Source organism: Macadamia integrifolia, unplaced genomic scaffold (genome assembly GCF_013358625.1).
Source record: "Macadamia integrifolia cultivar HAES 741 unplaced genomic scaffold, SCU_Mint_v3 scaffold100, whole genome shotgun sequence".
Classification (NCBI taxonomy): domain Eukaryota; kingdom Viridiplantae; phylum Streptophyta; class Magnoliopsida; order Proteales; family Proteaceae; genus Macadamia; species Macadamia integrifolia.
In genome coordinates this window covers 387,855-532,033 of record NW_024868049.1, presented here as the reverse complement: position 1 = coordinate 532,033, position 144,179 = coordinate 387,855, and the positions used below count along the sequence as shown (strand labels likewise).

Below are 144,179 nucleotides of genomic sequence, written 5' to 3'. Positions count from 1 at the left end.
ATATGCTTGCATAAATCCCATGTAATACCCTAATCTGATTTTACACCTCTACTTGTGTACAAGCAAGAAGCCAGAGTAGAGGAAACCAATGCTAACTTGGATGGTAGCGGTAGAGTGCTAAGAGAACAGGAGTGACCCCATTTTCTCTTGTCAAGCCTGTCAACATCACTGGAAAGCTCACCAGGAAGTATGGGCAAAAAAGTAATTTCCTACTTTATAAGGGGCTAGGCATAAAAGGGAAGCATGATAGGTCATAGGGGGCTGAAAAAAATGGTCAAAGTGGCGGGTGCAAACTGGCCAGCCAGTTTTGCTTGGCAGAATGTATTTTTTTGGTTTTAGCACTATGGGGCCCACACCTCTATTGTGCAATTCCTCATTATATCCCTATGGAAGACCTAATTGAGGTATAAAATACATATTTTTTGCCAATAAATAAAAAGGGAAATTAAATTTACAAATATAGTTACATATTAGTTTAATTAGGTATTATATGCAATTTTCTGGGTTTTTGTATTGTGGGGTCCACACCTCTGCTGTGTAAATCCCCATTCTACCTCTATGTAAAGAGGCCCAAATGAGGTATAAAATGCACATTTTAATTTCAGCAAATAAATGGGGAAAAATAATTTATGAATTTAATTACATATTAGTTAATTAAGTAATATATAGTTATATATAGAGAATTAGACTAAGGTCAACCTCTATTTGGGCTGCCTTATATAAAGGGAAATAAGGGATGTAATTCACCCCTAAATCGTTGGCTGCTGAAAACAATAAGGAAAGAAGAAGGAAAAGAGAAGGAAAGGAAGGAAGGCTATTGCTGGACCATTGCTGCAATAGGTGAGTTTTATTACTCAATACAGTAGGAAGAATTCAGTAATTAAGCAAAATTGGTAGCTAGGTTTTAGGGTTTTACTCAGTTGAAGGTTGTAGTTAAGTCCCAATAAATTGAATATCTTCCCAATAGAAGAAGCCCTAAATTTTGGAGGGCTTAGGGACTGAAATTTGTTAGAAAATTGTCCCTGTAAACCCTAAAGTATAGGGTTTCTATTATTCCAATAGCATTCTGGGTAATTGAGAATAAATTAGGACTAATTAGGTGAAACTTTATCAAAGCCCTAGAACAGAAATTTATTTTAGGTTTTATTACTATGACAATTTAGTTAATTCTTTCCTTGGAACCTGTAATGAGTTTAATTTGGGCATGAATCTAATTCCGTAATCTTAAACCCTTGCTTTCAACCCTTACTCATAGATTGTTTAATTCAGTAGAATGGATTAAAACCAAGTTGGATTCCTGAAATTTTTATATAATTAATAGGGTAAAGCTTGGATTATAGTCCATAGGAACCCAAAAATGGGTCAACATGGAATCCAGTCCATTTTCTATTGATTCACTATGCCTAATAGAAACACAGAATAGGGATGTAGTCCAATTTGGGCCGTACAATATAGAGTACTCCAAGTACAATGGGCTGGTAGAATCAAATTCTGCAAAAAATAGGGAACAGACAGGTCCCGACTGACCAGCCGGTTGCTACCTAGGAAACCCGCCAATTTGGGTTCCAGTGGCCAGTTCTGTTGTACCATTGGTCAGCATGCCTTGGACCCTATGTGGGAACTGTGTACATGAAAGTTTCAATGAAATGGAACCCAAGGAGGTAGAGTACAATGTTTGGACTACTGATGTGACTCTAGGACATTTTACCTAAGTGCGGGACCCACTAGTGGTTCCCTACATGTAACCCCATAAGTAAAGGAATTTGGGAAACCTAGACTGTGTAGGAAAGAATAGTCAAATGTCCCACTAAATTGGGAATATGGATTATATACTTAGGTAGATTTGGGTAGATTGTAGGATTTTTATTTTATAAATAATAATTTGAAGGGTAATTTATAGTGCCACACCTAGAGAATGCCACTATCATAAGAACACCCCATCTCTTTCACCAAATTAGACTTAGACCCCCTATTGTCAGTCACTATTAAGGAATATACTTTTGATGCTGATGTCAACTATTATATTTTATTTTAAATACCAAAATACCCTTACTAAAAGCAGGGGTGGTGTCATCCTCATTGACGGTGGAACTTTTGGGCTGCTCCTCCATGGGGATAAAATTATCATACCTTTAAACAAGGGTGGCAAGGGCATCTTCTCTCATTGAAAACATCGTAGGAAGCCATGGGAGGGTCCTGCTACTGATGAGATAACCATCCCAAGATGCCCGAGGCTCGTCCCAAAAGTAGCGTGGATCATCGAAGGACATCTAACCAGCATCCAAAGAGAACCTCGGATCAATATTATAAGATCTCTGTCCCAAACCATAATCATCGATCTACATCGGTGATCTCCACGGTTGTGGCTCTTCCGCCACCATCTCCCTCCAGCGATGCTAATTGCTGGAACCCTGTTTTCATGGCACTTGAAGTGGAAAAATGGAAGTATGAATCTGTATCTTTCATTTTTACTGCAAATCCTTTTAGGAGCTTCAAGCACAAGGAAATTAGGCTTGCATGCTTGTTGTTTCCTTTTATAATTTTTGGGTGTAGAAGAGAGGTAGCTGAGGAGAAGAACTTCTAAAACCGCTCTCTCTCTCTCTCTCTCTCTCTCTCTCTCTCTTCATTTTCTTTCCATTTCGTGACTTGTCACTCCTACAATTGAATAAACCCCAGAAAAAAGAGGAAAATTTTGATTATTTTGAGAGGAAGATTTCCCTGTATTTCTTCTTCTTCTTCACTATGGCTACGAGAAGGTGGACCTTGCTCAAGGTCCTTGTTCTTGGAGACAGTGGGTACAATTTCTTTATATTTTTCTTTTCGCTTTCCATGGGATTCCTCTAGATCTTCGGTTTCTTTTCCTCTCAAATTGATTTGCTTTTGTAAATTCTAATGCCTTTTTTTTTAAAGGGTGGGGAGGACATCTTTAATGAATCAATATCCTTGAGTAACAATGGGGATCTACAAGACACGTTCTCTAATTTGTATATTGTCTATTCCTTTTGAATTTCTATTTTTCGCCAATTTGTCATTCGAAGAACAAACTGGAAGAACAAATAACAAGATGATTACAAACCCTAGCTGCAATTTCTTCTTCTTCTTCTCCTCTTTATCACAAATCAAATAGTTCCCCCATCGATAAATTGGGAAACAGGAAGAAAGAAATAGATACAGAGGCACCACTTCATATACCCAATCAATTGGTATTGGGTTCCTCAAAGTCTCCGACAGAAAGAATCTGGAGGTTGATCAAAGACATCCCATTGTCATCTCCGGTGAAGGTGAGTATAGGTAGGGGTGAAGAGGAATTGGGTTAAAACATGGGTTTTAATGAATAGGGTATAATAATCATTTTACCTTTTCAGTTAACAGTGACTGAAGGTAGGGGTGTCAATTTGTGGCCCGAACCGGCTAAACCGACTGGGACCGACCGTTTATAGACCGGCCCAGCCCGGACCGTTTATTAAACGTGTCGGGCTTGAGCCCGGCCCGTTTATAAATGGTCGGTCTCGGTTTTGCTACTTGAACCGTCGGGCGCCCGACCGAGACCAACCGAATAACGCCCGACCGAGACCGGCCTATTGTGCACCGACTTGGCCCGACCCTTTAATGATTGTAGAATACCTATTTTACCCCCAAAATTAAAGAATAAAAACTAAAAAGTAATGACATGTTCACATTTTAAATAATGGTTATATTTGGTATCATTTATTGATTTTTTGTCATTTTTTGGGCTTGCATGAGTGGGCCGGAATATAATAGCACATTTTAAAGAGGGCCCGTTTAAAAACCGGTTAAAGCTCGTTTAACATTAAACATGTCCGTTGCACGGTTAAGGCCCGACTAAAGCCCGATTAAGGTGGCCCGATTATAGCTCGAGACCGACCGACCGAATATAAAGTGTACCATGCCCTCAATAACTAAGCCCGATTAGTTAAATGGGCGGACACGGTGTAGCCTTTGAAAGTCTTCAAGCCCGATTAAGCCTGATCGAAACCGAACCGGCCCGACCGGTTGACACCCCTAACTGAAGGTAGGGGTCTGAGTCTAATTTTGTGAAAGAGAGGGGTGTTCTTATAATACTGACATTCTTCAGCGGGTGGCATTGTAAATTACCCTAATTTGAATATCTTGTGAAATAGGAAAAATAAGTTACAGTAAGGGAATCTATTTGAAGCAAGGAATTGAAATTCAGGAAGTTGGACACCAAGGTGAGTGGGTTGCCTGAATTTTTTATGGAGTGTTTATTATTGTAAATCTCACTTATGATTCATGCATTATGATCATGAGCAGTGGCCATGGATGTTGCCCAGTGGTTACTGTATGCATGTTGTGAATAGTTGATGTTTGGATATGCATCATGTAGAAATTGTGGGTTAGGTTATCACCACCCGAGTGCTACAACCCCTTGTCAGTAAGGGACAGGTACTGACTAATCCCAACTTACAGGGTAGGGAGTACCACCTAAGTTGCGTAGCACTATACCACTGACCTCAGACTTAGTAATGGATTAGAAAGTAGTGTAATGCTAAATGAACCCATGTGCATCATATAAGGTGTGGAGTATACATTGCATCATTTGTATTATGTTTGCATGCTTGCCCCCACCCCCTCATTGAGCATGACGTGCTCACCCCTTTATTTACTTTTCTAGATGATGAGACTGGTGTTTTGTTGCCTGCCAGGATTGATCATGAGCAGTGGCCATGGATTACCTGGTAAATCTTCTGGATGATGAAACCGACCACGGACCTGACTGTGGATGTGTCGATTGTGCCTACGGACGATAGTTCTTCTGAGGACTATGATAAACTATTCCTATGTATTTTTGTATATATATTTTGTCTGATGCACACTATGATGTATATAGTCTATTACTGAGGTACAGTAAACTGTGTAAATATTCTCTTGTTGTAAGGTATGTCTCTCTCGCCTTGATAATTGTAAATATATCTTATCACTTAGTTGGCACTGGAGCTTATGTAAAATATCTTATTGTTGGACCGTGCAAGTATATATTAACTCTGATCTTTATTAGTATAATTGTAGTGTTATGATCTGCCCTAGTCTAGATCCTGGGGAAACTAGCTGACTGGGTATGGTGAGGTATCCAGTGCCGTATGCCTTGGCCTATTGGAGGCAGGGTGTGAGAGAGTGGTATTAGAGCTAAGACTTGGGAAAAAAGTATCATAACCCACAAGACCTTAGGATATCCCGTGTCATAGGATTTAATAAATTAAAAGTTTCAAGATAAAAACATCAAATTTAGGGAAACATTGTTTATGGTAGTTAAGGATATCTAATAGAGAAGGGAAATGAAATATTGTATTTAAACTTTGAATGTATGTGCACTCTTGGTCAGACACCAAGACACTAATTTTATGTGAAGCATGTTGCATGACTCATCCTTGCTAAATATGTGTAGAGCCTTCGGTAATTAACCAATTATTTATCTTACAAAAATTCCCAAAAATGCCACCAAGACGTGCTCAACCTTAGTATGAGCTACATCCAAAGAAGAGGGGTCGGGTTGCTAGAGCTATCCCTTATGTGCTAGTAGAGGATGAGGCAGGAAGGGAGACTGCAACTGGGGTGACCTTACCCGCACATGCATCTGCCCCTGCAGCAGCAGCATCCGTGCCACCTCCCGCACCACCAGTACTCATAGCACAGGATGTGAGAGCTATTGTAACTAATATAATGCAAGATATATTAGAAGGGCTGCAGCATACCATGCAACAAAATATGCAACAACAACAACAACAACAAAGGGTAATGGTTGAAGAATTAGCCACTATTATACATGCTAGGGAATCACCAACAAACCATATATCTATGGCACCTCCCCCACTAGTCCCTACAGCTCCATCTCCCAATCCTTTATTTGCATTTGGAGTTCCAATCATTGCTCAGACTATCAATGGACAAGCATCCCAAGCAGCACAAGCTATGGGAACACTTACAGGGCAACAAACTCCAGAAACCCCTCCAACAATACAGGTGTGGACTGATATTAGTGAGTTGATGGAAAAGTTTTAGAAGTATTGGCCTCTACATTTCAGTGGGGTGGCACATGATCCATTGGCTCCTGCCAAATGAATAGAAGGAATGAACAATGCTTTTTTAGTTCTGGGTTGTAATGATGAACAAAAGATCTTGTGTGCCAGCTACTAGTTGCAGAATGAATCTCATGCATGGTGGAGAGCTACTAGACCCATATTTCTAGCAATACATCCACATCCCACTTGGGAACAATTTTTAGAAGTCTTCTATGCGAACTACTTTCCCATGAGTGTGCGGGAAAGAAAAGAATCTGAATTTATGGCACTAGTACAAGGGCTTAGATCAGTATTGGAATATTAGTAGCAATTTGAGGCACTGTACTACTTTGCACCTGAGCATATGAAGAATGATAGAGCAAAAGCTAAGAAATTTGAGAAGGGGATGAGATCCAGCATTGGTGCAATGTTGATTGCTCATCGCTTCAAACCTATGCTGAAGTCGTTTAGATTGCCAAATCAATTGAAGACAGGCAGAGGGAGAACTACCAACTCCAGGCAGCCAGGAAAGCCAAGGCAGTGGAAACTAGAAGACAGTTTGGGAAGTTTGTAAAAGGAGCTACATTAACTGCTATTGTGCCTAGGAAGACTGACTCAGGTCAAGCATTTACCCAGTCTCGTCTCTCGACCAACAACCACCATTACCTAGCCTATATCTATGAGGTGCTATTTATGTCAATAGCCAGGACATTTTTCAAGGTTTTTTCCTCAAAGAAAGCCAGGAGAGCTATATATGACTTCGTCATCAGCATCAACCAAGAAGCCACAAGCATCTGGAAAGGTGTTCGCATTATCAGCTGAAGAAGCTGAAACTGCTCCTGGGGTTGTGACATGTATAGTATTAGTTTCCACAGTATCAGCATTCAACATTTGTACAGTTTAACTATAGTGCATCTCATTCTTTAATGTCTTCACATTTTACTACAAGGTTGGGAATGGAACCGAAAAATTTAGTGCATAAATTGGCGGTTAGTACACCAACTAGAATTATAGTGGAATTAGAGCATGTGTATAAACCATGTGTAGTTCAGAAGTGTGGTTGAGATATGATAGCCCATTTAATCTGTATAGATGTGAAAGACTTTGATGTGATACTAGGCATGGACTGGTTATCTGCATATAGAGCTTGTGTACTCTGTGCAAAGAAGAAGATATTGTTTAGACCTCAGGATGGAGATGATTTCACATATCAAGATATGAGAAACAAGGCCAAGAAATTACTCATTTCTATCATACTAGTACAGAAATTACTTGAGGAAGGATGGGAAGCCTACTTGGCATATTTCAGGGATACTACTAAGAAAACTGCAACACTAGAAGAGTTGGAAGTGTTAAGAGAATTTCCTGACGTGTTTCCTAAAGATCCATGTAGTGTGCCCCTAGATAGGGAGATAGAGTTTGCATTGAATTAATACTTGGGGCAACACCTATATCTAGAGCACCATACAAAATGGTTCCAACCGAATTGAAAGAATTGAAAGATCAAGTGCAGGATCTACTGAAGAAAGGTTTTATTAGACTCAGTGTATCACCCTGGGGAGCTCTAGTCTTGTTTGTAAAAGAAAGTCGGGAGTATGCGAATGTGTATTGATTATCAGGAATTGAACAAATTGACTATTAAGAACCGATGATGACCACTTTGACCAGTTGCAAGGTGCTACCATATTCTCTAAAATTGATTTGAGATCTAGATATCATCAATTGAAGATTAAGGAAAGTGATACATAGAAGAAAACTTGCAGGACTGGGTATGGTCATTATGAATTTGTGGTTATGCCATTTGGACTGACTAATGCTCCAACAGCCTTTATGGGATTGATGAACAGGGTATTCCATGACATGTTGGACCAATATGTCATATTGTTTAAAGATGATATATTAATTTATTCCAGAAGTAAATAAGATCATGCTACTCATTTGAGGTCTGTGTTGCAGAGGCTGAGGGAGAAGCAATTGTATGCTAAATTTAGCAAATGTGAATTTTGGTTGTCATAGGTGAATTTCTTAGGGCATATTGTTTCTGCAAGAGGTATTAAAGTTGATCTAGGAAAGGTTAAAACTATGTTAGATTGGGATTTACCAAAGAATGTCAGTGAAATCCAATGCTTTCTGGGTTTGGCAGTGGCAGGTTACTATAGAAGATTTATTGAAAATTTTGCCTGGATTTCTACTCCTATGATCGGTTGACTAGAAAAGGAGTCAAGACTCTTGGGCTCTTGGCTCTTGTAGGAGAGAGCAAATGAAACCTTTCAAATCCGTGGGAAGCGACAGACTCCAAGTGAGCCTTATCTTCTTCTCCCATTCTCTCTTCATGAGAACTCGAGGACTAGGTGCCTCCTTTGATTGGATCAATGTTGTAGGATCATCAGAGGTAGACCCAGTCTCAATCAGTGCAATTTCTGTTATCCTAGTGATGCCACTTTCTTGGTCGCATTCTTTGGCTAACATTTTCCGTTGTTCCACTTCATGAGTCATGCAATCGAACTCGTCTTGGAAGAATATTTCAAGTCCTGGTTGCATCTTGGCGACGGTCACATTAAACCACGGCTCCACATTTCCACAAAAGGGGAAATCCTCTCCTTCTTTCACAAAGTACCCATTGAGAGTAGGGTAGTAAGTGACGGAGATCTTCCTAATCATCCTCAGAACTTTCTGCCCTTTGACAGTTGGAGGAGTGTACCCGAGACTATTCTTTCCTTTGTTTATCCCCAAACTAGGCTGCTTTGGAACTCCTTAGTGATATTTCCCCAGTCCCATACCAGGAAAATACTACATGTTCTTCATCATCTGATTCACTGGTGGACTCCAGATGGCTTCATAATTAGCTAGGATTTTCTCCTTTAGAGCTTCTTTGGCAATGGTTGTGCAAGTGGTGTCTATTTCAAAACCACTTAGTTGCACCTCCTGGTCTTGTTCTTACTCATTTTCAATGTTGGCCAGTGTGTTAACCACTTCAGGATCTTCGGCCACTAAAATCACCTTCCCTTCGTGAATGAACTTCATTTTTCAATGGAGACTAGAGGACACTGCCTTCGTAGGATGCAACCAAGGCCTTCCCAAGAGCATATTAAAAGCTGCCAGTATATCAATGACTTGGAAATCAACATCAAACTTCACCCGGCCAATCTTTACAGCAAGAGTAATGATGCCAAGGATCTTCCTCTTGGCATTATCGTATGCCCTTATGGTTTGGGTGGTTGGCCTCATTTCTTCTAAGTTGACACCGATACTCTTTGCTAATCTCAATGGCAGCACATTCAAAGCGGACCCATTGTCAACAAGAACATGGGAAACCACTTTGTCAAGGCATTCAATTGTAATGTGGAGAGCCCAATTGTGTTGGGTTTCCTTAGGAAGCTCAGAATCCAAGAACATCAGAGATTGCACTACATATGTTGCTCCTACTATATGTGTGATGTGCGTCAGATTTATCTCGATCGACACTTGCACATTAGCGAGAGACCTCAAGACTGCTTCATGGTGCGAAGGGGATGCCATCAACAATCCCCAAATGGAGATGTTTGCCTAGGATTTCTTGAGTTGAGCCAAGACTGGGTTCTCTGGCTCTTTCTTTACACTACTAGTTTTGACCTCATTAGCCCTTGGCTGCTCTACCACTAGAGCCTTGCCCTTGTAGTCTTTCCCACTTCTAGTTTCCATCACATTGATTGGTTTTTTCACAATAATCTTGATGGGATAACTATCTTCATCATCATTGTTGGTCAGGGTGATTATCCCCACTATAGAATCATCTTCTTCTGATTCTCCTTCGCTGCTTGGGGTGGGAAGTCGAGGACCTCCACTATCCACCACCCTGGCTCATAGCTTCTTGACTGCATTAGAAAGTTGTTGGAATGCAGCGTCTACTGCCTATGCAATTGTGTCATCTGGTCCTATTTCGTCCAGATCATCCAATTGCTCTCGGTAGGAAAGATCACTAATGGTTACTTCCCCCAACATTTTGTCAATTTCTCTACCCTCTCCTGCATCCTCAATGTGTTGGAATACACTTCACACTGCTTTTCTTCCAACTCAGATGTGGAATATTGTTTGTCCATATAAACTTGTGTCGGCTCTCCAGATTCCCCCTCATTTTCTGAATCGAATGTAGAATCATCTCCCTCCATGCATAGGGAAGGGTAAATGCCACTTGTTGGATCAGCTGCTAGGTCATAATTGCCAATGGCGTAGACTAAGAAACATGTTGGATGTTCTGGTGAGTAATATTTTGACTCATCTTCATAATCATTGTACCAAGGCCCTTGGTAGTCATCCCAATCTGGATACCCATCATCCTCTCGAGAATCAGAGTCATCTCCATCCTTCTCATCTTCATTTTCCTCATCATCATCATCATCATCATCATCCTCTTCTTTGCTGATTTCTCTCCCCCTTGATTCTTTATCAGATTCCTTTGGACCATCAAATTCTCCGGCATCCAAACACTCATAGTATTCAGAGCGTATGGATCAAAAGTTTTCCATGAGGTTGGTCCTATCATTGCTGGCTCGAAGTTGGACCAGTCCTGACTCATCATCATCTGTGTCACTCCCTATATGGATTAAGGAAGTGTATTCTTTGATCTGCTCCCCTATGGCTAATGTGGTTACTGCTCTGAGAAGATTAGCTGTAATCTCTTCAATTACCTATGGATTGTTTTCTGAAGTTATAGCAGACTGAATTAGAGAAGTGGGATCACTCTCCTGGTCTTCCCCTAATGCATTTACTGACCCTATTGATGAAGTCATCTTTGGGGAATCTGGTAGTGCAAGCAAATCCTTCCAATCGTACCCGTCCATCCATCCTTCTTTTGGGTTATAAACTGAACCTTGAGAATGGGATTGGTATGAGGGTGATAAGGGATATGAAGTGAGATGGCATGAAGATGATGTAATGTGAGGGGTAGGATATGAAGATTGAGGGTGATAGGATGAAGAGGTTCCTCCACTTTAATGGTGGGGGAAAGGTTGATGATATGACAGGGGCTGATAATATGGTGGAGGCTGATAATGTGGCGGAAGCTAGTAATGTGGTGCGGTGGAGTCTTCTGATGAGGAGGGATGGACGGGGGGCACCTGATCTTCTAACTCTTCCTCTGATGATTCTCTTCTTCTGGGGGTTCTTATGATTCCAACCCTTTGACTCATGATTTTCCTATAAGCGCGGGCATTCATATGATTCTTCTGAGCACTAGGCATAATGAGTTGAGTAGGGTCACTCTTGTAGTTTCTTCATCCAGATTGTCCACATGATCGGGGAGTGGATTGTTATTGACATTGGGAGGCTGCTTGATTTTGACCTCAATGGTTCCATTGTCTACCAAGTCCTAAATTGCATGCTGTAAACCCAAACATCTTTCAGTATTGTGCCCCTTCTAAGTGCGGTAGGCACAATACTTATGATCCCTATACCAAGCTGGAGGAGGGTTGCTGATCACTCTTAGAGCCACTGTCCCTAGCAATCCTTGCTTCTTTAACTTCTCATATACGGCCGTTATGGGCATTCCCAGATCAGAAAATTGTCTTCTTAGGCGAGGAGCCTTCTAGGTGGGTACGTTTGCTTGTATTATGAAGGGCTCTGAAGAAATGGTTGGTGAGACTGACTACTAAACTGCACTTACCATATTAGTTTCTGGACCCTTTCCCCATCCGACTCGAGTGTTCTTGCTTGGATCTTGGGAGGATCCTTGATACTGAGCCTCTCTTAGAATTCTATTCTCCACCCGTGTGCCGGTGGCTATCAAGGGATCAAAAGTTTACAAATGCTGATAGTAAAGAACATCATAATAGGGCTTTGACAAGTTCTCTATTAACATCTTTACCTGCTCTGGTTTTGAAGGCCTATCTGCCATCTTGGCAGCCTTGTCTTTAAATCTCATCAAGAAGGTGACGAATCCTTCTTTAGGCTGTTGCCTCAACGTCTCAAGCTCCCGACGTTTCACATCCACCTCAGTATTATAAGAGTACTGATTGGTGAAGGCCTTTACTATCATCGCCCAATTCTGAGTTTGTGATGACTCCAACTATGTGAGCCACCTCAATGCTGTTCCTGATAGGGTTAACATGAAGGCTTGCCCCATCTGGTTATCTGTAAGTTCCCATGATTTGGCGATGCTGAGGAAGACCTTGAGATGAGCCTTGGGGTCTCCTGACCCATCAAATTTATCAGTATACCACTTGAATTTTTTTGGAATTCTTGCTCCAGAGAAGAAACTCATTTCCTCTGAATCCACTGCTTGGCCTTTGAGCATTTTCCTGCTCGAATCATGTTCTCCAACTTCTCTAACTACTCTCTAAGCTTCTTTTCTTTCTCCGTCTCCAGAGGCTCAAAGCTAACGTGTGCTGCAAATTCCTCTTCTTCATCTTCGATCACTACCCTAGGAGGAGGGACCCTAGAATAGGCCCCTCGTTGACCATTGGGAAGGGTAGGTGAAGATCCTCTCTGACAGGTTGGCCGGACATGCTCTGGTTCCCCTGAGTCTACTCGGGAAGAATTCCCACGATGACCTGTACCTCTATTCTAGTCCACATCTCCCATTGCCGATGCTGGATCTGTGATACCCTACTTTTAAAACCTGGTTTACTTACATGGTTGACCCAGTTTAACCATGCAGGACTCGAACCAGAGAGGGTTAAGGAAGGTTCCCTATGGACCATGATGGCAAGGGTGACTTTGAACACAGATTAGCCAGACAAGTCCGAGTCAGTACTAAAGGTGACGGGTGTAACAAAGCCGTGTACATGCACGTATCATAAGGCCATGTTACGGGTAATGCTGGTAAGTAGCCATTTCCTAAAATGTATACGTATTATATATCTTGTGCCGAGAGTGAGATATATGCTGAGAGTCGAATTCCATCGAAATCTCAATTGTTTGGCTAAGTTTTGACCAACAGGTGGGCGGTCATAGGTGAGCGAACCCACCCATGTGGTTACTAAATATTGTCTAGTATCAATAGTACTTATTGTTTTTCTTTTTCTCATTTAATGCCTTAAAGAGTGGGTGAGAAAAGTAAAGAAGAAAGAGAAAAGAAAGGAAGAAAAGAGAACGAAGAAGAAGAAAGGAAAAGAAAAAGAGGAAGAAATGATTTTAAGCGACGCCGAGGTTTGATCTTCTCATTCTGGCACCGAAAAAGTGATCCCCAACACGAGACCTATGATTTGAGGTGAGTGAAGGTTGTACTTCTTAAACTTTTACAAAACCCCAAGTGAAACCCTTGATTTGGGTAGAGTTCCATGAGATCTTGTTAATCCCACTTGAGATGATGAATGTAAGGTTTAATAGATGGTCTATGTGTTGATTTTGAAGGTTTAAAGAAGTGTATGCAAGATTTGAGAAGCATTGGTGATTTCTTGAGTTAAGAGGTGATTTTGGGGTTTTGGAAGAGTTCTTGAGCAAAGAATGTAAGATTGATTTTCAATCCCTGAATCTAACTTAGATCTAGGTTAGAATCATCTTATGAGACCTTAGATGTGTGGAAAATGTGATTGGAGTAGCCCCATTTGGATTTCCTAAGGTTGACGAGTGTTTTAAGAGAGAAAACCAATTTTTGCACCAACAGGTGGGCGAAGACCGGCGGGCAAACCCGCCCACCTGTTGGGGCAAAACCTTAATCCCAATAGGTGGGCGAAGACCAGTGGGTGAACCCGCCCACCTATAGGGGCCCGCCTGTTGGGGCAGAACCTTAATTCCAACAGGCGAGCGAGGACCGGTGGGCTATCTGGCCCACCTGTTGAACTAGTGGGCGAGGACCGGTGGGCTATCTGGCCCGCCTGTTGAACCGATAGGCGAGGACCGATGGGCTATTTGGCCCACCTATTGAACCAATGGGTGAGGATCGATGGGCTATCTGGCCTGCCTGTTGAACAGGTGGGCGAAGACCGGTGGGCTATCTGGCCCGCCTATTGGACCGATGGGCAAAGACAGGTGGGCTGTCTGGCCCGCCTATTGGCCCACCAGTCAGATTTTTGAGCCTGAATGGGCCCAAAATAGGCAGGCAACCTTCTTTTATGATTTTAAACATGATTTAAACATTAAACCTCGTTAGTTTTGATCCTAAGGTGGTGAAATGCTAATCTCATTAGCTTATGATAGGTTCCACTAGAATTTACGTTTCTCACGCCGGATTTCACCTGTACCAAACGTGAGCTTTTGTACCCAACAAGTAAGTGGCGAGAGGACATTTGACTTTATTTTAAGGCATATCTTTGCATCATTAAATTGTATCTAGACTAACCATGTCATCATGCAATTTTTTTGTAGATTAGTCGTCCTTGTATGCCATTCGTACGCATTTCTTGTGCATTATAAACAAATGATTTATGATATATGTGTTGTACTTTATATTCTCAATGCTAAATGATTGATGTGCTTATGTGATGAATGATTGGATTACTGTGCGTGATGCATTATTAGACTAGACGTCGTAGTCGGTTTGGAAACGAGTGCATTGGTGGCCCGTGGTATGGGACGTGGTGGCACTATACAATCGTACTTTGTCATATAGGAGCATGCAGTTTAGGATTATCATTCCCTGTGCTACGACCCTTCCCAACAGGGGTTGAGGTGTTGGGTTATCACTTGGGGGGAAGCAGTGGTCGCGGTTGTCGGGTCATTGTGGTGGTTAGACATTCGTCTGGCTGGTCATTAGGACAGTCGGCAACCTCAGTGGTATATTCAAGAGGGCCAATCGTACTGCTTTTAAATTGTCGGGGTTGGCACCTTTACAATTTTGTCATTTACTTTTATATTGAGAGCTGGTGGTCGGCATGCTTTATTTTTTCTGAGTACTCACAGTGGGCCTTATCCGACAACCCTATAGGCGTATCGTGGGATGGAGTTCGTGACTGGTACCCGGGGCATACGCGCACTGTGGTTGTGAGTAGTACATAACCTAAGACTTAGTAATGTTGTTTAGGTGGATAAGATTTAAAATGAATTTCATTGCATATAGTGCATATGGATGTGAATGTTTGTGTGGTCTTTCTTTTCACTTACTGAGCTAGTGAGCTCATCTCACGTGCACACCTCTTTTACATGATTTTACTGGTCACCCACCTGAAGATCAGGAGTCAGGCCCCACAGTCGAGTTTCCTGTTGAGGATTAGTGGGTTCCTGAGGAATATGAGCATGGTGCTGATTGCATGTGCGAGGGCTGTGCTGCGGGACCGCAGTAATGACACCGTATAGGATTTCCCTTTTGATTTTTGATGACCTCCTCTTTTGTGTACTTGATATGTAAATTGTTAGTCTTTTATGTAAATATCATGCCTGCGGGCCCACATGTACTTAGCTATACACTACAATTTGGGTATCCAGTATATTGGGGATATTTACAGGTAATTTAAGTCTTTCGCTGAACTTTTGAACACTTATCTTAGATGTGGGTATGCTATGGTGGGATAATGTATCAGATGATCTTGGTAGGTTTTGGGTTAACCGGAGTTAACTCGATCACCGGTCCGATTCTGTGTGAATGGGGCATGACAACGGTGGTATCAGAGCGTGATGCTCTATCCACTCACAACATACCATTTAAACTCCATAGAATCTATAATAGGAAATGGGGTTGGGTAAATGAAAAACACTTTAAAGAATTAAAAGCCAAAAAAAAAAATGGTTGCATTCAATTATTACATTTCATGGCATGCATGAGAGAAAGTTTGCTTGGAATAAATAAAAGATCAGTTATTTGATTGCATAACCCATCGAGTACGGATTTAACAAAATTTCGACAACATAACAACGCTAAAACAAAATTTCCAAAAATTTTCAAATAGAAGCACCTGATAGACAACATACATATATGAATAAGCATAATCAACAAAGGTTAACTAACGTTGTTACAACCAAATTACAATAAGTTTATCAAGCAGACAAAACTAACTAAAAGTCACCAACAACATCATAACACCACACTAGCAAGTCCAAATTACAGAGAAAAGTACAAAAAAAATGTCCACCATAAATACATAAACAACATAAAGACAAGTAAAAAAAAAAAAAAAAGGGTTGATTATTATAGGCAAGCTAAGTTCTCAGAGACCCTCGTCATCATCTAGCTCTACTACTCCATCCCTCCTAGGCCTCGATTTAACTTTGAGCCGACAATCGTAGTAATCAAAACTCGCATTCACTAGTTGTACATCCCTCCGGAGTCGGATAAAGTCCGCTGAAATAGCATTGGCCGTTGTGTCCAAATCCTCGTTCAATCTTAGGAAGGAATTCTCTAATGTAGCTTGCCTTTCTAAGATATTTTCCTCTCTAGTAGCACTCTCATCTAGTCTTCTCAAAAGCTGATCTTGCCCATCTTTTAAGGCCCTCATGCTGGTCATCATGCTCTCAAAGTCAAATGCACCACTCTCAGGTGGTGGGGCTCTATGTTGTGGGTCTGCAGCCCTAGCAAAGTCAGGATCAGCATCCCTCAAATCAAGAGGCTCCTCCTCCAGGATATCCTCATCCAGAAAGTCCTCTTCCTCGAATTGAGGAACATAATCCTCGTCCTCCTCACTATTCTCCTCCTCCTCCATGTGGACATCCTCCCTGTGGACATCCTCCCGGTTCCTGCCTCCTTGAGCTCCTACCCTCTGAGGCATATCCATAAGAGCTTGGAGACCCATCCTGCGTAGGTTTTCCCTGCTAAATTTGTCTGCTGGAGACTTTCCCTCCTCACCACTCAAATCCACCCCAAAGAACTTGAAAACCCTAGTGAGGGTCCTACCATATGGGAAACCTTCATCCTCAGAATGTGTGGCATGATGCTCCATAGTCTTAAGTATAATGTAGGGCAAGTATAAATGCTCGGCACCTCCCTCTAAGGCCTTGTAGATGCAGAAGGCTATGTAGGTTGTCATGAAGCTCACTTGGTTTCTATGACCTCCTCTAGGGAGCAAATTAAATTAAACCAAGCGAGAAAATACACGAGCCTCCGGGTTTTATGTCACCTCAGAATCCGGATGCACCTTGCTGCCACTAATGGTCTCGTAAATGTGGTCATGCATCTCCGAACTTAAGGATGGACCCACGGGCTTACTCCTTGGGGGGCTATAGAATTGATGCCCAACTGATGACATATCTAATATTCTAGCAAGAGTGTCCACAGTCAAATGAATGTTCACCCCTTTCACCATATTGGTGATTGAGTACTCCCCATAGTGGTAAGAGACCTCCAAATTACAAAAAAAAAATCAAACAAAGTGTTCATAGCATGGGCAGTCAATATTAAGGATGGACTACCAACCCAGTGCAGTAAATCTCTCTTGTAGTTGAATCTTATTGAAATCACAAGCTACCACGGTTTTCTCCATCATTACAGACCTTTTTAGGAAGGTCTGCCAATTCATTGCTGCCCTCATACTCCGGAAGAGTCTCTCATCATAGTCTAGAAGATCTATGGGGGCATGTCCTTATTGCCTTGTGCGAATAGCTGAGGAACTAGTCCCTACACCTTTCCTTTTTGAAGTTGTGGCCCTACGTCTGTTAGAAGAGGATGCGGGTTCCTTGCCCTTGCGAGAAGACATCCTAGTAAGAAAAGAGAAGAAATAGTGATAAGTAAGAATGTTGCGTGACAAAGGAAGTAAATAGGAGGGTGAGCAAGCACATGTAAATGCACCCAAATACATAATGTGGATCATTATAAAAAGAGGGGTGGTTAAGCCATGGATAAATGAATAGAAGGAAATCCCCAAACATGACATCCACTAGCATGTTGCAAAATAGAAGAGTAACAAAGGAGTATAAAGCATGGCAAGTGAGAAGTGATGGAAAACCTCATAAGAATTTCCTCATGTGGGGTAATTGGTGTCAAATGGTAGAAATCCCCCAATGTTAATATACAAGTTCAATCCAAGAGAGTGAAAATCCCATAAAAGTGTGGAAATTGAAGCTTACATGTCAATGATAGTAATACCTATCATTATACAACCAAGAATATGCAAAAAAATTCTATTATGACATTGAAGTGCAAGGAATGAGAGAGAGATTTCCATTTTTGGAGAGAAAAAAAAAATTTCATGATCGTAGGGGTCATCGAGGCATGCCACCAACAAGTGTAAGTCAAATATCATTGCACCAACAATTAATGGTAAGTGATTCAAAGTTGTTCACAAGTATGGAACAAAGTGAAGAGAATCATAGAAACCCCAAAATTTTTTTTTTTCAAGAAACCTAACACAAAAGAGATGGATTTTCATAGAAATGAGATGGAATTGCAAGCATATACAAGTTTCCATGATCTTTCCAACAATGTAAGTGCAAATCAAGGATAAGAAATCCCAATTGAGTTGTTAGTTGGGGAGAAAAGAGAAGAAATAGAAGAAAACCCCAAATTGGAGGAATTAGGGCACGGTTTGGGATTTTCTCCCATAGATTGGTTAGTAAAGCCCAAAACTATGAATGAGTCACAAAGGAAGCATCATATTCTCATGGAATGACTATTCTATGGAAAGAGACATGAAAGAAGTCAAGTTTTGGGAAGTATGGATGGATTCAACACCTAAAATATATGTTCCAAGAAGAGAAATGGAGAAGAGACTTACTTGAGAGTGAAAGGTGCTTGAATCTATCAAAATCCGCGGAATCGTTGAATGAAATCGTGAGTGGATGCATCAAGTATCCCTCCAAAATCGCCTTGAGTTGAGCCTAAGAGTAGAAGATAGGAGAAATAAAGAATGAAGAGGCTTAAAAGCCCCTTTAAAGCCGCCTCGGGTTGGACCGACGGGCCCCGACCCGAGTCGCCCGTTGGTGGTCGCCCGCCGGTGGCCGCCTGCCGATAGGAACAAAAACAAAATTATAAAATAAAATAAAATAAAATAATAATAATAATAATAGGAGAAATAATAATAATACATTATAAAAAAATCTAGCAGGGGGTTGCGCCCCCTACACCCCCGCTATGCCGGGGGGCCTCCTGCCCCCCTTGCAACCCCCACGGCCCGCTAATCGGCTAGCGGGACCGCCGTCCTACTTGTCAAAGTGCTAGCATAGTACTCTCGGGGCTAAGCTGTGGCCGAATGCAAGACATCATACACTATAATACCCCGTGTTTTGGCATATGATTATGTGGCCAGGTTGAAAGCTTAAGGCTAATCTAAGAGTTTGTGAACCATAGAGTGAAATTGATTTCGTGGGCTATGTTATAGAATGGGAAATGATTATGTGTTTACGTAAATTCTAAGGTACTTAACCAATGTTTTGTGTACGGTATGATCCAGGTGCAAGGACACGATGGTACGCACTAGATCCGGTAGCAATTCTCGAGGAACCTCACGTGGTCCTTGTCCTATCGGTCGATCACCAAATCCTCGAAGGTCCCGCTCTGTGGGGTAAACCCCACTTCCACAACCTTAAGAAACCCTTGACCAGGGTGTGGCACAAAGGGACCCACCTGTGACCACACTTCTGGATCCTCCACCTGTCATCACTCCGAGTGATGTTGCGACCATAGTCCAGCAGTCACAGCAAGCCTTCCAGCAACAAATGCTCTAGCAGCAGCAGGCATTTATGGCTACTATGCAGTAACAGTTAGACCTTCCTCAACCCAGTCAACATCCTCAGATAATTACTCCACAAGGCCCACCTGTAGGGTTTGGTATGGGACCACAAACTGGAGGAGCACCACTTGGTATGACACCACATGAGCAAGCCGGAAGTACACCTCCAATTCTGCCACTCAGCACTCCTCCATATATAGTGCCCCCTCCATACCCTTACTATCCGGCATATGCACCCAATTACCCATCGATGAATAGTATAAAAAGGTAGTGGAATCTTTCAAGAGGAACTTGCCACCTGTATTCTCTAAGGTGGGGATTGATCCCCTAAAGCCGAACCAGTGGATCCAAGAGCTGAAAAAGATATTTGAGGTAGTTGAGTGCACTGAGGCGCAGAAGCTTATTTGTGTAGGGCTACAAATCAAGAATGAAGCCAACTCTTGGTGGCAAGCCTCTAAGCCTATATTGTTTGCCGCACATCCGGAACCCACATGGGAGCAGTTCAAGGAGTTATTTTTGGCAAACCATTACCCTCGTAGCTTCAGAGACCGTAAAGAGATGAAATTCATGGCCTTGACTCAAGGGAATAAGACTATCCTTGAGTATCAGCAGCAGTTTGAAATCTTATTCCATTTTTCCCCCAAGCATATGAGGTCAGCTGAGGAAAAGGCTGCAAGGTTTCTGAAGGGAATAAAGGCATCTATTGGGTCAGTGCTCAAGGTCTTAGATTTGACAGATTATGGTCAGATTGTGCAAAAGCCTAAAACCATGAAAGATAAGCAGAAGGGAGAACAATCCCTCACACCAGGATTGTGGAAGAGGACTAATCTATTTTCAGACATGGGTAACTCATCCAAGGTATACCGTGGGTGGTATAGTTTTGGGCCTGCATACAAACAGCCCTATAGGCCATCTGGCTACCCTCCTCGACCAGCTGGTGGTCTGAGCTCTACATCTTTTCACCCGAACACTAGTACAGTGCCTACAGTCATAAGGCCACCCTGTCCCCCATCTACATCAGGTCAAGTACAAAGGGTCCCTGCCCTAGTTTCGGTGTTACAAAGTCGTTGCTTTAATTGCCACTCTTATGGGCATTTTGCCAAAGATTGTCGAGTCAGACAAGCCTTACCATCCAGTCAGCCCTCTGTGTACAGACCTCCCTTAACTCGGGGGAATCAACCGCAAGGAAGAATGTATGCCTTATCAGCTGAGGAAGCTGAGGCCAGCACAGAAGTGGTAGCAGGTACATTTTAATTAAAAATTTTCCTTATACTAAATTTAGATGACCTGCTATACTTATATGCATTGTTGCACTAGGTGTTCTACCTATATCGGGTATACCAGCCTATGTCTTGTTTGATTCAGGAGCTACACATTTGTTCATATCTAAGAGATTTTTTGAGAAACTTGGTATGTCACCCAGGACACTAGATCATGAGATAATTGTTAGTATGCCTACATATAAAGTTACACAGTTGAAGGAGGAGTATGGGTCATGCCCAGTTGAATTCAGTGGAAAGAAATTGGATGCACAACTCATCAAATTCAACATACAGAATTTTGACGTTATACTGGGCATGGATTGGTTGTCGGCCCATCGAGCAAATGTGATGTGTGCCAAAAAACTAATTAGGGTGACAAATGAAGAAGGGAAAGAACTGGTATACCAAGCAGATAAAATAAAATGGGCTAGAAAGGTCCTCATCTCCGCTCTTCAAGCAGTAAAGTTGTTGGAAAGTGGATGTCAGGGTTACTTAGCATTGGTACTTGATGTTGATGCAAAGGTTACACCTCTAGAAGAGGTATAGGTGGTTTAAAAATTTCTCGACGTCTTTCCAGATGATCTGACGCAGCTACCGCCTAATAGAGAGTTCGAATTTGCCATAGACTTGATTCCTGGAGCAGCTCCAGTGTCTAAAGCTCCATACAGGATGGCTCCAAACGAATTGAGGGAGTTACAGACACAGTTGCAAGAATTATTGGAGAAGGGGTTTATTTTCCCAAGTGTTTCACCTTGGGGTGCCCCAGTATTGTTTGTCAAGAAGAAGGATGGCAGCTTGCGTACGTGCATCGATTATCGAGAATTGAATAAGCTAACCATTAAGAACCGGTATCCATTACCATGCATTGATGATTTGTTTGACCAACTACAAGGTGCAAAGGTATTTTCAAAGATAGACCTTAGATCTGGCTATTATCAGCTCAAGATAAAGAGCGGCGACATACCCAAGATAGCTTTCAGGACTCGGTATGGTCACTATGAGTTCCTAGTGTTATCTTTTGGATTAACCAATGCACCGGCAGCATTCATGGATTTAATTAATCGAGTATTTCACGATGTCCTTGATAAATAGGTAATTATTTTTATTGATGACATCTTGATCTACTCTAAGACAGAAGAGGAGCACACTCAACACCTGAGGATGGTATTACAGAGGTTGAGAGAACAACAATTGTTTGCCAAATACAGTAAATGTGAATTTTGGCTTAAGCAAGTTGGATTCTAGGGACACGTAGTGTCTAAGGATGGAATCGAGGTGGATCCTGATAAGGTGAAAGCAGTAGTCGAGTGGGAAAACCCCAAGAACGTTACAGAAATTAGAAGTTTCTTGGGTTTAGCTGGGTACTACTGGCGCTTCATTGAGAATTTTGCTCAGATCTCAGCACCAATGACTAAGTTAAACAAAAAGGGGGTAAAATTTGAATGGATAGAGGAATGTGAGAAGAGTTTTCAGGAATTGAAGAAAAACAGCTGGTGTCAGCCCCTGTGTTGACCATCCCTGAAGGCACAGGTGGAATGACAGTCTACACTGATGCTTCTAAGGTTGGGTTGGGTTATGTTCTCATGCAACGCGGTAAGGTGATAGCATATGCATCCCAATAACTAAAGGAATCTGAGAAGAACTACCCCACTCATGAATTGGAACTAGCCGCAATCATTTTTTCCCTAAAGATTTGGCGACATTATATGTATGGGGAGAAGTGCGAGATATACAGTGATCACAAAAGCCTTAAGTACTTTTTCACCCAAAGAGATTTGAATATGAGGCAGAGGAGATGGCTTGAGCTCATGAAGGATTATGACTGTGACATTCAGTATCATCTTGGCAAGGCTAATGTAGTGGCAGATGCGTTGAGTCGGAAGGCACAGACTGTGTCACTCTCATACATAGCAGTCAGCCCACAACTCGTACAAGAGGCGATGCTAATGGATGAAACCCTCTTATATGAAGGATCAACCTTAGAGCTTGAACATCAACTAGAAAACATTAAATGGTTAATTGTATCCTTGGCATCTCTACAGGTGCATCCGTCTATTAGGCAAGAGGCGATAATGAAACAACCTTTGGATCCTGAGTTGCAACGGATCAGAATTAAGATTCAAGAGCAAACAATGAATAACCCTGACTTCGTTTTAGCCAACGACGGGGCATTATTGTTTCGAGGTAGGTTGTGTGTGCCTGATGATTTGGAAATATAAGACAAGATAGTGCATGAAGCACATAGCTCTGAGTACTCACTCCACCCAGGAAGTACGAAGATGTATAAGGACCTCAAACAAAACTACTGGTGGCCAAACAAAAAAATCACAATAGCCCTATATGTGGCGACTTGCCTTACATGCCAAAAAGTAAAAGCTGAGAGGCATCAACCTTATGGTACTCTTCAGCCACTCCCAATACTAGATTGGAAGTGGGATAGGATTACAATAGACTTTATCACTGGACTACCACGCACATCTAAGGGGATGGATGCGATTTGGGTGATAGTTGATCGGCTTACTAAGACTGCTCATTTCATTCCCATCATGACCAAATTCTCTATGGCCAAGTTAGCATAACTTTATATGGATAACATAGTGCACTTGCATGGAGTGCTAGTGAACATTGTGTCAGATAGGGACCCAAGGTTCACTTCTAGATTTTGGAAAAGTTTCCAGCATGCTTTGGGATCACAAGTGAACTTGAGTACTACCTTTCACCCACAAACTGATGGTCAATTAGAGCGAACCATACAGATATTAGAAGACATGCTCAGGGCATGTGCAACGGAAATGAGTGGTAGTTGGGAAGAATATATACCCCTTATGGAATTTGCCTATGACAACAGTTATCAAGCTGCAATTGGAATGGCTCCATATGAGGCATTATATGGTAAGAAGTATAGAACTTCTCTGTATTGGAATGAGGTAGGTGAACGCCGAATGTTAGGACCTAAAATGATACAGATGACATGTGACAAGGTCAATGTTTCTCAAGATTTCTCCTACTAAAGGGTTGCATAGGTTCCATAGAAAGGGGAAGTTGAGCCCGAGATACATTGGCCCATTTGAGATTTTGACTCGGGTTGGCTCAGTAGCCTACATGCTTGCTCTTCCACCTTCACTCGGAAATGTTCATAATGTATTCCATGTATCCATACTGAAGTGATACGTTCATGATCCATCGCATGTGTTACCCATGGAACCAGAATATCTAGAAGCGGATATGACCTATAAAGAGCAGTTAGCCGAAATCTTGGACCAAAAAGTGAAAACCCTTCGCAACCGATCCATTTCCTTCGTAAAGGTGTGATTGACTAACGATTCACTTGAAGAAGCATCTTGGGAGAAAGAAGATGAAATCCAAGCCAAGTACCATCATCTTTTCGAACAACCAGGTACTCTAATTTCAAGGACGAAATTTTCAAAAAGGGGAAGGTAAATGTGATACCTTACTTTTAAAACCTGGTTTACTTACACCGTTGACCCGGTTTAACCAAGCAAGACCCGAACCAGAGAGGGTTAAGGTGGGTTCCCTATGGACCATGATGGCAAGGGTGACTTTGAACACAGGTTGGCCAGACAAGTCCAAGTCAGTGCCAAAGGAGACGGGTGTACCTAAGCCATTTACATGCACGTATCATAAGGCCATGTACGGGTAATGCTGGTATGTAGCCATATCCTAAAGTGTATACGTATTATATATCTTGTGCCGAGAGTGAGATACATGCTGAGAGTCGAATTCCATCGAAATCTCAATTGTTTGGCTAAGTTTTGACCAACAGGTGGGCGAACCTGCCCACCAGTGTGACCCACCCATGTGGTTACTAAATATTGTCTAGTATAAATAGTACTTATTGTCTTTCTTTTTCTCATTTAATGCCTTAAAGAGTGGGTGAGAGAAGTAAAGAAGAGAGAGAAAAGAAAGGAAGAAAAGAGAACGAAGAAGAAGAAAGGAAAAGAAAAAGAGGAAGAAATGATTTTAAGTGACGCCGAGGTTTGATCTTCTCATTCTGACACCAAAAAATTGATCCCCAACACGAGACCTACGATTTGAGGTGAGTGAAGGTTGTACTTCTTAAACTTTCACAAATCCTTAAGTGAAACCCTTGATTTGGGCAGAGTTCCATGAGATCTTGTTAATCCCACTTGAGATGATGAATGTAAGGTTTAATAGATAGTCTATGTGTTGATTTTGAAGGTTTAAAGAAGTGTTTGCAAGATTTGAGAAGCATTGGTGATTTCTTAAGTTAAGAGGTGATTTTGGGGTTTTGGAAGAGTTCTTGAGCAAAGAAGGTAAGATTGCTTTTCAATCCTTGAATCTAACTTAGATCTAGGTTAGAATCATCTTATGAGACCTTAGATGTGTGGAAAATGTGATTGGAGTAGCCCCATCTGGTTTTCTCAAGGTTGAGGAGTGTTTTAAAAGAAAAAACCAATTTTTGCACCAACAGGTGGGCGAACCCGCCCACCTATAGGGGCCCGCCTGTTGGGGCAGAGCCTTAATCCCAACAGGTGGGCAAAGATCGACGGGTGAACCCGCCCACCTGTAGGGACCCACCTGTTGGGGCAGAACCTTAATTCCAACAGGTGGGCAAGGACCAGTGGGCTATCTGGCCCGCCTGTTGAATCGGTGGGCGAGGACCGATGGGCTATCTGGCCCTCCTGTTGAACCTATGGGCAAGGACCGGTGGGCTATCTGGCCCGCCTGTTGAACCTATGGGCAAAGATCGATGGGCTATCTGGCCCGCCTGTTGGCCCACCAGTCAGATTTTTGAGCCCAAATGGGCCCAAAACGGGTGGATAACCTTCTTTTATGATTTTAAACATGATTTAAATATTAAACCTCGTTAGTTTTGACCCCAAGGTGGTGAAATGATAACCTCATTCGCTTATGATAGGTTCCACTAGAATTTACGTTTCTCACGCCGGATCTCACCCGTACCGAACGTGAGCTTTTGTACCAAACAAGTAAGTGGGGAGAGGACATTTGACTTTATTTTAAGGTGTGCTTTTGCATCATTAAATTGTATCTAGACTAGCTATGTCATCATGCCAATTTTTTGTAGATTAGTCATCCTCGTATGCTATTCGCACGCATTGCTTGTGCATTCTAAACAAATGATTTATGATATGTGTGTTGTACTTTACATTCTCAATGCTAAATGATTGATATGCTTATGTGATGAATGATTGGATTATTGTGTGTGATACATTATTAGACTAGACGCCGTAGTTGGTTTGGAAACGAGTGCATTGGTGGCCCGTGGTATGGGACGCGGTGGCACTATACAATCGTACTTTGTCATATAGGAGCATGCAGTTTAGGATTGTCATTCCTTGTGCTACAATCCTTCCCAACAGGGGTTGAGGTGTTGGGTTATCACTTGGGGGGAAGCAGTGGTCTCGGTTGTTGGGTCACTGTGGCGATTAGACATATGCCCAGCTGGTCATTAGGACAGTCGGCAACCTCAGTGGTATATTCAAGAGGGCCAATCATACTGCTTTAAAATTTTTGGGGTCGGCACCTTCTGTCATTTACTTTTATGTTGAGAACCGATGGTCGGCACGCTTTACTTATTCTGAGTACTCATGGTGGGCCTTCTCCGACAACCCTATAGGCGTATCGCGGGATGTAGTTTGTGACTCGTATCCGGGGCATACGCGCACTGTAGTTGTGAGTAGCACATAACCTAAGACTTAGTAATGTTGTTTAGGTGGATAAGATTTAAAATGAAATGCATTGCATATAGTGCATATGGATGTGAATGTTTGTGTGGTCTTTCTTTTCACTTACTGAGCTAGTGCGCTCATCCCACGTGCACACCTCTTTTAGATGATTTTACAGGTCACCCGCTTGAAGATTAGGAATCAGGCCCCACAGTCGACTTTTCTGTTGTGGATTGGTGGGTCCCTGAGGAGTATGAGCACGGTGCTGATTGCATGTGCGAGGGTTGTGCTGTGGAACCACAGTAATGACACTGTATAGGATTTCGCTTTTTGATTTTTGATGACCTCCCCTTTTGTGTACTTGATATGTAAATTATTATTCTTTTTGTGTAAATATCATGCCTGCGAGTCCACATGTACTTAGTAATATACTACAATTTGGGTATCAATTATATTGGGGATATTTACAGGTAATTTAAGTCTTCCGCTGAACTTTTGAACACTTATCTTAGATGTGGGTATGTTGTGGTGGGGTACTGTATCAGATGATCCTGGCAGGTTTTGGGTTAACCGGAGTTAACTCGGTCACCGGTCCGATTCTATGTGAATGGGGTGTGATAGGATCATACCTCGGGTCAGCTCTGGGAGGGTTCTGAAGTGTATGTAGTATCTAAGCTATCTCTCTTTTGACTTTAGACATTTTTATCTATAAGGTCTCCACGGGACAGACCCAGGCCTGTTCGGGTGTTTCTATATCGGGTGGATTCATGCTTAATGGGTTGTAATCACTTGGTAGTAGACAATCTCGAAGAGATGACGGAGGTGATTCTGGATTTAGGCGAGTCAATCGATCACCCTGACATGTCTAAAGGGACCGCGGTGAATACTTGAGATGGGAATTGTGCCTGAACCAAAAGTGGTTTATTTTAGGATTCTTGAATTCCCAACCCCTTGTTCACACATTCACTAGATTATCAACCAATGATCCATCCAAAGTTAGTCCACTTAATGATAGGGAGTGGATAGGGTTTGATGCCCCTGGTCCACCCAATGTCTTAAGTAGGAGATTCATACAAATGGCTCATCGAGAGTATTCCCAAAAGACATTCCATGTAATAAAGTCATGCTTTCCTTGCTCTTTTTCCCACTAGGTGTCCTTCCTCCTGATTTTCTCGGGACTTCTCGGGACTTGACGTGGCTCTGGTGGGATTTCCCCTGAGTCACGTATCTGGACTTTTTCCTTAAGGAGGAGAGACACCTTTTATCCAAAACCCAATTTAGGAAAGCAATTCTTTACTACGGGAATATAGTGTAGGAACATTCCTTTTCAAGACCGCAAACAAGTTCTATAATTAGCTTGTGGTGCTCCTAGCTTCTTCATCTATTTTCTACATGATGCAAGCATGCGGTGAATGCAATAGGACCGACAAGGCTTCCTTGATAGGATCTATATATGCAAGGTACGTGATCCTTTTGATATACCTATAGGTACGAGATCAAGGGGGTGACTTCCTTGCCCATTACTCATGACTACACACGAGGTTAAGCAATTGGCCATGGGGTGGTGGAACCGTGAGTGATTGTGTGCAAAAGTGTAATGTAGGGTAACCATCATTCGATCTCAGAATGCCGTAAAGTGCTCAGACCCCCCCGAGGGTTCTGGCACAAATACGAACATCCTCGCCATTTGATGATGCATTCGATCTCAAAATGTTATAAAGTGCACGGACCTCCCCGAGGGTGCTGGCACAAATACAACATCCTCGTTGTTTGATGATACCTTTCATTCTTGTACAGGAAACGGGTATCATTTGTTCTCAGAGTACTCTCCATGACATGTACTAACCTCCCAAAGGGTACGGCTCCCTCACCAAATGATTTCACTATGAGCATGATGCATGATTCGGTTAGCGAATACAATTACAAACACGGTCTTAGACAAACACGTTTTCAAACAAATGTGGTGGAAAATGTTCTTGCATTTAAAAGTAACATCTAGTATTTGAAGCTTGACATCAGTCCCCAGTTGAGTCACCACTATGAGGGTAACGGCCAAAGATGGATCCCCGCCCTCTCTCCTCTTTCTCCCTTCACCTTCGTGGTGAGGGGGAGGTGGCTAGCGACGTGTGTGCTTCACTTACGGGCCCCGCACCACCGTATCACCGCTTGGAGGGTGGAGGCCTATTTCGCAAGGGTGTAAAATTCATCATTTGAGATGGGGGTTTTGATGATGGTCTAATTTGGGGATCGGGATCATACAAATGGGGTTTGGAGTCGCCACCTAGGGTTATGGGCCTAGGACCCAGGGGTGGGCCCGATTCCTGAGAAAAGGGCCCGAAATTTGGTATGGTCTAGAGATTTAGGGTAAGTGTCAGGTTATAGAGTTGGGAAGGTGTTAAGCACCCAATCGTCCTGGTTCAACCGATCTTCTTGCTAGATGCTTGAGAACGAACATTTTCCACAATTATTACTATTCCACATGTATGGCTAAGTTATCACACATATATACATTAATTGAATTCAAGCTATTATATACACTAAAATAAGACTTATTAGATGTCTACATTATGCTTGAATGGGGAAAGAGATTATATCTAAATTGGACCCCTGTTTCAGGTCAAGAGGGGTGGACCCCTGATTGGTACCAGCCCGGATTGTCTTTTGTATTCTCCTGGCTCAGGGGAAGATGGTCTTGACCTCCAACTTCCTTTCTTGAGAGATGCTAATTGTGATAGTATCCGGACAGAGTTTCGACTAGGAATGATTGCTTTCAGATTTGGATTCGGACAGAGCTTCGGCTAGGGAAGACTATTTTCGAATTTGGATTCGGACAGAGCTTCAGCTACGGAAGGCTATTTCTAGGCTTGGGATGAGGTGGCACTCTGGCAGAGCTTCCGCTGGGGATAGGCTAAGGGAGGGCTAGGCTGAGGTGGCACTTCGACAGAGCTTCCACTGGGAATGGCTATTCCTAAAAAAATTACAGGGACACTCGGACAGAGGTTCGACTAGGAAAGGTTATTTTCAGGCTTAGGATGAGTTGGCACCCCAACAGAGCTTCCGCTGGGAATCGCTATTCCTGGAAAGATTCCAGGGACACTCGGACAGAGGTTCAACTAGGAAAGGCGATTTTCAAAAAAAAAACAAGCTGGCCTAAAAATGGATTGAAGAACTCCAAAGTCCCGAAGAACACTTTGAAGATCTGAACAGAGTTTCAGATCTTAACAAAGATCTCTTCGTAGACCCAAAGAACCTCAAAAAAAGGGGGGTTTCTATCTCAAGAATGCTCAAGAACACTCAAGAACACTCAAAGGAGGTGACTCAAGAACATATTGTTTTTTGGTAAAAACTGGATCTAACTAAGGTTTTGGATTGAAAATCTTTAAGATCCCAAAGAACACTTTGAAGATCCAAATGAGTTTTTGGATCTTAATGAAGATCGCTCCGAAGATCAGAAGAAAATCAAGAAGGGGTAGGGGAAGAAATTTTCACTCTGAAATGGATTCAGGTGTCTGTTGGTGTGTTTTTTCTAAGGGAGAGGGGGGTATTTATAGTTTTTTTTAACCAAGTAGGAGAGGGGGAATCCCTTCATCCTGTGGACGAAAGGGGGGCTCTTGCCTAAAGTGAAGAGATAGGATTTTTGTCCAATGGGTAAAAGGGGGGTTGAAGGCAAAAATGGGTGGGGAGGGCTTTTGTCCAGTGGGTAAAATGGGGTTTTCAAAAAAAGGGGAGTAGAGAGAAATGTTAGCTTGGAAAAAGGTGATTTTCAGAAAAGTGGGAGGAGAGAGAAAGTTTGAAAATAGTAATTTTTGAAAAAGTGAGAGGAGAGAGAAAGTTTTGCTAGAAAAGGCAATTTTCGAAAAAGCGAGAGGAGGGAGAAAATTTTGTTGAAAAAGGTAGTTTTCAGAAAAGCGAGAGGAGAGAGAAAATTTTATCGAAAAAGACATTTTTCAAAAAAGCGAGAGGAGAGGGAAATTTTTGCCAGAAAAGGCAATTTTTGAAAAAGAGAGGAGAGAGAAAATTGTCGGAAAAGGCAGTTTTCAAAAAGCGAGAGGAGAGAGAAAATTTTGTTGGAAAAGACAATTTTCAAAAAAGCGAGAGGAGAGAGAAGGTTTTATCGGAGGTGCAGGTGATGTCACGGGTGCGTGAATGCATGGGTGTGCGGGCCATGTGCATGTTGTGTGGGCCATGTGCACGGTGTGTGGGCCATGTGTGCATGGTGTGCGGGCCATGTGTGCATGGTGTGCACGGTGTGCGGGCCATGTGTGCACGGTTTGCGGGCACAGTGTGCACGACGTGCGGCTGGGGCCTGCACACTGTGTGGCAGGGCCTGCACACTCTGCGGTAGGGATGCGCACAACGTGTAGCAGGCCCGCGGATAACGTGCGGCAGGCCCGCGCAAAGCGTGCAGAGGGGCCACGCAGAGCGTGTGGCGGGCCCACGCACGGTGTGCCGCAGACCCACGCATGGTGTGCCGCAGACCCACGCATGGTGTGCCGCAGACCCACGCACAGCGTGCAGCAGGCCCGTGCACAGTGTGCAGCAGGCCCGCACACAGCATGCGGCCGGCCTGTACACAATGTGTGGCAGGCCCGTGCATAGGTGTGCGGCCAGGCTGGGCTTGGGCTGGGCTGGCTGGGCTGGCTGGGCTGGTTGGCTTGGCTGAGCTGGCTGGCTTGGCTGGGCTGGATGGCTTGGCTGGGCCGCCTGGTTGGCTGGTTGGCTGGCCGGGTCGGTGTGCTCAACATACTTGTGGAAAAACATGATTTTCCAGGAATGATTGCCGGAGATCTGTCGGTCCTATTTTGGCGTACCATATATCGTCGGAATTGTATTTTCGAGTACTATTCATCTGTATGGTCATCTTAACCAGATTCCTTCATATATGAAAAGTCAAGATTGGACCCCTTCCCTCCAGCATGGGGATTTATAGGGTTTCAAACCCAGGAGTGTCTTAGGGTTATCTGGGTAGGTAGGGGATGAATTTTAGGGTGTTTGGGTCAGGTGAGGGATTTTTTCAGGTTTCCAGTGGGACTGTCCGTGTGCGCGGCATATGTGTAGGAAGGCGCGACATGCACCCGAAAAAATGTGATTTTCTGGGAACGATTGTCGGAGATCCGTCAGTTCGATTTTGGCGTATCATATATCGTCGGAATCATATTTCTAAGCACTATTCATCTGTATGGTCATCTTGACCAGATTCCTTCATATATAAAAAGTCAAAATTAGGCCTTCCTCTCTCCCGCCCGGGGATTTCCAGGGTTTTGGGTAGGGGAATGTTTCCATCAACATCTCTATCGGTCGAAAGTCGGAAGTCACGTCTAAGATCTATATTTCATCATAGCCAGAGGAGGGTGACAAAATTGGGTGTCTACAGGGGTATATAAGAAGGACTGTTTCTTAAGGGGGCGAGCCCTTTGGAGAAGAACTCTCCCTTGTCATATGTGTGTGGGGGTTCCTGGGGTGCTTTTGAATCATGTGCTGAGCTAAGCCGAGCCAGGCCAGGTCGTGGCCGGGGTTGGGGTCGGGGTCGGGTATGGGTGTGGGTGTCAAGAGATGTTTCTTTTTACACAAAATCTAAATTTGAGTTTTTGAATTTCAAATTCAGAATATATGAACCCATGTGTATACATGAAAGTTACCCATACATACTCCTACACCCATTGGCATAAGACATGTACCTATACTTCTACAGACACCCCTGTACTTGTACAGACACCCCTGTACTTGTACAGACACCTTCTCATCCATAATAATATAGTCCAAAATGAAATCAGTCTCGTTAACGTTTTGGAATCCTCTCTTTTGGGATAAAGTGCTCTTTGCCAATATTATTTACTTATTGTTCTGCAGAAAACAACCTATGTTTTGCCAAAAAACATTTTGTTTTCTACCTTTCGTACACAGTAGCAATACTGAGTATTACCTTCGTTCTTCCCTATTGCAATCACTGATTGGAGTTGTACCTTAAGTGATTGGAGAGTTGCTTTATCTTGGAGGTGAGGACTTGTGGTCAACCCAGTTGCATACAGATACGGGATGTTCAAATACCTTAAGAAGAGTATTTTATACGACTCAACTCTACACTTTTGGAGGTCTTCTATTTACATTTTTGCATCCTTATTTTGATCTGTAAGTGATACTCTCCTTCTTCATTTAATAGTATTCATTAAGTGTTTGTCAAAGTCTTATACCTATTGTCTAAATTATGTTTCTTACAATCTTAAGGTATTTGAAATTGAATAGGTAAAAGACTATGGCCAGTGATTCAGAGGATACACATAATGCAAATGGTGTCACACCAACACTCCCTAACAATGTTGATCCAATACTGCCTACTGATTTCTCTACTCCAACCAATGTGGTACCAACAGTTGAGACACTTCAACCTATTATGGAGAGGATGAAGATTGTGGTCGAGTTTGATAAGATTGACCAATTTAATGGTCAGAATTTCAAACGGTGGAGACAAATGATGCTATTCGCTTTGTCTCAACTTGTGATTGCCTTTGCTTTGATGGAACCAAAGCCACAACAAACTGAAGATCCAGTTCTTGAAGCCAAAAGGCTTACATGGGTGGAGGCTGATTTTCAGTGCAAGAACCACATTTTGAATGGCCTTTCAATTGAATTATACAGTGTGTATAATTCTTTTGAGTATGCTCATTTAATGTGGAATGCACTTACAAAGAAGTATACACTTGATGATGCAGGGAGTAGCAAGTATGTGGTCTCAAATTTTCTCAATTTTTTTATACTTAAGGGAGAAGAAATATCACCCTGAATTGATAAGTTTTAGGTCTTGGTTGGTAAGTTGGAAAAAGAGAATATCATTTTGCCGGATGCATTTGTTACCAATTCCTTAATTGAAAAACTACCCTCCTCTTGGAATGATTTCAAACTAACAATGAAACATAAGTGGAAGGAGTGGACATTTGAACAAGTGGTGGTTCGAATTAAAATTGAGGAAAGGAACAAGGTAAAGGATAAGGTTGAGGCAAGTAGCTCTCAAAAATTGAAGGCTAACATTGTTGAGATTGGCAAACAAAACCAATCCAGCAAAGGTCTTCAAATCAAGAAAGACAAAACTTTCAAGAAGAAAGAGGGTAAATGTTTCGTTTGTGGAAAAAATAGTCATTTTAAGAATGAGTGTCAAAACAAGAAGAAGATGTCGGATAAAACAAAGATTAATTTACTTGAAAGTGACATCTTCACTGCTATGATTACTGAAGTCAATATGGTTGAAAACCCTAAAGAATGGATAATAGATACAGGTGCCACTAGACACATTAGTGGAGACCGAAATGTATTTATTAAATATTTTCCTATCACATCTTGTGATAAGTCTTTATGGGAAACTCCCAAACTTCAAGTGTCATGGGCAAAGGGCAAGTCGCATTGAAACTATCTTTGGGAAAGACTTTGGTTTTGGATAATGTGCTTCATGTTCCAGATATTCGTCAAAACTTGGTATCGGGACCACTCTTGAACAAGGCTATAATGAAACTATCTTTTGAGTTTGATAAGGTTATTGTATTGAAGAATGATGTCTTTGTTGGAAAGGGTTACTTGAGTGATGTTCTATTTGTATTAAGTGTTTCTAAAATAATGAATGAAAAATCTAGTGCTTCTATTTACTTTGTGGATTCTTTTGAATTATGGTATGGTAGATTAGGTCATAGTAGTGCTCCTTACATTTCTAAAATATGTTAATTGGGTTTAATTAAAGGAACCATTAAACCATCATTGAATAAATGTCCAATTTGTGTGCCAAAAAACCCCACAAATCTGTAACAAGGCAAAGTGGTCTTCTTGACCTTATACATAGTGATCTATGTGACTTTAAGTTTTGTGAATCTAGAGGTGGTAAGAAATATGTTATGACATTTATTGATGATTATTCAAGATACACTAGATTTATTTACTTAATTCTAAGAATGAAGCAGGAAATGCTTTCATATCTTACAAAGCTGAAGTTGAAAATCAACTAGGTAAAAAAATTAAAAAACTTAGAACTGATAGAGATTCAGAATACTTTAGCAGAAATGAATTTTGTGAAAAACATGGCATCATATATGAAATTACACCTCCCTATCAACCTAAATCATATGGTATAGCCGAAAGGAAGAACTGAACATTAAAAGAAATGATGGATTCCATGTTAATTAGTTCGGGATTACCACTTGACTTATGGGGGAAGTAATTCTATCTGCTTGTTATATTTTAAATAGGATACCCCACAAAAAGACTGGTATGTTACCATTTGAGTTATGGTTCGGTAAACAACCTGGTTTAAATCATTTAAAGTATGAGGTTACCTAGCTAAAGTGGCAATTATAGAACCAAAGAAAAGAAAGGTTGGTCCTAAGACTTTTGATTGTGTATTCATTGGATATTCAAAGCATAGTTCTACATACCGTTGTATGGTTCTTAAAACCATAGACGAAGTATGTGAAGGGAACAATAGAGTGAAATCTAGGGATGTTGAATTTTTTGAAAATATATTTCCTTTTAAGACAAACTTATTAGAAAATAAGGAACATAGTGATGATTTAAGCTTAGGAGAAAATGTGCCAAAAGAATCTGATCCTACACCTAGTAAAAATGAAGGAAGTCAATTAAGGAGGAGTAAGAGACAAAAGAAGTCTACTTATTCAGATGATGATTGGCTTGTCTATCTTGTAGATAAGGACCCTCTTACATATAAGAGGCCATAACATCTCAAGATGCAGTATTTTGGAAGGAAGCTATAAAAAATAAAATAGATTCCATATTGTCCAATCACACTTGGGAATTAGTTGACTTATTCCTAAGGTCTAAAGTGTTAGACACTAAGTGGATATTTCGAAAGAATTTGAAACCCAATGAATCACTTGATAAGTTTAAGGCTAGACTTGTAGTCAAGGGCTTTAGACAAAAGAAAAATATTGATTATTTTGACACTTTTGCTCCAGTAGCTAGAATCACTACTATAAGAGTTATGATTGCAGTGGCTTCTATCTATAATTTGGTAATTCACCAAATGGATGTGAAAATAGCTTTCTTAAATGGAGACTTAGAAGAAGAAATATATATTAAGCAACCAGAAGGTTATATTGTTCCTGAAAAAGAAAATAAAGTATGTAAGCTTGTTAAATCTTTGAATGACTTAAAACAAGCGCCAAAGCAATGGCATGCAAAAACTTGATATGGTGCTACTATCAAGTGGATTTGTTGTGAATGATGCCGAAAGATATTTATACAGTAAATTCCATCATGGTAAAGTTGTTTTCATCTTACTTTATGTGGATGATATGTTAATAATGGGTACAAGTTTAGACATAGTTAATCAAACTAAAAAACTGCTTATGTTCAACTTTGATACAAAAGATATGGGTGAAGCTGATGTGATTTTTGGAATCAAGATCATCAAAAAAAGAAGAGAGATAATTTTATCTCAGGCACATTATGTAGAAAACATACTTAAAAAGTATAGTTATTTTGACTCATCTATTATTTAGACACCTTTAGAGATGGGATACCATTTACAAAAGTATTTGGGTGAACCTTTAAATCAAAAGAAATATTCATAAATCATAGGTTCTGTTTCATATTTGATGAATTGTACTAGGTCTAATATTGCATTGACAGTTGAAAAACTGAGTCAACAAACTCACAATCCAAGCAAAGAGCATTTGCATGCCTTTGACAGGTTAATGAGATATTTAAAGGGTACAATAAATTATGGACTTCACTATAGTGAAAATCCTACTATTTTAGAAGGTTATTGTGATGCTAATTGGATAGCAGACACAAATGAATCCTTAGCAACTAGTGGATATGTGTTCACACTAGGAGGTGGAGCGGTTTCATGGAAATCGGTATAACAGTCCTGTGGTATAGGACCCACCATGGAAGCGGAATTCATCGCTTTAGAAAAAGCTGAAACTGAAGCTGAATGGCTCAGAAGTTTAATGACAGATATTCCATTATGGCCTAAACCAGTGCCTCCCATATCACTTCATTGTGATATTCAAGCAGCAATAGCTAAAGCAAAGAGCAGAGTATATAATGGAAAAAGGAGACATATTCGTCTCAGGCATAACCTTGTAAGGTAATATATAAATGAAGGAATTATAGTTATAGATTTTGTGAAATCAGAAAGTAACTTAGCAGAGATGTTCACAAAGCCAATGCCTACAAAGGTTATTCATGATTTATCTAAAGGAATGAGCTTAAAGACTATGTTATAGGTTATGTGATGGACACCCAACCTATGTGAAGAGGTAAAATCTTGAATTAGGTTCAAAAGGTACAAATGAAGTCACTAGATTACTTGTCTAGTACTACTAGTTGAGTGTTCATTCTGGTTAGATGGAAAAGTAATACCACCACAAAGAAAATAGGATGAGTTATGAACTCTTAATTAAGCGGAATCTCATAAATAGTAGTGTGTTAATTGTGGTGCACACTATGCGCTGACTTAAGTGGATGTAGGAGGTGTGACCACCTACCGGTGAGAATTTTAAAGACGAATTCTCTAAACATCCATGAGACCAAGATAAGGGACAAGGCCTGAAACAAATGTCCAATTTTTGTCATGAAAAGGGAATTTCCGAATGTCGACTGGTAGGATATAGATGGTGAGCTAGCCAGCTATGACAAAAAGGAAAGGTTCAAGAAGTTTGACTTCACCCGTACTTTGTAGCGTAGTTCATCAGACCTAGTGTAGGTTCAAGTCCTGAAGACACCTGCAATGACGTGTCCTACTATGTTTAATATACATAGTGTTATGACTGTCTATTGACATTTTTTTAAACTTGTGGGGAAATTATTGGATTTTATATTATAAAATATAAAATTACTTTAGTATTAAAATTTCAAATAATGTCAAAACTCTTTTTCCCCCTTTTTGCTTTTTAAAAATTGTTTGTACACAAGTAAGGACAAGTTGAAAATGAGCTAAAGTAAACTTTTCACAAAGTTTAATCCCACATTGGTTTTAGATGAAAGGTGTGAGGGGTATATAAGAAGCATTGTTTTTTAAGGGTGCAAGTCCTTTGGAGAGGAACTCTCCCTTGTCATGTGCGTGTGGGGGTTCCTGGGGTGCTTTTGAATCGCGCACTGAGCTGAGCCGAGGCAGGCTAGGCCATGGCCGTGGCTGGGGTCGGGGTCAGGGTGGGGTATGGGTGTGGGTGTCAAGAGGTATCTTTTTACACAAAATTCGAATTTAAATTTTTGAATTTCAAATTCAGAATATATGAAAGGACCCATACATTGACCCATATATATACATAAAATTTATCCATACGTACTCATACACCCATTGGCATAAGACATGTACCTGTACGTCTACAGACACCCCTGTACTTGTACAGACACCTTCTCATCCATAATAAAAAAGTCCAAAACAAAATCAGTCTCGTTAATGTTTTGGAATCCTCTCTGTTGGGATAAAGTGCTCTTTGCCAATATTATTTACTTAGTGTTTTGTAGACAAACAACCTCTGTTTTGCCAAAAAACATTTTGTTTTCTACCTTTTGTACATAGTACCAATATTGAGTATTACATTTGTTCTTCCCTATTGCAATCACTTATTAGAGTTGCACCTTAAGTGATTGGAGAGTTGCTTTATCTTGAAGGTGAGGACGTGTGGTAAACCCAGTTGCATACAAATACAAGACGTTCAAATACCTTAAAGAGAGTATTTTATATGACTCAACTCTACAATTTTGGAGGTCTTCTGTTTATATTTTTGCATCCTTATTTTGATCTGTAAGTGATACTCTCCTTCTTCATTTAATAATATTTATTAAGTGTTTGTCAATGTCTTTTACCTATTGTCTAAATTCTATTTCTTATAATGAACAAAAGTGTCAAAAATTGGTCAAGTGTTGGTGCCAAAATTTTAAATCCCATACTTGTTGACGTGGCTATCCGCGTATGAGAAAGAAACGTGGGTTGACAACGAGGTTTTCACCACCCACAGAGGCATGATACCTATACGTGAACGCAGTTGGGGACGTGTGTGAGGAGAGCTATGGCCGTGGGACAAGTGTAATGAGCACATTGGAGACAAGCTTAGTGGGAGTAGTGGACTAATGGCATACATAGGAAAGCAGTTGAATGCACAAACTATTTAAGGTAGAAGAAGTCAATCAAAAAAGGGATCATCAACAAATCACACAAGAGCCTATCAACAATGCAAATCCTTTTCTATTTACTGTCATTTTTAATGTTAGACACAACTTAGGATTCTTAGTTCTTTACGTTAGTTTCTTCCCACATTTTTCACTCTTGTGGACTCTAGTCTTTTGTATTATAGATTCATCTCAGGGAATATACCATTTGTCTTATTTCTTTAGTTCACTTGTATTTGTCTCGTCAAAGTCCCTGAAGCGATCAAGATAGGAGATTCTAGCATGGATGAGTACGAATCGAGCTCCTCTGTTGTGTCATTTGTTGGCGGAGCCTGGCGGAGGCTACCTAGGATTTTGACACCTAGCCAACGCCACGTGTATGGTAGATAATACAAGACCAAGGAAACGGTCTAAATTTTGGTTTTGAAAACTCGACCGGGCGGATCGACCAAAACGGTAAAAAACCTAAATCCTTCACTTTCTTCTTCTGCTTCTCCCTCTTTCCCTCTTCTGGTCGCATGAAAGCAAGCCGTAGACTCCCTCTGCTGCATCCTCTCTTCTGCTCAGAGGAAGAAAAACCGCAGCTCCGCTGCTGCGTCCTCTCTTACTCTCTTCTTCTTGTTCTTGTTCTTGTTCTTCTCCCTCTTTACCCTATTCTGTTAGAGCGAAGGAAAACCCAGATGGATAAAGACACCATCTTGCCTGTTCAAAGGCCTGGACTGCACATGTAACAAATAATAGAAGCAAATCCTGCTGAATAAAATGGTGCACTTGTTTAAAAAAAAATAATAATAAGAACAATATAAACATGACAAGTCCTTTGCTAGGGGTCCATCCAATGCTCACGATTTGGCAATCTTTTGGCTCCCCAAGGTAAAAAAACTTAAAACATCACACAGGGATATTCAAATTGAATGACAAAAATTCTTCTGTTTATCCATCCAGGATGTATTATTGATTTTATTGCACAAAGACACCATCTTGCCTGTTAAAGGATATTAAGGGCCATCTGGGTAGAAAATTCTTTTTTTTTTTTTAATTCAAGTTGGTTGATATCAAGGGCAGCTTGATATTATTTTATTCATGATCAAAAGGTTCAATTTGTCTGTGAACAATAGACAATCCTCAGCTCTTGCCATCAAGACTGAAAGAGAACCTTGATGTTGTACTAGTACCTAAGTCTATCAGTAATTTTGGATTTGAATGAATAAATACTAAATACATATATATCAAGTGTTTGAATTATTTTATTACTTGATAATGATTGTGTCATAAATTTGGCATTGGGCATTCTTGCCCTTTCTACTACACAGGATTTAAAACCATTCAAAGAAAAGAAACAAAAGCCTCTGATAATGAAAAGAATGAAACTGTTTACAAAGTATCCATCTACAAGAAGAAAGACTCAATTGATACTGAAACAAAAAAATGAGTCCATAACAAAGCTCTTCAGGGCAGTTCTTGCAAATTCTTCTAGTATGTGATAGTGTTGTAGTCTTTTTCCCCAGAATCCCTTCAGGGTAAACATATTTGCACTCAAGGTCCATATGAGAACTTGATTTGAGACACTTGAATAACATGTAGTTTTTCTAGGACAATGAAGAGAGAGTAAAAATATGCAATGAAAATCACCTCTAAGGGTATGGAGGGACCGAGGGATTGAGCCTATGAGAATGATTATACACTCTTACGATTCGGTACTGAAACATAGCTTCCACAAGGGCTAGTCCTAGATTGACAGGGATATTGGGTGAAGAGAAGCCAAAAGCATCAAGGATATTGAAGTCAAGGAAGAGCAGAGAGAGGACGCAGTAGAGGGAGACTACAACTTGCTTTCATGTGACCAGAAGAGGGAAAGAGGGAGAAGAAGAAGAAAAAAACGAAGGATTTAGGTTTTTTACCGTTTTGGTCGATCCGGCCTGGTCGAGTTTTCAAAACCAAAATTTAGACCGTTTCCTTGGTATTGTATTATCTACTATACATGTGGCGTTGGCTACGTGTCAAAATCCTAGGCAGCCTCCGCCAGGCTTTGCCAACAAATGACACAGCAGAGGAGCCCGATCCAAATGAGTACTAACTAATACAGCCAATAGACCATAACAGATCAGGGCAGATTTCGTGCCAACAGCAAGATAATTATCTATATTTTTTGAATTTCTTTTAAGCTAAATATGAGCTCATATGGCAAGGAGATTCGACGCGTTATTGTTGATTTTTTTTTTGGTAAAACGCGTAATCGTTGATCCACACCCTATAAAGGTATACTTCGTCATGGCCGTAACACAACGCGCGTATCGTGCTCTTCGAGCGTTAAAAGTCGTTATGAAAAGCTATAACGCGTCAACCAAGAAGAAAGAATGAATTGACTGACACGTGAGTACCAGTCCACTTCACACCACAGTCCCCTTCACGGAAGTGTGAGAATTACCTGATTCTACACCTAAAGAGTGAAGGCACGCCTATGAGTATACGACCCACCAGCGGCCATGGATCCATACCACCGGTACGGCCTCTCATAAATGCGCCAAACTCCACCGGCTACTGCCGGTTAACAATCAGTTTCTACAATACCACGTGGTGAGAAGACTCCACTGCCCGATCACCCGCCACGTCAGTACTGTCGCTTTCCTACCGTCGATCTCATTGTCCGACTTTGAGAGCCCGATTTCAACGGCCGAGAGGGAAACGAATCCGACCGTGTTGGTTCCTCTGTTAAGAGCCCGTTTGGTATCGTTTCTGTTCTAGAAATGTCGTTTCATGTAAATAACGAAAATTTCAGTTTCTGTGTCGAAATACAGTTTTTAAATGAAAAAATAGTGTTTTAAAATTTCAGATTTTTATCGGGAACGATATATATATTTTTTTATAAAATAGAACGAAACTGGGAAGAAATTGGAGTTCCGTCCAATCTTGTTTCTTAAGTTTTTTCTTTTCACTTTTTATTTAAAAAAAACAGAAACAGATCATAAGTGTATCAAACAGAAGATTCTATTTTTTTGTTCTAATAGAACGAAAAAACTCAAAAAACACGTTTCTTTTAGAACGATACCAAACGGAGCCTATGTGTTGCCGTTATGTGACAGTGAATGTGTGAATTCCGTGGCGTTCGGAAGGGGGACGGAGAGTAGAAACCAGCCCGGGACGAAAAACAACAAAGAGACCTGAAAAGAGGGATTAAGAGAAACTTGGAAAAATATTTGTGGGAGCGATTTATTGGGTTTATTTAAAGAGGTTTAATAGAAAAAATTCGCCAAGTTATTGATGAGATATCACCCAGATTTTGGAAGCTTTTGAAAATTGAAGGAATCTCAATTGAAATTTCAAAAGGAAATATTAAGGAATAAAAAGCTTGGAAGTCGATATTTGAAAGTCTCTGATAAACTTTCGAAGAAGATATTTGGGTTGTTTATATGCCAATCTCTTGTTATTGAAATTAGAAGAAGGAAGAAGACTACTATTTTGACGGGATTTTTCTCTGCTGTTAGCTTTTAGGTGGTTTTTCGATGAAATACCAAAGGTTCTGGAGAAGATTTTGTGAAAATTGGAATACACATGGAGAGGAATAGGGAGAGTAGGAAGGGTACGTCATCTGTTAAAAGCTTTTTGTCCTCTCGACGAAGACCCCGCAGCATTCGAATCCGAGATTTCTCTGGTGCGTAAATCCAAAAGTTCTTTCTGCTTTTGTTATTTTTTTGTTTGGATTTCTCTTTTCTTCTCAATTGAATGTTTTCGGGAATGTTAAAGGAGTATGTGAAGCTGAGAATGGTGGAGGGAACAATTCCGTGAAAGATCGATCTATTGGGAAGGAGGAGCGGCCAAGTGGGAGTCGGTCGAGTTCAAACAATAGGTCCCATATCGATAGAAACGAAGAGAATGGAAGCTCCGATGAGAGCTTCAAAGATGATAACGATGGAGACAAACATGTGAGAGGCAGTGGCACTGGCGGTAGCTCTTCAAGAAGAATAGACAGGGAGAAGCCGCAATTGCTAGGGCCGGATGAGGTGATTGGTGTTTTTGTTCCTCAAAGAGCTCGCTCTGGTTGGTCTTTTTGATTCTTTGATTTTCTTTTTTCCTTATCTGATATTTGTATTTCATTGACGAGATATTCAATACTGCTGTTTTTGACTTCAGCTTCGGTGAGGAGGTTTCAGGATTGGAGTGCTCGGCAATTCTCTTACTCACCTCTTCGAACGGTCGGGGCTATCCCTTCTCCTCCTTTATCGAAGACGACCAAAACCACAGGAAAAGTGGAGGTGTGGGCTAATTTTCTTTTCTTTTTTGGAAAAATCCAAAAAAACTCTTTTTGAATCGGATTCTTTTCTGATGTGTAATTTGGAGAAAGTAATGTGGTCATGAAGATTGTTTCTAAATTTTTCTTTTCTTATGTCGGTGGTTCTTATTACCCGTTCTTCATTATTATGGTTGTTTCATTGATAATTTCATCTCTTATGAATAATTGCAGAAGCCCAGGACGAAAGCAAAACCTTCGAAGACATCAAAGGTTAATATTTAGTTTTCCCTTCATTTTTTATTGCTTTTCCTAGTAGTATCCATTATGCATTATTTTATAGAGTTAATATCAGTTCTTTGATTGCTTAAGTACTGGTTCCTGCTTATCTTGCAGGTTATAATTTCTGAAAGTGAAGTTGAAGTTGCACAATTCCTGTATGGGCTGACCATGCTACCATCCCATCAATCTCCTGCGAAGTCACATGGCTTTCAGAGTCCTTCACAACTTTATTACAAGCACAACTTGGCAAATGAAGGCTCTGGTTTAGTTCTGTCTAAAACTCCATCTCCAGGGTCAACTGCAGTTTCTCCTCCATCTTCACAACCGGCAATCTTGCTGCAAAATTCAAGCTCTATATCTACTACTGTGACAGGTAAGCAGATTAGTTCTCGCATGGTTCTACTATTCTTATTCTTTCTGTGTGGAGAGATGGATGTTGGAGTTGCTCCACTAATTAGTTTGAACCCGTGACCTCCTGGGAGCCTGCACTCTACCAGCAAGGCACCAACCAACTGGCCATGCAATTGTCTTCTCCTTTCAGAGCTGATGGTCTCTTATCTTTGTCCTGTCAGTGATGAGGCCCTCTCTCTCTCTCTCGCTGTGTGTGTGTGTGTGTGTGTGTGTGTGTGTGTGTGCATATTTGGGGTGGGGGGGTATGCAGTGATGGGAGCTTTTATCTTTCCCTATTCATTCTCAAAGAAAAGTCATATAGGAGGATCCTCCTATCTACAATTCAATTACCTTGGGTAGATCCCTTACTTACTCTCCATGATTGGCAGTTACATTGAAATGTTCAATGAATTCCAAATGATAATACAATTCTAGGTTGATAATGTATTTCAATTATGTATTACAATCTTCTTATGTAGAGTAACACCTTTGTTCTGCTAGAAATGCTTAAAGCTAGATATTTTTTTTCATCTACTACTACCTCCTTAATGAAGTTCTTTCCTAATTCACCCCTCCCCCACAGAGATTCCAACACGGCCTACTTTCACCCCTCTCTCAAAGCCTGCACCAACTCCAACTCCATTCTCAAGCTCATCTCTCGTTTTGGGTTGGAGCTTACCTCCCCCAATGACATCAGAGTTGAGGCCGTCTCCTACTTTGATGATCTCTTCCACCCTCCTCCTCCCCCCTCACTCCCTCAACAAATTCATTCCGGATCATCTCCTACCATCCCTTTAAAACATTCTCTCTGATGATGAGATCCTAGTTGCTGTCCTCCATTATAAATTCAACAAAGCTCTTGGCCCCGACGGTTTCAGTATGGGCTTTTTCTCCTCCTATTGGCACATCATTCATGATGACCTCATATTCGTCATTCGCAGCTTTTTCCTCAACCCCTCCCAAATCTTTGGCATCAACCATTCCTTCCTCTGCCTTATCCCCAAAAAGGATGGTGCTCAGAGCATGTCGGATTTTAAACCCATTTCTTTATGCAATCTTCTTTACAAGTTCATTGCCAACAGGATCCAAAAGGTTATTAATTCCCTCGTCAGTTCAAATCAATCCGCCTTCATTGCTGGGAGAAGCATATCGGATAACATCATTCTATGCCATGAGATTGTTCGCGGATTCAACCTCAAATCCCACTCGCTTGCAACCCTTATGAAAATTGACATTCATAAGGCGTTAGATTCGATCTGCTGGGATTTCATTTCCTCTGTCCTCCTCCAAATGTCCTCATGGTTTAAAGTATCTCCGATACCGATACGTATCTTAAATTTAGCCGACCGATACAATACACACCAATACGATACATGGAATTTTTAAAATCCTTTCGTATCTATATATATATCGTACGATACATATCGATATGCACTGATACACCATCGATACGTACTGATACTCTCTGAAAAATATAAAATCGAGGTGAAATATAAGTTTCGGTATGTGCCAGTGAGTATCGGTATGTATCGATCTGTACGTACTACGTATCGGTGAGTATCAGTATGTACCGATACAGTGCGCTACGGTCATATAATAGCCAAGATGGGTATTTTTTCAGAAAACATGATTTTTTGAGGGGTTTTTGTTTCAAAGTTGCTGTTAGCCGTATTTCTCTCCAACTAAAGTGGAAATCAAGGTTGGGAACAAGGATTTTACATTTATAGGACAACTACAAATCTTGAATTCTTAGTGTGATACCTTCAATTTAGTGTTTATGCATAATACATGTTATCAATAGCTTTTTTTAACAAATTTTTTATGTAAAAATGTTTAAAAAGGTGTTTCATATCCATTTATGTTTGTATCTTTAGCGTATCTCCGATATGATATGATACCTTCCGATACGTATCTTAATTTTGGCCGATCGATACGGCAATCGATACCGATGCTTTAATCCTTGTATCCTTCCCCCCTCCTTCGTTCACTGGATCCACGCTTGCATTTCCACCCCTGCTTTTCTGTCCTCTTCAATGGTAGCCCTGTGGGGTTTTACTCTGCTGCGGCTAGTATCAGGTAGGGTTGTCCCCTTTCCCCCTTTCTTTTTTGCCTTGCCCTTGAAGTCCTCTCCCATTCCATTCAATCCTCCACTAACCTTCATCCCATCTCCCCCCATCCCTAAATCCAAAGCTCTCATGCTTACTCATTTGGCTTTTGCTGCTGATCTTATGATCTTCTCTAAAGCCGATCCTGCCTCCATTACTAATATCATGGCCTCCCTCTATCATTTTGAGTTCCTTTCTAGTTTGAAAATCAACCTCCTTAAATCCAGTCTCTTCCTCTTGGGAGTCTCTGACTCTCGTCATGCCCATCTCCTTGCCATCTCTGGCTTCTCTTCTGGTACCTTCCCTGTCAAATACCTCGACCTTCCCCTCATATCCTCTCGCCTTTCTCTCCGTCACTATGCCCCCATCCTTGACTCCATTAGGAAAAGGCTTCAACTTTGGAAAGGGAAACTCCTCTCCTATGTCGGGTGCCTCGTCCTCATCAAGTCTGTTCTCCAATCTCTTTACCTCTATTGGATGGGCATCTTTTCCATTCCTGCATCCTCCTCCAAAGCCATTGATTCCCTCCTTTGTGCCTTCCTTTGGAAAGATAAGGAAACCACTAGATTTCTTCACCCTTTGAGTTGGTCAAAAGTCTGCCGGCCTAAATCAGAAGGAGGATTGGGTCTCCGCCAAATTAAGGATGTTAACTCTATTGCTATCCTCAAGCTTATCTAGAAAATCATCTCAAAACAGCATAGTATATGGGTTTCCTGGGTCTACTCTGGCCCCCTAAAAAATGACTCTCTTTGGACTGCCTCCCCCTCCTCCGATGCTTCTTCGATCTGGAGATGCATTCTTAATTCAAGACCTTTACTCCTCCACCTTGCTCTGGCTTGACCCTTGGCACCCTGCAGGCATCCTTCTCCCTCGTATCTCCCCTCAAATCATCGCGGCTTCGGGATTGACTTGATCTGCCACAGTTGACTCCATTCTCTCTCCTTTTGGCTGGTCCCCCCCTTTCTTCCCTCTCCCCTCTCTGATCTTTGGTCTTCTCTCCCCCCATTCCCCCTGGGAACCGAGGTTTCCAGGACTCCATTATTTGGGCCCCCTCCTCCTTGGGCTGCTTCTCCTCCGCTTCTGCCTGGAACTTTACCCAAACCAGAGATCCTCCTATTCCTTGGAGGAACATTGTCTGGTTCAAGGGTCACATTCCCCGCCATAGCTTCACTGCTTGGCCTGCCCTCTCCTACTGTCTCCCAACACACTCCTTCCTTAATTAACGTCACATCCAGGTTCCTACCGCCTGTTGTTTATGTTGGAATGGCACCGAAGATATGGATCATCTCTTCTTCTCCTGCCCCTTCTCTAAGTCCATCTGGAAGAAGGTCCTTCGCTCTTGTTGGCCTTCCACTCGTCCCATCCTTCCTCTCTTTAGGGAATGGATTTGGGTAGACGTGACCTATAGAGGCTCCTCCATTTGTGATATTGTAGGGAAACTTGCATTTTGTGCCACTATCAGCCATGTTTGGATGGAACGTAATCTTTGTAGATGGACCCCCAAATCCCGTTCTCTGGAAGGAATTTGGAAGGCCATCTACTTTGATGTCTCATCCAAGCTTAGATATCTCCGCCATTGCCCGGTCCGTGATACCCTAAGGAACAGGCTCATTGTTGTTGCCTGGGGTCTCCCTACTTCTCTTATTTCCCCCCCAGTAGCTGTCTCCCCTAGTTAGTTCTTTGGGGATTTGTTGCCTCCCCTTGTGGGTTTGGTTTCCTTTTCCACCCCTTTTCTCCTTTGTATATTCTTCTCCTTGGTAATGAATTATTTATTCATCCGAAAAAAAGAAAGAGTTATTTCCTAATTGAAAATACTTTGCTAGACCTCATTCATATTTGTATCAATTTGGTTGCTTATGGGTAGTTTGCGTTCATTTGGTTCAACTAACCAAAAAATCCTAAGAAATGAACATTCAACTTTAACCTGACTCGACCCAAGGAGCAAACTCAGGTCCTTGACCCAGGAGACAAACTTGGATGGTTTCATTTTGTATATGGTTTGTTTTAGTTTGATTGAGATAGTCTTGGTCTGGTGATAAGAACAATAACCGAAAATGAGATGCAGTTCTAGAAACAAAGTCCTTTTTCATTTAATTTGATGTTCTATCTGATGTAGATGGGGCTGTCAAAAGGAGGGCACCAGATGATAAATTCTTGGTTCGGTTTTGTTCCAAGTTTGGTCCTTGTTTGACTCCATTGAACCAGCTGGTTGGCAGCCTTTCCCCGTCCAGCAATCCAGCAGATCAAGCCTCTATATTGTCTTAAAGTGAACTTCTAGAAGCCCAGTCAGTTCAGTCATCGATGGGTGCGGCAACAACCGTTAGAATCTTCAAGAAAATCCCTGCCGATTTCAGTTCTCCATGCTAGTTTGTCTTATTCATGTGTCTTAATCAGCAAGCAAGGAAATCCCTGGAAAAGGTTATAGAAGATCCAAAATCCTTGCTACCGATCTCAGCATTGGACTGTTGTCATGTCTTATTATGAAGATACAGCTGCAGGAGGAAAAAGGAAGGTTCCTGTTCATGTTAGACAAGGATTTGTTACCTTTTTGGTGTTTAGAGTCTTTTGTTAGACAAGTAATTAGTTTAGGAATGTTTTAGTTGTTAGTTTCCTTGTTAGTTAGTTTCTTTTTCTGTTAGTTTCCTATTTTGTAACCTTCTATTTTGAAGGAGCTGCTGTGCCAATTTAAGAAGCTAATTGATTGTAATTGAGACAGACTGATTAATAAAAATTGTTTACATTATGCAATGTTTTTCTGTGGGATGCCCTAGGCGAGATGCCTAAACCTGAGGGGTGAGATGTCCATTCACTAAATTCTTCTTCCCCCTTCTCAACCCTACATCGAATTCTCTTTTCTTCTTTCTTATTTTCTGTTTTTGCCTTTGTGGGAGAGAGTTTTGAGAGTTGTTTGAAGACTTGAAGCCCTCTAAGATTGTTGATCAGCAGAAACACACAGCCTATCGATTTTCAGTTATAAGGTTTTCCCGAGAAGAATGTTTGAGTGCATAAATTCTAAACCAGATCTCTGATCGCTGCAGGATTTTAAGGGTTTGTTGAGGACCTTCGGAGGACCATTTGATCCAAATTTGACGATCATCATTATTTCCAGCCCTAGTTCTTGAAGAATCATCGAAAGTTTCCTTTTTCTTGCAACCAGCAGATCTCTCAATCCAGCTGACAGAATTTGCTCAAATATTTATAGTTTGTTCTTTCATATAGGATCTCCATACAATCCAAAATTCAACTCCATCTGAGTTGTGGTTTGTGAGTAACATCTTCTATTCAGCCAGAATTTCAGATCCTGCTTAGGATTAGGATCATTTATGATTCTAGTCTTACATCAATAGGGGATGGGTGAAATGGATGTGCTTCTAGAAGTTCACTTGAACAAAAAATAGAGGCTTGATCTGCTGGATCGATGGAAGGGGCAAGGCTGCCAGCCAGCTGATTCAATGGAGTCAAACCAGGACCAAACTTGGGACAGAACTGAACCAAGAATTAATCATCTTGTGCCCTCCTTTTGACAGCCCCATCTACAACACTATCCCTTAAACTGCACCCTTAGTTTCTGCAACTTTGCTGCTTGGCAAACATGGTATAATGGAAAATTTACTACTTGCTGTATTTGGTGTGCTAACATCATTATCTGTTGAAGCAATCATGTGCATGGAAACACTGCTGATGATCTCTCTCTCTCTCTTTCTTGGTAAGTAATGACAAAATTTTATTAAGAAATTTGAAGAGAAATATGAGATAGGTCATATGGAGTGAACATAAAGATTACAGGATACAAAACAGATACCACCTAATCCCCCCTTCCCCCTAACAAAGCCCAAAAAACTGAAAACAAATTTGATGTTCTTTTTTCCATCTAGGCTTTAAGCTTAAACAGAGATAGTGCATTAACTCATTAGTAAAATCTCAAAAGCATGATCTTGATGTGGTATCATAGACATATATTTGGGCTTTGTGTTTTCTAAAGCCTTAATCCATACCCCATCCATACTTTGGCTGGGATAATTAAAGTCCAAACTGAATATGATAATTGAAAATTCCAGCCAACCCCAGCACTTGATAATTGAGGTCTGGCCCAACTCAAGTCATGTCCTGGCTATCAATCAAAACTAAAGATCCTACGTGATTAGTTCTCTTTCAAATTTATGCAAGGTTTCATTTGAGAATCAGAGATTAGGGAATGATTGGACTTGTCAGTAATGATAGAGATCTTTCTTATTTATAAGAAGATTTATCTATCTTATTTATGAGAAGATTATAATAAATCGGATAAGGAAAGTAGGGAACGCTGACTAAGCGTCCCTATCTACAAGACTTACTATAGTAAATAATAAGATTTAACCAAGGTAAAAGTAAAAATAAAAAATAAAACTAACTATGATCATCTCAATACTCACTTTCAAGTTGGTGCAAATATATCGTACATGCCCAACTTAGAGACAAGAGGATGAAATTCCTTACAGTGAACAATCTTGGTAAACACATCAGCTAATTGATTTGCAGTACTAACAAAGGGAATGCAGACAGTCCCTTGGTCAAGCTTCTCTTTGATTAAGTGTCTATCAATCTCAATATGCTTGGTCCTATCATGTTAAACAGGGTTGTGGGTGATGCTGATGGCTGCCTTGTTATCACAATACAAACAAATAACCCCTGTCAACATTGACTTGGAGATCACTTACTCTTAAGCCAGACCAACTCACAAATCCCTTAGGTCATAGCATAATTTTCAACTTCAACACTAGATCGAGATACCATGATTGTTTCTTGCTTCGCCAAGTAATAAGACGCTCTCTGACGGGCTTCCCCCGTCCCTTAGGATCGACTAACCTATGTGCAAGTGCCGTTCACATGGAATCCCTTGGTCCAAGTACAGCTTGTATGGAGAAGATTTGAAGAAGACTCCCTCTTGATTCATGGGCCCTATGGCCAGTTTGCATGGAGGAGGTTAAGCTGCAAGATTTTAGGAAATCTTTGATTGATGTAGTTTCCATTTTCATATTTCCTTATAATAGGTAGAAAGATGTTATCTAGCTAGTTTCTAATTTTCGTTTTTACTTGTAGAAAGTAAGAATTCTAATTTTTTGGGTTTCTATCTTTGTAAAAGGGAGGGATTTGATTTGAATTGATATGTAATTAGTTTCCAAGTAGGATAATATCTAATTATAAGAGGATTCCTTTCCTTTCCATGTAAGGTAGACCTAATTTTGTAATCAATTTAAAGATTATAAATAAAGGAAGAAGGCTGATCTACAACCCATGATTGAATGCAAAAACAAAGAGCTTTATGCTGGAAAACTGTGAGATGCAGTGCTGTAAGAGACAACTTGGCTGAAATGCCTGTGGGTGAGAGTGAGATACTCGACCCAACCTATCCCCCTTCCCCTTCTCTATTTTTTTCTATTTATTTTTCATCTTTAATTTCTGTTACTAGTTTCCTGTGGCACTATCAAATCTGGAATTCTGGACAGCAAGTTTCTTGGAGATACTATCAGTTATTGGAATATCGATCCTATTGTAGTGTTGGTTCTTATTTGGAATTGGTTCTACATTAATTGGTATCAAAGCTAGAAGGGCAGCAGACGGTGTTGATGATTGTGGAGTCTACTACCCACTAGAAGATGATCATGCAAGTTTGATTCAACAACACAACCAATCTCGTGGACAAGTTTTTTTTTTTTTTTTTTTTTTTTTTTAAAGATGGGGAGAGCTGATGTAAATCACAGGAACAAGGCCTCAAAACCATTTTAGACCGGTTATGGGATGTGACTGCTTTGGGAAGCAACCTGCTCTGGTGTGGCTTGCTTCTTGGTTTTTGATTGGTTCAACCCAAGCACAACTTGCATGAAGAAGATTTGAAGAAGATTCCCTCTTGATTCGTGGGCCCCATAGCCAACTAGCATGGAGGAGTTTAAGCTGCAAGATTTTAGGAAATCTTAATTGATGTAGTTTTGATTTTCATATTTCCTTGTAATAGTTAGGAAGATATTATCTAGTTAGTTTTTAATTTTAGTTTTTTTACTTTTAGAAAGTAGGAATTCTAATTTATTGGGTTTATATCTTTGTAAAAAGGAGGGATTTGATTTGATTTGATTGGTAATTAGTTTCCAAGTAGGATAATATCTAATTATAAGAGGATTCCTTTCCTTTCCATGCAAGGAAGGACCCAATTTTGTAATCAATTTAAAGTTTATAAATAAAGGAAGAAGGTTGATCTACAACCCATGATTGGATGAAGAAAAAAAGAGCTTTATACTGGAAAACAATGAGATGTAGTGCTATGAGAGATAGCTTGGGTGAGATGCCCTAGGGAAGAGAGAGATACTCAACCCAACCTATCCCCTTTCCCCATCTATCTTCTTCTTTCCCTTCTCCTTTTTTTTTTTTCATCTTTAATTTTTGTTACTAGTTTCCTGTGGCACCATCAAATCTGGATTTCTGGACAGCAAGTTTCTTAGAGATACCATCAGATACTGGAATATCGAACCTACTGTGGGGTTGGTTCTTACTTGGAACTGGTTCTACATTAGAGGGAGTATATGGATGGTTCCTTCCCGTCTTACTTGGTTAATCATCGGATCATCCATCAGACTAGTTGTGGCCACCTTAGAGTAAAATGGAGTGGTTGAACACAAGAATCGTCATCTACTTGAGGTTGCTCGCTCCTTGATGTTTGAGATGCCAGGCCCCTGCTCCCTATTTGAGTGAGGCTGTCATCATTGCTGCCTATCTCATCAATAGGATACCTTCACGTATACTTGGTTTTAAAAGTCCCATTGAGTTGTTTTTTGGGTGTTATACCTTTGTTGTTCCTCCTAAGGTATTTGGTTGTGTTTGCTTTGTTCCTAATCATCAGGTTCCGGGCAAGCTTGATCATCGTGGACTTTGGTGTATTTTTGTGGAGTATTCTCCCACTCAGAAGGGATATCGGTGCTATCATCCACCTTGTCGATGGCTCTTTATGTCTATGGATGTGATTTTTCATGAGATTGAGGCGTACTTTCCACCTCAGGGGGAGTTATCTGGTAATGAAGAGGTGATTCAGATTCCTACTTTTGATTATCCTTTCCTTACCATAGATGATGGTGCTACTCGAAAGAATATTAACAACAAGACTACTAATTCAGAGGCTCCCATTGATCCAACAATTATTGTTTAAGGGGAGCAAGAGGCTCCCATTCAGGGGGAGCAACAGATTCAACAAAAAACACAGGATGGTCTAGCGATACTGGTATTCTCAGGGGAACTGACGCTACCACTACTACTCCATCACTTCCTAATCTTGAGTCTTCTCTCCCAGGTATAACCTTTCCTCTTAATTTGATCAGTCTCTTGATGTTCTGATTGCTCATATAAAAGGTATTAGGACTTGTACCCAGTATCCTATTTCCGTTATGGTATCATACAATGCTCTTTCCCCATCATATCGTGCATTTGTATCTTCCTTGTCCTCTGTTTCTATTCCTAAAACCTGACAGGAGGTAAATGTAGAACCTAAGTGGAAGGTGACAATGAATGAGGAGATGAGAGCACTTCATAAGAATAGCACAGTGGATCTGGTTGTTCTTCCCCTACAAAAGCGACCAGTTGTCTGCAAATGGGTGTTCGTTGTCAAGCATAATGTTGATGGGACTGTGGATAGATATAAGGCAAGACTTGTGGCATAAGGCTTTACTCAAACTTATGGAATTGAGTACAAAAGACTTTTGCCCCTGTGACAAAAATGAATAATGTTTGAGTTTTCATCTATTGTGCAGTTAAGCAAGGATGGGAGTTACAACAACTAGATGTCTTGATGGTTTCAGTATGGGTTTCTTTGCCTCAGCTTGGGATATCATTAAAGAGGATTTAATTAAATCTGTTAAGAGCTTCTTTTTCAACCCTAGTCAGATCAAGGGTATCAGCCATACCTTTCTTTGCCTCATCCCCAAGAATGAGGAAGCTGACTAAATGAATGATTTTGGGTGGATCTCCCTATATAACCTCTTGTACAAGTTCATTGCCAATCGGTTAAAGAATGTCATTGACTCTCTGGTTAGTGACAACCAATCTGCCTTCATTATTGGAAGAAGCATTGGAGATAACATTCTTCTTTGTCACGAGATTGCTAGAGGATTTGACATGAAGACTCATCCCCCGGCTCTGCCCCTATGAAGATTGACATTCACAAGGCCTTTGATTCCTTGAGATGGGACTACATTATTTCAGTCTCAACAAGATGGGTTTCCCTCTTACTTTTACAAATTGGATCGTTCATTGTATTGGTTTCCCTAGATTCTCAGTTTTGGTCAATGGAAGCCCGGCAGGGTATTTCTCTTCTACAGGAATTAGGTCGGGATGCCCTTTATCCCCTTACATCTTCTGTCAGGCTATGGAAGTCTTTTCTAGAAGCTTGCAATCTGCCTCAGATTAGAATTTTATCACTGCCATCCCCAAGTGCAAGGCCATCAAGCTTACCTTGCTTTTGCTGATGATTTGATGATCTTCAAAGCTGATGGTTCCTCCTTAGACACTATTATGCATTATTGGGCCTCACTGCTACGATGTCCGGTCTTAGCATCAATCCCAGTAAATCTCTCATTTTCTTGTCTGGGATGGTGTTAAGATCTCTTTGCTTGAGAAAACTGGATTTGCTCTGGGATCTCTTCCGGTCAAGTATTTGGGTCTTCCTCTTATCCCTGTGAGACTCATGGGCCATCACTACACTCCTATGTTAGATCTCATCAGAAAGTGCCTCTAGTTGTGGAAAGGGAAGCTCTTATCCTTTGCAGGTTGCCTTGAGCTCATTCGATTAGTCCTCCAGGCTTCCTACATCTATTGATTTGGAATCTATAGGTTGCCCTAAAGCCACTATATCCAGGATGGAATCCTTGTTTGCTTTCTTCCTATGGAAAGGGTGTGAATCCCCTAGATTCCTGGGTCCTTTTAGTTGGGCTGCAATTTGTCTCCCCAAAGAAGAAGGGGGTCTGGGATTGAGATGCATCAAGAATGTCAACTTTGCAGGAACATTCAAGTTAATTTAGAAGGTGGCTACGATGAAGAAAAGCATTTGGGTTGATTGGGTGTATTCATATCTTTTCAGGCTGGATACTTATTGGTCAGTGAGCATTCCATCAGATGCCTCATGGATGTGGTGTAAGATCATTCCTTGAGACCCGTTCCAGAGTTATCTTCTCTCAGATTGGGGATGGATCCTCTACTAATCTCTGGCTTGACCCATGGCACCCCAAAGGGCTCCTCTCCCATGTTCTCAGAGCCAGAGGCATCTACAGTTTGGGGCTCCCAAAGCATGTTATGGTTGCTGCCATTATATCCTCTGTTTCTTAAGCCCCTTGCCCTTGCTTTTGATCAGATTGCTGAAATTTGGAACTCTACGCTTGCTCTCTTGAGTGTTGGCCTAAAGAGGCATGATACTATTCTTTGGAACCATGCCTCGGATGGGCTCTTCAGTGCAAAGTCTGCATGGGACTTTATCAGATCTCATGGGCCTCCCTCTCCCTGGCACAAGCTCATCTGGTTCAAGCATCGTATCCCTCAGCAAAGCTTCACGGCTTGGAGGGTTTACACGAAATGCCTACCCACGCAAGCTTTCCTCATCCAAAGAATTCGAGTCTCCCTATTATGCTCTCTATGTGGTTCAGAGCCTGAAGATATTGATCACCTCTTCTTTGCATGCCCTATGTCCTCTTCTCTATGGACATATGTTCTCTCCAAATGCTGGCCTGGTAGCAGAAGAATCCTTCATCTTCAAAGGGAGTGGATTTGGATGGAAATGACATTACAATGGAAGACCATATATGACCATGTGGGTAAGCTTGCTTTCTGTGCAACTATCAATCAAATTTAGATTGAGATAAATCATACGAAATGAACCTCCAACTCTCGGCCGCTCGGAAAGATATGGAGCTACATCTTCTTTGATGTTTCTTCCAATTGTTCCCCTTCCCTAAGAAATTGTCACATAGTTGCTTCCTGGGAGCTTCCAAGCTCTGTGATTAAGAACCATGATTCCCCATGAGGATTGTGTTCTTTTTGTTTTCTTTCTCTTCTCCCCCCTTTTGGGGTTGTATGCATTTTCTTCTCCTGTCGTAATGAATTATTTATTCACCAAAAAAAAAAAAAAAAAAAAAAGAAGAAGAAAGACTCAATTCTTGATTTGAAACATGAACTAGTCTCTAAACAACCCCAAAAGATAGCATAGGGTGCTGCACACCTTAAAAAAATAAGAAAGAAACCTCAAAGATGATCAGAGATGATTCAACCAATAATGTTTAAAGCCTTAAAGAGAGGAGAACAAGATCCCTGGAGGGCCAACAATACTTAAATATATTGCTTTGATTTGATACCTTGTAAAAAACATTAGGAGAAGAAGAAAAAGAGAAGAGGGAGGAAAAGAGAATCGATGGATGTGTATCCTATTAGGAGTTACTACTTATTGTTATAACTCCCACTTCATTCAATATATAATAACCTAGGGATAACAAAGGACATAACTGGAAGAAATAAACAGAAAAACAAAAGGCGACAAAACTGCGCCTCACCCATCTTGGTATTGTTGTTTTATGGTTTTCCTTGTTGGCAACCCGACCACGTGGTGGTGATGACGTGGCCAGTTTGGGTGACGTGGTTGGAAATGATTACGTGGCAACGTCTAGTGTCACCGATGAGATAACATAGCCACATTGTGTGCATGGAGTGGTTTGATTCATCCATGGTAGGTGGGGTGCGGGTTTCTGGATTAAAACTGACAAAATTGGCCTATTTACGCTCGGGGCATTTTCGGCAATGAAAATGACATTTTTGGAAGACCGTTTCTTCATGAAAAAGATAAATTGTAATTTATCTAGTCCAGTGCATCTGATTTTGTCGCATTTCGATACCATATGAAGAACTTATGGCATTTGTGACAGTCGAGGGCAATTTTGGCATTGAAGATGAATTTTTTAGAAGTTTTTTGCATGGAACGATACGACGAAAATCCGATCTTTCCAATGGTTCTGATTTCGTCTTGTTCCGATTCTATATGAGAAAGGTGCGTCATTGGAAAGGTCTAGGGGCATTTTGGTCTTTTTACATGGCTGAGTCAGATGATCGAGTCTTCTGGAAAGTTGTAGAGAGTCCAGTCATGGTTCCAACGCACTTCGTTTCGTCTCGATCGGAAATCGTATGAGAAAGTTACATGTGTTTCTGTGAAGCCGGTTCGAAAGTCCAAACCGGAAAATCCCAGTTTGCTCTTAATGTAGGGAGGATTTTTCGGAATTTATTTTTGAAATTTTAAGGCCTTTTGTGTAATTTCAATATCTTGAAGGTCTGATTGCTGGGGGTCTTTAAGCACTGAAATATATGGAGGTAGGGGCTTGATTGTAATAAAAAGGAGTAAAGGGTTGTAAAATGAATGGCTCAGATGAAGCCACGTAGGCCTTATTCCCATCCAAAGGTTCTGAGCGCTGAAGTGACCGACCATATGCCATCGTGAGATTATCCATTGGTTAGGTGCATAAATCTTGATGCGTTGGCGTTGCACCTGATCAAGTGTGCTATATTGTTTCGCATGTGCATAGAAGGTATCATAAAGATCCTGATCTCAAAGATCTTATGAGATCTGATTAAAGATGATCACGATGGATTCGGGTCCTACGGTCAAAAGTAATTAGTGCTTTATGAAAAAGCAGCCGACGTCACCATGTGATATGTCAGCACCAACCAATCCTAGCTCGACACCGCGTCTGACGATGTCAGCGCCTATGTCACGTTAACGTCATCTTTGACTTTGTGAGATTCAAATCCTATGGTTTAGATCTATTGTCCGTTGGTTTAATCCGATGGCTCATATTAAGAGATCTTTTAGATGAGATTTACAGTCAGATCTGCGCCTCTGTTGCGTGCTCCGCCAACGTAGCCTACGCCAACCTCTGAAGAATCCATTTTGAGTGTTCTGGTTGGCCCAACATCAAATGGCCATAACTTTCTAACCTTAACTCCAAATGAGTCCATCTAAGTTGTTATCTCTTCGTTTTTTCAAGCTCTACACAATGAAAGAAAAAAAATAGAGTTTTGAGTGAAGGAAGGCTACAGTTTTGGCAAGAGAAGTTTCCCTCTCTTTATTGGTCCTTGAATGAACATGAATACTTGATGATAATTGTTCTTAGGCAATTAAAGGAGGTAAAAGAGGTGGTTGAGGTGTGTTGATGATATATTAACTCAAAGCCAAAGAGGAAGAGAAGAAAGCAAGGATGTGTTTGCTTGTTGTTGCTTTGAAGAGCAAGAAGCCATGAAGAGAGAAGGTGTGAGCACCAAACTTGTTAGTACAAGTTTCCAGTCATCCCAGGCAAGCGGTTGTGAGATTCCCTAACCTTTGATTTATATTATATCCATGTATGTATGCTAGGGTTAGTTGTGGATGAATTATATACATGTTAGGTTAGTTGTGGATGAACTGTAAGCATGCTAGCTAGTTGTGGATGTATATGCTAGGCATGGTTTGACTGTAGGGCATTGATATGAGCCCAAATTGATTATATTCTTTATTGAGTGCTTAGTGGGTGCTAAGCACTGGGAGTGGGTGCTACACATTGTACCGGCAATGTGAGTGCCATCTCAGCTTCGGGTTGAGAAAATTGGGTGTGGGTGCAGTCAAAAGTAGTGTATTGGGTAGGTACGAAGCCTTTACGGGCACTACTTCGGAGACGTAGGCAAATTGCTGAACCTCGTAAAAACCCTGTGTTGGTGCGATTATTGTTTGTATTATATATATATTGAAGTATGTGGAATGCTGAATGGGTGTGCACACTTGGAAGTGCCTATAAGAGGTTGAGTGTGCTTATGACTGTGTGCAAACAGGGATAGGTACAGGTACAGGTACAGGTACAGGTACAAGTGTATCAGCAGGGTTTGCCGTGTAAGATATTGGACAGGTTTTGGGGATCGAAATTAGACTCATTGATTCACCCATCTCAGTGACTACCGGGTTACAACAATTGGTATCAGAGCGGATACTCAGTAACAGTTTGATCAACAACTGAGTGATCTAGAGGCAGTGGCAGTGACAGTATGGTAGGTGAAGGCTATTCAGGACATGTACCAAGGTTTGATGGATCTGATTTTATCTTGTGGAAGAGGAGAATGCAGTCGTACCTAGGTTCACTGGGCTATGATGTTTGGGCATAAGTTTTGATTGGGTACAAGGAACCTGAGGGAGGTCCGATTGACAATAAAGCCAAGAAGGCTTATTGTTATAATCAGAAGGCTGTGAATGCAATATTCTCAGCATTAGATAAGAGTGTGATGGCTAAGGTAATGGATTGTGACTCAGCCAAGGACATCTGGGGAAGACCTGAAGAGAATTTATGAAGGAGATGAAAAGATAAGGAAAGCAAAGCTTCAGACCTTTAAAGGCTAGTTTGAAAGTCTACTAATGCAAGAGGGAGAGAATATTGACACCTATATGACCAGGGTAAATGAAGTGGTCAACTCTATCAGGGGTCTGGGAGCTAATCTAGAGGATTCAATTGTTTGTCAAAAAATCCTGAGATCTTTGTTGCCCAAGTATGACTCCAAGGTGTCAACTATTGAAGAGGCAAAGGACCTAGACACTATCACTCTTGATCAAGTGCATGACACTTTCACAGCTCTTGAAATGAGATGGACAAAGAAGCAGCTTTCAAGGCAATGAAAAACTTGTAAATCAAGGAGAAGAAGAAGCAGCCTGTGGAGGATACTGATGAGAGTGAAGATGAGGTTATAGCTCATTTCACCAGAAAGTTGAACAGGGGAACAGGAAAATACAAGGACAAGTTGCCCTTCAAATGCTTCAACTGTGGAAGGGTTGGACATTTTGCAGCCAAGTGTCCTCACCAAGGAAAAATAGAAAGTGATGAAGATGAAAGTGAAAAGAAAAGTCATTTCAAGGGAAAGAAGAAGTTCTTTGCAAACAGATACAAGAATGGCAAGGACAAGAAGAAAAGTTTGGTTTCTAAGAAATGCAGTGACACATCTGATGAAGAGTCTGAAGAATCATCTAATGATGAAGATGATGATGCTATGTTCATGGTCTCAATAGATGCGGAAGAAAGCAAAGAAGATTCTTCTAGCAAGGAAGATTCTACAGAAGAAGAAGAGGAAACAACTGCCATTAGAGAGCTTAGAAGAGAAAGGAAGAAAGTAAAAGAGGTCACTCAAGACCTTAAGGGGCAAGAACAAATAGTTCTTGAGTTGAGAGATCAAGCCAATAAGTCAAGGAAGACCTTAGATGATCTTGAGTATCAACTCTCATAGAAAACCATTGATTGCAACACTCTTGAGTTAGAGAAAGTAGTTTTGAAAGCACAACTGGAGGAGCAAGATGGGATTCTTGCACAATTTGATGGTTATGCAGATGAGCTAGCCTTATTAAAGGCTAACGTTGAAGACTATGGGAGAATTGAGATTGAGAGAGAAGACTCAGAAAATGAAGATGTTGAAGATGACTCGACTCCAAAACAACATCCTAGCAGTAAGAAGTTTAATGACATCATCAATGCTCAAAGACCGGCTCACATCAAATTTGGGCTTGGATTTGTTAAGAAATCTTCCAAAAATACCAAGGCAAATGGTAAGGGAATAGTACATAATCGGATAATCCTATCAACGTCAATGACATGAATGCTCAAAGAGGGAAGACACATGTTGCTACTGCTGGCAATGTCAAGAGAGCAGTACAAAAAGATAGAGTGCAGACTGGTCCAATCAGAAGAGGGAATCCATCTATATTCCATAAGACTAACTATGCTAGACAACCACAATTGGCAAGGCCAAGCAGGAGAGCAGAGAACTATGGATACAGTCAAGGTCTTCAACAGAGACCTAGAGCATATGACAACTTCAGAGCTCCATACAGATGGCAGATGGATCCTGTGATGCAGATGCACACCTTTCAAGGTTATTGTTACAAATGCAACACTTTTGGACACAGGATTTCAGATTGCAAGTTCAACATTGGTCCAAGGAGTTATGTGGACAGAAATCCTTTTGCACCCCTTCTGGAGGATTTATTTGAATGTTACAGATGCAACAACCTTGGACATATTGTAAGAAATTGTAGAACTGTGTTTCCCTCACAAAGACAGGAGAACAGAGGTAAGCAGAGAGTTTTCAGAAACACAGAAGCTAATGAGATGGAGAGATAGTTTCCAAAACAGAAGAAAGCAAAGAAATCTCAATTTGTCAAGAAAGTCTGGGTTCAGAGAGAAAGAGTAGAAGATGAAGAAGATGCAGCAGCATTTGTTACTTAGAGAGCATTAAAGGCTCAAGGAGACTCTACTCCATGGATTCTTGATAGTGGTTGCTCAAGCCACATGATAGGAGATAAGGGAAGGTTTGAACAATTATAAGACTTTGAAGGTGGATCTGTGAAGTTTGGCAACAACAATGGTGCCAGACTTACAGGGAAGGGGTCCATAAGTTTGACTATAGGAAGGTGAAATCCCTTGATGTCTTGTATGTTGAAGGGCTCAAACACAATATTCTCAGCATCAATAAAATCATTGACAAAGGGCATGGAGTAACTGTCACTAGTAAAGGGTGTGAGATAAGAAGATCAAACAGTGGAACTTTTGGGAACCTGTTCACATTAACAGAGTTAGAGAAAGATTCTTGCATGGTCAGCAAAGATGTGAGAAAGGCCTATAGAGAAAGGAAAGAAAACCCTGAATGAACTCAGAGTTGTAGGAGAGAAGAGAAGAATAGCACAAAGAGGGGGAAAGGGGTCACACGTCTTGCACCATACCTGGTACTAAAACCTTCAATTCAATTCATCATTCAAAATATGCCTACTAAATTGGGTTACATGCCTTTATACAATAAATCAAAATTAAAACTTGCCTAATCAAAATCTAAAACTGAAATAACAACTACTTATTACTTCATAAATTCTAACTAATAAAATTAGAAACAAAATAAAAATAAAAATAAAATTGGTAACTCCCTAATAGACTAACAACTACCCTAAATAAAAGATTGCAAATATTTTCCAAATAAAATAAGATCTTAATGAATCCAAAAATCCAGTTGGACCCGGTTTATCTCGATTAAGATTGCCTGAAGGGTCAACCTGGTTCAACAACATCAATTCTGCATCAAGATGAGGAGACATGGTTAGCACAGAAGACTTGGGCATATTGGTTTCAAGAACCTTGCCAAGATTTCTTTGAAGAAGGCAGTGAGAGATGTTCTTGAGTTGAAGAAGCTCTCCAATCCTATATGTGCATCTTATCAGAAGGGAAAACAAACCAGAATCTCCTACAAGTCTAAGGAATACTATTCTAGTTCACCATTGGAATTGATTCACACAGACCTATGGGGTCCTATGAGGACACCTGGCACCTTAGGAGAGAGATACATCATGTTGTTTGTTGATGATCATTCAAGAATGGTGTGGGTGATGTTCTTGAAACACAAGTCAGAGGCTTTAGAAAGATTTAAAATCTTTAAAAATCAAGTTGAGAATCAGACAGGAAAGAAGCTAAAGTGTCTGAGATCTGACAGAGGAGGTGAGTACAGTTGGGATGATTTTGAAGAATACTGTTATGAGCATGGTATCAGGAAACAAACTTCAGCTCCAAGAATACCCCAACAGAATGGTGTTGCAGAGAGAAAGAATACAACAGTGCAGGACATGACTAGAACAATGTTGGCAGAGAATGACATGGGCAAGAAGTTCTGGAAGGAGGCAGTTTTGACTGCAGTATACATCCATAACAGATGTATGTTGAGACCTCATGAAGGCAAGACTCAATGTGAAATCTAGTTTAGTAGAAGGGCTAAAGCAAGACACTTCAAGGTCTTTGGTAGCAACTGTTACATCAAGAACACAAACCAAGATTTGGGCAAGTTTGATGATAGGGCTGATGAGAGTATATTTCTAGGCTATTCTACTTCAAGTAAGGCCTATAGATGCTACAACAACAGACTTAGAAAAATTGTAGAGAGTGCTGATGTCACAGTTGATGAAAAAAGGGAAATTCCTTTTGGCTTAGGAAATGAACTTCCAGAATTTGAAGATCTTGATGATGAGAATGACCTGGTTGATAGTAGACCCAAAAGCAAAGATAAGGTTGATGTTGAACAGGCTGGGGTAGATTCAGATGAGCAGAGGAGACACAACAGAGTTGATCAACAAGGAACAGATGAGTTAATCATTAGTGACCCCACTATAGGTGTTTAGACTAGAAGAATGAAGACCAACACCTACTCTCTTCTTTCGAAGATTGAACCAAAAACTGCTGATGAGGCAACCAATGATGAGAGTTGGATGAAGGCCATGAATGAAGAACTTGATCAGATAGAGAGGAATCACACTTGGGATCTAGTCCCTAGGCCAGTTGACAAGAATGTGATTGGTACCAAATGGGTCTTCAGAAATAAACTCAATGAAGATGATCAAGTGGTGAGGAACAAAGTAAGACTTGTATGCAAGGGGTATGCTTAAGTGGAAGGCATTGAATATGAGTAAAATTTTGCTCCAGTGGCAAGGCTTGAGGCTATCAGAATGTTCTTGGCTTTGTCAGTGTACAAGGGGTTTAAGGTCTATCAGATGGATGTCAAATCAGTTTTTTTAAATGGAAACTTGGAAGAGGAGGTTTATATAAAGCATCTTGATGGGTTTCAGCTGAGTGAGGACCCCACTCTTGTTTGCAGATTGAAGAAGGCCTTGTATGGTTTGAAACAAGCTCCAAGGGCATAATACTCTAGATTGGACTCTTGTGCAAGTTGGGTTTCAAGAAAAGCTTAGTGGACATTGGACAATAATCTCTACATTAGAACTAAAGAAAGCAGTCAGCTTGTGGTGGTTGTGTATGTAGATGACATCATCTTTGGGAGTCACATAGATGAGTTGTGCAGAGATTTTGCAATAAGGATGCAAGATGAGTTTGAGATGTCCATGTTGGGTGAATTGTCATTCTTTTTGGGTTTGCAAATCAGTCAGAAGAAGGAAGGTATCTTCATATCTCAATCCAAGTATGTGAGGGAGATGTTGAAGAGATTCACCATGGAGGATTGCAAGCCAGTTAGTACACCTATGATGACTGGGTGTAAGTTGAGCAAGGAAGATGACTCTCCATCGGTTGACCGCCCGTCGTATAGGTCAATGATTGGTAGCCTATTATATCTGACAGCTAGTAAGCCTGACATCTTACAAGCTGTGTACATGGTAGCCAGATTCCAAACAGGACTAAAGGAGACACATGTGGCAGCAGTGAAGAGAATTTTCAAATATCTGAAGGGGACTAGTGAGTTTGGGTTATGGTATCCGAAAGTCAAGAGCTTCAGTTTGTCAGCTTTTTAAGATGCAGATTGGGCTGGATGTGTGGATGACTGGAAGAGCACCAGTGGTGGTGCATTCTATTTGGGGAGCAGCTTGGTGGCATGGCACAGTAAGAAGCAAGAGTCAGTCTCTCTTTCAACTATAGAGGCAGAGTACATTGCAGCTACATCTTGTTGTACACAAGTGTTGTGGATGAAGCAGATGTTGGAGGATCTGAGTGTGAAGGTTGAGTAGGCAGTGCCACTGTATTGTGACAATACAAGTGCTATCAACATTTCCAAGAATCCGGTGATGCATTCTAGAACGAAGCACATTGCCGTCCGGTATCATTTCTTGAGAGACAAGGTGATAGAAGGTGAAGTAAGGATGGAGTTTGTTTCCACAACAGAGTAAGTGGCTGATATCTTTACTAAACCACTTTCCAAAGATCAGTTTGAGTTTCTCAGACAGAAACTGGGGAGTGGTGGTTCTTCCCAAGCACTAGGGGTATTGGGAGAGGGGGAGCAAGTTGCTTGATGCTGCTACCCCCATTTTGGACTCAGGGGGAGTCCATTGGTTCCACCATTTATACTTGTTGTCAAATGGGGAGAGAGTTACTCATTGGAGCTTTGGAGTGTATTGGTGATGAGGTGGTTGCCAACAACTCCAAAGGGGGAGATCGTTGTTTTATGGTTGTCCTTGTTGGCAACCTGGCCACGTGGCGGTGATGACGTGGCCAGTTTGGGTGACGTGGTTGGAAATGATGACATGGCAACGTCCTGTGTCACCGATGAGATAACATAGCCACATTGTGTGCATGGAGTGGTTTGATTCATCCATGGTAGGTGGTGCAGGTTTCTGGGTCAAAACTAGTAAAATTGGCCTATTTACGCTCGGGGGCATTTTTGGTAGTGAAAATGACATTTTTGGAAGACCGTTTCTTCATGAAAAAGATAAATTGTAATTTATCTAGTCCAGTGCATCTGATTTCGTCGCATTCCAATACCGTATGAAGAATTTACGACATTTTTGGCAGTCGAGGGCAGTTTCGGCATTGAAGATAATTTTTTTGGAAAAAGTTTTCTGCATATAACGATACGACAAAAATCTGATATTTCCAATGGTTCTGATTTTGTCTCGTTCCGATTTTGTATGAGAAAGATGCGTCATTTGAAAGGCCTAGGGGCATTTTGGTCTTTTTACATGGCTAAGTCAGATGATCAGGCCTTCTGAAAGTTGTAGAGAGTCCAATCGTGGTTCCAACGCACTTCGTTTCTTCTCGATCGGAAATTGTATGAGAAAGTTACATGTGTTTTTGTGGAGCCGGTTCGAAAATCCAAACCGGAAAATCCCAGTTTGCTCTCGGTGTAGGGAGGATTTTTCAGAATTTATTTTTGAAATTTTAAGGGCTTTTGTGTAATTTCAATATCTTAAAGGTCTGAGTTGCTGGGGGTCTTTAAGCACTGAAATATATGGAGGCAGGGGCTTGATTGTAATAAAAAGCAGTAAAGGGTTGTAAAATGAATGGCTCAGATGAAGCCACGTAGGCCTTATTCCCATCCAAAGGTTACTGAGCCTGGGTGCTGAAGTGACTGACTAGATGCCATCATGAGATCATCCATTGGTTAGGTGCATAAGTCTTGATGCTCTGGCGCTGCACCTGATCAAGTGTGCTATAGTGTTTCGCATGTGCATAGAAGGTATCATGGAGATCCTGATCTCAAAGATCTCATGAGATCTGATTGTAGATGATCATGATGGATTTGGGTCCTACGGTCAAAAGCAATTAATGCTTTATGAAAAAACAACCGACATCACCATGTGATATGTCAGCACTGACCAATCCTAGCTCGACAACGTGTCTGACGATGTCAGCGCCTGTGTCACGTTGACGTCATCTTTGACTTTGTGAGATTCAAATCCTATGGTTTAGATCTATTGTTCGTTGGTTTAATCGGACGGCTTATATTAAGAGATCTTTTAGGTGCGATCTATGGTCTGATCTGCTCCTCTGTTGCGCGCTCCTCCAGCATAGCCTACGCCAACCTCCGAAGATTCCATTTTGAGTGTTCTGGTTAGCCCAACATCAAATGGCCATAAATTTCTAACCCTAACTCCAAATGAGTCCATCTAAATTGCTATCTCTTCGTTTTTTCAAGCTCTACACAATGAAAGAAAAAAAAAATGAGTTTTGAGTGAAGGAAGGCTGCGGTTTTGGTAAGAGAAGCTTCCCCCTCTTTGTTGGTCCTTGAATGAACATGAATACTTGATGATAATTGTTCTTAGGCTATTAAAGGAGGTAAAAGAGGTGGTTGAGGTGTGTTAATATTTTAACTTAAAGCCAAAGAGGAAGAGAAGAAAGCAAGGATGTGTTTACTTGTTGCTTTGAAGAGCAAGAAGCCATGGAGAGAGAAGGTGTGAGCACCAAACTTGTTAGTACAAGTTTCCAGTCATCCCAGGCAAGCGGTTGTGAGATTCCCTAACCTTTGATTTATATTATTTGCATGTATGTATGCTAGGGTTTGTTGTGCATGAATTGTATACATGCTAGGTTAGTTGTGGATGAACTATAAGCATGCTAGCTAATTGTGGATGTATATACTAGGCAGGGTTTGACTGTAGGGCATTGATATAATTTCAAATTGATGATATTCTTTATTGAGTGCTTAGTGGGTGCTAAGCACTGGGAGTGGGTGCTCCTGTGTATTGGGTGCTACACATTATACAGGCATTGCGAGTGCCATCTCAGCTTCGGCTTGAGAAAATTTGGTGTGGGTGCTCCCGACTGTGGGTGCAGTCAAAAGTAGTGTATTGACTAGGTATGAAGCCTTTATGAGCACTACTCTTGGGACGTAGGCAAATTGCCAAGCCTCGTAAAAGCCCTGTGTTGTGGGTGCGATTATTGTTTGCATTATATATATTGAAGTACGTGGAATGCCGAATGGGTGTGTATACTTGGAAGTGCCTATGAGAGGCTGAGTGTGCATATGACTATGTGCAAACAGGGACAGGTACAGGCACAAGTGTATCTGGGTTTGCCATGTCAGATATCGGATAGGTTTTGGGGATCGAAATTAGACTCACTGATTCATCCCCCTCTCAGTGATTGCCGGGTTACAACAATTGATATTAGCGCTAATACTGAGATCTGTATACAATAAGCATCTGAGTGAGCTGGATTTTGAGTTTTTGATATCGACTTATTTTTCAACTAACTAAAGTTTCCTTTTCATGTAGTGGTGAGCATGTCACACCCCACCTTCACTTACTTGAAAGCGCGTGACTTGGACACAGTTCCTAACCAAATAATCCTTCCAGGATCATCGATGCAGTACTTTAATGTCACAATTAAATGAAAAGAACTAAAATCCATTAAAATTTAAGAGACAGGACATGTAAATACAACTAGTGATCTTCTACTGATAAGTGGTATAATTACACAAAAGTGTGTACACTGTCACGACATACCATACATAACTAACCACTGTCTTACATCATCTATGTACACAAAAAGAAAAAAAAGTAATGATGTGTATCATCCTCAAGGTGCCCCATAAGCACAATCCTGGTCATACTCCACTCTCTTCTACTCGCTGCTCCTCGCCCAACAAAGCTAGTCGTCTCCACACAAGCAACTGACTGAGTACTTGCGTTACCATTTTAAAAGGCACACAACAAATGGTGTGAGCTTTCACAAAGCTCAGTGAGGGATGGAACAGGCAAGTAAACGCATCCAAATATGATGCAGGAGATGAAATCAACATAAATTAAATGATGCAATATGGTTCTAGTTATTAACATACAATCCTAATATCAATCTAAGTCTAAATATGGTCTTAGTGCTATTGCAACTTAGGTGGTATCCCTGGTCCTAAAATTCGCCATTGGTCATCTAGCGAGACAAGCTAGTTGTGGGTCAGAAGCATATTGTTCCCTACATGTGCACTTTGGTTGCCCGGCAATCGGCCACACCAATAATGTCTTCCTTCAGCAACAATCACATCGAACATTGGATGTGGATCGTCAGACCTACACATGTGGGATTTGCCAATACCTTTCCTTTACTGGCTAGGGTTGTAGCACCCAAGTTGTTTGTCCTCGCCATATGCAATCTACTATGGTGCACAAGACGTCAATACAACATTAAAATCATAAATGGGAATGCAGTGTCAGAACCACCCTCGGCCACTCCGCTTTCCACCACAACCACAACACACACACACATATTGTACACACACACACTTCAATCACACACTTCATAAATATAGTATAATAAGTAACAATAAATAAATGCTAGCTACATGTTCATGTGTGACACCTAAGAATACGGTAAGTGTACCAAATTTGCCTAGGAGATCGGTGAGGTGTCCCATCAAGAATATGGCAAGTACCAGGGTGTTTGGGAGATCAGTGAGGGTGTTCAAACTTTAGTCCCACATCGCCTAGGGGGAGTTTGTTGAGCTGGTTGATAACCTCTAGCCCCTTAACATGGCACAACGCATTTTAAAGCTTAGAGGCCCATGGGCCAAAAAGGACAATATTGTGCTAGGTTGATGGGGCCGGGCGTTACAGATGCTATCAGAGTGGATCCCGACAATGTGTGGAGCCATAGCAGGGACGCTGTGCCCAAAGGGGGGAAGAATGCGACATCCGAGAATACAACAAGTGTATTGAACTCGCTTGGGATATCGGTGAGGGTGTGCAAAGTTTTAGTCCCACATTGCCTAGGGGGAGTTTGCTGAGCTAGTTGATAACATCTAGCCTCCTTGACATGGCACAATGCATTTTAAAGCCTTGAGGCCCATGGGCCAAAGAGGACAATATTGTGCCAAGGTTAATGGGGCCGGGGCATTACATCATGCATCAGAAGTAAATATTTGAAACACTTCGCAAAATGAAACAAACACCCACTCACCTCTCGTCTTGACGAGGTGTATCCTATCGATGATCCTTTGTCGCGAAGCCTCACCGCTTGACGGTTCTATTTAGTTGAACAAAAGATGTTTTAGGTCAGAGGTTGAGTATTGAATTGGCCTTCCTATAGGTCAAGTGACCGCCCAAAAATTAGGTCAAAATATGTTGTTCAGAAGGCTCACCATTTGATGGTCACTGGCTGGAGGTGACCAACCGGTGGCTGACTGGTGGATGAAACAGAAGCTTTTGGTTCTGCCGAATGTCCACCGGTTGATGCTCACCCACTGGTGGGCGTTGACCGGTGAAGTCAATTTAGTGGGGTTTCTGCCTGTATCCTCATATCTGAATCCTTAGGCCATTTTCAGTGTCTACCGTCATCTGTAATTCCCACTCTATAGTGGTGATCTTACCATCACCCTAATTTTGCCCAATTAAAGTTGTTTGCATACTACGGTTGATGATCCATGCATGATCTGCATGTATGCACCCTAGGTAGCTTGGATATTACATGATTATCACCTTGATTGCATGAATTATAGTAGGGTTGTCCTATAATTCTAGTTACGGGTTTGGTGGCATAAATTGGGTATTGAGATGGGGATCATCACTTAATTAGTTCCCAAACCCAAATATGAGCCTTCAATTACTCTAATTTTAGGTTCACTAACTAGTTCCCTTATTAATTAAAGCGAGAGAGAGAGAGCAAGAGAGAGAGAGAGAGCACATAAACCCTAGATTGCTTGGGGTTAATTGAGCTAATAGTTTTCATGTGGAGAGAGAGTGTGTAAGAGAAAGATATGTTCACTCACCTCTCAAGGTATTGTGTGAGTGACAAAGTGGTAGCTCCCCTCCCTTAGTTCAATTCTTCCTTATCTCCCTTCTTCACTTTTCTCTTCTTCTCCTTCCTTCACAATTGTTGGTTGTGAAATAAATGAGCAAGTTACTCTTTATATAGGTAACTAGTTTCAGCGAGGCATGTTTGGTGAATTAATGGGATCCCCATTTACCGATTTAATTCCCTAGTTGGCACAAGTGGGCCCACTTCCAAGTGAGTTACTGTATTAATCCAACCAATCATAAGTTGTATGGACAATGGAGGTGCTCAGGAGTGCACGGCTACGAAGACTTGGGCCACACGGGTGAATAACCCATACTGTCAAACTATTCCCACCAGTGGATGCTCACCGGTTGGTGGTGGTATCGACGGGTGAGGGCCAAAAGTGTCCATTTCTGTTGGGACTTCCCCAATATACTGAACTTCTGATGGGGCTTGCATAAGTCTGTATGCAAGGTCTATGGGTATTTCACTGCCTATGTTTGGGTGAATCTGTTCGATGGCAAAAGACTTACCCTGATTTGCTCGGTGGTCTGTAACCTTTCCAGTTGTTCTGGCATGAATAACATTTGCAGGTGGGGTCATTTCTTCCCTCGTGGCAGAAAACTCTGCTACCTAGTAGTCCTTGACACTGTCCACATCCTGTGGTTCATCTGTGGTCAACAATACAAGATAGGCTAGGGCTCGTGTATAACAAAGCATGCTTTCATGTTAAAACTGAGGTTTATTTTATTCTTTTAATGAAGTAACTGATGTTGTTATAGACTTGTTCAAAGGATCAGAGATTTTGTAAATGGAAGGTTCTGAGTTTTTTGTTTTTTCCCTGAGTTTGCTAAATCCGCGCACTCTAGAAGACAGATCAATCATTTACCAACTTCCAATCTTGGCTTGTTTTATGATTTAAAATATATTTAAAGAAAAAAAAAACCATGATTATTCTTTCGGCTTTTGCAGTTCCAAAGAGGAAGAGGCCAAGAACTGTAGAATTGGAAGATGGTGACAACTCCACGACGACGGTGTGCTCTTCAAAGCCATCTGTATGCAGCAGCATTAGACATAATTCAAACAGTTCAGTTCTTGCTTCTTCACCCAAAACTGAAGCAAACAAGATTTCCCCAGTTGCAAAAGCAGAGGTTTTATCCCCGAAGTCAAATAAAAATATCATATCAAATGAAGGGACTGCTTCCAAACCAGAAAATTTCTTGCCAATTTCTTCACATTCACCAACTTCTCTTCCAAAAGACCTTTCGTTGGTGGAGGAGAAACCAATTACTAAAAGTTCTTTAAATACAAAGACTTCAATATCATTGGAAACGAACATTCAAACCACTCATACTCCAAGAGTGGAGGAGGCTGGAACTTTAGAAGTCGGCTTGCAAGTATCTACTGATGTTGTGGAGAAAGAATCAAGCCCAACAGGCGAAGATACAGCAGCTTCATTGATATCAGATTTTAAACCAGAGACTCCTAATATGTAGGATATCAAGAAGAAATTATTTGATGTTTACAGCTTATGGTTTCTTATTTGGTGTAATGTTTAATGACTTATGTTATTTGTTTTCTTTCTCTTTCTTTTTCCAGTATGTCACCAGGTTCTGCAGCTGTTGAGGGTACCAAGGTGGTGAAATTTGAAATTCATCTGATGGTGAGCACCTGTGGCATTTCACCATGTGATACTTTATTTTTCTTGATACTTGATCCCCTATTTAGCTAATTTCCTTGCAGGCTCTCCCAAAAGATGATGATGATGATGATGATGCAGAAGGTACAGATGCTCAGGTATCATACAACAATACCGTGAGTAACCTTTCCCTTGCATTATGATACTCATTATTTGAACATTTCATGTTTGAGTTGAATTTTTTCAAGCTTACTTCACTCTGTAGACTTTGATAATCCATGCATTCTGTGTTCTGCTACTTGCTTTTTGGACTCCCCAGTAAACAGATTTGTCTGCAAATCTCATGTAGGAGGGTCCTAGAAGGTCCTAGAACAGGCTAGCAACTGGAAGGGTGCAAGATGGAAGGTTCGAAGGTGCAGCAATATGGTGTTTTATGGTTCTGGGGCAACTTAGGTAGGTTTTAGAGAATGGTTTTAGGGTTTCCTAAGTATTCTTCCTTCCTTCCTCCCACTCTGTATATTTATTTTTGAAAACTATAGATATGCTAAATCCTGAAGGCTCTATAAGAACTAAGGAAGTAGATAAAAGGTATTGGTTGAGGTTGTGAGATGATGCACAAAAGGTTAAGAATTGGCAGAAGATATGGTCCTTGCAGAGGGATGACTAAACAGGATTTTATGCAGCAGAAGATATCAAGTGGTTAGAATAGGCTTTACTGGGTTGTATTTGCACCATGTAATGGACTGGTCTGGCTTCAAAGAAAAGAGAACTGCAATAAAATAGGAAAATGAAGTGAGGAATAATGAGAGATGCCTATGTTTATTTAACACACTTCTTTTTGGTTATTGGTATACAATTAGAATGAACCCAAAAAGGGGGGGGGGGTGGGAGTCAGGAAATGAGAGCAGATACAAAACGTTAAAAAGTACTAAATGCATCACCCTACTCCATCCCTCTCACAATGCAATCGTACCTCTGAAAGACCATACTTCCCTTGTATACTTTCCGATATTAGTGATTTTGAACGCACTGCCCTATTCTCGTTTCACTCACGCTTCAAACCTGATTAAAGCTGAGATGGTATGAAAAAATATATTTTATATCGATCCTTCCAATGCACATGAAAATTGTCCATTGCAATACCTTAGGAGTTTTCACCTAATACATTTATTCATGGAAACAATAGGTAAGAAGATGTTGAAGGATTTAAAGGAACTAGGGTAGTCCATAAAAATATTAGTTGAGGCTGTGAAAATATAGTTGTCAAGGTGGCTAGGAGACCCAAGGCGGTCTAGGCACCACAATTGTCAAGCGTAGGTATCTAGGCTCTTTCTTGGTCCAAGGTGACAACACGAGCTTATGTTGATTTATAGTGCCCACCTCAGAGAGGAAACTGAAGTAATGAGGAACCAATTTGGTTTTATGCCAGGGAAAGCTATTTACCTCTTAAGGAGGCTTGTGGAAGTATTTAGAACTCTAAAAAAGGGCCTCCATATTGTCTTTATTGACTTAGAGAAAACCTATGACAGAGTACCTAGAGAGCTCAATTGGCATCTCCTAGGGAAGAGAAGGGGCTCAATTAACTATGTGGATATAATTAATGACATGTATGAGGGAGTGGTGACAAGTGTCAAAACGGCAGATAGCCAAAGTACCGAATTCCCAATTATGATTAGGTTACACCAAGAATTAGATATAAGCCCTTATTTGTTTGCGCTCATCATGGATGATCTGACCAAGCACATCCAAGATTAGGTCCTGTGGAGGGGCACCTAGGTAACAAAGCGCCCACTAGGCAACCTAGATATTCAGTATATCACTATATATAAAGTACCCTTAATAATTTTATAAAAATATCCTTATATGCAACATAGAAGACATATCAATCCAATATGATGTAATTGTGATAGTATTGACCTAATATAAAAAAACCCAACATATAATGAACAAAGCAACAACAACAACCACCATAACCTTATCCCAACTAGTAGGGTCAGCTATGTGGATCCGATATATATAAGAATAAAAAGTACCAAAAGGAAGTAAAAGGAAGTAAAAGGAGGCAAAAGAAAAAGTCAAAGCAGTAGTCAAACCAGCATCACAGGAACATTCCCTACAAGGGGTCGGCTACACAAGTCTTTATCCTCCATCTAACTCTATCCACAGTTATACTAGAATAGAGCCCTAACATATGCATATCTTTTCTTACCACTTCATCAATAGTCATTTTAGGTCTGCCCCTACTCTTTTCGTTCCATCTAATTGAATCTAGTCTTTCTTCAACAATTTCTGATCTCTAGTAGACCTCTTAGTAGGATTCGAACCCAGATGAAGTTTTGACCATCTATCAGAGAGAAAAGAACGAATTGATCTTAGAGGATTCCCAAGAAATTCTTCGATTTCTTCTGGAAGCAAATGATTATTCATATGTTTCTCATGTTCTCTTCCTTACTGGGGCATCCATGAGTCTCCATTGAATATGACCATCACCTCAACCTACTCTAGCAGAGCTTGTCCTGGATCTGTGCAACCCCTAATTCGTTTCTACTACAATTATTCCTTACTCTAACTCTCCTGGTCTTTCCGCACATCCCTCTCAACATCCTCATCTCCCTATACCCAGTTTATTTAAATTACTCTTTTTGACTACCCAACACTCCGCCCTATACCTCATTGCTGGTCGTATTACTATCCCGTAGAACTGTCCCTTGAGTTTACCAGGTATGCGTTTGTCACATAGCACTCCCGACGTACCTATCCACTTCATCAATCCAACTTTAATTCTGTGGGAAACATCATCCTTTGTATCACACTCTTTGCTAATGATTGACATTAGGTATTTAAAACAGTCACTTTGTGGTAGCTCCCGCTCCTCAAGTTTCACCATTTCATCACTTCTCCTAGTTTGATTGAAGTGGCACATCATATACACTATCTTCGTTATGCTTATCATAAAACCTCTTGATTTTAAGCTTGATCTCTATAGCTCCAATTTAGTATTAATCCCTTCCACTGTCTTATCTATTGAAACAAGATCATCAGCGAATAACATGCCTTAGGTCGCCTAGTCGCCATGACAACTTTGCTAGGTGCCCGGCTAGGCACCTGAGGCATGAATTATATATAAGTAGTATTTATGTCGTAAATATAATTATGATAATATTGCAATATGATAAATTTAATATAAATACATCAATGCAATATGATATAATTATCTTAGTAATGACCTAATATGAGAAACCAACAAATAATGAACAAAGTATAAGATATAATATAAACATACTAATAACTACACAAAGCAATAAACTAAGAGCATAATAGCATATAGGTAAGAAACAAAATTATAGAGCATGTAACAACGTAGGTATGATTCCATGCATAATTGTCACGATGTCAAGGCGACCCAAGTTGTTGGACGAGTCTTGGATGCAAGGTAACACCAACAAGGCGACCAAGACAACAAAGGCACCAAAGGTGCCTAGACACCTAAGGTTTCTCCTAGGCCACTCTTAGGAGGCTCCTTGGCAACTATGATTCCATATAAAGCATAAATAATATAAAAAGCAATCCAGTGCATGAGGCTCCTACTACTGCAAGGTCTGGGAGGGGCAAGTGTGTACGCAACCTTACCCCCTGCTTTGCAGAAGAGGCTGTTTCCAAGTTTTGAACCTGTGACCAACAGGTTGCAATAGTGCAACTTAACCATTGTGCCACAGGCTCGCCCACGTAAAACTTGTGCTTTATAATTTTATATTCGAACCAGTAATAGGGTTACAATTAGAACCAATTTCTTATTAATAAAAAAAGCACACACACACAATATAATATAGCGTCCGCCAAGTCACAATGGGGGCCCAAAGTGACGACCAAGTGACCAAGATGGTCACCTATCTTGCATAAAAAAATCCGTGCTATCGCCTTGGACCCTAGATTGTACTTAGATGCCTAGGCGGCACTTTAGCGACACCTTGACGACTGGTATAAAATACATGAACTTTTCATAATTTACAGAAGACATAACCCTGAAGTGGAATTGCAGAGCAGAATGTACGTGGAAGAGAGCAAGTGTTTATGATAGATTTAGTCAAGTTATTATCTATACTGTAAGTTGAGTCAATAGAGTCTTGCATTAGTACCGAGATGGGTAGGGGCAGTTTTGTCTCTCTTCTATTTTTTCTGGTTGTCTTTTCCTCCCTCTACTCTTTTTCTTCTAATATTTACATGGTATCAGAGCAAGATCCTTAGGTACTGCTGCAACTCTCCTTCTCCTTCAAGGCTTTAGCCATTATTGGTTGATTCATCTCAGAGAATCCTGGATATATCTTTCGGTTTTTGTTTAAAGGGGTGCAGCACCCTATGAACTTTATTATCTTTCATCCTTCTCAACCCTCCATCTTGTTTTTTCTTTTTAGTTTCCATTACTATTTTCTGTTCTTAATTATTGTTGCTATGCGATTTCCAAGAGAGTTTTCAGATCTGTCAAGCTCTATTAAATCAGAATCGACCAGCAAAGGAATTCCAATTTTGAAGTCCAATTGATCTTTAATATTTCCTCCATCTGAAGTCTGATCTGCCTGGTCTGGCTACGGGCTGTTCCACATCATTAGTGGATCAATCGATCCATCTTGGAAGAACCATTTAAGGCTACCAACTGCTGTCCCTGAAGAATCTAACAAATTTTCTCTCCTAGGTCCGATTTAAGAAAGTGTATCTCAGCAACCAACTATCGGAAGTCTTTTAAATTTTTAGGTTTTTGTACCCTTCTTAGGGTTTACCTATGCCCAAGAGTGCAGCTCAATTAGAGCCCTACAGACCTGGCTGCACCTGTCTCTGTCCAGCCATATTGTAGGTCTTTCTCTCTCCTATTGGGTTGGGTTTTGGCTGGTTTTGCTCCTGTTTGGTATTGTACCCTTAGGGGTTTATTTGATGGTCTTATTCCCTTGTTTCCTAGTCCTATTTGTCTTGTTTGGGGTTATAAACTGCTGGGGTAGTTTACTTGTAATCTACTCCTACATTAAGTGGTATCAGAGCCTAAACGAAGATGGTTCCACCACTTAATGTAGATTAGATTACAAGTAAACTACCCCTGCATTAAGTGGTATCAGAGCCTAAACGAAGATGGTTCCAGAAGTTCGTTACTTTGCTGGACAAAAGGATACTTGCTACATCCTTGATTGGCTAGATTCTCTAGAGGAATATTTTGACTACTATAACTTGACAGAGATATGAAAACTTCAATTTATTTGCTTCTGGTTGATTGGTTGTGCTAGAGACCGGTGGAGAGTATGAAAAGCGACTCCGAGTTCGAGGATATGAGCCTAGGACTTGGGAAGAGATGAAGTACAAGTTGGCGACCCAATACCTCCTTGCATATGTCCAAAGAAGGCTCATTCATCAGCAAAATTCCCACTAAAATACATCTACATGTCTCCAAAAGACACCCACAGGTGACAAGAGTCTGAAACAGATGGTAGAGTTGAAGGAGGCTATTGCTGCCCAATCTAATGCTCAACCATGTTATTTTTGTGGGGAATTCCTTGAATGGGTGTATGAATTGGATGTATACTTTGACAACTACAACTTAACAGAGACACAAAAACTCCAATATGCATGTTCCCAGATGAGTGATTGTGTTTGAATACAATGGAGAGTTCGTGAAAGGCAACTTCAAGCTCAAGGACGTAAGCCTAGAACGTGGGAAGAGATGCAGTATGAGTTGGCAGGCATGTACCTATCTAAGCACGAACGAAGCATGTACTTCCTTCCACCAGATTTCCAAAGGCCACCCATATGTCATAAGATTACTATTGTTGAGAAAGAGTTGGTCATTGACGTTCCTATCAGTGGTATTCATGTGGATGAAATCGAAAGCGACCTGGTCACAATGGTGGACAAAGAGATCAAACCCAAGGAGGTTAGTGCTACAACAACTATGGTGATTATGGACAGCCAAGCGGAAGATCCTAAAGGGTCCGAGATTGAAGTAATGGTTGATGAAACCATTAAGGAGACTGTGAATGATAGGGACAAAGGACTTGAAGAGCCTATGACCAAAGAAGAGAAAGTAGAGGATGTGCTAGAAGATGACCTCATGGATACATCTGAAGACCTTGAGATTGAGCATGTGGAGTTCATCATCCCATTAAAGTATCTTGAAGATCGAGCTCCTCACATTCTAGACTACATCCTTATTATCGAAGAGCTACCTGAATTTTTCTACAGCTTGAAGAGAGATATGCACCATGCTATAATCACCCTCACACTACAAAATTCGAGGACGAATTTTTTCTAAGAGAGGGTGAGTTGATGTAGATAAGTCACTTAATGAGCATATTTTATTGCAAATAAGCCTTGGGTTAGGTTATGTATGTGTTGGGCCTTTGATCCTATGGGTTTTCTTTATAATAGGCCACTTTAATGGGCCTAAAATATGGGTAGAAAGTAGGAAAACGGGATTTAATTCATTAGTTTAGTTAAAGTCCTGTTTTGAGTCTATTTCCTTTGTTATTTCAGTTTGAGTCAGTTTAGGTCTCCCTATTAATGAATGACTAGTTAGTTACCTACTCCATGTTGGAGTTCTAGTCTAGTCCTATTATGAGTCCAAGTCCCACTAGGAGTGTCTAGTCTTATTTGGAAACTAGCTCCTAGTTATGTTAGGATTATTATTCTGCCATCTTTAAATAAAGGAGTTTATGTAATCAATTTCAGATTTGAATGAATGAATTATTGAGTGATTACTCTTTAGTTAAAAGTTGTTATTGAGACGTGAGATGCCTAAACCTTTGAGGGGTGAGATCCCCATTCCTTTATTATCTTTCATCCTTCTCAACCCTCCATCTTGTTTTTTCTTCTTAGTTTTCATTACTATTTTCTGTTCTTAATTATTATTGCTGTGAGGTTTCCAAGAGAGTTTTCAGATCTGTCAAGCTCTATTAAATCAGGATCAACCAGCAAAGGAATTCTGGTTTTGAAGTCCAATCAATCTCCAATATCTCCATCTGAAGTCTGATCTGCCTAGTCTTTCTAGGGGCTGTTCCACATCATTAATGGATCAATCGATCCATCTTGGAAGAACCATTCAAGGCTACCAGCTGCTGTCCCTGCAGAATTCTGACAAATTCTCTCTCCTAGGTCTGATTTTCAAGAAAGTGAATATCTCAGCAACCGACTGTCGGAAGTCCTTCAAATTTTTAGGTTTTTGTACCCTTCCTAGGGACTACCTACGCCCAAGAGTGCAGCTCAATTGGAACCCTACAGACCTGGCCGCACCTCTCTCTGTTCAGCCATATTGCAAGTCTTTCTCTCTCCTATCGGGTTGGGTTTTGGACTGGTTTTGCTCCTGTATTGGTATTATACCCTTAGGGGTTTATTTGATGGTCTTATTCCCTTGTTTCCTAGACCTATTTGTCTTGTTTGGGGTTATAAACTGCTGGGGTAGTTTACTTAGGTGCCGTTTGATAACACTCTGGGAGAATGTTTCTGGTGTTTTTCTATTCTGCGGGAATGCAAATAGAACAGAAATATGTTTGGCACGTCCGGTTCATTTTTGTATTCCCCCGGAATGAACCAATGAAAAAGAATGAGTAAAGAATACATTGCAAGAGTACCAAAAAGTTGCTTTTCTATTCTTTTATAAACTTAAAAGAACAATCCCCTATTCAAAACCCCCAAACCCTTTTCTCCATCTCACGATCAAAAAACCCCAAGTCCTAAGGAAAACCTATTGCAGGTTTTCACTCTCAGGTTTCGCCGCTGCCCTCTCTCTCCTTCGCCGATTCCCTCTCTCTCTCTCTCGGTCACAGGTTGTTAGTATCCAGGTGCGTCGCCGCTGCCCTCTCTCTCCTTCGCCGATTCCCTCTCTCTCTCTCTCGGTCGCAGGTTGTTAGTATCCAGGTGCGTCGCCGGTGCCATCTCTCTCCTTCGCCGCTTCCCTGTATCTCTCTCTCGGTTGCAGGTCGGTTGCAGGTCGGTCGCCGGTGCCCTCTCTCTCCTTTGCCGCTTCACTGTCTCTCTCTCTCTCGGTCGCAGGTTGGGTGCAGGTCAGTCGCCGCTGCCCTCTCTCTCCTTCGTCGCTTCACTGTCTCTCTCTCGGTCGCAGGTCGGTCGCCGGTCGCCGCTTCCTTGCCTCTCACGATCGTCGCTTCCCTGCAACTCACGATCTTCCCTGCAGCAGGTATTAACAAAACTATCCCAATAAGCTCTTAGATTTGGCATGTGGCATGTCCAATTCATTTTCCAATTATCAGATTTCAATGTTACAGATTTGTTCGGATTTTATGTCAACTCATGAAAAATCCATACTTGAGATCAAACTTATCATAAAAGTGAATGAAGGTGGGGCACATCACTGGGAGATATGAACTTATCATAAAACTTATCAAACTTATCATGAAAAATCCAGACTTGAGATCCAGACTTTAAATTCCAGGTTGTTAGTATCCACATCACTGGGGAACAACCAAAAGGCTTGTCACTGGCCTTCCTTTAGCACTAGGACTTTACTATTGGCCTTTCTTTCTGAATTATGATTTCTGTAATATTATACCATTCAACAGTCCTCATAATAAATATCACTTGACTAGGTTTTTAGGACAGTTAGATCTTTTCTTAGTTATTAATTTTCTCCTCTAGTTCATCTACTCTAAATTGTCTGATTTTAAATCTTATCTTATTATCTTCTATTTTGTTCATTAGTCCCTATCATTTTTCCTGTTATTTCTCTGGTTGGAGATCCACCTTATAGGTCCCTTTTCCTGTAGAATATACTTAGAGGATTAAAAGACCAGAGTTACCATTATTGATCATTTTTTAAACTAATAAAATCTTCAGTGCTTAATGATATTGATATTTTGGAGCTGGAAGAGGGCTTTTATTATGTAAACAAATGGAAAGATCAATTTGAAGTTCTTGAGCATGACGTAAACAAATACCTTGCCAAAAGACATGTATTTCTTTTTTAAGGCTATAATGAGATGTGTTTCTAATTTTAGAGTAATGGCATCCACTTCGAGAGCTAATAACGAGGCAGCAAAATGGACTCAAAGCGAACAAGATTATCTCTTGAAATTAATGGTTGAACAAGTGAAAGTTGGTAATAAGAGTTCTAGCACTTTCAATAAAGGTGGGTGGAACAATATCAAGAAGGGGCTTGAGGAAAAATTTAATCGGTCATTTACGATGGTTCAATTAAGGAATAAGATGAATAAAATGCGATTCGATTACAGCGCTTTCAAGAGACTACTGGATACTACAGGTTTTGGTTGGAATTCCGTGACGAGGACCTGTACAGTTGAAGATGACAGTGTTTGGGATGTACACATCAAGGTATACTGTACTTTTATATGATTTTTTTAATATTCGGTGTAATTTTATCTAATAGCTAGTGTGTAAAATTTTCAGGCAAATCGTGATTGGTCAAAGTTTAGGAGGAATGGGCTACCACATTGGCCTGAACTATGTATAATTTTTGGGGATTCATATGCTAGTGGGATAGGCGGATTCGGGAATGAATCTGATTTCAGGTTTGAAGAGGAATCGAGAGGTGTTGATGATGAGGTGGATGCAGATGTAGATGTAACTCCAACTACTCCATTGGCTAATACCTTGCAGACAAGTTATTATGAAAGCCAAGATCCAGGAACTGATCGTCCTAGAGTCAACAGAAGACTTGATAGGACACCTACAGGATATAGGAAGAAGAGTAGGACAACTGGTATTGAACGCGCCATACAGAGTTACAGACCCTAACCGAGTCAGTAGCAAACAAGAATACTTCAACCCCTAGCTCAACTCCAATGGGTCTCACTCTAAATACCACAGATTTCAGCACTTCTACTTGTGTTAGATTATTGGAAACTATGAATGATATCCCAAGAGAATTGCATATTAAGGCGTGCAAGATGATATTGGTGGATCGGGAATGGAGAGAATTATTCATTACTCTCAAGGATGAAACGAAACAATTGGCTTTTGATGTGTTAGATTGATGGATGATAATCTAACATTTTTTTTTTTAATATGGATGATTGTAATGAAATACATTTAAGACCTTTTGTAGTAGGATCGATATATTTTGTTAGTTACACTTGATGTAAAAGTGTAATATGGATATTTACACTTTATGCTACTTTTCTAAATATGCCAGTTAAATTTTACTATTATTGTAGCAATGATTCTGTTGGATGCCTTTTTGTTTTAAATACTTATTACATCATCTGATAATTAGGGCATGTTGGATGATTATAGTTTTATAGATCTTTTGGAAAATTTGTATTAGGGGATAAACATTTGTATGATATTAACAAGTTTATAATTTGTATGAATCAGTTATGGCAAATGTCGATAATACTCCAATAATCTCCTCTACTGACGACGATGTAGAAGAATTGATTCTCGCAACATTGTTGATAGTACAATATCATTATTCCAGCGATTTATACAATAGAGAACCACGCAGGGATAGTGCATTCACAGGGGCAACATGGGTACATGAGGTGTTGCATGGGCATGCAAACCGCTGTTACGAAGAATTTGGCATGGAACGACATGTGTTTTTAAATTTATGCCTACTAATGAGACATCGTGGTTGGTTACAAGACAGTCGCAAAATTAGGGTAGATGAGCAATTGGCAATGTTCATGTTCAGAATAACAGGTGTAGGTCCTACTAATAGAGCAGTTGAGGAGAGATTCCAACATTCAGGACAGACTGTCAGCTATTACTTTGGCAAAGTATTGCAAGGGGTGCTTAAGCTTTCTAAGGAGTATATCAAAGCCCCATCGTTTGATGAGATTCCTATGGAAATAATTGCAAACAACAAATGGTGGCCATATTTTAAGGTAAATTGGCAATTTTCTTTCTAATAAGTTTACATCATTTTTTAACTTATGATCGTTTTTTGTTTCACATAATAGTGCTTTTGGTTGGTTTTTTGTTTTATTTTAATTAGGATTGCATTGGTGCCATAGATGGTACACATGTTACGGCTATAGTTCCCAAGGGAAAACAGATCCCATATCGAGGACGGAAGGGGATAACAACCCAAAATGTGATGTGTGCCTGCTCGTTTGACATGAAATTCACTTTTGTATATGCGGGTTGGGAAGGCAGTGCAAATGATTGTCGTGTATTCAATAGAGCCCTAGAGGATCCTATTTTACGATTTCCTCATCCTCCCCAAGGTATATCAATTCCCAAATTATCATGTATGCAAATGATTATTGTGTATGCTTTTAATGTCTTGCTTTATCATATTGTAGGGAAGTATTACGTTGTAGACTCAGGATATGTGAGTAGGAATGGATACTTGACACCATTTAAAGGAGAGAGATATCATATACCAGATTATAATGGAGGAAGAAGACAACCCAGAAGTACTAAGGAATTGTTTAATTATAGACATTCTTCTTTAAGGAATCATATTGAGCGTTGTTTTGGGATTTTAAAATCAAGATTCCCTATTTTAAAAAACATGCCTCAATTCTCACTTAGTTACCAAAGTTATATTGTGATAGCTTGTTGTGGACTTCATAACTATATTAAATCTGAACAAATAGCAGATGCACTTTTTCAACAATATGGGGAAGATGACTACTATGATCCTAATGAAGAGAGAGTCAGGGTAGTCAACGCTCACGGAGAACAAGAAGATGGTGATATTGCGAGTACTTCTACTACAATTCATCAGGGCAGTCAACGTGTACAAGGAAGACAGATGAATGAGCTAAGGATACAAATTGCAAATCAGATGGCAGTAGATAAGGGTTACCCCCTGATTTGATTGTTTATGTAATAAAATTTCAAGACACCTATTTGCAGCTATGATTTTTATTTTGTAATTCCTATAAACTTGAATAGTAGACTTTTGTTTTCTTATTAAGATAACTGTGGAAACTCTTTATGTTTATATTTTATTATTTCCTTTAAGTAATAGTATTTTAAAAGATAGTTTCATAAACAAATTATTTCCTTATTTAAGTTAAATTTGACCATAATAGCATGTTTGTAATTATTGATTTCTTTGTTCAAAAGTGAATTTTCATTATTGTACTCTCCAGGAATAGAAGTGTTTGTCAAACGCTGTTTCTGTTCTTTTCCTGTTCTAAAGCCATTTCTGAAATAGTTTTACCAAACGCTGTTTCTGTTCCGCCAGAGTGTCTTCACAGCATGGAATCGAAAAAGAACACTTTTGTAAAAGAACACTCTCCAGGAATAGAAGTGTTATCAAACGGCTCCTTATAATCTATTCCTGCATTACCTTTCCCTCACAATAAATGCCATAGGTTATGCAACTTTAACAACTTAGATCATACGAAATACAAAATAGGACTTGGTGAGCAGAGATTACCTCTCTTGGCTAGCTTCTATGAGATCCCCAGAGACACTGGAATCTTCAACTTTCCCCTTTTGATGGAGAATCTTGAACCTTCAAAAGTAGAAGATGGTGGTCCCACTTCTTTGTATTCTCCTTCTAACACACATAAGGATCTTTTTTGTCTTTAATGAACTTCAAAACCCCTATCCAACCTTCAATTTAGTCTTTAATGGCTTCTCAAGCTTGGTGGTGATGGTACTCGAGCACTAAAATCTTCAAACAAGGGGTTTTCTCAAGATTTGGGCATGAGAGCACACAAACACTTGGCTTCTTCTTCTCCTTTCTCTTCTTTCTTATTTTCTCTGCGAGGGTTTTTTTCTTCTTCTCTCATTTTTTTTTTTTAAAGAGATGAATGAATGATCTAAAATTCACTTAAAAAGGTCCAACAAAAGCCCCAAAATTCGTGTATGGTTTAGCCACCTGGTTCAGACAAGAATCTACTTTGGCAGATTGACCTTACCTCAGTGCGAGAGGCATAAATTTTTTTATATGACTCCAAATGAATCTATTCTTATTTCTTCTGAGGGGAGACTCAAATATGTAAACTTTTCCAGAAATATCCTTCCTCTAATTATTCTTTAAAAGAGCTCTCAAAATTCAACTTAAAGTCAGGCAAACTGAACGCGTTATGAGAAACTCGGTTGGTTTAGTTTCTTTGTTATCATATAGACCGATCATATCTCTCATTCGAACACCGATTGGCTCGATTGTTTTTTCTACGAATAGAAGACTCGAATAACTACATGTCTCATGTTTATACCTTCAACCTAGATTCACTACATGGATCTAAAAAATGGGATTGAACCCCAACTAATGTGTAAAACATTTCTTTTTTCAACTTACATGTTGGCCTGAAGAACATGTCGTAACTTTCTATTCCGATATCCGATCGACACGATTCCAGGTGCATTAGACTCATGGTTCGCATAGTTGTCAAGGCATTGCCTAGGTGACAGTTGCCTTATTGTACTGTATATCGCCTTGGGTTTTATGCCGAATATCATTTAAGTAAATGTCTTTTATATTTGTTATTTCACTTAAGATATTATTCATAAATAAGTAAATGCCCCCTATTTGAATCCAATAAAAATAGTTTAAAAATCAAATTCCAAAATGATAAAAAGTCAACACCCCAATCCAAGAATAAAAACTGGATTTTGGTTATAGGGGCGATTTTCAACTTTAAAATGCTGGGGGTTTTCTCAATTATGAAAATTTTATAAATTCTATCATGTTAAAGCATTGCTAAAAACCAAAAGTCCTATAAAATAATCTTTTGTTTTGATATCCATAAAATTATTTTCATTCAGACGATTTTAACAGCTTTCGCGCACTTGTAAATAAGTTTGACTGGAGCATAACTTTGTCATTATAACTCATATTTAAGTAATTTTAGACTTGTTGGAAAGCTGGTTTTATGTTAAAACTAATACAAAAAGTCTCACGAAAAAATAAAATCATTTGACCAGTCAAACTTATTACAGAACAAGAGTATTTCTCTAAATTTTGATTTTTTATAACTTAATATAACTTAATGTTAATTTTTTATGATTTAATATGGTTAAATGTTGATTTTTAATGACTTGATGTTGCTTAATCTTGATTTTTTATGATACAAGGTATATATAACTTACTAAATAATGTTAGAAAATGGGGAAAATAAAAATAACACTTGATTGCCTTGTTCGCCTTAAGGCTGATGCCTTCTCGCTTAAGCGCTTAGACAACCCTCCATCTTCTTGGTTTGCCTTGGCTCCGTGACAACTATGATGGTTCAAGGATCTACAATTTACATATACATTTCTTTTTCTATGGTGCTGCGATTGTGTAAACCATTGATTTCTTCATTGTTAATGAAGAGTCTTTCACACGCTGCTTTCACTTCACACATGCAATGTGAGACGCCTCTGAGCACTGCCATGACAACATAGTGGCCATAGACAGTCACGTCATCACCTCTGACCACCTTATCACTCACACATGGCCAAGGTTGCCAATAAGCACAACCAATATGCAACAAGGTTCTTCGGGCTTATTCCACCACTATACATCCAAATCAGGCAGAGATAAAGTACAGATGTAACCCTATCCTCTGTCTCAGGAATGGGTTCTATTCAGTGTTCTTCTATTACATTATCTTCAGTTTTTTTACATATCTCTAATTTTACTACTAACCTACTATCCACTAGTAGCCTTACTAGGGACTTAAACTATAAAGTAACATTTTTTCCTTCCCACTGCATTTTTCAGGTTTCGACAACAGGGAAGACGATTAGATGTGGTAAGGTGCAGAGTGATCTCTATTTTCTTGATGTTGGTTGTCGCCCTACAACTACAGTATCTACTACCCTCGTTAGCTACACCGTCTCCTCTAATATACAATAGTGCTACTTTCGTTTAGGACACCCTCCACTTGGGACATTGTCTATTTTATTTCCACAATTCGTTAAGCAATGTACCAAGGATGAGTTTTTTATGAAGCTTGTACTCTGTCTAAACAAACTCGTTCCAATTATTTTCCATTAAATAAAAGTTCATCAATTTTCCATTTGGTTTATTCTGATGTATGGGATCTATCTCGCTGAACATCTATTTCTAGAAAAAGATGATTTATGCAGCACAAAAGTGAGGTGTTCAGTTATTTTCAATGACTCCATAAGATGATTCAAATAGTTCAATGCTACTCTGAAGATTCTTCGTAGAGATAATGGTATAGAGTATTTATGGAGGACTAGTTTCAAAAGTAACTTGCTGATCATAGGAATCTTCATCAGACTAGTTGTGTTGGTACTTCAGCTCAGAATGGAGTGGCCGAATGCAAGAACAAACACTTATTGGACATTATCCATAATGTTTTCCAGATAGGTTCCCTCTCAACACTGGAGTGATGTTGTCCTACTGATACTTACTTGATCAACCACATGCCTACTTGAGTTCTTGATTCCTGGACTCTTGTTGATGTTTTTCAAGGGAATTCTTCCTTTTTGGTTCCTCCAAAGACTTTTGGATGTGCTTGCTATGCTCAGGATAATCATTCACCTGGGAAATTGGAACATCATAGCATTAAGTATATCTTTCTGGGTTATTCCCCCTACACAGAAAGGATACAAATGTTACCATCCTCCTATTAGGCATACTATGGTCACCATGGATGTTGTGTTTCATGAATCTGTTGTCTACTACTTCTCGCCACCTCTTTAGGGGGAGTCTAGTTGGATAGTGAAGAGGTGACTACAAATTTGCTTGCTTCACCAATGTATCCGCCATCCTCCTTTTTGAAGATCCTCAGGTTCGGAAAGAGAGTGAGGGGACAGATACTGATGTTCCAGCTATGGGGGAGATAGAGAATACTGTTCCAGTTAGGGGGAGATGACGCCTATTCAGCATACTATAAGAGAATTTTAAAGGCAGATCGATAATTCAACTCTTCAGGTGCATCGTAGGGGTTGTACCAGAAACAAGCAACTTCAGACCACTGCCACCACTACTACAACACCTTTGCACATCCCCTAGCTTGCTCTGGATCCAGAGAATGCTGAGCCTAACATGTCATCAAGTATAATTCCTTTTTTTGGCCAACCTATTGCTATTAGGAGAGGATTAGGACTTGTACTCAACAGCTCATAGCCCATGTTTTCTCTTATGATTCCTTTTCTCTCTCCTATCATACTTTTGCGTCTTCTCTTTCTTCTGTTCGTGTTCTTCAGAATTGGTAGGAAGCGTTTGTGATGGAAGGTGATGGAGAGAAAGGGAAGAAATCCCTGAGTGCACTCAGAGTTGCAGGGAGGAGAAGAATCACACAAAGGGGGAGGGGGAAGGTCTCACGACCAAGCAAACCACAAGGTTTCAACCAATTAATTAATTCATCATTCAAAAAATCTGTCTAATTATTTGGGTTGCATGCCTTTATATAATAAACTGAAATTAAAACTTTCCTAACAAAATCTAAAATAAAATTAGCAACTCCTAATTTGCTTCCTAAATTCTAAGTAATGAAATTAGAAACAAAATAAAACTTAAATTGGTAACTCCCTAATTGACTATTAACTACCCAAATTAAAAGATTGCAAATTATCACACCCCACTCTCGGCAGTCCCAACTTACCATTAGGAATACCGGCGGTGTGAGTAAGACACGTATCTGTCTTACAAACCTACTAGGATCTCTGATAGTAGTACCTTAACATTTTCACAATCTCACATCACAAACCAGTATAAGCAGCGGAATCAGAGTACAGTAGCGGAATTTATAAATAAAATGGGGAAACATCTAATGGTAATATAATAGCAATAACCCAGTTATTCTATTATATTCATCCATGACATATACTATAATCTCAAGAAAATATACAATCCACAACTATATAAAAAATATCACAATATGATGTACAATCTCACGGTGCGGCGTAAGCACAGTGGTCGCAAGCACAGTCTTGATCGTGCTCCTCTGCTTCTGGCATCCACCAGTCGCTCACACCGTACTCCAGCCTAGAAGATACTTGATCACCTGCCATCGGCACCACCGTACCTGCATCATCATCTAAAAAGGGGTGTATACGTGGGGTGAGCTTTCCAACTCGCTCAGTGAGGGGTGGGGCAAGGACATCTAAGCAAGATAATAGCAATAATAATTTATAATGCATGATTGTGAAAATTAAATACATAGTCCATGATGCTCGTGATGTAGTTCATTTGTTTATTACCCACCTAACAATACAAACTAAGTCTGGTAAATGCTACTATGGCGCATTAGGCTGTATCTCTCGACTCAGAAACGACATCGACTATGCAGTGATACAAACCCTAGCCGTGATTAGAAGCCTGTCGGTCCCTGTATGCGTCCTGGCAGTCACGGCACCGGTAACACATCGGCCACGCCGGACAGGTTCCCGCCTCTGGTAACAATCACATCGTACCGCGGGAGTGGCACTTCGGGAAGGCTCATCAAACATACCACAATGGGTTATCCAACACTTCAACCCTTGTTGGTAAGGGTGCATAGCATAGGGAGTGATATCTAACCACATATATACTATATGCCTTCATAATGATACAGTTAGTATGGATTACACGATACCGAAGAGACCTCGGCCACAAAGTGTAACCCATCTCCAAATACAGTCCCGGGTACATGATACCAGAGAGACCTTGGCCACAAAGTGAAACCCGAGACCATTTACCTAATCTAGCATGCAATAGCAGTTGAGTGTGGACTACGTAACACTGGAAAGACCTTGGCCACGAAGCGTATCCATTTCCAAATGCAGTCCCGGGGTACACGATACCAGCGAGACCTTGGCCACAAAGTGTAACCCGCGACTACAACTAACTCTAATGCACATAATCAATGCATGAATGCAACATAGATACGGCAATCACGGCACCGGTACCACCTCGGCCATGTCGGATTCCGTCACACACACATCCAAACACACGGCGATCATGGTATCGGTACCACCTCGGCCACATCATAACCCGTCATACATTCTATACAATTCATATCATGATCGTAAAATGATAATTTCATATAATTCTAAGCATGTGAGCAATTTAATAAATAATAAACATTTCAAAAATAAACATAATCCATCCCTCACCTGTACGATCGGTCGTGTTCGGGTTCAAGTACGGCCACCGATCAATCAATTTAATTATGACTTCGGGGCTCGTGCTTGTTACTGTCCTAGATGCAAGGGGATCGTACATCAGTACGCATCGAAAACATCGGGAGGGACCCACACAGGTCACCCCCAAAAGGTACAGACACTGTCTCCTATTGACAGTGATGTCATCGAAAACAAACACTGAAAACAGGGCATTTCCACCAGAAATATCAGTCCTATTTCCGGTGGAGGTGACAGAGAGCACATAAGGCTCCAAGTCCATAAGAAATATGCCACCGGAAACAGACCTAGTGGATCCGGTGGACTGTTTCCGGTGGTGATACAGGTCAATCCAATAATTTGGGGCTTTCCGACTTGGGCCCGATTGTCAGGATTTGTTCCTTAGAGTTTGTAGGGGATGTCCCTAGCATCATTTTAAGCTAAGAAAATTTCAATTCCACAGAGCCGTTTGGGAGATACGTCAATTGAACGATCGAAACCCTAGTTGGTCATTTGGCATTATATGTTGCCGGAGCTCACCGGGCTTGGTTCGAGCTCGGTAACAACACCAGGAGGATAGAACACCCATCCTACAACCCTAACATGGTGTGTACACCAAGATTCCATCCATACCTAGCTTTGTCTAGGTCGAAATGAAGAGAGAGAGAGTGGTATGGGAGGTTGTACTTACCTTCGGCAGTGATTTCGGCAACAAGGCGGTAGCCGGCACCAAGGTAGGCCTTCAATCCTCTTCTTCTTCCTCTCCCCTTTCTCTCCTCTCCTACGTTGGGCGCAAGGGAAATGAGGATTCATTTCCTCATTTCCCAACTTATAACTTAAGTTGGGCCTAAGGGTCTATTTGGCTTGAGCCTCTTTTGAACCAATCGGGTTAAAATGAGTTTCGGGACACGAGGACCCACACATTTAGGTCCATAAGGTGTTCACATCAAGAGGAAGGTGTGGAGGATGGTTTGGGATCATCCGGTACCATTTACAATGCGAGTGGCGGGACCCACAGGCTTCGGAACCTTGACAGCAGCCAGTGGACCTACCGGAAACAGGCACCGGATTCATGCCCATGTTGCTTCCGGTGGCTTGTTTCTGGTGGTCAAGACAGCCTGCTGTCTTGATGATAGCTTGCTGTCCTAAGGTTGGTCTCGCACTAGTGGTTACCCTCAGACATGCCCAAGGCTTTTTGACAATTATGATGCGCGGAGGAAATCAAGTGTGGGGAGTCGGGTCACTTACCGTCTGGGATCGGAAGGTGTAAATCCTCTTCAGTTGGACAGGCATGTGATACACGAACATATGGGGTCATCTCTACCCATTCGGCGATGTGCAGTAGCGAGCCAAAACCCGGCCGTACTTTCGATCTTCCATCCGAGTCCTGTCACAACAGTTCAAATTTGACCTGATTAGGGCACGGGTGTAACAAAAATAATCCCGAACAAAATAAAATTCTAAAGATCCTATGAATCCAAAAATCCAATTGGACCCGGTTCATCTCGGTTGAGGTTGCCCGAAGGGTTAATCCGGTTTAACATCAATTCTGCATCAACTCTCCCGATGTTAAGAAAAACTCGTCCACGAGTTTTAAAGAATGACAGCAATAAAAACTCACAAACGGGGGTGAATTTCTCGTCGTCTGCATCACTAACAAAATCCATGATGTGAAGCTTTGGAGGTGCATTCAAGTCCGAAAAATCACAGGGAAGAACAAATTCATGATGGTGAACAAGTGGCATTGCATTGATGTCCTCCACTACTTGATCCACAATTTTCTCTCTTTCTATTGTCATCACCTGTTCCACAATAGGATGGTCTTCCACTTGTGTTGATGCCTCTGATTCAACTTGTGGTTGTATTGGGGGTATCACTTTCTCTGACTTAACCAATCCATGAAGATCAAATTTTCGACCCATGTGGTAAGCCTGAAGGGTGCACATATTGTTGTCACGATCAAGAATACCGTCCCGTTGTTCTAACCAGCCGCGACCCAATTTAATGATGCGCTGAGGAGAGTCAAACACTTCACAAAAGGCACCATCATAATAAGGAGGAACAGAAAATTCAACAAATACATTATCCTCTGACTAAAAAAAAATCTGACTGGTCTCAACAACATATCCACCACGGATCTGGAGACAAAATTATCATTTAATCGCTCATCAATTAACAATTTAGCAGGCTTTCCATTAGGCAAGCGAACTCTGAACTTGAACACAAAAGATTCCATGACCAGATTTGTATTTGGCATCATTTTGTACCTCACAAAATAAGACAACTCTACTAGGCACATGGGTGGCAGAACTATAAATATAGAGGGTCACTTTTTTTTTTCTTCAAAAAGATGGCAGAATTGTAAATAACTAAAGTTCGATTGTAACTCACAAATATACCATGTGTGGGCATAGTTGTCACGGCATCAAATCGATCCAAGGCGGTGGAGGGGTGGCTAATCGATTTGGCGATGAATCGACCGTTATGGCGTTGCCATGGCGGTCAAATCGTCCATGTGTCATTTTTTATTTTCCCTATTTTCTAAAGTTATTTAATATGCTATTTTTTTTTCCTATTTTCTAAAGTTATTTAGCATGCTACAAACCTACAATATATACCCTATAACATATAAAACCAACATTAAGCAACATCAAATCATCAAAAATCAATATAGCCCTATCAAAATCACCCTGTATTTTACAAAAAATCGATCGCCTAGTGAATCAGGGGTGACCTGGCGTCCATGGCAGTGCCATAGCGATGCCTATTAGCCAATGGCAACCGTCATTTGTGAGTCACGTAAATCGTAGCACTGCCATGAACTTCTTTTTCTGCCAGGACGCCAAATCGCCGCCTTAGCGACACCTAGGCGACGCCATGACAACTATGTGTGTGGGAAGGGTAGACTTGGGAGATAGTTATAAAATAGGCCAATGGGGAAAAATAAGGGAACGAGGGATAATTCTGGTAAGTCAGAAGAATTTAAAAAAAGAAGGAACAAAAAGGAGATGTTGGGGGTTTCACCGACAAAGGGGGGAAGGGATCTCTTACTCATAGATGGAGTTAGCACTAGCAGTGGTCACTTCTGGTGATGGGAACAGCGGCTTACGTGAAGGATGAAGCAAGGTTTCAGGCTGGCAGGATGTTCGAGCATACCAAGCGGTGATATAGAAAGTTCGGAACAGGTATGTTCCCATCTTCTTCTCGTCTTCTCTCTTCTTCTTCTTTTGTTTTCTGTTTCTCTCTTTTTGCTCTTTTTTTTCTTTTCACAATCTAGAACCTTAAAAGAAGGGTTTTGATCGATGAAAATTGGGAGAAAGAGGAGGGCGGAGAGACAGGGAGGGTCGATTCTTCTATTCTCTCTTTTTTTTTTTTTTTTTTGGCTATTGGAACTCTAAGGTGAGGGCATGGTTTAAAGTATCTCCGATACCGATACGATACCCTCCGATACGTATCTTAAATTTAGCCGACCGATACGATACACACCCATACGATACATACAATTTTTAAAATCCTTTCGTATCGATATATATCCTACGATACATATCAATATGCATCAATACACCACCAATACACATCAATACGATACGATATGCACCGACACGACTCTATGGAAAATATAAAATCGAGGTGAAATGTACGTTTCGGTATGTATTGGTACGTATTGGTGAGTATCAATGAGTATCGATATGTACCAATACAATGCGCTACGGTCATAAAATGGCCAAGATGGGTAATTTTTCATAAAAACATAATTTTTTGAGGGGTTTTTGTTCCAAAGTTGCTGCCAGCCATATTTCTCTCTAACTAAAGTGGAAATCAAGGTTGAGAACAAGGATTTTACATTTATGGGACACCTACAAACCTTGAATTCTTAGTGCGATACCCTCAATTTAGTGTTTATGCATAATACATGTTATCAGTAGCTTTTTTTAACAAATTCTTTATGCAAGTGTTTAAAAAAAATGTTTCCTATCCATTTATGTGTGTATTTTTAGTGTATCTTAGCGTATCTCGGATACGATACGATACTCTTCGATACATATCTTAATTTTGGCTGACCGATACGGTGATTGATATCGATACTTTAATCCATGTGTGAGGGTAATGGGTCGATGGAAGGCAGAAAAAAGGAAAAGTGGGGTGGCGGTAAGGGCTGTTCCGTGAGTTTTTTTTTTTCAACTGGCTGCAGTCGAAAACCCTAGAGGGGTTAGTTGAGTTCACGTCTGGGAGCTCTAATCTCTTCCTTTTTTTTGCTGTTGGACAGAAAACGAGAGGTTATGTTAACAGAACAGGAGATGGGTATAATGAAGAGAGGGGAGGGCCGCTTGAAGGGTCAAGGGTGGGGTTTTAGTTGGGAACGATGGGTAGGAGAGATTTTTTTTTTTTTTTTTTTTGCTGTTCTCTGTCACGGTAAGAACCAAAGCAGAGAATGGGAAAGGATAAGGAAGGAAAATAGGAACTGAGAAGGGGAAGAAGATAGGGAAGGAAAATGGAACGAAGGAGATGGATCCTTCGGCTCTGATACCACTTGATGGAAGGTGATGGAGAGAAAGAGAAGAAATCCCTGAGTGAACTCAGAGTTGCAGGGAGAAGAGAAGAATCACACAAAGGGGGAGGGGGAAGAAGGTCTCACGACCAAGCAAACCACAAGGATTCAACCAATTAATTAATTCATTATTAAAAAAATCTGTCTAATTACTTGGGTTACATGCCTTTATATAATAAACTGAAATTAAAACTTTCCTAACAAAATCTAAAATAAAATTAGCAACTCCTAGTTTGCTTCCTAAATTCTAACTATGAAATTAGAAACAAAATAAAACCTAAATTGGTAACTCCCTAATTGAATATTAACTACCCAAATTAAAAGATTGCAAACAATCCCGAACAAAATAAAATCCTAAAGATCCTAATGAATCCAAAAATCCAATTGGACCCTGTTCATCTCGGTTGAGGTTGCCCGAAGGGTTAATCCGGTTCAACAACATCAATTCTGCATCAGTTTGTAGATGGAAAATGGAAGGTAGCAATGGTGGAAGAAATGGGAGCCTTATAAAAGAATGATACATGGGAACTTGTCTCTTCATCCTGGAAAAAGACCAATTCGGTGTAAGTGTGTCCGTGGGTGAGCAAAAATAGATGTCTCAGTTGACAGGTACAAAGCTATGCTTGTTGCTAAAGGGTTCACTCAAACATATGAAATCGACTACCAAGAGACATTTGCACCTGTTGCCAAACTTACTTCTGTGTGAATTTAGCTCTCATGTGCTGTGAATCTAGGACGAGGATCTCCAACAACTTAATGTAAATAATGCTTTCCTCCATGGAGAGCTCGATGAGGAAGTGTACATGGATATTACACCAGGATTCTCCCATGAGGGAACTCAAGGAAGGTCTTGATGCAGTTTGCCGATGGATTTAGAATATCTTTTATTTACTTTCCATTTTCAGAGCTAGGATTAGTTGGTAGTATTTTTAATTAGATTGAATTTTATTTTCAGTTGCTAATTAGGATAGTTTCTATTTTTAATAAACTACCAATTTTATGTTTTGATTCTCTTTAAATAGCCATGTAATATAAGAAAACTGAGATTGAGATTTGAAATTTTTTTTGAAGAATTGAGACCTGGTATGAAAACCATGGCTGCCATGAGTTGTAGCCCCCCTCCCTGAATCTCTGAAATCCCTCTTCTTTTCTCTTCTTATCTTCTTCCTCTTTATAGTCCTCCCCTCTTTCCCTGTTATATATCTTCCTTGTCTGGGAATGTTCTGTTCTGAGCGATACTACCAGGTTCAGGATCAGTGTAGCTGAATCTTCTGCCAGGGATTAGCCCAGAAACTTTGGTCGTAGGTTCCTTTTTCCTTTTAAGAAAATAACCCCAAGGTTCCAGCTCCAAAGCTCCTCCCCAACCTGAGTTCGAAGTCCAATTTCAGGCCTACCTGAAGCTCTCGCCCAGATCTGAGTTGCAGGTGTTTTTGTTCTTCTTTGCTTGCTGTTTGATGGGTTTTTCTGATGGAATCACGAGGCCAGCAGGTGTCCAAGCTTCGCCCAAGATCTGTGATTGAATCGATGCCCCTGAAGGAAGTTCTCATCACCGCAAGCCTTCTTTTTGTGCCTTGGCTGGTTCTATCGTGAGGAAGAAGACAGGTTTAATGTTTACACATATTATTGCTGGTTATTACAGATAAGCCCCTCCAACTTTTAAGTTCTTTATTAAAGACACCTCCCTTTTACTAGTTTGCAAAATAACCCTTCATTCTGGATTTTTTTCAGTTTAACCCCATTACTTATCTTTATTTCCAGAATTGATCATTCTCTTTGGGTTTAATTCCTGATAAGTCTTTAGTCAATTATTTCACTCTATAAAGCTCCTAAATTGTACCAGAAATTACAATTTGCCCCTGGTTGGTCTACAGTGAACTATTTCGTTATTTAGTGGGCCCCCTAAGCAATCCGATTTTAGTCCTTAAAACCTGGATCCGCATCAGGTCTATAAATTGAGTGTGCTCTCTATGGGTGGAAGTAGTCACTTCGAGCACGGTTTGGGAGAATTCACAAGGTAATGACATCTGTGTGGTATAAGAAGAGTAATGCTGACCACACATTGTTCATAAAAAGGTCGTGAGATAGAATTACTATGCTCATTGTATGTGGGTTACATTTTGGTAATAGGAAATGATAATGCTGAGATTGGTCACCTCAAGGGCTTTCTTGGCCCAGAATTTGAAATAAAAGATCTAGGAACGCTAAGGTACTTTCTTGGGATTGAAGTTGCCTGGTCTTCCAAAGGCATCTTTCTTTCTCAGAGGAAGTACATCCTTGATCTATTGTCTGAGTCTGGTTTATTGGGTTGTCACTCTTCTGATATTCTTATGGAAGCTAGTACCTAGATCAAGGAAAAAGAAGGTGAATTGGTTAAGAAAGGCCGTTACCAATGGTTGGTAGGAAAACTGATCTATCTCTCCCATACATGGCCTGATATTGCTGTGGTTGTTAGTTTCGTCAGTCAGTTTATGCATGATCCCTATTCCTCCCACATGGAGGTAGTTTTGGTATCTTGAGATACTTGAAGTCAGCTCCAGAAAAAGGGATCCTTTTATCTCCTTATGATTCACTTAACATAAAATCAATCTTAGCATATTAGCGTGCAAGAATCAGAATTTGATGGTCAGATCTAGTGTTAAAAGTAGAGTTTTGTGCTATGGCACAGGGGATTTGTGAGTTGGATGGGTTACGCACATGGTTTAAAGTATCTCCGATACCGATATAATACCCTCCGATACGTATCTTAAATTTAGCCGACCGATACGATACATGGAATTTTTAAAATCCTTTCGTATCAATATATATCCTATGATACATATCGATATGCACCAATACACTATCGATACGTACTGATACTCTATGGAAAATATAAAATCAAGGTGAAATATACATTTCGGTATGTATCAGTACGTATCGGTGAGTATTTGTATATATCGATCGGTACGTATCGGTGAGTATCAGTACGTATCGGTGAGTATCGGTATGTACCGATACAGTGCGCTACGGTCATATAATGGCCAAGATGAGTATTTTTTTCAGAAAACACGAATTTTTGAGGGGTTTTTGTTCCAAAGTTGCTGCCAGTCATATTTCTCTCTAACTAAAGTGGAAATCAAGGTTGGGAACAAGGATTTTACATTTATGGGACAACTACAAACCTTGAATTCTTAGTGCGATACCCTCAATTTAGTGTTTATGCATAATACATGTTATCAATAGTTTTTCTTAACAAATTTTTTATGCAAAAGTGTTTAAAAAGGTGTTTCATATCCATTTATGTGTGTATCTTTAGCGTATCTCCGATACGATACGATACCCTCCGATACATATCTTAATTTTGGTCGACCGATACGGCAACCGATACCGATGCTTTAATCCTTGGTTACGCATACTATTGAAGGATGTTGGTGTAGCTTTTTGTATTCCAGTGATGCTCTACTGTGATAACAAGGCTGGTATCAGTATCACTCATAATCCAATACAGCATGACCATACCAAACATGTGGAGATCGACAGATACTTCATCAAAGAGAAGTTGGATGCTAGTTTGATTTATGTTCCTTTGTGAAGTCTGGTGATCAGTTGGCTGATGTGTTCACTAAGGAATTAGCAGGAAAGGTGTTTCATCCTTGTTTAGTGAAGTCGAAAGTGTGATTTCTATGCACCAACTTGAGGTGGAGTGTTAGAATATTTAATTAAGGTGCCGTAGGGGCACTATAGCCTTTTCCCCTTTTCACCAACTCTAATTAATGAGGGTCGGCTGAAGGGGGGCATACTTGTAATTTTGGCTCTTCTTTGGTTATTATAAATAAAGCGCTTGTGTGGTCACACAGATCACTCAAGCATTCTACCCTAGTTTTGCTGTTAATAGAAATAGATATTGGATGTTTAGAATGGAGCTTACAGAATTACTGATTCATAATTCTATTCCATCATGCATATAAATTTGTTGCAGGTGCAGAGACTCTTGACCCCTTTTATTTTTAGATTAATTCTATCTTTACATATTAAATTGATGTTCTGAAAATAATTCTATCTTTACGTATTAAATTGATGTTCTAAAAATATATATTACAGTATAACTGGTTCATGATTCTATTCCACCGTGCATATACATTTTCTTGCAGCTGCAGAGCCTAGTGATTTTGTCTTGCGTACATATGTATGTACGTACTTATGCATGTACACATGAACACACACACATTCATATATACATTCATTCATATGGTCTTTTATGCTTTATGTGATACTTGTGAGGTACCAAGACTTAAGTTATGTTTCCATACTTGAATGATATTTGCATGCATAGTCAACATAATCTGCTTCAATCATTCCCAATGATGACATTTTTTATTCTTTGTCCTCTGATATTTTGTCGTACCTCAGCAGAACCCAGTCATTGGAGAAGCCACTAGTAAGACTGAAGTGATCACCATTACTGAAGGACAAATGGAGGCAGATGAAGCAAGACGAAGGCACAATCACAACATTCAGGATTTGAGGCAGAATATGCAGATGAAGGAGACTGTGAAGGTGGAAACCTTGAACAATAATTTGCATAATGTGAAGAAAAGTGAATCACCTAATGTTGATGATCGAAAGAACTTGGATAAGAGTAACAACAAGCAGCCCTTTCAGAAACTATCAAGAAATTCAACAAGATCAACTGATAGAACTGGTGGGTATTATCCGTAATCTAAACTGACTAGTCATTGTGAGCTACTCCTTGCACCACTCCATCTGTAATAAAGTAATAACATAACCCTTACCAGGTTTCCAGACTAGACTGCCCAACTAATTGGCTCTTACAGGCATAATTATCAAGGCGATGCCTAGGTGTCTAGGCTCTTTATTGGGCCCAAGGAGACAACACTCCTTGTTGACATTTCACAATGTTATGTTGATTTATGGTTATTGTTTTGTTTTTCAATGGATATACTTATATATTTTTTTGGGTGAATAGATGAATTCATTACCAAAGGAGAAGAATATACAAGAGGGGGGGAGCCAAAAGGGGCATGGCCTCTAGGGAGGCGCAACCATAAAAGAGCCAAAGGCTCGAAGGAAAGAGGAAACATCAAAAGGGGGGATAAGATGGTGGGGGAGAGCCCCAAGAATCAACAATAAGTCTGTTCCTGGCGAAGTCTCTAAATGACCAGTGGTGAAGGCAACCTAACTTGGAGCTGACATCAAAGTAGATAGCTTTCCAAATCTTGTCGAAAGATCATGAATTGGAAGTCCATCTGCGGAGATTATGCTCCATTTAAATATGGGATATCGTGACTCCAAAAGCAAGCTTCCCGATGGTGTCACGAATAAAAGGGCCTCTAAAAGTCATATCAATCCAAATCCATTCACGAGGGAAGGGGAGAATTCTCCTACGAGAAGGCAAGCAAGATTGAAGGACTTTGTTCCAGATGGTGGAGGAGAAAGGATAAAAGAAGAATAGGTGATCGATGTCTTCAGTACCATTCCAGTAAAGGCAACAAGACGGGGAGACGTTGATATGTGGTGAATGAGGAAATCCTGGGTAGGGAGACAGTTGGACAATGCCACCTAGGAAGTGAAGTTGTGGCATGGGATGTGCCCTTGAACCAGATGATATTGCAGCATGGCACAAGAGGGCTTTGGATCCAACCGACTCCCAACCCGAGGCAGTAGTGAATGAACAAGTTGGGGAGGGAATCCAAAGGATCTTATCATCCCTACCACGATGCCCAAGGGGGGATAGGGGGAGGGAGGACCTGGGGTCGGCAGGAGGAGGGGGACAAGGGGGGACCAGCTATCATCAGAGAGGATGTTAGACACTTTGGCCATTCTACCTAGACCAGAGGAATAGATGGTCCTCGGGGAATAAATGGAAAGGAGGATACCTAAAGAGTGCCAGGGTGGTTGAGCCGAAGAGAGGTGTTTGAGCCATTGCTTACGGATTAGGATATGACACCTAGAGCAGAGGATCTAGAGGAGAGGATGTTATGCCAAATCCATTAAGCATTAGGGCGAAGGGGAGTAGTCCAGAGGGAATCATTTTTGAGGTGGGAGTAGACCTAGGAGACCCAGATGCTATTGTGCTTAGTGACAATTTTCTAGATTAGCTTGAGGATACCCACTTTGTTAACGTCCTTGATTTTCCTTAGCCTAAGACCACCCTCGGAATTAAGAGAACAAACCTTGAACCAACTCAAGGGGTGGAGAAATCTGGAGGGCTCAATACCTTTCCAGAAGGAGTAGAGGATGGAATCAAAGGCTTTGGAAGTACTCGAGGGCAGAGCAAAGATATCCGACCAATAGAGGTACATGGATTGCAAGATAGATTTGATGAGTAAGTCTTCTTGCATAGGAGAGAAGCTTGCCTTTCTAGAGCTGGAGCTTTCTCCTAAGGTGGTTAAGCAGGGAAGAGCAGTGGTGAGAGGTGAGCCTGGTGGAGATGAGAGGGAGACCAAGGTACTTAACAGGGAGGGAGCCAATGGAGAAGCCAATAAGAGCAAGGAGGAGATCTTTATGGGTATCTGAGACACCGGAGAGGAATAGGTTGGATCTAAGAAGGTTAATACAAAGGCCCGAGAGGTTTTCAAAGGGGCGGAGGGAGGCCATGATGTTGGAGATGGAGGAGGGTTCGGCCTTGGAGAAGATCATAGGGTCATCAGAGAATACTAAGTGAGTGAAGAAGAGACCTTTGCATCTGGGAATGGGGGACATGAGGTGGCGGTCAGCTGATAATTGGATAGATATGGATAGGACTTCACGAGCAAAAGAGAAAAGGAAGGGGGAGAGGGACATCCTTGCCTGATTCCCACAGAAGCGGAGAAGTAGCCAGCCAAGCTACCATTGACAAGGACAGAGAAGCGGGGGGAGGAGATACAAGAATTGATCTAGTGGACAAAGGAGGAAAGGACATTTATAACGAGACATTTGAGGTAAATCCCAATGGATTGAGTCGAAAGCTTGAGTAGAGCAGCTTAAGAATGAGTTTTATGCTCGAAGCCTCTTATAATCTCGTGGTAGAGAATGATGTTGTCAAATTTACTTCTACCCGCTATGAAAGCGGATTGATTGGGACTGACAAGGGAGTCGATAACCATTTGGATTCGGTTGGCAAGGATTTTCGCTATGAATTTCTAGAGAAGGTTGCACAGAGAGATGGGGTGGAACTCAGCCATGACTTGGGCACCATCCTTCTTGGGGATAAGACAAGGGAAGGTGTGATTGAAACCTTGAATTTGGGAGGGGTTGAGGAAGAAACTTTTGGTGGCACCGATGAGATCATCTCTAATAATGTGCCAGCAGGCAGAGAAGAATCCCATGCTAAAGCCATATGGCTAGGGGCCTTGTTAGATTTTTGGGAGAAGATGGCAGTAATAATCTCCTTATTAGAGGGGATGGATTGAAGCGAATGACGGAGGTGGTCAAGGATGAACTTATTGAGGAGATTAGGAGGAATGACTGGGGGGGGGGGGGAGAGAAGGGTTGAAAAGGTTAGAAAAGTAGGAGATGTCTTCAATTTGATTTCAGAAGGGGAGGTCATCTCGATGCCAGAGTCAGTGAGAAGCTTGGCGATAGAATTGGCATTGGTTCTGGCCTTGATAGAACGGTGAAAGTAAGCAAAGTTACTATCTCCAAGGTCCAACCACTTGATTCTAGATTTTTGCCGAGGGAAGCTTTCCTCTTGGGACAAGAGATCAGAGTGCTTAGAGGCAACAATCTTTTCCTCATTAGCCAGCAGATTGTTATGGAGACCAGACAGAAGTCTAGATTGGATGAAGTCAAGTTTATTCTGACAAGAAAGAACGTGATCAGAGATGGTCCCAAAGATGCTAGAGTTCAAAATCTTGAGGGCTAATTTAGCATTCTTAACCTTCCTGGCAAAGACAGGGATGTTTCAGGCATCTTGGACCAAAGGCAGGAAGTCTGAGTGCTAGGTCCATATGTCGAAGAATTTGAAAGGCTTTGGGCCGAAGGAAGAGATGGATTGGACGAAAGGGAGATGGGAGAGATCAAAGATTCCGGGGAGGCCAAAGTTGGCATTGGAGGATGCAAAGGAATCAAGCTAGGATTCGTTGACAAGAATTCTGTCAATTTGCATGCAACCCTAGCGTTGCCGCTCCTGCAGTTCTGCCAGGTGAACTCGGATCCCGACCATTTGAGGTGGTTTATGCCAAGATCGTCGATGCAACAATTGAAATCATTGACATCAATAGGATCAATTGGGAGACCACTTTCGTGCGAGGCACAGACAACATTGGCCTATCAAACGAGGGGACAAGGGATCGGAGGTCAGACCAGAGAGGGAGGCGGTCAGGGCCATAATTTAGAGCATAAATGACAGTGAAGGGACAAGGAGGGTGAGGGGGTAACGAAAGAGAGGTGGATGGGTTCCAAAGAACCCATAGTTGGAGATAAGAGACTAGGAAGGAGCAATCAACGCGAGGCATTGTCCTCAAAAACCCTGGTCTCCAAGAGGAAGCAAACGACAACTTTAGAGGACTTGATGCGAGAGCGGATAACAGATTGCTTAGCAGAGGAGTTTAGACCTCTGGCATTCCAGAGGATCCAAGGAATCATTTGGAACTAGAAGAATTTGGCTGCAAGCGCTCTGGGGAGCTAGGGGAGGGGAGGGGAGGGGAGGGGGGAGACCGTTTGGGTCTACGAGAGTACTCTTTAAGGGGAGAGGGTTGAGGGATCTTAAGGACCTTATATTTTGTAGAAGTGGATCGGAGGGATCTGAATTTCTTCATAGGGCCTTTGGTAGAGCCATATAACTTCAGAGAGCTAGGGGAGGGGAGGGGGGAGACCGTTTGGTTCTACGACAGTACTCCTTGAGTGTAGAGGGTTGAGGGATCTGACTTTCTTCATGGGGCCTTTGGTAGAGCCATATAACTTTGGGGAATGCTTAGAAGAGGAGCAGATGCCTAGGATTGAGAGAGATCGGAGAAGTCGCAGCGGGCCCTGGTTGGAGACCAGGGGAAGTTGGAGCAGTTGTCCCAGGCGGAATGCAGGGAGTTGATTGTCAACATTGGTAGCATCAGCAGTGGTGGTAGCAGTTGTACCTGAAGGAAGGACAGGGAGTTGAGCAGCAGTGGTGGTAGCAGCGGTCCCTGGCGGAATGCGAGGGAGTTAAGCAGAAAAATCAACAGTGAAATTTGGTGGGGGGGGGCTATCGGCCCTGGTGGAAGACCAAGCCGTTAAGCAAAACCGGCAAGGGGGAAGACAGTATCAAGGCAATTGACAATTGGAGACGCGGAGGATGTGGCGGAGCCTGTCGCAGCAGCAGAGACCAACGGGGGGGTCCAGAGAGAATTAGCTGGGAGGGCGCTAGCAGCAGCAGTCGTAGGGCCAGAGGTGGCGATCGACAAGCTGCAGGGGGCAACTGCTGGCGGGCAGACGTCTCGAAGAATGGTGGCACAAGATACAGGGTCGGAGATGACACTTTCCAAGGCATGAGCAGAGCCGGCGGGGAGGACATATCCTGGTGGGAGGCCAAGAGAGAATGGGGCACCAGCATAGGGGGCAGCGAGGACACTCATAGCGGGGAGGTTGGCGCAAGCAAAAGACGAAGAGCAGGTAAGGAGATCAGGGGAGTTGGTCAAAGAAGAAGGGTTCGAATGTAAGTGGCAGGTCATAGCCAGTAGGAGCCCAGGCAGGTCAAGCCGCTTAAGGTAGGTCGGGTTAAAGATGGATAAGGTAAATCGGTCAGACGGGTCCACAGGAGGGGGGTAAAAGGTATGGTTTAAATAAGGGTGGCCAGGAAAGGAAGGGCCAAAAAGGAGGGGCTGGTACGAAGGGATAGAGAGGGAAGACTGGAGTGGAGTGGGACCATCCAACAAAGGGTTCACACGAGCCAATGGAAGAGGGAGAAGAGTAGGAAAGGGCGCTGGGGAGTCTGCAGGGGTAGAAGAGTCAAGAGAGGAGAATATGGTGTTAGATGAAGGGAGAGAGGACGGGGGAGGGTTCGAGAAGGAATCAACATGCGGTAAAAGGAGATCTTCAGCCTGTGGAGCAGAAGGAAAAGTGTGAGAGGTGGAGGCTTCAGTGTCAGTGCAGGAGGACCTAGAAGGGGGGAGGGAAGAAGCAGAATCAGAGTCAAAGCAGGTAGGATTAGACAGGAGATGGAATCGGTTGGGACCAATGGGCAAAAGAGCAGTGTCCAGTGGTCCCAGGGAAGCAGGTCTGCAGCAGGGGGAAGCGGGATTCTCAGAGAGTTGGGGTTCTGCCATTCGGCTGTGGTTCCGGCGAAGGGCACGGTGGTGCTTTCTTCTTCTAGAGAATACTTTGGTCTATTGAAGAGCAGAAGGCATCAGGTCATCAGCTGGAATAGAATATTCAGCAACAGGGGCAACTTCTGAAGCAGGGACAGCTTGAGGGGCGCACCTATCGGTCTTGTGGCCGAAGGATTTGCATATGGTACAGATGGGGGGAGCCAGTCGTAATGAATTTCCTGAGTGAAGGAGAAGCCTTCATCGTTGTGGATGTCTACCAAGGAAGGAGGGGGAGATTCAGTGGATATTTCCACGCAAATGTGAGTGTAGGCCAAACGGTCCTAGGTTCTTGTTCGGAGATCAGAATAAAGGGGTTTACCAAGAATCAAGCCAATGATGTTGAGGCCTTTTGCACACCAGAAGTGCAGGGGCAGGTTGGGAAGGGTGATCCAACCGGGGATGGATTTGAAGTCCACTTTGAAGGAGGGAACCGGTCCCATTGCCGGAGAAAAATCAGCTTCTTTCCAACCATCCAGGGGCCACCGTTCAATGCAAAATTCTTTTCAACTTCATTGGTGAAGATGATGATAAACAGACCGTTGTCAAGGAGCGTCAGCGAGAGGGGACAAACGATCTTCCATTGGCGGGAGAGCAAAGCTTTTACAATGGGGAAAGGTGGTGTACTTCTGAGAAAATGGCCGATGAGACAATTTTTCCATTTGGCAATCTCAGAGTCCAGCAGACCGACAGGGCAGAAGCTGACTCGAGAATACGTGAGGAGGGTGGGGGGGATGGACAGAGGAAAGCCAACGAAGGAGGGGTGGGAGCTCGTGGAGGCGATAGAGGCCAGGATTTTAGAGGGGGAAGGAGCCGGGGGGGGGGGGAGGATTATGAGAAGGAAGGGTGTCAACAGTGGTGGAATCTGCCTGAGGAAGCAGAGGAGAGGAGGGAACAGAAGAGGGAGGAGGAAAGTTATCAACAGGGTGGGATTCAGGGAGGGGAGGGGGGTTCTGGTGGTAGAAGCCGCCGGAGATCATGGGGAGAGGTCAGTCATAGAGGGCCAGGGAGAGGCGAAGCTTATTCAAATCCAATTGATATACTTATATATTATATCCGATGCTTTGTTTATTATATGTTGGTTTTCTCATATTAGGTCATTACTAGCATAATTATATCATATTGCATTAATATGGCTTCTATGTTGCATATAAGCATAATTATATAAAAGCATCATTGCAGTTTATTATATGTTGTTCTGTTCATATAGTCATATACTGCACACAAAAGGCGCCTAGGCAATGGCTAGAAGAGCACCTTGTCACCTAGATGCCCCTCCAACGCCTTGGGTCACTCAGTCGCCATGACAACTATGCTTAATGAAGGATCTCTTATAACCAAAAGCATCCCAGTAGACAACATTAAGCAACGGAAGATTAGTGTACTTCTTTGCCTTAATTATGTATAGACCAATGGGTGTGTTGGAGTGGATGGCGAGGATCATGCCTGGCATTTCCAGTTTAAAAAAAAAAAAATGGGAATCAGATAGGTTGTATCGCCTGACTCTCTGATCTCGATTTCCTTCTATTCTGAAAAACGTTCTCTGACCAAGTATGACCAAGTCTGGACTGATTCTGGATGATTCAATATGGAATCAGGTAGGAATCGATGGAGACCTATCCGATGCCCATTTCTGAGTACTAAAATCATTGGCAACCACCCCCCCCCCAAAATAAAAATAAATAAATTAAATAAAGGATCCCTTGTAAAGGGGCATGACCGCATGACAAATGGATATTCTTTATGGGTAAACCTAGAGCATTATTATGGCATATATGATGCTCCTTAGCAATTGTTTGGTATGCCCAACATCTAGATTTATCAACACATGATTCATTGATTGGGAATGGGAACCTTTTGACACCTCTTAAGGATGCAACATTAAAAAAAAAAAAAAAATTGGACTGGAAGATTTCCATTGGTTGGGCTGAGCTTTCAGACTAATTACCTATTGATAGATAGTTGATAACTTTGGATTAACATGTAACCTTTGGATGGTAGAGATATCAACCCCTTTTTTATCTTTTCTTTATTTCTGTGTTCATTGGATTCATGTTTTTCGCTTTTATGCTTTTCTCAGGCCCACCTGTTGGAATCATGGCATCCACATCGAATCCTATTCCAGTTACAGTTCCTGGATGGCATGGTGGTCTTCCTCCATTTGGGTATGCAAAACTTTTCACACTTACTACAGCCTGCCTCCACGACAGAAAATCCAATGGGCAGTCAATTGTATGTATAAAAAAATAGGCATGCCTAGTGCACGAGGCTCCCACTACTGCGGGATATGGGGAGGGTCATAATCTATGCAGCCTTACCCCCGCTTTGTGGAGAGGCTGTTTTCCAACTCGAACCCATGACCACTTGGTCGTAATGGAACAATCTTACCGTTGTGCCAAGGTCCACCCTCTGCAGTCAATTCTGTATGCTGTTAATAAAATTCACTGCTCTTTGCTGTTAAGTCTGAACACAATATTAATTTACTAGGGTTATCCTTAAAATTAATTTGAAATTGTTTATTTCTTCTAGCGTACTTGGATATGTTAATTGATTAGAATCTCCGATGATCAGGTATCTGGGTTCAAGTCCATCTAATCTTTCAGGACTGGAAGCTGTCCAAGACACCATGCCCAAGGAAGGGAACTGTGCAATAACAAATGTAATTCCTAGTTTCCTAGTATCTCCTTTAGAAACCTCACTGGTTTTATGGAAGTTTAACAGCCTTTCCCAGTGCTTCACATTGGTTTGAGATTTGCATAGAGCTTGGCATGAATTCTTTGATTCTGGATATTTCTCTCTTATCTTTGTAATCCAATATTGCCTGCCAATCTGATTGTATCTTGCTTTTTTGGCAGTCAACCTTTATGATGCTACCGCAGGCACGGCCCAGTCACTGTGCCACCCATTGTTTCATTGCTCGGCTCATACACTATCAGCAACAAATGGCTAGACTCAACAATTTCTGGCATGCTGCTGGCTCTGCAGCTCTGCATGGAGGCAAACCATATAACTTGAATATGATGCCACCTTCAGAATCAATACTTTTCAGTGCTGGTTCCGTAGTAAGAAATCCAAACATGGTCCCGCATTGTAATTTTGGACCTGGTTCAGTAATCACATTAAATGGACACAATTCAGTGGATAAACTTCCCAACTCTTTGGCAGATAACCAAAGAAAGTCACCTCAGCTTCACCAATCAGCACATCAGTTTGGTTTTCAGGATTTTATTATGTTCGACATATTAAGAAGATTTAATCGTAGATGTTACGGAGTTCTATGATGATCATTTTATGACTTCTAGTTTTCTTTTATCCCTGCTCTTTTTCTGAGGGCCTTGTTTAGGAGAAATTTTATAGGTTGGACTTGAGCTCAACCATAAGTGGTCATTTCCTTTTCTTTATCACTGAATATTTGAATATAAATAAAACGTACAAGATATGAGGGGAAATCATCTATTCCATTTTTTCATGGACAGAAACTTTGTAATCCCTAGTCCAGATGGCTACAGCAGTGGACCACCTCTTGAATGGGTCTTAGATTACATGAAGGATTCCTGAGCTAAAACCTGTTTGGTTTAGAAAGATTAGGTCCACAATTGGGCAAATTTCCAATACAGAATTGAACAATCTTGTGAGTTATGCACCTCTGCTTTGTTCAGCAAGTCGAGCAGTGCAGCTGTTGTATAGTGTGTGCTTGTGCTTATGCATGTGTTACAGGGTATGACGGGTATCGGCTTGTAATTATTCATGTGGTACAGACTGTTAGTTCTTATTTATCCATTTTATTTTTCAAGGCAGACTATTAGATTCTCATGTTATTACTCTTTGTTATTTCACTCTATGTGCCTGCTTTCATTTTTCGTTTCACCCAGAATAGGTCAAGCGGAAGTAAATCTTGCAATGGATTGGAAAATGCTAGTTTGGTATCTGCTACTGCTGGTTCTGCACCTGGTCCTTCAGCATCTTTGAATTCCAATTTTAGTAACATAGCAGCAAACCAAGATCTGCAATACCTGGCAATGTTTCACAGCAGTTATCCTTTCCCTATTTCGCCTGCATACAGAGCACAAATGACACAGCCAACTGCAGCCGGGTGCTCCTTTCTTTGGTGGCTCTGTTTATGCTCCTCATCTCTTGCAGCTTCAGCCGTGCATGCTTCTGCATCCCCATAACCAGAAGCACTCTACTTCATCTGTATCTTCGTTGAATCCCCCTCCGGAATCTTGCTGCACTGAGGCTGAACCCGTCCAGGACCAAGAGGGTGGTTCCAAGGTCCAGGTTCTGCCTTCTCAGAAGAAGCTTCCGGCCAAAATGTTTCAGGGATACCAAATTTCCATCAGAATTTTGCGATAAGACCTCCATCTTTCAGTGGAAAACAGCCACAGATGCAACCTGGTGATCATAATCTTCTTATGAGCTTGAAAGATGTGGAGGCCGCTGCTGGATCTTTCCCTTCTGGACATCCTATGTTGCAGACTACGCCAACCCTTGGGCTGCACCAATATCAGATTGGTGATGGGAAAATTTCTATTCAAGCTGAAAATCAGTCAAAAGCTCCTGCAAAATCTTCTGCTTCTGCCACTTCCAGTGATAAGTTTCCAGAGCCTGGTCATGCCCAGTCATTACCAGTATCTGCTAAGCAGCAGCTTCACAAACAGATCATGGCTCGAACCCAACCGTTGGAATCTTCTGCATTGGCAGCTGGGGGATCATCTGGGGTCGATCATACTGGTCCTATCCCAGCAGGCTACTCAAATGCTTCCACCAACTTTCAAGCTGGTTCAATGGGTTTTCCTCAGTGGAAAATGCCACCTTCTGAGAGGGCTGCTCCTGGAAGCTTATCAGGAAATTTTATTCGGTCAGGCATCGTAGTAGCAGCTGCAGCAAAAACACAAAACACTGGAAGCTCAGTTGTGAAGGCACCAAGGGTGGCCTCTCCACCTATGAATTCTACCCATATTAGTCCCTCGTCTGGGCCATCTGTCATGCCTCTATCAGGTCAAGCACAGAGCCTACCCAAGACCCAACACCTTTACTTCTCCAATATGTCTGCACACTAAAGTTCTGGCAGTAGCAGTACCCTGTCATCTCAGAGGCATTCTGCGGAGATTAGTTCAGAAAGACATGCGATGTTTCCAGATGCTCTCAATTTGAAAAGACCTGCCAATCAACAGGCACAGACATCTCTGACAATTTCTGGTGCCTACCTAGGTAGTGGGAAGAACCATGTAGTGTTTGGTCATCCACTGGCTGGAAGTTCAGTTGCACTAATGGCTGCAGCATCTTATCCCAGTCAGAGGTGAACTTGCCCATGAAATCACCTGAACAGAAACCGGTAGCAGGTATATCTTTCCTTCTTTTACTATCAGCATACGTGTGGGTACTGTCCTTTTTTTTTCCCCCTTGCTTTCTCTGGGTGCTTCAAACCATGGTCCCAATTGTGTTTGCTGATACTGAGAAACTGCTATTAGTTGTGCGTGTAAAATTAAGGTGACCTATCCAAAAAAAAAACTGATCAATTAAATCTAGATACAATTCCTGTGGATGGTCCAATTATTTGGTTAGGGTCATAATATGGGTACTTATTTGGCCAATTTATATATGTAATATTCTGTTTGTGCTGATCAATTGGTGGGCCCATTCAGTTATGATCTGCTTTATGAGGTTATCCACTTTGGATTTCAACTCAACTAAGCCTTTTACCCAAGAATTGGGATTTGCTACATGAATTCTGTTCTGCCATTCAACCCTACTTTAGGTCATGTTAGTGGTCAGGCCTAAGATATTCTTATATTTTTTTCACTAGTTCCCAGATCACCTTTGGATCTAATTGTTGACTGCGTTAGTTATGCATTCTGAGGATGCATCCTTTTGTGAATACATTCTGAGATGTCAAAAATAATGTTTTGTATGCCTTCTTATTGTTGGATCCTGGAATGCATCAGAATGCAGCCCCTTCTAGAACACGCTCTTTAGCCTAATCTGCGTTCAACACCGAGTACGGAAAAAGCATCGTTCTGGGGAAAAGCCGAAATCTGAAGAGATGGTGTATGGGAGTTGGAAAGGAAAGTTTGGTTCGGTTCCTGTGAAGCCACAAAATCGCAGCCTTCTTCATCAATTAATCTGATTCTTTAATGTCAGATCTACGATGAATGTTCAACACCGGCAATAGACACTAATGTGGAACAGGATTGACAAGTGAACCTATTCCCAAAGCTGCAGGATACTTATCAAAGAACATCCACAAACCATTCCAACAGTGCACAATAATCCAGGTTTAGAAAAGTAGGCCAAATAGAAAACAATGCAGCCAATCGATCTCTGCAGGGAGCTCTTTTCTGATCAGATTAGGAAGCTGATATCAGGTCCTAACAGGGTTGTATTAGGCCTATTCTTTCATAGTTTCATAGGTTAATATCTGAGGAACCATATACCTGTTCCATCATAGTTTCATAGGTCAATATCAAAGGAACCATATGCTCACAAGCAGCTCTACCGATTTTTGTCCTGGACAGGACAGATCACTATAACAGGGTTTTTGGGAGATTTTAATTATCTCACTAATAGCTGGTCAGAATTGGTCGATTGATGGTCCAGATGGAAGTGAAGATCGACAATAGTTTCAGCCAATTCTGGTGTCTGAAACTGCTTCAGGAAATCAAAACCCAAAATAGAAACCAAAACCCAAAATAGAAATTTTGAATTTTCTGGGCAGAATTGGAGTTTTGAATACCTGGATCGATGAGCAGCAATAGAGTACTTGAGGAAGCTTGGAAAGAAGAAGACCTTCCCGGGCTTCACACCACAAGGAGTAGTTGAATCGAACACTAACCCATACTGTGATCAGACACACAAGTTTTCTTGCAAATAAGACTGTAGCAGCCATTAATTTGCAAGAAAACTGTAGCAGCCATTAATTTAGTTTGTCAAAATCGTTGGAGCGTTAGGAGCCTCTTTTTTATTTATAATGTTGATGGGGGAGGGAAACCTTAATTTAGTCTCCTAATACAATACTTACTAGAAATTAAAATTAGAAACTAGCTGAAAAAAGGAAAGTAACTACTTGACTCAACTAATAACTTAACTCCTAAGAAATAACAAAGACTAACAACTTAAATTGAGCCCAAAGGAAACTAATGAATAAGGAAACAAACTAGTTAATACCATATACAACCTTAATATCCCCAGTTTAGACCTATAAAAGTGGCCCATTATACTCCAAACCACATGGACTGAAGGCTCAATACATATACAACTCAACCCTAAACTTATTCCTAATAAAACAAGCATAGTTTGGTGAAGAATCTGCATTAGACACTCGCCAATGGAACTTTGAAGTTCCCTTGTCACCTCTCTCTCTCCTGGATTTGAAGAGGGTGCTCCACTCACCATAGGCATAGGCTGCACTTCTCTGGCTGGCTCCATCTTGTGGCACTCTTCTTCCTTGCAATCGCAGCGCCCTTTGCTTGCTTGAGCACTTCTGCTGTTTTCAGTGAGTTGCCTTCCCTGTGTTCAATCCTGTGTATGTACTGCTCATCTCTTCCTCAATGCTTCATAGTTTTTTTCTTTTTGTTTGTCCATTCACCATTCATTAATAAATATATTCATATATTGGAAATGTGGGGAGGGTTTGTTAAACTGCGATTCTATTCTGATTGTGTAGTGAGTTCAAGTTCGTTCAATGACCTTGTACAGTAGGGTTTTCGTTTGTGGCTGAACATTTGCGAAATGCTTAAGGGAGTTAATCTGGAAATAGCTAGGATTACCAGTGATTTATACTTCTTATATTGGATCTCTTTATGCTGATTATGAATAATAAATTGAAGAAATTAGATCAAGAGAAAAACTTTTATTTGTGTAGGAATGATACAAATGTTGTAGCTTGTTTGGAGTGTAATCTGACTGTACCCACCAAACCGATTTTTGCACATGGATGTTTGATGAAATGCCTGAGCATTCTGAAATCAAGTATCCGTTTTAACTTAATATGTTTTCAAACAGTAGTGGGTGAGCTTGTGGCGCAACAGTTAAGTTGCACTATTGTAACATACTGGTCAAAGTTTTAAAACTTGGAAACAGCCTCACCTGCGAAGCTGGGGGTAAGGCTGCACCCATTTGCCCCTCCCAAACCTGCAGCAGTGGGAGCCTTTTGCACTGGGTTGCTCTTTATGTTTTCAAACAGTGTTCTCATTCTCAATTAAGAATGCATTTTGTTCCAAACATAGCCGTAAAAAATACATTAGCTCCAAGCAGTATTATTTAAATGTATTTCTTTTTCTTCCATGAGACAACTTTTGGTCCTCTATAGGATTCGGGAAGCAGAAATTTCAGAAATTTTTTTGTCACACTAGATTAATGTAGTATAAGTTTCGTTCCCTTAATTCAAATATATTCATTACAATAGCTATCTGCTGATTTATGTGCCATGGGCTAGGATGAACGTGCTTATTTGCAAGATCACGAGTCAGCATAGTTGTCCTGTTAGAATAAGTGCTTGTGTATTCCGTGATGTGTTCTGTTTTTGTTGTCTGTACTTGTATTCATATTTTTAGTGTGCATGTAAAGTCGAAATTAACTACCTTGTGTGTGCTATCATTGCAGCATGAGAATTTCGGACAGAAGGTAGTCGGTAGAAGAGGGGAAAAACGAAAGAAAGAGAACTGGAAAGGACATTTCTTGCAGAAAGAGTACGGTGTGCATGTTTCTTTTCCTATTCTTGATAAGGGATGCTGATGGAACTCGTTGGTTTGATTGCAAGACGGTGATTTTGCTCAACCGATAATGAGGTCGGTCCCAACGGAAGCTACTGAGACTAACGTATGGTGGTTTTGTCATGGGCGCTTCACTTTTTCTTACCTTAGAAATTACACATACGTGAGAGATCTCTGGTTCCCTTTCACCTGCAACCATTTTTGTAAGATATTATAGTTGGAAGGTCATTTTATTTAAGTGTATATTTTTCTCTCATTTTCATCCCCTATAAATCATCTGTACATTGATATCCAAGAATTTGTGTGCCCGCAGCAGGATATGGAACAGTTTTTTCCACCTAAATAGTGTTTCATGTTTCTTTATGTATTTCCTAATCAATCAAAGCACGCCATGCACAATTTAAGGCTAAATGATTAGGATCACTTGAGTAGAAAGGCCAGTGGAACTCTTGAAGCAGCTAGACCCTAAATCACACCCCTCCCCTCCTCTCCCCCTCCCCAACACCCCAAGAAGAAAATGTAGGCTTTTGTGGTACAAACTTACCCTGGGCTAAATGCATTTGGATTTGAATTAAGTCTTAGATTCCATGGAAATGGTTGAGCCAAGTGCAATGGAGACCAGAGAGCAGACTTCGTGGGTGGGGGGTGGGGTGGGGGTGGGGGGGGGGGGAGGGGGGTGAGAAGAGCGCAATATGGTGCTAGATTGGAGTGTTGTAAGAATGGGGTGAGTGAATATGGTCCGGCTAGAAGAAATGAGAGAGATTCTATAAGGAGGGAGCAAAATTGAACCGACCCGTCTAGCTAACCAACTTGAAACAAGAACCAAATCATTTATTAAACGGTTTATGGTTTCAGTGTAAACGGCTCGATTCAGTTTTGGTATACAGTTTCAGTTTCAAATTTACATCCTTACGTGGATGGGCCTAACATTTCTTATCGTACGCTAGAAGAGATGTTTCTCTTGAAAGATGTGGTTTTCCCAATCCCCTCCTTTGTGTTCTCATTTTAAACTTCCTATGTCTCGCCATGATTGAATAAGGAAGCGGCCAAGTTCTTTCTATCTCTCTTTCTTTACTTTTTTTTTTGGAAGTGGGGTGGGGTGGGGTGGGGAGGCTCCTAAGACCTATTGGTTATTGAGGGTCCCAGGTTGACACTAAGAGGTGGTGAATCAAGGTCACAAAATTTTTCTTTAAAAATACCGGGCACGGTTCCTTATATGGTTGCACTAATAGCGGCCTTTAATACAATTTCTCACACTCACCAAATGCACTTCACTGAATTTGTACAGCACTGATGCGTTGATATACACATCCGATCTTAATGTCCACTTGTCACACAATGCACAAACACCAACTGGCCAGGGCACCCCAATTTTACTAATCTACAGTTCATGTGCACCCTTGTGTCACATCCAACATAATGGTTATTTCTCCAAGGTATGCACTCCCATCTTGCATCCAAATGCAATCCAATACAATTGTATAAAGCAGACAAAGTACAACACAATGGCTTACGTGGTTCGATAGTGTGCCTACGCAATGCTGCCCTAACCAGGGACATATTTCACCATACGCTACAATTTTTTTAAGGCAACAACCATCCAGGAACTCACAATCCCTACTTCAATTTGTGTGCAAATCACAATGCAAATAACACAAGCAAATCCCTCCCGAAAATGGGTCAATATTGGCATACAATCAAACTAGGTTCTTTAACTGAATATGCAACCTAGAAAACTCAACATTAGGACTTACAGTTTGGATTACCTTTTTCAAAGTAATCCTGCAGCCAACAACACCTCCGAAATAAGTTTCATATCAATGCATGCTTTCCTATGGGTAGCGAGAAAAATACCAATGAAGCTTCTCTGAAATGAAATTCGTTTTCTGCAACTCTTCTACATGTTTTATCTCTACAGGGATGTTCTACTCGTTTCTGTCAGCATACCAGAAAAGGGTTCCCAAATAGGAGTCTGGATGGCCTAGATATGGCTTTCCAAAATTAGGGAATTCGAATGGAGTAACCCAGGGGCATATCCATAAATAAAAAGATCATCTTGTGACACGACGTGTGTAATGAATCCATATATGCGTCAAATGATGTCATGCTGGTGCCAATGCATTTTACCAAAGCATTTTTTGCCTAATATTCTAAGCTTATTCGAAAGGCTATCTAGCTTATAACTCTTTCGTCTTATGCCCAAATTGACCCAAAAAAGTTGCAAAATGCCTCTATGACCTAAAGAATATGAATTTAATTATTTCTAAGAAAAAATGGCAGAGATTATGTCACACCCCACCTCCTATAGGCCAAAGTATGCAGCATTGGATTCCCAAACCCAGTCAACCTACCACTGCCAGGACGATAGAAGTAGTTACTTACCTCACAATGCCACAAAAGCAGTTACTTATCCACAATTTGTCATAGCCTTCCTCCAATTGGCCAAGGTATGCGGCACTGGACACCTCACCACATCCAGTCAGCCTTTTTCCCCAGGATCTAGACTTAGGGGAGCTCATAACACCACAACGCACCACTATAAATTAGAGTGCACAAAGAGATAAACAGTCCATCTCAGAAATATATATATATATATATATATATATTCGTCATCATCATCATCATCCAGTGTCACTAAATGATGATACATTATATTACAATTATCCAGATAAGGTTCTATGGACATTTCCGAAAGAATATTTACACGAAATCACAACATCTCACAAGTAACTATATACATCAGAGTGCTCCCCAGCGGAAGTATATACACAAAAAGATATATCATAATAGATTATCTACTCCTCAGAAGTACTGGCCTCCATAGGCACAATCATCGCATCCACAGTCCGGTCCATGGTCGGCCTCATCCTCTGGAAAATAGGCTAAGTGATCCAAGGCCACTGTCTCATACGTAGAGCTAAAAGTCGGCAAAACATTGGTCTCGTCATCTAGAGAAGTAAATAAGAGGGATGAGCATGTCATGCTTATTGAGGAGGTGGGACAAGTAGGCACATACAATACAAATGATGCAATGCATGCTCCACACCTTATATGATGCTTATGGATTCATTTAACATTACACTACTTATTCCATTACTAAATTTGAAATCAGTGGTATAGTGCTACGCAATGTAGGTGGTATTCCCTACCCTGTACGATGGGCCTTAGAAATACAAGCTCGTTACAAGTAGGAGTCAGCCAGTACTGAAAAGTAACCTCGGTCCCTCGGCTAACCCCTAACCCTGAGAAGTCAAGTATACAGTACGTCATATCCTGCTATCCATTTCTGGGTACAGTACGTCGTACCACGGAAGTGTACTATTGATCAGACAGCCACGGGTTGGGACTAGTCAGTACCTATCCCCCTACTGACAAGGGGTTGTAGTACTCAGGTGGTGATATCCTAGCCCACAATGTCTATATGACGCACAATCAACATCCACCACTCATATTAACACAATACACACTGGGCATTCATCAGTGTCCCAACTTACCTGTCTCAGTTTCCTTGTCTACAAACCAATATTAACATGGGTAATAATTATACGCACACATCATATGCATGAGTCACAGGCAAAACTATAACTAACAAAACACTCCATAAAATAATTCAAGGCACCCACTCACCTTGGTGTTCAAGGTTAGAAAATTCACTTCTTTGGTTTAAGTAGGTTTCCACACTGCTTAGATTTTCTATTTCATGAGATATTTAAATCATCAGATGTATAGTAAAACCTTACTACTCATTTGCTTTAAGTGGGGTATTCTCTTTCTAACCCATGGAGGTCTTGTCTGTCCTTGATAGGTCCTCACCTAGGTAGAGAGGCTCTATTTATACTTGAATTCTTTGGGGTCAAATGGGATTACAAACATTGAATCCAACTGTTATAGGTCATACTATCATGAATTATGTGTATTTTAAGTTTCCACACACATCCAAAAGGTTACTGATCTGTGATGTAGCCTAACTGGCTTCTGGAACCTTAACCGGTGGGATACAGGGTGACAATCGGATGGCCGGTCGTGTCCCACTAGTTTCCCTTAATTCTGTAGAATTCGACCTGCTTTCCTCTCCTGGCTTCTTAGGCTATTGTGGAATGAATTCAGGTCATTTTCCCTGATCTCGACCACTACCTTAGGTTGAATTCACTCTTTGGTAGCTTCCTTAGGTAGGAATTCAGCCAATTTAGTGTACAGTAGAATTCACAATGGATTTAAATGAAACCTACTAAAATCTTTCAATGCTATTTATTTCTAACAAGTATACAATAGTCTACCATATATGTGAGATCAATTCTACTCTATTAATCTCAATTCCATTCCAAGGTTCCTTATTGTTAGTGGAATTATTGAAACCCTAGGTCCCTGGGATTGCGGGAATCAAGCTTCCTATTCTAACCACTCATTAAAACAAAATTCCCCATTACCCCTTACTGAACCACCATTACTGAAGTACAAATTCACTCACCTAAGGGTAGATTTGGTCCAATAATAGTCTCAGGTAGTGCAATTCCCTTCTCACTTCTTCTTCTTCTTTTCTTCTTCCCTTCTTCTTTCTCTCCTCTTCTCTTTGTTGTTAAGGGCGACCCACGGTTCAAATGGTAAGCATGGTTGCCCTTAGTCTATTTATACTCCCACTGAATCAGACTTAGGGCTTGTTTGGTTAAGCCCTAATTTATGAGATATATATATATATATCTTCTTTACTAACTTCAATTAGATTATTATATTATATTTCCCACTGAATTACTATTAGTAAAATTATGTATAAGCCTCTTCACTTGAGGGCAGAGTGGGGATTTCATGTGGCAAAGATGTATACCCTGCACAAGACCTAAAAATGCATTCTACCAGGCAAACCGGCTGGCCAGTGTGTACCCACCAGTTTGGCCAATTCAACCCTATATGGTCTGTTACATTTCCTTTCATACCTAGCCCTCCCATGGGTTGAAAGTCACCTGTCTGCCCACACTTCCTGGTGGTTCCTCTAGCAATATTGACAAGCTGGATAGAAGTAGGTGGGATCACTTCACTTCTCCTGGCATTCCACTGCTGCCAGCAAGTTAGCATTGGCCTTCCCTGTCATGTACTTTTTCCTGTCCACAAGTAAAGGTATATAAGTCAATTTAGGGTATTACACAATTAAATAAATAATTACATCATACATCAATGTAAGTATATAACTATAATAAGAGGTGACGTTCATCCGCATCCATGGTGTCTTGTAGACAAAGCCTCACAACGATTACTGAAATCTTGCCCCACTTCAGTTCTGGTTCCATCAACTAAAATGAAGAATACACATGGGGTGACCTACACTAGCCCTTAAGCAAGTAAGAAAATACATCCAATCATGATACCAAATGCATGTTCACATCCATAATCAATATATATGATGAGTAATGCACATCCACATGATCCATTTTATTTATAATAATAATCCTAATTACTAAGTCTAAATATATATTAGTGCTTTAAGCAACGTAGGTGGTATTCCCTCCCAAGTACGTTAGGCTCTAGAGATACAAGCTAGTTGTAAGTAGGAGTCAGTTAGTCTCGGAAAGAACCTTGATTCCCCAGCCAACCCCTATATAATAACTTCTGACAATCACAGTCCCAAAAAACCATCGATCACCCATCTTGTCTGATAGCTATGCGTACTCATAAAATGTTGGGCTCTCCTTTGATACAGTGCGTCATACCTCGGCTATAGTAGTTTTGTCAGACCTATCACCGATATGGGATTAGTCATTACATCACCCCTATCTGCAAGGGGTTATAGCATTGGGTTATGATCCTAACCCGATGCAATTCTACATGCATACAAGTTAAAAAATTCTATCATACATCCATACATCCTTTGACCTCTAGGCCCAAGGTACCGGAGCACACCTCGGCCACACAGTGCCCTAGACCGTAAGAGCCATAGTCACAACCACACTACTGACCTTTGGGCCCATAGTACCAGAACACACCTCAGCCACATCGTGCGACAAATTGTCAATATCACAGTCACAACCACGGTCCACATCCACAGTCCACATCCACTGAATCCACAGTCACACTGTCCATCTCAACCACAGACACATGTATAGTAATAAAAATATAATATACAAACATAACACAAGTTATTCCATTAGATGTGTGATACCCAACTTTCTAAACCCGGTATAATTTTTCGGTTGGTTTGGTTTGGTCTTGCAGGACCTAAACCTGAGCGAGCCGATTTGAGAACCTTTAGAACATGATGGCAAGAGTGATTTGGAGCTTGGGTTGGCCGAATGAGTTGGAGTCAGTGCCTAATGAAGTCCGTGTACCCAAACCGTGCACTTGCAACTATCACAAGGCCATGTACACACAATAAAGGTATGTAGCCATATTTTATGTCAAGTACATGTATTAATCAATTACCGGGGGTGAAGTACGTGTCGAGGCCGAGCCCCATCGAAAACCCTAATGATTAGGCGAAGTTCTGGCCGACTGGTGGGTGGTCAACCCACTAGTGTGACCTACCACTCTGGTCTCTAGATATTTTGACCCCACTATAAATAACATTTATTACCTTTCTTTCACCTCATTTAATTGTTTTACACGGTGGGTGAGAAATGTAAAGAAGAGAGAGAAAAAGAAGAAAGAGGAGAGAGGAACGAAGAAGAAGATGGGGAAGGAGGTGATCGTCGTGCTTCACCAGGGTAAGATCTCTTGAATCTGACACCGGATTAACAATCCTCATCTCGAGATCTATGATTTGAGGTGAGTAAAGTCTATATTCCTCAAACCCTTAAGAAATCCTAAGTGAAACCCTTCGATTTGGGTTGCAATCCTTTGGATCTTGTTATGATCTCTTGAGAATGTGAATCTAAGGTTTAATAAAAGTTCTATATATTGTTTATGAAGGATTTATAGGAAGACTTGCAAGATTTGTGAATCATTTATTGATCTCTTGAGCTAAAGAGAAGATTTGAGGATTTTGAGGTGATTCTTGAGCAAAGAGGTAAGATCCACACTTAAGACTTTGGATTGACCCTTGATCTAGGTTGGAATCATGCTTTGGAGCCTTAGATTTGTGGAAAATGTGGCCGAATCGACCCGCAGTGGTTTCCCCAAGGTGGGATGAAGAATGGAAGGGAACATAAAAAATTTCGATTCTGACTGATGGGTGCCTGGAGGTGGACAAACCCACCAATCCAGCACCCTTCGGTCCAAGCAGTGCTACTGGCTCAACAGGAGAGCAAGACCAGTGTGCCACCTGGCCCACCGCTTTTGGCCCATCGATCCAAGTAGAGCTACTAGGTTGACAGGCAAGCAAGACCAGTGGGTGACCTGGTCCGCTGCTCTTGGCCCGGTGGTCCAGGAAGTGTCCCTGGACCGACAGGCGAGCAAGGACTGGTGGGTGCCTTGCCCGCTGATCGACCCACCAAATCGACTTCTCTGGTCCCAATTGGGCCCAAATTTTTTGGGCAACCTTCTCTTGTGATTATAAAAACAATGGGATCATCATACCTCATTGGTTATGACCCCAATGTGAAACATACTAAACCCAACTCTTTTATGATAAGTTATTTTAGGAACTCGTGTCATCGCACGTCAGATCTTCCTCGTACCAAGGGTGATCAATTGTACACAATTAGGTAAGTGGGAAGAGGACATTGCATCATGTCATTTTGGACGTAGACTAGACATGTCACTTCATATTATTATTGTATAGACTAGTCATCCACGAGTGCCATTGAATGCAATGACGTGTGCAATATAAAATTCAATTATATTTTGATATGCTGATATCTTTAATTGTTAAATGCCTATTCTTGCTTTGAGATGTGAGATGGATGACTTTAAATTATTAAACATGATGCTTGCTAGAATAGATGCCGTAGTCAGCTTGGACACGAATGCATTGGTGGCCCATGGAATGGGACGCGGTAGCACTATGCAGTCGTACTATCTCACATAGGAGCATGCGGTTAGGAATGACATATCCCTGTGCGATGACCCTTCCCAGCAAGGGTTTATGTGTTGAGTATGTCACTGGGGGGAAGGCCGAGGTTATGTACCAACAATGATGGTTAGAAGTATGCCCGACTGATCATTAGGATTATCGACAACTTTGGTGTTATAACAAGAGGGCCAATCATACTGCTTTTAATTTAATGCAGGGCAAGACCCATTTTACTTTAATGTTGCTGAGAAACAACAATTTACTTTAATGTCAATGAGAAAAAAAAATTATTTTAATGTCATTGAGGAACAACAATTTACTTATCCGGTACCCACAGCTGGCCTTCTCCGGTAACCCTATGGGCGTATCGCGGGATGGGGCTCGCGGCCAGTACCCGGAGTATACGCACATTGTGGTTGTAGGTAGCATATGACCTATGAATTAGAATTATTGTTTAGGTGGACTAAGATAATGAAATGAACTGCATGCATATAAGTTCATTTGTATTGCGCATACTTGTTTGGTCTTTCTTTTCACATACTGGGCTAGTGTGCTCATCCTGCGTGCACACCATTTTTAGATGATCTTGCAGATTATCCAACTGAGGAGCTAGAGCCAGGAGCCAACGTGGAGTTTTCAGTCAAGGACTGGTGGGTCCCTAAAGATCTTAGGCACGGGGCAGAGTGCCTGTGCGATAGCTGTGTTGTGGGTCAGCAACATTGATACCATACTGAGACTCTTTTGATTATTTTGAAATGTTATCCCTTTTGTACTCTAGATGTTTAAATTTTATTTATTATGTATATATTACACTTATGGGCCCACATGTAAAGATATTATGTAATATAATTTGGGTATCAAGAGTAGTGGGGTATTTACAGATAAATACATGTAAGACTTCTGTTGATATATAGAATCTTCTTGGTTTAGAGTGTGTGTATGTTGTGCTGTGGTTATTGTATTAGATGATCCTGGTAGGTTTTGGGTTAATAGATGTTAACTCAGTCACCGGTCTGGTTTTGTATGGATTGGGGAGTGACAATCCATGGTATTAGAGCGCGATGCTCTATCCACTCATAGCATGTAAGTTAGATCCCATAGAGTCTTATAATAGGACCCCGGGATTGGGTAAACATAAAAGCTTTAAAGGAATAAAATCTATAATAAGATGAAAAGGTCTAAATACTTGCATTCCATGGCATGCATGGGAGTGAAACTTAAATAGATTAACAAAAGGCCAATAGGTCTATTCCATAAGCCATTAAGTTAAATTAATGAAAATTTTGACAGCATAACGGCGCTATATTGAAATTTTCAAAAATTTTACACAAGTCATTTGATAAACCATACACAAAAACATAATTATAAGCTAGGGTGACAACCATTGTCACCATCAAACCACAATAGAATAAATCAAAATAAGTAAAATAACCCAAAAGTCATAAACATCCACAGAATATCATCCAAGTACAAACCATAAAAATGTATCAAGAATATACAACCAAAAGATATCAAAATCACCATAATGAGAAATAGGAATGAAGGGAAATATAGGAAGAAGTCGCCATTTTGTCAATCATCATCATCATCCACGATGAAGGTTTCCCCGCCTGAAGGCCGTAAGGTGCACTCGAAGTGGTGGTCGTAAACATCAACCCGTCATTTGTTATAGCGACTTCTTTCTTCACACGGAGGAAGACGGCAGCAATCCCATTAGAAACCTTATCTAAGTCCTCGGTGAAGTACTTGAAACTGGCCTCTAATCTTCCTAGTCGGTGCTGTACCACCAAACTTTGGTCAATCCTCTCCTTTACATGCTCAAACATATTGTCTTGCCCTTCCTTCAGGGCACCAATGCTGTTCAACAACCTCCGAAAATCAAAAGCCCCACTTGCAGGTGGTGGAGCTCTAAAATGTGGATCAACTGCCCTAGTCTCTAAGGGCTCCTCCTTGAGGATCTCATCCTCATCTATCTCCTCCTCATCTCAATGAGGGAAATAATCATCATCCTCATATCTCACATACTCTGCCTCCATATACTCAGGCTCAGGCTCAGGCTCATTTGCTCCCTGTGGTGCCTCCATTGGCACTGGCAACCCCATCCTCTTTAGATTTTCCTTAGTAAACTTATCCCCTGGGTATTTCCCTCCTCACCTGACAAATCCACCTAGAAATACTCGAACACCTTGGTAAGTGACCTACCATAAGGAAAGCCGAACTCATTAGGGTGAGCGGTGTGGTATTCCAGCATCTTCATCATAACATAGGGGAGGCAAAGGTAGGAAGCACCCCCTTTCAGGACCACAAAGACGTAGTATGGAAGGTAAGCTGTCATAAAGCTTACTGGTTCCTGTGACCTACCCTGGGAAGCAGGTTGAACTGAGCCAGACATGCAAAAAATCGGACAGCTGCATTATAAGCAGTCTCAGACAATGGACGCACTTATGTCCACATATGGTCTCAAAGATAGCCTCCTGCATCTTCACGCTAAAACCTGGGACCACTACCTTGATCCTTGGAGGGTTATAAAAATAGGCACCTTCAGCTAGTATACCCAAGATGGCTACCAACAAATTCACTGTCAGAACAATATCTACTCCCTTCACCAGACTGGTGAGACAATACTGCCCATCCCTAAAGGAAGCCTCCAGGTTATAGTAAAAGTAGTGGATAAGGTTCTCGTAGCATGGGCTGTTGCGGTAGAGCATGGTTTCCCAACCCAAGGCCGTAAATCTCTCCAACATCTGATAATCTATAAAGTCGTCGGTCACTACCATCTTTTCCATCATAACCGGCCTTATAGAGAAGGTAGACTAGGCAGTGGCTGCCTCAGTACTATGGAATAAACTCTCATCGTAGTCAGTAGGATCAAAAGAGGGGTTCCTTACAGGCCAGCCCCGTGATGATGAAGAGGAACCAAGGGTAGCATTCCTCCCCTGAGAGGTAGTGGTCTTCCTCCTTTTGGAGGAGGAGGCAGTCTCCTTACCCTTTCTAGAAGACATCCTGAAAATACCAAAGGAAATGGGTAAGTACAAGTAATAAAGATATGAAAAGAATGTGATAGAAGTATTTACAAAGGGGGGGGGTGAGATAAAACCTATGAACAATGACATGAATGAGAAGCTCTAGATGCATGGATAGATACCAAAATGCAATGATATTAAAAGAATGAATTTGGAAGGAAATGAAAAATTTGTGATAAGGAAGGGCATGAGTGTGAGAACCTACTTAAAACGCAAATGCAAATTGAAGGGAAGTTACAAGTACAATGATGGAAATGGTTACAGTAGAATCAAAGAAAAGGGATGGAAATCCCTAAACAATTGATTGAATACAATAGAGTATGCATGAGTAAAAGTGGGGCAATCTTAAGAGAAAATCCATGTACCCCCACAATGAAATTATTCAAATATTTTATGAGCCGTTGATAGAGGATGGGCAAAGTGATACTTTCATTCATAAGAAAAAAGTGATGAAATGGAAGAAAAACCCCCAAAATTTCCAAGAATTTGATCATACAAGGGGTTATGTATATCAAAAGGGAGAAAACCTATGCACATGCATATGAAAATGATTACTCTACTAAAATGTGCGTGCAATGAGAGTAAATAATAACATTTGAATCATCAATTTCAAACAAAGAAAGAAAAATGAGAAGGGAAACCCTAAAATAGAGAAATTAGGGCAAGGAATTGAGATTTATATTTATAAATTGGGCAATCAAGGCCAACAAACCATGGAAAGCATAAATAAATCACCACATTGCCAAGAAAACAAATATTCCATAGAAGAAATGAAGTATATGGTGAGATTTCAAGTTTCTAAAGGGAAAGAACACCGAAAAACATGATTTCAAAGAGAAAATGGAGAGAAGGAACCTACTTGAGTACTTGAGATGATGAAGGGTTGGAACACCGATTTTTTGAGTGAGAATCATGAGTTGAAGCATCAGATAGGACCCCCAAATCGCCCTAGTCGAGTTTGGAAAGAAGAAGTAGAGAAAGTGGGAAATAAAGGTTTTAAAAACCCCTTTTAAATTGGTCTTGGATGAGATCGGCAGGCCACCGACCGGCGGGCCCCTGCCTAGCCTTGCTCGTTGGTCTGAGTACCAAGACCACAAATTGGCCTGTGTTGGAGATTTTTAGTATTTTGTGCCTTCTAGGCCCCAATTAGATGCCAATAGGGGTGTTTCGCCTCATAGTCGACCATTGTTGCGAGACCAAACTATGTATTGATAATTAATGTGGGCATGTTTGGATATGTGGTGTGGTGTATCAATGTAACCTGTGACATAAAATGCATTTGATTGTGAATATATATACAAATGTTGTGGCACTCAAATCGATGCTTACATTTTGGAATAATCCAGGTATAGAACACCATGGTATGCACCAGATCTGGTGGTCGTGCCTGTGGTACCTCTCGTGGTCGGCCACGCATTTTTCCTGGTCCTCGACCCTTGGGGCAATCCACACATCCACCACCACAAGTGGATAATGATCCAGTGCATGTTCAGGGTAACCCACCCGTGAACGAAATCTTGGGTCCCTCATATGTCATCACTCCTGGTGATGTGGCGACCCTTATACAGTAGTCACAAGGGGCTTTCCAGTAGCAGTTGTTGCAGTAGCAACAAACATTTATGGCTGCTATGCAACAATATATGAACCCTACTCTACAGGGTTAGCCTCCTAGAGGAGTTACTCCACAGGACCCTCCAGTGGGGACAGGTGTTGGAGTATAACTTGGAGGAACACCGCGTAAGGTTATACCTCAAGATCAACTAGGAGGTACCCCTCTAGTTCCACCATATGGCACTCTGCCATTCATGATGCCTCCACCTTATTCATACTATCCACCTTATCATCCACTAGCCACTACCATGGCAAAAGTGGTGGAATATTTTAAGAAGTATATGCCACCCATCTTCATCAAGGTGGGAAATGACCTATTGGAACCGGATTAGTGGATCCAAGAGTTAGAGAAAGTATTTGATATAATAGAGTGCACAGAGGCACAAAAGCTCATATGTGCTAGGTTGCAACTTAGAAATGAAGTTGATTCTTGGTGGAAAGCTTCCAAGCCTATACTGATGGCAACTCACCTAGAGCTTACTTGGGAAGAATTCAAGGAATTTGTTCTTGTCAAATTACTATACCAAAAGCTTCAGCACCACAAGGAGGCAGAGTTTATGGTGCCAACTCAAGGAAGCAAAACTGTTTTGGAGTATCAGCAACAGTTTGAGAGTTTATTCTCCCAAATGACAGCAGTAGGAATTCATAATGACCATATCGGGTTCTAAAGGCTATCTTTGGTATATCACTACTCTTTATCTTGAGCTGGTAGTAACTCGATCTGAGATCAATCTTGAAAACACTCTAGCACCTTGCAATTAATCAAAGAGATCATTGATGTGCAATGAATACCGGTTCTTAATGGTCAACTTGTTCAGTTCCTGGTAATCGATGCAGATACGCAAACTACCATCTTTCTTCTTGACAAATAAGACTGGTGCACCCCAAGGTGAGACACTTAGGTGTATAAACCCCTTTGCCAACAAATCTTGCAACTGTGCTTGTAGCTCTTTTAATTCGGCTGGTGTTATTCTATACGGAGCTTTAGACACTGGGGCAGCTCCCGGAATTAAGTCAATGGCAAACTCCAGCTCCCTATCAGGCGGTAGCTGGGTTAGATCATCTGGAAAGACATCAGGGAATTCTTTGACTACCTCCAATTCATCCAGCGGAGTAACCCTCGCATCCACATAAAGTACTGATGCAAGGTAGCCCTGACATCCATCTTCTAATAATTTCACCATCTACAAGGCAGATATAATAGTCTTTCTAGGTCGCCTTGACCTTTCAGCTTGATATACAAGCTCCACTCCTTCATCATCCTTCATATTAACTCGTTTCTTGGCACACATCACATTTTCTCGATGAGCCGACAACCAATCCATGCTAAGAAGGACATCAAAATTCTTCATATTGAATTTGATAAGCTGGGTATCTAGTTTCTTCCCATCAATCTCAATTAAACACGGTCCACAGACTTCTTTCAATTGTTCTACCATGCCAGTAGGCATGCTAACAACTAGCTTGCATTCTAAGGTCTTAGATGGCACATCAAGCTTCTTAGCAAATCTCTTAGACACAAATGAATACGAAGCTCCAGAATCAAATAAGACATGCAGGTATACCTGATACAGAAGGTACCTAGCATCGCATTGCATATAAGTATAACAGGTTACTCACTCTTTAATCACACATCTTTTAATTAAAGTGTACCTGCTACAACTCCAGTACTAACTTCAACGTCCTCAGTTGTTAGGGCATACATCCTTCCCTGAGGTTGGTTTCCCTGAGTCAATGTAGGTCTATGCACAGGGGGGCGAATAGATGATGCCACACTGGGTACTAGCAATCCTTGGTGAAGTGCTCATAGAAATGATAATTATAGCATCGGCTTGGGAATGTCTGGATCGAAGCAGAAGCTATCTGTACTGTTCCTGGTGCAGCTGGGGGACGAGGGGGTCTCAAAGCTGTAGGCACCACACTAGTGTTAGGGCAGAAAGATGTAGTTCCTGATCCACTAGCGGGTCAGGAAGGATAACCCGAAGGCCTGTAGGGCTGTCTATAGGTGGGACCATAGGAGTATGATCCACGGAAACTCTTACTCGGGCTACCCAAATCAGCATATGAGTTTGCCCTCTTCCACAGTCCCGGTGCAAGGGATGGCTCTCCCTTCTACCTATCTTCCATTGTCTTAGCCTTTTGCACAATCTGTGCATATTCAGTTAAGTCCAACACCTCCAATACTATACCAATAGATGTCTTCAGCCACTTTAAAAATTTCTGGGCTTTTTTCTCAGCCGTCCTCATATGGCAAGGAGCAAAATTAACCAATGCACCGACCACTTTTATGGATTTAATGAATAGGGTATTCCATGATGTCCTCAATAAATGGGTCATCATTTTCATTGACGACATCTTGATTTACTCAATATCGAAAGAAGAACATACAAAACACTTGAGAATGGCGTTACAAAGATTAAGAGAACCACAATTGTACGCCAAATTCAGCAAGTGCAAATTTTGGTTCATGCAAGTAGGATTCCTAAGACACATGGTGTCCGAGAATGGGATCGATGTGGACCCAGAAAATGTAAAAGCTGTAGTTGAGTGGGAAGCACCCAAAAATGTAATGGAAATTAGAAGCTTCTTGGGCTTAGTATGCTACTATCGGTGCTTTATTAAAAATTTTCTCGAATTTCAGCGCCAATGACTAAGTTGACCAAGAAAGGTGTAAAGTTTGAATGGTCAGAAGAGTGTGAGAACAATTTCCAAGAGTTGAAGAAACGGTTAGTGTCAGCTCTTATATTAACCATTCCAAATGGTATAGGTGGGATGACAGTCTATACTGATGCATCCAAGGTAGGGTTGGGTTGGGTTGGGTTGTGTTCTCATGCAACACGGCAAGGTGGTAGCATATACATCCAGGAAACTCAAGGAGTATGAGAAGAACTACCCCACTCATGATTTATAATTAGCAGCACTCATATTTGCTTTGAAGATCTGGCATCATTATTTGTATGGGGAGAAGTGTGAGATCTACAGTGATCACAAAAGCCTTAAGTACTTCTTTACCTAGCAAGATTTAAATATAAGGCAGAGGAGATGGCTTGAGCTGATGAAGGACTATGACTGTGATATTCAGTATCACCCAGGAAAGGCTAATGTGGTGGCTGACGCTTTAAGTTGGAAGACTCAGACTGTATCTCTTTCGTACTTAGCTGTCAGTCCCCAGCTTAAAACAAGAGGCGATGTTGATGGGTGAAATCCTTCTATATGAGGGAGCAACATATCCTTGACTGTATCTGCTTGAGCATCAGCCAGATGATGTTAAGCAGCTGACTATATCTTTGACAACCTTATAGGTACAACCATCCATCAAACAAGAGGTGATAGCGAAACAATCTTTGGATCTTGAGCTGCAAAGGATCATGTTGAAAATTCAAGAGCAGATAATGAATGACCCTGACTTCACAATAGGCAATGATGGGGCATTACTATTTCAAGATAGGCTGTGCGTGCCAGATGAAATGGAAATACAGGATAAGATTGTGAAAGAGGCACATAGCTCTGAATACTCACTTCATCGTTGAAGTACAAAGATGTACAAAGACCTTAAGTAAAGCTATTGATGGCCAGCAATAAATACCACTATGCCTTGTATGTGGAAAAATGTCTCATATGTCAAAAGGTCAAGGAAGAAAGGCACAGACCATATGGCACTCTTCAGCCACTCCCCGTACTGGAGTGGAAATGAGACAAGATCACCATGGACTTTGTCATAGGACTATCCCATACACCCAAGGGAATGGATGCAATTTGGGTGGTAGTTGACAGGCTTACCAAGACCGCTCATTTTATCCCAATCAAGACCAATTACTCCATAGACAAGTTAGCCCAACTTTATATGGATAACATAGTCCGTTTACATGGAGTACCGATAAGTATTGTATCGATAGGGACCCGTGATTCACATCAAGATTCTTGAAGAGTCTCCAACAAGCCTTAGGGACACAAGTGAATCTGAGTACTACTTTCCATCCACAGACTGATGGACAGTCAGAGCGAATTATGCAAATACTGAAAGATATGCTCAGGGCCTGTGCAATGGAGATGTATGGCAGTTGGGAAGAATACATACCTCTGATGGAGTTTTCTTATAATAATAGCTATCAAGCCACAATTGGAACGGCTCCGTATGAGACATTGTATGGTAGTAAGTGTAGAATGCCCCTATATTGGGATGAAGTAGGCAAACGACGAATGCTTGGACTGGAAATGATACAAATGATGTGTGACAAGGTTGATGTCATTCGGGAAAGGATTAAGGCGGCACAATCAGGTCAAAAGAGCTATGCAGACAACCGTATGAGGGATATTGAATTCCAAGAGGGGGAGAAGGTATTTCTCAAAATCTCTCCTACTAAAGGGTTGCATAGATTCCACAGGAAGGGCAAGTTAAGTCCAAGATATATCGGCCCATTTGAAATCTTGGCTCAAGTTGGCTCCGTAGCAGACATGTTGGCTCTTCCACATTCTCTCAGCAATGTTCACAATGTGTCCCATATGTTTATTCTAAAGTGGTATATCCATGATCCATCTCATGTACTGCTTGTGGAACCTGAATATTTAGAAGCAGATATAACCTACGAAGAGCAGCCCGCTAAAATTTTAGCCCGAAAGATAAAGACTCTTCGTAATCGCTCCATCACCTTTGTGAAAGTTCAATGGGCTAATCATTCACTTGAGAAAGCATCTTGGAAAAAAGAAGATGATCTCCAAGCCAAGTATCCTCACCTTTTCGGATAATGTAGACACCCAATTTTGTCATCCTCCTCTGGCTATAATGAAATAAGGATCTTGGATGCGAATTCTGGCTTCCGACTAACAGAGATGCTGATGGAAACATTCCCTTGCCCAAAACCCTGAAAATCCCCACATGGGAGAGAGGAAGGTCTAATTTTAACTTTTTATATATGAAGGAATTTGGTCATTATGACCGTACAGATGGATAGTTCTCAGAAACAAGATTCCGACAATATATGACACGCCAAAATTAGACCGATAGATCTCCGGCAATCATCTTTGAAAAAATACACTTTCCCACACGTATGCCGCGCACATGGATAGTCCCGCTGGAAACCTAGAAAAATTTCCTACCTATCCCAAACACCCTAAAGTTCATCCCTTACCTACCTAGATAACCCATAAACACTCTCAGACCTGAAACCCTAGAAACCCCACACAGGAGAGAAGAGGGTCTAATTTTAACTTGTTATATACAGAGGAATCTAGTTAGGATGACTGTATGGATGGATAGTGCTCGAGAATACGATTTCAACAATATATGGCAAGTAAAAATTGGACCAACGGATCTCCCATGATCGTCACCAAAAAAACCCATAATAAGATAACAGGCCAGCCCGCGGCCCTACCTGCACCAAGCCATGCCTAGCCTGCCATACACAACAAGCCATGCCCAGCCCACCATGCACCCTAAGCAATGCCTAGCAGACCATGACTTGTGCCCCCTCTGTACATGACCTGGGCCCCCACAGGCCATGACCTGTGCCCCCTCCGTACATGACCTGTGTCCCTATAGTCCATGACCCGTGCCCCCTTCGCATATGACCTGTGCTCCCGCAGGCCATGACCCACGTCCCCTCCGTACATGACCTATGCCCCCATAGGCCATGACCCAGGCCCCCTTTGTATATGACCCGTGCCCCCGCAGGCCAAGATCCTGGCCCCCTCCGTACATGACCCGTGCCCCCACAGGTCATGACCAGTGCCCCCTCTGTATATGACCCGCGCCCCTGGAGGTCATGACCCGTGCCCCCTTCGAACATGACCCACACCCCCTCTGTACATGACCTGCACCCCCACAGGCTATGACCCGTGCCCTCGTGGGCACATGCATGCACCTATGCCCTGTTGCTTATGTGCTGGCCAACAAGCCAGCCCATACGCGTGTGTGTGCTGGCCAGTAGGCCAGCCCGCACACATGTATACACTAGCTACTGCCCATGCATGCCTGTGCTAATTGCCTATGTCCGCACCCCCTTTGCTAGCTGCTGCCCATGCACCCCCATGCCATGGTGTCGCGTCATGCGCCGCACAGCTACAGGCCATTACCTGTGCACCATACACCGTACAACCATGACATCGCTCGCATTACCTACTCTCATACACTGACCATGCCTCGTGCACTTTAGCCTAGTCCCACACGCCGCTGTCAGCGGCCAAGATTGGTATTAGCCTTACCCGGTGGGTGAAGTAATCCCCCCTTCACCCACTCAAAGCCAAAAAAACCTAATTTTTGCTAGTATATCTCTCTCTCAAACATCACCCCTCTTTACCCAGTGGACAAAAACCCTCCCCGCCCATGTTGCCTTTAAAACCCTCTTTTTCCCATTGGACAAAAGCCCTACCCCCTCACTTTAGGTAAGACGCCCCATTTTGTTTGTTGGATAAAGAGGTTCCTCCTCTCCTATTGGGCGGAAAAAAACTATAAATACCCCCTTCTTTAGATTTCATACACTAGAATCCCCCTTCACTCTTTTATAGTGAAATTTTCCTCCCCTCCCCCCTCTTGATTTTCTTTGATCTTTGGAGCGATCTTCGTCAAGATCCGAAAACTCATTCGGATCTTTGAAGTGTTCTTCGGGATCTTGAAGATCTTCAATCTAAATTCTTAGTTAGATCCAATTTTTAGCCAAAAACAGTATGTTCTTGATTCACCTCCCTTGAGTGTTCTTGAGTGTTCTTGAGCGTTCTTGAGCATTCCTGAGATAGAAACCCTCCCCCTTTTTTGAGCTTCTTCGGGTCTATGAAGAGATCTTTGTTAAGATCTAAAACTCTGTTCGGATATTTAAAGTGTTCTTCGGGACTTTGGAGCTCTTCAATCCATTTTTAGGTTAGCCTGTTTCTTGACCAAACATGTTACCTAGCATTAATAACATTTGCACACATTTTTTTTTCATTTTTTTCGATTAATAAACTCTATTCTACTCCACTACTTTTGGCCTGAATGACATGGTAGAGTAAACACCAGACACCCAAGATAAAATGTAGCTTCGCTTTTTGTATATGCCGACAAAGACAGTGATGTTAGAGTTCCTTCAGAAGTTTCCTCCTAAGGAATTCTGATCAAGACACCACGCTTCCTGAGGCGTAATGACCTGTCTAGTTCCAAGGGAATCAACTCTTATTCTTCTTTATACCACATTTCACATTTCATTTAAAATTGTGCATATGTCAACTCATGCTAAATTAAAAAGAAGGACTCAAATCCAAATCAAAAGTACAAGGAACCCACAGACTTATATATGGTCCAACACCATAAAACAAGGGTCTCTTATTTTTCAAAAGAAAGTCCCATCTCAAGACACAGGCTTGATTCTTTCTTCTTAATAGGGTATTTATACGTTCAAAATGGATACCTTAATCAAAACTTTTATCTTCATACATCAAGAAACCGAATGGTATGATCATTGCCAAAAGCCAAAGTAGGACTTCATCCTTTGGCAAGCTCAAAAAACAAAAAGAAAAATAAATAAAACAAAGCAAAAAAAGCAAAAACTGGTTTCCCTCCCCCACATTTAAGTCATGCAATGTCCTCAATGAATGGAAAGAATTAAAAGCGAAGACAATGCAAGGGGGTCATACCTGATTAAAAGTTAGTCATTAGTGTAAAGAGGTTCATGGAAATCCATGACCTCTTCACTACCAGTAGTAGAAAACTCGAGGAACGGTTTCAAACGCTGACCATTAACCTTTGAAATTACCCATGTTTCTGGATTTAGAATCTCCACAGCCCCATGGGGATATGCATTATGGACAATAAACGGGCCATCCCATCGGGATCTAAGCTTACCGGGGAAAATATGCAATCGAGAGTTGTACAATAAGACCTTATCACCAATTACAAAAGATTTGCGTAGAATGAGCTTATCATGGAAAGCTTTGGTCATTTCTTGTAAATCCTAGAACTTTCATATGCATCATTCCTAAGTTCCTCCAACTCAGATAGTTAGAGCCTACGATGAATTCCCGCATCAGACAAATCAAAGTTGAGCTTCTTGATGGCCCAAAAGGCCTTATGCTCCAACTCAACTAGTAAGTGACAAGCTTTTCCATACACCAAACGGTAGGGAGACTGACCAAGGTTAGTCTTGAATGCAGTCCGATGGGCCCACAAGGCATCAATAAGCCTAAGGAACCAATCCTTATGTTTGGGATTAACAGTTTTCTCCAAGATTTATTTGGTCTACCTATTAGACACCTCCACTTGGCCACTAGTTTGGGGGTGATAAGGGGTAGATAACTTATGGGTGATCCCATACTTTTTCATTAAGGCTTCAAAAGGCCGATTATAAAAATGAGTACCCCTATCACTAATTATTGCACGTGATGCACCAAAGTGGGAAAAAATGTTCTTTTTGAGAAACTAGACCACCACTTTGTGGTCATTAGATTTACAAGGTATGGCCTCTATCCATTTAGAAATATAATCAACGGTCAAAAGTATGTACAAATTCATAAAGGAATTAGGAAATGGTCCCATGAAATCGATACACCATACATCAAAGATCTCAACTACCAAAATAGGGTTGAGGGGCATCATGTTCCTCTTATTGATACGGCTAAAAGAATGGCAAGCGGGATAAGCCTTTCAACAATCAAAAGCATCTCTAAAAAGAGTGGGCCAATAAAATCCGCATTGGAGAACCTTTGCGCCAGTCTTCTTAGGTCCAAAGTGTCCACCACATGCATGATCATGACAAAAAGAGAGAATGGAATGTTGCTCATGATCAGGAACACATCGTCAAATTATCTGATCCAGACATATCTTAAACAAATAAGGATCATCCCAGAAAAAGTGCAACTTGGGAATGAAACTTATACTTATCTTAGGTGGACCAATGATCTAGAGTCACACCTGAAACTAAGAAGTTGACATTGTTAGAAAACCATGGTTCACTGGACATTGCAAATAATTATTCATCTGGAAAGTTCTCGTTGACTAGAGAATCGACAGTCAAGGAATTGGGAAGCTGGGATAAATGGTATGCAACTAGGTTTTCAACTCCTTTTTTATCTCTAATTTCTAAATCAAACTCTTGTAAAAGTAAAACCCACCTAAAGAGACGGGCTTTGGCATCCTTCTTCTGAACTAGGTATCTAAAAGCAGAATGATCAATATACACCACCACATGTGACCCAACTAAGTAAGATCGAAACTTTTCTAATGCAAACATTACAGCTAAAAATTCTTTTTCAGTGGTTGTATAATTGAGTTGTGCATCATTTAAGGTCCTACTAGCATAGTAAATGATAGTGGACAACTTATTAATCCTTTGACCTAAAACCGCTCCTATGGAAAAATCTGAAGCATCACACATCAGTTCAAAAGGTTCAGTCCAAACAGGTGGTTGAACAATGGGTGCATTGGTTAACTCCTTCTTAAGTTATTTAAAGGATTCTAGGCACTCTTTGGAAAACTTAAAAGTTTGATCATTGGCAAGTAATAAAGTGAGAGGTTGGGCTAACTGACTAAAGTTCTTAATAAACCTTCTGTAGAAGCCCACATGCCCTAGAAAAGACCGAACATCCTTGACAGATTGAGGAGGGGGTAAATTATCAATTAAATCCACTTTGGCTCTATCTACCTTAATTCCCTCCTTGGATATTACATGGCCTAAAACAATACCAGATTTAAACATAAAATGGCATTTCTCCTAATTCAAAACCAAATTCTTAGATATGCACCTTTTCAAAACTGGGGAAAGATGATGAAGACATTCAGAATAGGAATTCCCATGAATTGAAAAGTCATCCATAAATACTTCTAAGAATTTTTTGACCATGTCAGAAAAGATGCTTATCATGCATCGTTGGAAGGTAGCAGGGGCATTGCAAAGACCAAATGGCATACGCCTGTAAGCAAATGTTCCATATGGGCATGTAAAAGTGGTCTTATGTTGGTCTTCTAAAGTAATTGGGATCTGGTTATAGTCAAAATATCCATCAAGAAAACAATAGTATTTATGTCCAGCTAACCTCTCTAACATCTGGTCAATGAATGGCAATGGGAAGTGGTCCTTCTAGGTTGCCACATTAAGTTTCCTGTAGTCTATGCACACTCTCCACCCTGATTGGACACGGGTTGGAATTAGTTCATTATTGGCATTGGGAACTACAGTCACCCAGACTTCTTAGGCACTATGTGAACTAGGCTTACCCATTGGCTATCAGAAATAGGATAAATTATTCCATGATCCAAGCACTTTAGGATCTCTTTCTTAATGGCTTCCATCATCACTGGATTAGCTCTTCTTTGGGGTTCTGTGGATGGTTTGGAATCCTCCATAAGATGTATATGATGTTGCACAATAGAAGGGCTTATACCCTTGATATCAGTCATGGTCCAACCTAGGGCTTCCTTATTATCTTTTAACACTATAAGTAACTCCTCTTCCTGGCTAGAAGTCAAATTTGAAAAAAATATTACAGGAAGAGTCTGGTTAGGCCCTAGGAAAGCATACCTCAAATTGGATGGCAACTCCTTAAGATCTATCTTAGGGGGCTCAACTATGGAAGGTTTGGGAATGGAATTGGAAAGGGGTCCTAAGGTCTCCACAGGTATGTGAAGACTCAAGACTTTAGAAAAAATTTTTTTACTATCATCATCCAACTCATCCATACACTCTTGGAATTCTAAATCAAAATCAATATCAAAGTTGGTAACTAAATCATTAGAAAAATCCAGAAAATCCTCAAGCATATTGATCTCTTCTTCCATATGTGGTTGTTTACATATCCAAAACATGTTAAACTCAACAGTTTGATTACTAAAAGATAATCTTAGGAAACCATTCTGGCAATTGATTAATGTATTACTGGTAGCCAAGAATGGTCTTCCTAAAATTATTGAGATCTCATCCTTGGTTGAGAAGGGCTTGGTATCTAACACAATAAAATCAACTGGAAAAATAAATTCCCCCATCTTTAGTAAGACATCCTCAATCATCCCTTTAGGAATCTTAACAGACCTATCTGCCAACTGAAGAGTAGTTCCAGTGGCTTTCAATTCTCCCAATCCTAGTTGCTTGTACACATAGTAAGGTAAAAGATTCACACTTGCGCCAAGGTCAAGTAAGGCATGCTCAATGTAGGTGTTGCCTATGACACAAGATATGGTAGGGCTCCCTGGATCTTTATACTTGGCTGCTATAGGCTGAGTAATTATGGAACTAATGTTACCTGCCAAGAATGCCTTTTTGGGCATACTAGTGATACGTTTGTGAGTACACAAATCTTTCCGTACCTTTGCATAGGCGGGGATCTGGGATATGGCATCCAAAAGAGGGATGTTCACTTCTACCTTTTTGAAGACTTCTAAAATTTTATCCATGGAAGCAGTCTTCTTTTTGTGTACTAAGAGATTAGGAAATGGGATAGGATGAACATAAGGACTGCTAGGGATTTACCCTTTTTCAGAAGAATCATTTTTGGTTTCTCAACCAAATCATCTTTAGTTTCAGAAGAATCTTTAGGTTCATCAGACGAACCTGGAACAAGAGGCACACTTGTGTCCTCAACTGAAGGAGAGTTAACAGGAGTAATAGATGGGAAAGATTTAGGAACGCTCTGTTGGTACTCTCTACCACTCCTAAGGGCATAAAAAACATTATATTGGTTAAAGGGTCCTTGTTGGGTCTGACCTTGTATTATATTCAGTGGTGCATTAGTTGGTGTTTGTGAACTAACAGGCTGATGATGCCTAGGGTTAGGCTCTGGTTGACTGGGTAAAGTTCCTTTCTCCCTCTCACGTATAATTGAGATAAATTGGGTGAGTTCTCTCGTAAGATTTTGATGGCTTGTCATGATGAGGGACATATTTTTTTCCATGTCAATTATTCTACTTGCCTCTCCAGTGTTGGTAAACCCAGGGGGTTACTGATACAATGATAGGAGAGGGGCCCTAGGAAAACTAGCATGAGGTCCTACATTTGACCTAGGAAAAGTATTTTGGAGAAAAGATTATTGTGCAAAGGGAGGCCTTTGGGGTCCAGGTTGACCTTGATTATGAAAATTGGAAGGCCCTGCTTGGTTGCCCTGATTCTAGGAGAAATTTAGATGATTTCTCCATCCTGGACTATAAATGTTACTGTATGGATTATTCTGGTATAAGGCATTAACACTATCATTAGAAGTGCCCCCAGAGGTGTTGGGGCATTCTTATATGACATGTCTAGGGGACTGGCACCAAGCACAAATCTTAACTAAATTGACAGATGATGGCTCTCTAGGAACAATAGCCTCAATCCTCTTGATTAGGCTATCCAAATGGGCTTCCTTGGCTACTATCCCATCCAAAAAATATCATTTCCCTCCTATGGTTCTTTCACTCTCTTGGGTTGATTTCCACTTATGGGTTTTGTCAGCTAAGTCAAGTAAGAATTCCTATGCCTTTCCTTCATCTGTAAAAGATGTGAATCCCTCAGGGCACATAGACTCTATCATTTGTTTAGTTGGGTAATCAATACCCTTATAAATTATTTGACATAAATGCCATAAGTCTAGGCCATGGTGAGGGCATTCTTGGAGTAGATCCTTGAAACTCTCCACAATTTTAGAAAAGGACGCACTAGGCCTTTGCCTAAACTGAAGGATATCACTTCTAAGCTTATTGGTCTTGTGAGTTGGGCCATGGTGAACTGTTCCCATGACGTTATGGAATTTGTGGGTATCCCATACAACCACTTCTTACCTTGGTCTTTTAATGTAAAAGTGATAATCCTAAGCTTAATAGCATCATCAGAAAGTTGTTGGATCTTAATTAGAACACATACCTCTTCAAATTCCCTTAGAAATAGGTATGCATCCTCAGAGGTCAACCCATGGAAGTGGGGAACCATAATGATGTATTGAGAATTGAGTTCAAAATTATTACCCTGGGCTAGTGGTAAAACTATGCCGGAAGGTTGGGTTGCTCTAACGGGGTAGAACCTATCTTTCAGAGATTTAGGTGGAGGGTTTTACTGTTGGTCTCTCATATTGAAGGGTTTTAAAGAGAGCAAATGTATAGGGTCACTACTTGTTGGATATCTTCTTTCTAACCGATTCTTAGTATTACGTACCCACCTAACACTCGCAACAAAAAACTACCCACAACTAGAGTAAGACAAGCACAAAAGAATAGATAGCAAAACTTTTTTTTTTGATTTTTTTGGGAGCTTACCGGCAGGGATCTGGGGTTGCTCAGGTCAATTCCTAAGGTACTGCTATAGGGCAAAACCTATCTTTATCATACTATGAGGCATGGCGACCTCCACCGATACAACTATTATTGTACGTTGTTCTTCTCAAGAATTCAATAAAAGAAAAAGAAAAAGAAAACAAAACAAACAAAGCACTCCGATTTACCAAAAGAAAGCAAAAAATAACATAGAACTGTCTCCCCGGTAATGGCGCCAAAAACTTGTTTGAGATTTTAAATGTAACCGCAAGCGTACGGATCAGTGTAGCTACGGGTCGAACACAGGGAGAGCAACCACTTTATTTATTTATTTTTTGCTTCTTTTAATAATGTGAAAGTAAACCGATTAATGGTTATGATCTAATTCTAATTACCGTCCTAAACATATATATCTAAAATAACGTTCTAATCATTCATCATCTAAGAATTTAAAGATGTAAGCCATGCAATTAAAATTAAATAAATAAATAACTGAAAATAAACAACCCACGCAATTAAAAAAAAATAATAAAGGAAAAAAATACTGCAATAAAAATAAAGTAAAAGAAAGAGGATAAAGCTAGAGAGAGACTCACAAGTAGGTTTCTCTACTTAGCCCGAGGGATGCATTATAATATGAGCTTCCCTACATGACCAGAGAGTCACTCTTACAAGGGTTACTCTACTTGGCTTAAGGAAAAGGAAGACAATTAAAATAAAAGCAATAAATTGATGATTTTATGGCTAGGAGGGGCAAAGCCAACATATACACTAGCCATAAACCTTGGGGGAAAGGGATCGCAATAATATAACGACTGAAATTAAAATCTTAAATTAAGAAAGAAAGGATAGTCAGAAGAGGGAATGAGAGGGGGGAGAGAAGACTACTGAAGGAGCCTACTTACTTGAACTTCAACTCTTGAACTAAAAACTTAATCGTTTGAGATACTGCTAGTACTAAAAACCTGATTTGGAATAAACCAAATCTGAAATTTCTAGTACTAGAGAAAAAAATCTGAAGAAAAAAAAAATTGAACTTGAAAGACATGCTTCATAGCTTGATCTTGTCACCTTGAACTAAGCCTAGAACTAGAACTTAAAAATTACAACTTCATTTGCTTAAACAATAAAAATAAAAGACTGAATCAAAAACAAAACTGCTTGCATTAATTGAATAAAAAGAACTTACAAAAGTGTTTAAAGCATAAGCCTAGAACTAGAGCTAGAGAAAGAGAAAACTAGAGAAAGAGATAGAGCAACTAAAAAAAACCCTAGAAGAAGAATGAAGTGTCTCCTCCCCTTGTGTTAATTCTATTATATAGAGAATGGGGGAGGGAAGCTAACGATTTTAGCTTCTAAAAAAAAAATATTTTTTTTATCTTGTTGATGAAGTGGAGGAGAGAGAAGAGAGAAAACGTGTGGAGAGAGATCTCCCACGAATTTTTTTGCCATTTTTTTCCTATTTTTTCTCCCTTTTCTATTTTTCTCTCTCTTCTTGCACAAGAGACCCCCTTTGGCCGATTTTTCTTGCTTGGACTTGGACAATATTCTATTTTAATGGGAAATTCCATCCATGCCCTTGTCTTTTTTTTTTTCTTTCCTATTTTTTCTCTTTATATTCTCTCTCTCTTCTTCAAACTTGCGTACAATCACCTTGGCCTACCTCCTTTAAGTGATGAGTAGGAGAGAGAAAATCTTCTAAGAAAAACCTCAACAAAATGGCAGCTAAGAGGTTCGAACTTGAGACCTCCTAATAAACAAAGGATTTTGCACTCCACAACTCACTAACTATGCTAGGTAGTTGTTATTACCAAAAATGAATCTTCAATCACCTAAAGATGTGGTCCATCGATCCTTGTTGGCATTTAGAATATTCTTTGTACCTCTAGGACAACTGCAAACAGGCTGGATCTGCATCTCGGTTAAGTTCTGATCCATTATTCTTTTTCTGGTCTGAAAAGAATAATCACTTGTACAGGTGATCAAACGAATGTGTACTTTTAATTGAACATGCCCATCTTGCTCAGAATTTTTTCCTCTTTGCAACCATGAAAAAAAATAGGACCTCTTTATGTGTATAATTGGAGATATAGCGCCCGATAGTCCTTAAGGCCTTGAAAATATAAAACTTGCAAAAAGAGAGTAAAACCCAAGGTAGCTCCATTCTAAATATGTAAAATGCATGTTTTACTACCCTAGATTTCACACATAAATGTGCTCATCAATCACCATCTGCTTCGATAGGTGCCTCAGCATTGGGATGCCGATCTTCATATATTTTGGTTTGGGTTGATGGAGATCTGTCCAACTCTCGAGGAATTCTGAGTTTAAATGTTATCTCCACCTAAGTGTAAGTTGATTCAACCATCTTTGAAGAAAGATTGCTTAGGAGAGATTCAAGACTTTTTCGGATGGGAAAAAGAGGAGATGAAGCAATTTGTCAGACATGGAAAGATTGACATTCTTAAGGTGGTTAGGAGCTTCATTCAATACCTACAACTGGGAGGAATCCATCAGCAAAAAGGTCACAAGATGCTTATCTACTATGAATGATAGCTCATTATGCTCTCCAAACTCCGAGACGTGGTGCACCAACTGTCTTGATAAGAAGTGATAAAGCAATTGAAGAAAGGAAGAGATCATTCCCACAGTCCTTGCGGAGACATTCAAAGGACTTGATGACATGAGCCATAGCCATAGGTTTGAGCTTGATCATTATCATGAAAATTTTATCATTTTCCAACTCTGGCTACTTGACAAGTTGAAGCTAAATAGGCCGTTAGATGGAAGTTAGCTCAGGGCTCTTAGTTGCCAAGAAAGGAGGGAAGCCCTGAAATTCAAACTCATTGATGATTGGAGAGAATACCTATAAGGAAGAACTACAGAGGACATTGCATGGAAGTGCCTAGAAAAGCCACAAGAAGATTTTTTGATAAAGACCCTTGGCTACAACTACGTCAGGTTGATGGGATTGACTCACACGTCTTTTTATTTTCTTATGTACATCAGCCGACAATATGGGCTCGAGGTGATGGACCTAGAGGAGTTAGTGAACTTCCACCTACCTCAAGAGTTGTCTCCCCATCTTGTTACTTACCTCTCTTGTCTATAGTATGAAATTTGTTTCCCTCCCATGCAATTCACTTGGTAATAGAATGCGGTGATATTTGGATTTTAGCGTCATTCCGGTTATTCTAATGAAGACTTGAGTTGTGGAATTAATCGTGCCTTAAAATTCAAACTCCTGAACTAAAAAGAAAAAAAAATAGAGAACATGGGAGGGGAAAAAGAAAAAGAAAAAAACAACATTTGTGTTTTGCAGGAATAGCAAGAACAGATCTCTAGGGATCACCATCCTCATCTGTGCCATATTCGGACCTACTTACGGAAGTCATCAAGTTACTAGACATAACAATATCATGTGCTGACCACAAACTCGCTAGCTGTGCTGTGAGGTCCTCAATCTGGGTAGCCTGGTCAACATTCTATTTCTACAGAAAAGCAACCCACCCATCCTGGGAGGCACAAAAAATGGTCAAAGCAAGGAGTAATAATAAAAAGAAAATCAAAGTTAAAAAAAAATGTGAAAATCCATACCCTCAATACAAAATTAAAAAAAAAAATCAATCAAATCAAAATTCAAAAATAAAAATCAAAAAAATCAAAAGAAATTTTTTTAATCAAGAATCAAAATCCAAAATTCAAATCAAGATGCACAATCAAAATCCAAAATCAAACTTCAAAGTTCAAAATCAAAACCCAAAACCCAAAAAAAAAAAAAAAAAATTAAAAATTAAAAAATCAAATTCAAATAAAATTTCAAAGGTCAAGAATCAAATAAAAAAAAAAAGAATCAAATATTAGAATTTCAGTTCTAAGGTGTAATTTAAAATCTTTTACCACCAAAAAGGGAAATTCAAAAATAAATCCTCATGGTAGGTAAAATTGTGATCACATGGCAAGTAAAATCTACTTGGTAGATAAAAACATATGAAAGTGAAATTAGTAGATGAAAAGTCAAAATTGGTGAGGTAGATGGAAATTACCACACAAAGATTTCAAGTCAAAAAATCCAAAAAACAAGATTCCAAATCAAAAATCAAAATTCAAGTAAAAAAAAAATCCAAAAATCAAGATTCCAAATCAAACATCAAAATTCAAGCCAAACAATTCAGAAAATAAAGATTCCAAATCAAGAACCAAAAGTTCAAGACCCAAATGATTAAGAACCAGGGGCTTAAACCCAATGGTCCAATCTCATTGACCTGGTCTTAGATTGCCTATCCCATTTCGAAAGAACCCGCCAGGAAGACCAGATAGCCCAACCCGGCTCGAAAGAACCCGCATGGAAGACCAGATAGCCCAGCCCGATTTGAAAGAACCTGCCTGGAAGACCAGATAGCCCAGCCTGGTTTGAAAGTACCCACCTGGAAGACCAGATAGCCCAACCAGGTTTGAAAGAACTTACTTGGAAAACCAGATAGCCCAACCCGATTTGAAAGGACCCATCAGAAAGACCAGATAGCCCAGCCCAGTTCAAAAGAACATACCTGGAAGACCAGATAGCCCAGTCTGATTCGAAAGAACCTGCCTGGAAGACCAGATAGACCAAACCGGTTCGAAAGAACTCACTTGGAAGACCAAACTCCCTGACTAGAACATGTGAAGCCCAGCTAAGGAAAATAAAAAAAATAAAATATTTTTACTTGTTGGAAGATTGGAAGAGCAATGAATTTCTCTCTTGTAACCATCGGTCCCAGATAGTCTAGATTGGTTCGAAAGACCCAGCCTAGAGATCAAATTCCCTGACATGGCACATGTGAAGCCTAGCAAAGGAAAATCCAAAAATCAAATACTAACATCTTTCGTAGGATTGGAAGAGCAATGAATTTCTCTCTTGAAACCATCTTTTGTAGGATTGGAAGAGCATGACCTGTGCCCCCACGGGCAGTGCCTGCACCCATGCACTGTTGCTTGTGTGCTGGCCAATAGGCCAGCCCATGCACGTGGCCAGTAGGCTAGCCCTTACACATTCATATGCTGGCTGCTGCCCATGCAAGTCTGTGCTCACTATCCATGCCCGTACCCCCTTTTCCAGCTGCTGCCCATGCACCCCCATGCCATGGTGCCGCATCATGCGTCGCACACCCACATGCCATTACCTGTGCACTATGCACCACCCACCTATGACATCGCTTGCATTGGCTACTCTCCTACACTGACCATGCCTCGTGCACTTCAGCCCAGTCCCACACACTGCTGTCAACGGTCAAGATTGGTATTACCCTGACCTTGTAGGTGAAGAAATCCCCCTTCGCCCACTCAAAGCCAAAAAAACCCATTTTTTGCTAGTATCTCTCTCTCCCAAACCACACCCCTCTTTACCCAGTGGACAAAAACTCTCCCCACCCATTTTACCTTTAAAACCCTCTTTTGCCCATTGGACAAAAGCCCCACCCCCTCACTTTAGGCTAGACCCCCCTTTCGTCCGTTGGATAAAGAGGTCCCCCCTCACCTATTGGCTGGAAAAACCTATATACCCCCCTCCTTTAGATTTCACACACCAGAATCCCCCTTCACTCTTTCATAGTAAAATTTTCCTCCCCTCCCCCTCTTGATTTTCTTCTGATCTTCGGAGCGATCTTCGTCAAGATCCGAAAATCATTCGGA

At 41.0% G+C, this 144,179-nt stretch overlaps 2 protein-coding genes and 1 non-coding gene across 9 annotated transcripts; all 3 read left to right on the top strand.

Moving 5' to 3' along the window:
• The first annotated feature begins 41,721 nt into the window (after positions 1 to 41,721).
• Positions 41,722 to 113,119, top strand: LOC122062303 (protein TIME FOR COFFEE-like). Of its 7 annotated transcripts, none has more exons than XM_042625906.1 (13): positions 41,723 to 42,249; positions 42,342 to 42,635; positions 42,729 to 42,850; positions 43,060 to 43,098; positions 43,222 to 43,480; positions 70,601 to 71,120; positions 71,228 to 71,291; positions 71,372 to 71,425; positions 98,182 to 98,470; positions 106,126 to 106,210; positions 106,617 to 106,704; positions 106,901 to 109,387; positions 112,647 to 113,119. In XM_042625906.1, the coding sequence occupies exons 1-12, from the start codon at positions 42,150 to 42,152 to the stop codon at positions 107,324 to 107,326; spliced, it is 2,340 nt and encodes a 779-aa protein (XP_042481840.1). In that variant the 5' UTR covers positions 41,723 to 42,149; the 3' UTR covers positions 107,327 to 109,387; positions 112,647 to 113,119. The 7 variants fall into 7 exon arrangements, with proteins under 7 accessions (XP_042481843.1, XP_042481842.1, XP_042481841.1 ...); XM_042625905.1 differs by having other exon boundaries at positions 98,179 to 98,470; XM_042625903.1 differs by having other exon boundaries at positions 71,372 to 71,443; positions 98,179 to 98,470.
• On the top strand, positions 80,210 to 81,583 carry LOC122062305 (uncharacterized protein At2g29880-like). Its single transcript, XM_042625910.1, has 2 exons — positions 80,210 to 80,591; positions 80,667 to 81,583. The coding sequence occupies exons 1-2, from the start codon at positions 80,211 to 80,213 to the stop codon at positions 81,012 to 81,014; spliced, it is 729 nt and encodes a 242-aa protein (XP_042481844.1). The 5' UTR covers position 80,210; the 3' UTR covers positions 81,015 to 81,583.
• Positions 113,120 to 137,852: 24,733 nt separating the features above from the next.
• On the top strand, positions 137,853 to 137,959 carry LOC122062319. Its single transcript, XR_006134911.1, has one exon. It is a non-coding gene; the product is annotated as a small nucleolar RNA R71 (small nucleolar RNA).
• The last annotated feature ends 6,220 nt before the right edge of the window (positions 137,960 to 144,179 follow it).

What these genes read in the sequence shown, in the direction of transcription:
- LOC122062305 (XM_042625910.1), top strand. Translation starts at nt 80,211, where the DNA reads ATGTATTTCTTTTTTAAGGCTATAATGAGATGTGTTTCTAATTTTAGA. An exon ending in TTTGGGATGTACACATCAAG is followed by an intron (nt 80,592 to 80,666) that starts GTATACTGTACT and finishes TAAAATTTTCAG; the next exon opens with GCAAATCGTGATTGGTCAAA.
- LOC122062303 (XM_042625903.1), top strand. Translation starts at nt 42,150, where the DNA reads ATGGAGAGGAATAGGGAGAGTAGGAAGGGTACGTCATCTGTTAAAAGC. An exon ending in AAACCACAGGAAAAGTGGAG is followed by an intron (nt 42,851 to 43,059) that starts GTGTGGGCTAAT and finishes GAATAATTGCAG; the next exon opens with AAGCCCAGGACGAAAGCAAA. An exon ending in AATTTGAAATTCATCTGATG is followed by an intron (nt 71,292 to 71,371) that starts GTGAGCACCTGT and finishes ATTTCCTTGCAG; the next exon opens with GCTCTCCCAAAAGATGATGA.